The 138,088-nt window shown below is 38.4% G+C and overlaps 18 protein-coding genes and 3 long non-coding RNA genes across 23 annotated transcripts in view; 13 read left to right on the top strand and 8 right to left on the bottom strand.

Annotated features, from left to right (window-relative positions):
- Positions 1-1,029, top strand: part of LOC145213454 (protein obstructor-E-like) — a 3,290-nt gene extending 2,261 nt beyond the window's left edge. Inside the window, exons 6-8 of one of the 2 annotated variants that reach the window (XM_080081736.1) lie at positions 615-712; positions 770-847; positions 960-1,029. In XM_080081736.1, the coding sequence (XP_079937862.1) occupies positions 615-712; positions 770-847 (176 nt within the window). In that variant the 3' untranslated portion in view covers positions 960-1,029. Of the gene's footprint in view, positions 1-334; positions 424-614; positions 713-769; positions 848-959 lie in introns of those variants that run through there. The other variant, XM_080081737.1, reaches the window with a different exon arrangement.
- Positions 1,030-1,986: 957 nt separating this feature from the next.
- On the top strand, positions 1,987-21,330 carry LOC145212436 (AP-3 complex subunit beta-2-like). The gene is made up of 24 exons (XM_080080550.1): positions 1,987-2,155; positions 2,579-2,654; positions 3,119-3,289; positions 3,351-3,511; positions 3,771-3,837; positions 4,440-4,622; positions 4,898-5,056; positions 5,714-5,866; positions 14,316-14,450; positions 14,718-14,850; positions 14,917-15,026; positions 16,296-16,472; positions 16,970-17,162; positions 17,479-17,597; positions 17,937-18,060; positions 18,404-18,553; positions 18,836-18,973; positions 19,503-19,695; positions 19,849-19,954; positions 20,319-20,361; positions 20,561-20,645; positions 20,707-20,804; positions 20,873-21,002; positions 21,061-21,330. Exons 1-24 carry the CDS (start codon positions 2,058-2,060, stop codon positions 21,212-21,214), a joined length of 3,156 nt encoding a protein of 1,051 aa, XP_079936676.1. The 5' UTR covers positions 1,987-2,057; the 3' UTR covers positions 21,215-21,330.
- Positions 7,117-10,233, bottom strand: LOC145212439 (uncharacterized). The gene is made up of 4 exons (XM_080080553.1): positions 10,060-10,233; positions 9,277-9,475; positions 8,286-8,559; positions 7,117-7,469 (listed from the first exon to the last, which is right to left on the bottom strand). The coding sequence occupies exons 1-4, from the start codon at positions 10,065-10,067 to the stop codon at positions 7,285-7,287; spliced, it is 666 nt and encodes a 221-aa protein (XP_079936679.1). The 5' UTR covers positions 10,068-10,233; the 3' UTR covers positions 7,117-7,284.
- On the bottom strand, positions 10,435-11,852 carry LOC145212440 (uncharacterized). Its single transcript, XM_080080554.1, has 4 exons — positions 11,766-11,852; positions 11,577-11,687; positions 11,021-11,276; positions 10,435-10,753 (listed from the first exon to the last, which is right to left on the bottom strand). Exons 1-4 carry the CDS (start codon positions 11,769-11,771, stop codon positions 10,572-10,574), a joined length of 555 nt encoding a protein of 184 aa, XP_079936680.1. The 5' UTR covers positions 11,772-11,852; the 3' UTR covers positions 10,435-10,571.
- Positions 11,835-13,900, bottom strand: LOC145212438 (uncharacterized). Its single transcript, XM_080080552.1, has 4 exons — positions 13,431-13,900; positions 13,227-13,373; positions 12,881-13,148; positions 11,835-12,273 (listed from the first exon to the last, which is right to left on the bottom strand). The coding sequence occupies exons 1-4, from the start codon at positions 13,800-13,802 to the stop codon at positions 12,104-12,106; spliced, it is 957 nt and encodes a 318-aa protein (XP_079936678.1). The 5' UTR covers positions 13,803-13,900; the 3' UTR covers positions 11,835-12,103.
- Positions 21,331-21,396: 66 nt separating the features above from the next.
- LOC145212437 (uncharacterized) lies at positions 21,397-26,059 on the top strand. The gene is made up of 12 exons (XM_080080551.1): positions 21,397-21,866; positions 21,923-22,089; positions 22,439-22,589; positions 22,750-22,937; positions 23,307-23,490; positions 23,646-23,682; positions 23,822-23,987; positions 24,536-24,696; positions 24,886-25,057; positions 25,123-25,193; positions 25,373-25,565; positions 25,629-26,059. The coding sequence occupies exons 1-12, from the start codon at positions 21,818-21,820 to the stop codon at positions 25,821-25,823; spliced, it is 1,734 nt and encodes a 577-aa protein (XP_079936677.1). The 5' UTR covers positions 21,397-21,817; the 3' UTR covers positions 25,824-26,059.
- LOC145215516 (fibulin-7-like) lies at positions 26,053-28,596 on the bottom strand. The gene is made up of 8 exons (XM_080084213.1): positions 28,551-28,596; positions 28,035-28,226; positions 27,596-27,712; positions 27,258-27,317; positions 27,040-27,189; positions 26,883-26,985; positions 26,697-26,828; positions 26,053-26,367 (listed from the first exon to the last, which is right to left on the bottom strand). Exons 1-8 carry the CDS (start codon positions 28,594-28,596, stop codon positions 26,127-26,129), a joined length of 1,041 nt encoding a protein of 346 aa, XP_079940339.1. The 3' UTR covers positions 26,053-26,126.
- Positions 28,597-34,440: 5,844 nt separating this feature from the next.
- On the bottom strand, positions 34,441-36,446 carry LOC145214822 (myo-inositol 2-dehydrogenase-like). The gene is made up of 9 exons (XM_080083425.1): positions 36,359-36,446; positions 35,933-36,056; positions 35,810-35,880; positions 35,625-35,736; positions 35,425-35,546; positions 35,276-35,362; positions 35,084-35,220; positions 34,665-34,830; positions 34,441-34,598 (listed from the first exon to the last, which is right to left on the bottom strand). Exons 1-9 carry the CDS (start codon positions 36,444-36,446, stop codon positions 34,447-34,449), a joined length of 1,059 nt encoding a protein of 352 aa, XP_079939551.1. The 3' UTR covers positions 34,441-34,446.
- A 1,773-nt stretch (positions 36,447-38,219) lies between these two features.
- LOC145214358 (cystathionine beta-synthase-like) lies at positions 38,220-45,266 on the top strand. The gene is made up of 17 exons (XM_080082871.1): positions 38,220-38,304; positions 38,615-38,715; positions 38,982-39,091; positions 39,155-39,289; positions 39,733-39,812; positions 40,134-40,268; positions 40,768-40,837; positions 41,294-41,385; positions 41,537-41,658; positions 41,844-41,932; positions 42,243-42,348; positions 42,408-42,479; positions 42,891-43,025; positions 43,645-43,753; positions 44,129-44,213; positions 44,325-44,378; positions 44,725-45,266. Exons 1-17 carry the CDS (start codon positions 38,284-38,286, stop codon positions 44,802-44,804), a joined length of 1,596 nt encoding a protein of 531 aa, XP_079938997.1. The 5' UTR covers positions 38,220-38,283; the 3' UTR covers positions 44,805-45,266.
- A 7,511-nt stretch (positions 45,267-52,777) lies between these two features.
- On the top strand, positions 52,778-64,797 carry LOC145212164 (CD166 antigen homolog). The gene is made up of 20 exons (XM_080080205.1): positions 52,778-52,884; positions 55,748-55,843; positions 56,200-56,351; positions 56,659-56,767; positions 57,180-57,308; positions 58,152-58,184; positions 58,630-58,721; positions 58,788-58,856; positions 59,200-59,263; positions 59,531-59,639; positions 60,017-60,147; positions 60,388-60,525; positions 60,794-60,904; positions 61,202-61,321; positions 61,668-61,829; positions 62,160-62,186; positions 62,540-62,650; positions 63,038-63,124; positions 63,566-63,615; positions 64,030-64,797. The coding sequence occupies exons 1-20, from the start codon at positions 52,842-52,844 to the stop codon at positions 64,030-64,032; spliced, it is 1,836 nt and encodes a 611-aa protein (XP_079936331.1). The 5' UTR covers positions 52,778-52,841; the 3' UTR covers positions 64,033-64,797.
- Positions 64,798-66,159: 1,362 nt separating this feature from the next.
- On the top strand, positions 66,160-76,670 carry LOC145212165 (protein ECT2-like). Its single transcript, XM_080080206.1, has 12 exons — positions 66,160-66,295; positions 66,744-66,906; positions 67,695-67,829; positions 69,041-69,248; positions 71,475-71,577; positions 71,983-72,189; positions 72,980-73,169; positions 73,458-73,603; positions 73,978-74,163; positions 74,509-74,632; positions 74,950-75,107; positions 75,790-76,670. Exons 1-12 carry the CDS (start codon positions 66,236-66,238, stop codon positions 75,850-75,852), a joined length of 1,743 nt encoding a protein of 580 aa, XP_079936332.1. The 5' UTR covers positions 66,160-66,235; the 3' UTR covers positions 75,853-76,670.
- Positions 76,671-77,896: 1,226 nt separating this feature from the next.
- LOC145213715 (uncharacterized) lies at positions 77,897-86,045 on the top strand. The gene is made up of 16 exons (XM_080082088.1): positions 77,897-78,156; positions 78,226-78,351; positions 79,440-79,607; positions 79,666-79,782; positions 80,003-80,126; positions 81,175-81,316; positions 81,712-82,027; positions 82,101-82,245; positions 82,310-82,474; positions 83,586-83,708; positions 83,772-83,945; positions 84,215-84,323; positions 84,377-84,432; positions 84,526-84,636; positions 84,691-84,789; positions 85,580-86,045. The coding sequence occupies exons 1-16, from the start codon at positions 78,007-78,009 to the stop codon at positions 85,924-85,926; spliced, it is 2,472 nt and encodes an 823-aa protein (XP_079938214.1). The 5' UTR covers positions 77,897-78,006; the 3' UTR covers positions 85,927-86,045.
- Positions 86,046-86,227: 182 nt separating this feature from the next.
- LOC145213717 (zinc finger matrin-type protein 5-like) lies at positions 86,228-88,544 on the bottom strand. Of its 2 annotated transcripts, none has more exons than XM_080082091.1 (3): positions 88,232-88,544; positions 88,055-88,177; positions 86,228-86,844 (listed from the first exon to the last, which is right to left on the bottom strand). In XM_080082091.1, the coding sequence occupies exons 1-3, from the start codon at positions 88,356-88,358 to the stop codon at positions 86,594-86,596; spliced, it is 501 nt and encodes a 166-aa protein (XP_079938217.1). In that variant the 5' UTR covers positions 88,359-88,544; the 3' UTR covers positions 86,228-86,593. The 2 variants fall into 2 exon arrangements, with proteins under 2 accessions (XP_079938217.1, XP_079938218.1); XM_080082092.1 differs by having other exon boundaries at positions 88,055-88,174; positions 88,232-88,506.
- On the bottom strand, positions 86,902-88,061 carry LOC145213716 (tRNA-queuosine alpha-mannosyltransferase-like). Its single transcript, XM_080082089.1, has one exon. The coding sequence runs from the start codon at positions 88,019-88,021 to the stop codon at positions 86,903-86,905; it is 1,119 nt and encodes a 372-aa protein (XP_079938215.1). The 5' UTR covers positions 88,022-88,061; the 3' UTR covers position 86,902.
- A 1,587-nt stretch (positions 88,545-90,131) lies between the features above and the next one.
- LOC145212592 (uncharacterized) lies at positions 90,132-91,613 on the top strand. Its single transcript, XR_013856743.1, has 4 exons — positions 90,132-90,598; positions 90,659-90,725; positions 90,880-91,015; positions 91,095-91,613. It is a non-coding gene; the product is annotated as an uncharacterized LOC145212592 (long non-coding RNA).
- Positions 91,614-95,190: 3,577 nt separating this feature from the next.
- Positions 95,191-101,870, top strand: LOC145212590 (uncharacterized). Its single transcript, XM_080080762.1, has 8 exons — positions 95,191-95,475; positions 95,595-95,668; positions 96,373-96,511; positions 96,901-97,242; positions 99,865-100,050; positions 100,333-100,719; positions 100,788-100,964; positions 101,723-101,870. Exons 1-8 carry the CDS (start codon positions 95,453-95,455, stop codon positions 101,844-101,846), a joined length of 1,452 nt encoding a protein of 483 aa, XP_079936888.1. The 5' UTR covers positions 95,191-95,452; the 3' UTR covers positions 101,847-101,870.
- A 628-nt stretch (positions 101,871-102,498) lies between these two features.
- LOC145212591 (G-protein coupled receptor GRL101-like) lies at positions 102,499-105,340 on the top strand. The gene is made up of 8 exons (XM_080080763.1): positions 102,499-103,066; positions 103,162-103,293; positions 103,357-103,521; positions 103,612-103,908; positions 103,969-104,149; positions 104,210-104,387; positions 104,449-104,660; positions 104,717-105,340. The coding sequence occupies exons 3-8, from the start codon at positions 103,492-103,494 to the stop codon at positions 105,007-105,009; spliced, it is 1,191 nt and encodes a 396-aa protein (XP_079936889.1). The 5' UTR covers positions 102,499-103,066; positions 103,162-103,293; positions 103,357-103,491; the 3' UTR covers positions 105,010-105,340.
- A 1,081-nt stretch (positions 105,341-106,421) lies between these two features.
- LOC145212593 (uncharacterized) lies at positions 106,422-107,343 on the top strand. The gene is made up of 3 exons (XR_013856744.1): positions 106,422-106,530; positions 106,774-106,937; positions 107,273-107,343. It is a non-coding gene; the product is annotated as an uncharacterized LOC145212593 (long non-coding RNA).
- Positions 107,344-108,640: 1,297 nt separating this feature from the next.
- LOC145215515 (ankyrin and armadillo repeat-containing protein-like) lies at positions 108,641-116,551 on the top strand. Its single transcript, XM_080084212.1, has 14 exons — positions 108,641-108,704; positions 109,019-109,021; positions 109,437-109,519; positions 109,918-110,032; positions 110,267-110,460; positions 111,637-111,732; positions 112,715-112,832; positions 113,219-113,272; positions 113,454-113,655; positions 113,919-114,123; positions 114,181-114,363; positions 115,194-115,481; positions 115,755-116,009; positions 116,280-116,551. Exons 1-10 carry the CDS (start codon positions 108,641-108,643, stop codon positions 114,001-114,003), a joined length of 1,014 nt encoding a protein of 337 aa, XP_079940338.1. The 3' UTR covers positions 114,004-114,123; positions 114,181-114,363; positions 115,194-115,481; positions 115,755-116,009; positions 116,280-116,551.
- Positions 116,552-118,155: 1,604 nt separating this feature from the next.
- LOC145212589 (uncharacterized) lies at positions 118,156-120,002 on the top strand. Its single transcript, XR_013856742.1, has 3 exons — positions 118,156-118,377; positions 118,633-118,792; positions 119,344-120,002. It is a non-coding gene; the product is annotated as an uncharacterized LOC145212589 (long non-coding RNA).
- Positions 120,003-128,606: 8,604 nt separating this feature from the next.
- LOC145213368 (uncharacterized) lies at positions 128,607-129,694 on the bottom strand. Its single transcript, XM_080081616.1, has 6 exons — positions 129,504-129,694; positions 129,280-129,340; positions 129,104-129,151; positions 128,993-129,040; positions 128,876-128,932; positions 128,607-128,805 (listed from the first exon to the last, which is right to left on the bottom strand). The coding sequence occupies exons 1-6, from the start codon at positions 129,537-129,539 to the stop codon at positions 128,621-128,623; spliced, it is 435 nt and encodes a 144-aa protein (XP_079937742.1). The 5' UTR covers positions 129,540-129,694; the 3' UTR covers positions 128,607-128,620.
- Positions 129,695-138,088: the final 8,394 nt, after the last annotated feature.

Raw genomic sequence — 138,088 nt, 5'->3', positions numbered from 1 at the left:
TGTCGCCCCCCGTAACACAGCTCGGGCCCTGGTTGAGAACCACTGCGCTAATCTCTGTTGCGCAATCGCCCCCAAGACTTTGACACGACACATTATTCATTATTTTGTCGTGCAAAAATGTTTTGCCAGAAGTATAACTTCCATAACCATTCAACGAAACCAAAACTGAAACACGCACAGCTTGCTTAATGACTGAAAGCCACATGAAGTAATAAACGTTTTAGCTTAGCAGCAAAAACATCTCTTAAATCGGTGAAGAACTGCTGAATAAATACAGGTTGACCCTATTAAAGAGATCCATCCACTTGACAACATTTATCGTTGAACATTGCAGACAGTGGTGGGATTCATCCGGTTCGCGCCGGTTCGCACCGGCTCTACAGAACCGTCGCACGTACGCCATTTCATGAGATCAGCGAACCGGTTAGCATTACTGGTAGTAACCAGTAACTGACAGTAGTCAATGGACTTTTTATAACAGAACCGGCTGAAAAATATGACTTTTGCGATAGAACCGGCTGAAAAAAAAATTAACTGCGTTAAAACCGGATTATTTAAGTCACACCACTGATCGTGGAGGCAGTTTGTTTTCACCTATTTGTGTTATATTCCAGGTTACGATTGCAACGGTGTTATCACCAAAGTGGTAGATCCCAATGATTGCACCGTGTGGTACAATTGTGACGCAAACATCCAACACCCTTGTCCATTGGTACGTGATTATTATGTCACACAGTGTGTTTGTGTCTGATTGTTACTTATTTTCCAGACTTGTCCTCCAGGTCTTGGGTTCAACGAAGCCATCCAAGTTTGTGACTGGCAAGTTAACGTGCCAGCTTGTGCTTAGGTAAGCTACGATCAGCATTTCAACCTTGGAATCAAAACTTTCAGAAACTGAATTTAGATATTTTTGCTGTTTGCCTTTTGCTGGAAGTTTTTTTTTCATTGTTTTGTTTCAGGCTCCTTATAAGCTGAGCCGACTTCACCATGAAGCAAAGTGAATAAAAAAACTGAAAAAAACAAACAAACTGTTGATTTGGTGCCAGTCGTCAGTTTATGTTAACCTAGTTTAACTGTCCTAAGCATTGTTTTTAAAAGAGCACCGGAAATTTTAGCTACAAACAATCTTGAATAAGAGAAAAGTTTTCAGTTCAAACTGTTAGACGCAAACATTTTTTGCTGTTTTAAGGTGCATGACAGCGTTCCAAAACTCATACTTTTGTTATTGGTAATGAAAAACAACTTTACTTACAAAACAAAAATACAAACCGACTTTCTTTGAACAAATTGTTATGCTGGCCCATTTTAAGTAATTGCTAAACGTTTACAGCATTTAATTACGAATCTCATGACGATTATGCCGATCAAAAGTCGAAAACGAAACCCGCTTCTAGTGGTTGGCTACAACCGGTTGGCTACATACTGTATCTATACCATGAAACGAGAGTCTAAATGGGGCAAAATAGTGCCAACAATACACGTTAAACAGAGAAATAAAAATCAGCATTGCAAAAAAAGGTTACGTGCAGTGGCGTTTATTTTAAAAGGACTTTGCGGCGCCCAGTGGTTTTTATACCATGTGAAATGGGCCTGAAAGTGTGCTGTGAAAACAGAATTTAGTTCCATAATGCGCTGCATGCTTGAATAGTTTAAAAACCACTGACTTAGAGGGAGTGAGAGATGTTGTCTTTTGTGCAAAGCCGATTTTCAGGCAACTGCTCATGATATGTGTTCCGAATTTCGGTTTCAGCCAGTTTGAAGTTTGTTAGGAAACAAATGGATAGTGATATATTCTAGTACTGACTTTCTTAGAAAATATTACGATGTTATGAATAAAGAAACAAACCAATAACAATAATGGTTAGGCAAAAGGCTTGAGGATTTAAAATAAATTTTATGTTCAAATTTGCACTGTTGTTTCTGCGACACGCGACTGTACCGCACCGGCGCGACACGCGACTTAATCACGAGTCAACTTTTCAACAGAGTTCTGAAAAAATCAATTGTTGGAAATATTTGAGTTAGTGTTTAGTTGTGAGTGAAATTCTTGTAGCATTATGACATCATACAACGATGAGCGTTCTGGTGGGGGAGGAGGCGACGATAGGGGCCAAGACCCGTCAAGTGGAACTCTTTTCAATGTCAACTACAGAAAGTAAGATTTTTGTTCATATTTTGTTGTTGCTTGCAAGTCGCCCTATATTACTGTTTGTTTAAATGTAAGTGCGGAAATAGTTTTCGTGTTGTTGTTAAATACATTTTTACAGCATCAAAATAATCATGCAAAAAAGTACACAAGCACCTTACAAAAATGTCTAAAAGACAATGACATTTTTGTTCCTTCACTTTTTTCAACAATCTACTAAATTTTCAACTTATTAACTGTAACATTAAAGCAAACTGCTAAATTGTCTGCTGAATTAGGGTAGAAATGCTGACAGAGATTAGTTTTTTTTAGGTTAAAGTGTTTCCATTAAAAAATACCAAGAAACCATTTGATTAAGTTGATGCATTGGTCCTTTTTTTTATTGTCACAAATTTTTGTATAATTCATAATGTTTGTAAAAATTTTATTCAGACATGACGATCTGAAACAAATGCTCGATCAGAACAAAGATGCTTTAAAGCTAGAAGCCATGAAAAGAATAATCGGGGTAAGAACTAATACTTGAAGGTTGCATTGTTTTGTTCATGGTTTCCAGGGCAACTATTTGGAGCCTTGTGAAAATCAGAGCAGCTTTGTTTTTTTGATTATTAACAAACATAAAAAATTATCAATTTTAGCCTGGCGGGCCATGAACTGACAAATATCGAAGTCCTTGAATGACCTGCAAAGTACGAAAATGATTCAGTTTGCAATTGAGAGTCATGTCCCAAATTTCAGCTGTTATTAACTGAACATTTTCTTGTGACTGAATGTCATACATTTATTGTTCGGTATAACCCCCTCAACAGGCCTTGCATATTACAATTTATAAATGAGTGTATTGGGATCGCTGGTCTGCATGAATGCTTCAGTGCTAATCCCAGTTATGAATTTATGTTCATCTTTACATTTATAGCTTGGAACAGAAATATAAAACAAGAAGTAAAATTCAAACTTGTTTGTTTTCTGCAGATGATTGCAAAAGGACGAAATGCATCTGGTTTATTCCCGGCAGTTGTGAAAAATGTTGCAAGCAAAAACATTGAGGTGAAAAAGTTAGTTTACGTTTACTTGGAGCGTTACGCAGAAGAACAACAGGACTTGGCACTTCTCTCTATTTCAACGTTCCAACGAGGATTGAAGGTAAAACTGTGGTTCTATGAAGAAAAAAAATATTCAACTAATAACATTTCTATGTTACCAGGATCCAAACCAGTTGATCAGAGCGAGTGCCCTACGAGTTTTGTCGAGCATTCGAGTTCCGATTATTGTTCCCATTATGATGTTATCAATCAAGGATTGTTCAAATGACATGTCTCCCTTTGTGAGAAAAACAGCTGCTCATGCAATACCGAAACTCTACAGGTGACAATATGTAGATGTTATGGTTGCGCTGCATGACTTATCTGTACTATAATAAACCCCTCCACTCAGTAAACAGGCAATAAGCATGCTTTGTGGTGTACCACTATGGAGTGTTGTTATTATTGTGGTAAATAGAGTAAATTAGTATGGTGTTAAAATGGAGTAAAAGTAAAATAAAATGGAGTAAATTTGTTGGTACCTTTTTTGGGCTGATAACGTTTGCTATTTTAGCTTTTGAAACATTTTGTTAACTTTCCAGCTTGGACCCCGATCAAAAAGAGAACTTGATTGAAATAATTGAGAAACTGCTGAATGACAGAACCACTGTAAGAAGTTTTGTTTCTTGTTTTATAGAATTACTTTTAACTAGAATAAGTAAATAATGACTTAAGAGTATATATTCCCCTCATTGACATCGTTGTTGTTTTTACTCCATTCTTCTGTTTCCTTGGGAAATCTGTTTCCATATTTTGAGTCCAATTGAAAAAAAACAAAAAACAGTGGTCATCGATAAGTACGCTGCCTGTTAGAGGGTCAGATAATGTTTAATCATTTTCAAGATTTACTGTCACTTTTACAATGAACAGGCAAATTGAAAATATAATATAAAGACTAAAGAGTGGTAAAACTCATGCTTATGCTTTTAAGCTTGTCTGTTCATAAATAAATAAATTCATACAACTGAGATTTTTGGATTGAAGTTGTAATTTTTTGTATTCGTTTAGTGGAGCGCCATGGCAATCAAATTACTTTTGTCTAAATTACTTAGATTTTGTCACATAATTTGCTTTAACAATGTAGAGGCAAATTGAAAATTACACTAATATTTTTAACACTAAGAAATGACACTAAAACTTTTGTATTTGTTCTCATTAACTTGCCTGTTAATAAATCAATTGCAGCCTCTTGAACTTTTGTATTTGTGCAGTTGGTTGCAGGGAGTGTTGTGATGGCATTCCAGGAGGTTTGTCCGGAACGGATCGACCTCGTACATCGACATTATCGCAAGTTATGTTCACTTCTGGTTGACGTTGATGAATGGGGACAAATTGCTATTCTATCCATGCTGACACGATACGCTCGAACCCAGTTTCTCGATCCAAATAAAAATGTAAGTTTTATGTTGAAGCAAAATCTTCGTCGGTAAAAACATGGGAAAAAATACAAGTGTTATGCTGCAGAATGTAGGTTGGGCTACCATAGGTTGAACTTTAATTTATTGTTATAGGTTTAAAAGCTTTTGTTGTGCCCCCAAGCAAACAAACTTACTTTTAATTCTGTTTGTGAAGTGTTTTTTTGTTTCCAGTTTTAGTGCTAGACAAATACTCTTAATTTCTAATTTGATTCAATGGAAAAATATGTTTCTAACTTCACTTGTTTCATCAGGATGACGGAATTGACGAAAAAGATCGGCCATTTTATGAGGAAGATGAACAAAGTAGTGAAGAAGAGGAAAAACCGAAGAAGCCTACTTACATTATGGATCACGATCATCGATTGCTTCTTAAAAGTTCGAAACCACTTCTACAAAGCAGGAATGCAGCTGTAAGTTGTTGTTGTGGATGTTTGGTTCCAATTGTAACCCAAATTCCACAAATGTATGATTCTGTTCTGTAACATTGCGATAACGATATTACTTTTTTATGTTTCGAATGACATACATATTTGCAAAAAGGCTTTTTAAAGAAAAGAGGTCAAGAGGTTTAACTTGGGTTTCAACCAAACTCTGCATGCAAATATACTGGCTGCGGCTTCAGAACAGAGGCATTTTAGCCTGAGGGTGCTTGTCTGGAAACTGTGTCTGTATATTTTGGTGCATTTCAAGGAAATAGATAAATAGTGCAGCCTATCTTTTTGCAAAGTCATCACTGGAATAGAATTATAGTTTATCAGCCAAACTAGCTTGTTTTTTATATCAGTGGTGGAATTCAGCCGGTTTGCACCAGTTCTAAAGAACCGTCTCACGAAGGTTACTGTCAATGGACTTTTGTGACAGAACCGGCTGAAAAATATGACTTTTGTGATAGAACCGGCTGAAAAATATGACTTTTGTGACAGAACTGGCTGAAAAATATGACTTTTGTGACAGAACCGGCTGAGAAATATGACTTTTGTGACAGAACCGACTGACAAAAAAATTGAATTCCACCACTGTTCTACACATTCTACCCCTTGTTACATTATTTTTATATTTTTCTTTAGGTTGTGATGGCAGTGTCACAGTTGTATTATCACGTTGCGCCCAGAAACGAGGTTTCCATCGTTGCCAAAGCATTGGTGCGTTTGCTTCGTGGGAGACGAGAAGTACAAGCTATTGTGCTGCAGAACATAGCATCTATGACTCTTAAAGGAAAGGTAGGTATTTTAAATATGTTGTAGTTGATGTCTCTTCTCATAAACTTTTTTTTGTAACTAGCGTGCTTGGGTTTTGACGAGGTTTTTGACTGAAATGAGATTAACTCCTGTAAAACATCTATCCCAGGGTGTCCAGTCGATAAACACTTTCTATGTACAACCATAGAATATATTGCGGTAGCTGCAGCCCTGAATAATACACTCATCACCAGGGTTGCCAGGCACTGTCGGCTGGATTCGGACACTATTTGTCTGAAAGCGGACATTTTAGGACAAAAAAACGAGAGCGTATAATTGCTAACAAGGTGTCAATATCGAGGTGCCAACTGCCATTTTTGTGCGTTTACGTTCCCTCAACTCATAAGCGCCGAGTTTTACACAAATGCAAAGTGGCGGACGTAAAATATGACGTCACTTATGCGTGCAACCACAACAACGGAAATCCAAACTTAAAGCCCAACAAACTTCCCATGTTCGAAAAAAACGATTGTTTGATAATATCTAGTTGGCAATTGCAACACGTTGCTGTAGCGTTTATCATTGGTTTCGCAACGTTTAAAAAATGTTTCGTCAACTTGTTGCTTCATATCACCTTAGATAACCATTTATTACAATACAATTGCATTGTACACAACAATGGCCAAACATTCACTGGCAGACAATTATGTGTTTAATGTCATAAACAAGGTACTAACTAATACAAGTTGCACTTTTAAACCACGTATTGTCGTAAAAAAGGGTTTTGCAACTTTCAAAAAATAGGAAGGAGACAAAAAGTTATCCAATCAGCAAAATTCGGATATATTAGGACAAAAAACTAAATGTCCTAATGATTTTTAGGCGTCGGACACTGCATGTGAAATTAGGCCAATTTATTGTTTTTTTGTCCGATTTTTAGGCCACCTGGCAACCCTGCTCATCACCAAATAGCATGTCAATATGCATTCAACTGCCATAGTTGACAATAATAGCGTTTGTGTTGTTTGTGACGACATAAACGCGTTTTTTTCAAACATGGGCACTTACAGGAACTTTCATTTATAACTGAGTGCTGGCAGATCTGCTTCAATATTTAGGTTTCAAAACATGGTGTACGAACAGCGAATTCAGTGATGTATTTAACAAACACTACTGTGGCACTTTATTGTCTTAGTCTCGGACCACCATGATCCGGCCAATGTTGTTAGATGTGTGTGAGTTTCGATTGAGATTAGGTGGCCGCTTTTGTTTCCTCAGAAATTTGCAAAACAAGTTATTTTGTGTGGAACCCGCGACTTTTTCTGTTTCTGAACACAATTTTCATGCGCATTTTATTTAAGCATAAAAACAAAAACACATCAACAAGTATATTTACAAACTATCAACTGATCAAATAAGTTATTAAAAATGTCGGGTTTCCAATTTTGATTGGTTAAAGTTTATGCCGTGGATGAAAGTGCACAGTAGGCTTCCGTCCAAATGTACACCACATCGATATCATATGGGATTGTTTCCGACCAGACAGCAGCCTTCATCTTAATCTTATGCTGGCTACATTCCATATTTTGGACGATCGGGAATTCACTACATTGCTCCACGAAAATTTTCTGGTACAGATGGTTGACTGAAAAACATTTATCAAACTTAAATGTGATTGAAATTGGAAAATAAAACAAGTTTAAAAGCATCGAGCCTATAAATGATAAGCTGCAGACAGTGCACACTGTTTCAATCTATAAGGTCTCATCAGTTCAGCTGGTGACGAGACAGGCCATATTGGCTCCTTTAGCCATCTAACAACACTCCAGTTTGATGGGAGTAACGCTGATAAGACCTTGCATGCTGAAACATTGTGCATTGTCTGCAGCTCAATTAAAACAAACAGATAATAACAAAAATAAATCTTTGGTCGAGTTCGAATGTAAACCTGATATCATAGTACGTCAGACCCATTGAAGGCGATATACCGAGTCAGCCGGTCACCAAGCATTCCCATTTGGCAAGGCAAAGGTTAGAAAAATCTAGCCTGGGGTGGGATTCAAACCCACGACAGAAGTTTTTCCGGGACTTGCGCTTTACCAACTGAGCTACGCATATTTTCTTCAGGCCATATGGGAATGCTTAGGAGACCTGCTCGATTCGAGCACATTCAAGAAAAATCTAGCCTGGGGTGGGATTCGAACCCACGACAGAAGTTTTTCCGGAACTCGCGCTTTGCCAACTTTCCTTTTCCAAGTGTGGCAAGTTATACAAGACCGAAACGGTCCCCCAAATTTCTCCAGCGGTTTCCCAAATAAGCAAATATGGCTATTTTTGGTATTTAAATGAAACACTTGCGGTCTCTTAAAACTACTTAGCGGTCACCCAAACCAAACCTTAAAAAAAACCTGGGCATATGACACCTTAACAGTATGGCATGTGACAACTTGACCCAACATACTTGGATTGTTGACGACTTCCCTTTCTACCCCAGTCCCATCCTCTTCCGCCCACATAATCGACATCTCAGCCGATCCCGCGTTGCAATCATTCACGCTTCTCTTCCACACATAGTGAGGGGATTGCTTCGGCTTCCATAGGTCACGTGACTTGCACAGATACCGGTTCGCGGAGCTCCACAAACCGAACGACTTTATCGGGTTGAGAAGCATCTTGCAAGCGCGCAACTGCGAAAACTTCCGTTTCCTGCACATTTTCACCGTCAGCGGTTCCGGCTGAAATCACACGGTGTGACGTCACAAACGAGTCATGGGGATTCCCCATGTTCGTGGGCAAACATAAAATTAAGTAATAAATGAACACTATAGTGCACGGTTACAGTAAACCATGGTTAAACTGGATTCGGTTAATCCGGATCTTCGTCTAATTCGGACAAAACTTGAAGTACAAACTTTTATAATGTTGTAAGACTTGAACTAATCGACATCGGTTAATCCGGTTCTTCGCCTAATCTGGACATTTTTTTAGTCCAAACGGGTCCGGATTAACCGAGGTTAACTGCATTCACATCAACACATTCAGTACATACTCTGAAATAATAAATAAAGTAAAATGATGGGCGGGGAGATTTAAGCCAGCCATGCACGGCGGCTAACAATTTTGCGGCATGTCTTTCACCTTCATCGCTGCACGTACATACATGTGACATTTACTTCACATCAGCTTTGACCTTTCCTTGATATTTCAACGATAGAACACAGTATGCCAGGCTAATTGAAGGCGCCATACCGAATCATCTGGTCACCAAGCATTCACCACCATATGGCAAGGCTTAGGGTAAAAAAATCTGTGCCATGATCGCTGGTCTGCATCAACGCTTCAGGGCTGATCCCAGTATGAATTTATGTTCATCTTAATTTCAACGCTAACCCACATTCGGCTACTTACACGCAGTTCCCACACAATACACACACATGAGAGTAGCAACTTACAATCTGACTCGGTACTTTGTTCAGCTTCCAGCCTCTACGGTTAAAGGTACCTCCCCATCTACCCCATAATAACCCAGACCTCCCGTCCACAACAGGTATCTTGCTGGTTGGTGTCGCTGTTGTGTTTGGCGCATCCTGTGTTTGTGATTCACATTGTTTTGTGAAAACCAGAAGTGTGAGTAGCATCGCAAATCCAATTCTGCAAAACACACGACATTAAAACTTCTGCTGCTTCTGGATGTTGCACATAAAATACGTCACATTCCTGGGTTTAAACTCAGTGATTTTCAACCGCGGCCTGAGGGGCTCATGCAGCTCCCAACTACTTATTTTGCGGCACTCACTAGACCTCAGAAAACCAATGAAGAATACCAATCTATTACCGAGAGTAATAGATCCCTGCACACTTGAAAAACTTACTTTTGGCCCCGACAATAAAAAAGTTTGAGAACCACTGGTTTAAAGTCTAACTTCGAATATATATATGAGTACTGTCATCATCCTGTTACAATTCAGCGCCGATATTTTACCTCACAAACATTATTTTGTACAAAATTTAATCCCAACTCAAATGAAAAGTTTTAATCCTCCCAACCTTAGCTGGCAACATTACAATGTATAAACAAGTATCGCTCTTCCAACAGTTTTTTACATAAATAACCGACGTTTCGACGTCCCATACAAGACGTCTTCATCAGGATAATGGCATATCTTGCAAGACACATTTCTTAAAGCGCCAAACACAAAAATACAAACAACAACATTACAATGCACATTTCCTACCTTGCCATTGTCGGTATCCCGCTTATACGAAGTTACATGTGAGAGACATGAGCGCGTGCGTATATATGACTTTGCACTACGCCGCGGGCGACCAAAATGTGTTGAAGCTCACCAAGCTAAAGTTTATCTTCCCCGCAAACTTTCAGACGTGAAATGCCTGCAATTTCACGCCACAAATAAATATACTGCAAATTTTTTCTCTCGCCATATTTGGATTTTTCTTGTTCGAAATTTAGTTTTAGTGCCTTATATACCGTGTTATACAGCTTGATTGACAACCTGCACTGATGATGACAACAGATTCTATATATACAAGTTCTTTGTTTATGATTAAAGTGCTTTTCAAATCCGTGTACAGTGTTCCTAGTTTCATGCTTTTGTGACTTTTTGTTTTTATTTTTCAACACATAAATGCAAAAACAACAACTCGACAAACACAAATTGAAATCAACAAAACATAAAAATTTTCGTTTGTATTCCACGTGTTTTAAAATTCAACACAGGAAGACTTGTCAAGACGAAGTAGGTACCAGGCCACACACGAGATTTTCAATCGTAATTTGCCGCGTCTCAAGCGTGGTTGGTGAAGTAATAACTAGAGCAAAGAAGTCTCTGTTTTGCATTCTACAGTCGTAGCCGTTAACTGAACCTGTGGCGCAGAAGTATTGCATGTAGTGCTGGAAAAACACCGGATCTGTAAAAAACAAAGGAAAACTTTCATTTATTCGGTTACGCTGATTGTGGGCAGTGGTGGGTTTCAATTTTTTTGTCAGCTGGTTCTACCACAAAAGTCATATTTTTCAGCCGGTTCTGTTACAAAAAGTCCATTGACAGCAGCCAGTAATGCTAAAAATTTTCGTGAGACGGTTGTATAGAACCGGTGCGAACCGGCTGAATCCCACCACTGGTTATGGTCCATAGGATCTCCAATTTTTGTCACATATTTCAGGTATTACCGCACCTTGGTACAGATAGATGATAAGTTGCGTTGCTGTGTCGATGGCTTGCAGTACGACTTGCTCACTGGGGACGAGCTGAGCGCAGGGATTGTAATATGAAGACCTCCTACTTCTTTCCCTGCCCATCAGCCGTCCCAGGAAACTCGTGGCATTCTGTTTCGCTGCAACTTCCCTGGCAAGTTCCGGGTTGTTTCTAGCGAACACACACGTGGTAAGGTCAGGGTTCTTCTCACACATGTGTCTTGCCTCCGAAGCGCTCTGCAAGTTAATATCAGATTTTGTGATTGTGTGACGTGTAAAGCAAATTGGACAGGTCTTTAATTGATCTTACACTGCCTTATAAGTGCTATTCCATTTTGACAGCTTTTTTGGTTTCTTTGCCAAAAAAATACGGCTTTTGGCTGGCGGTTATCACAGAAAATAAAGATAGTTAAAAATCAATACAGTATCATCCAGTTTGCAATGATTTTCACATGTAGTTTAAACGTCTTGCATGATCGTTACAGATGACTGCAGGATGCTGGTTAACGAACCCGCTTCGCTAACACATATTCTCACCATTATAACTTCGCCCCTCTCCATAGACATCATATGTTCCTCTCGTGTCAACGTCATAAGGCTTTTCGCATGGCTGATCATGCAAATCAATGACCCAATCAAGAAAAAAACCTGCAAGCACAAAAATAAATTTGATGGAAATGTGGTTTATAGCGCCTCCAGTGTTGAGATTACTTAAATCGATCTTACCCTCATATTTCTTTTCTCATTTCTTCCTCGCAGAACAGTTGCAAGTTTTTATGCCTATTCCTAAACAACCTGGAACCGAAAAATATCGTTGTTAGATCACTATTTACACAAAATAACGAAAAAACCAACAACATACAAACAAAATAACAACAAAATAATCAACAAACACACAAAATAACGACAAAACAAACAAGATACAAACAAAATAACAACAAAACATTTTAAAACTTTGAACGATAATCAAAAACATAACAACTTTATCAAAGCAATATTGAAAACAAGAAAACGACAAATTCGATCAACAAGATTTTTCTGCCCAGCATTTTTGCGGCGCTTGTTTACACGTTTGCGATGTCGCAGTAAGTAGCGATCCGAACTTTGATTTTCTCCATCAAACTTCCATTGTAAACGACCGCGTAAACTTCCGACTCGTGCAGGCGACAAGTGAATCCCGCAAACTGGGTGAGGATGCAGCTGTTTGTCAGGAAGAGCTGATATTCCTCCTCTCCTGTGAAACACGTGATTAGGATGAACAAGTTGAAAGCCGTGGAATTCGAGTCAGATTGTGCGTTTTTTTTATCTTTAGAAGTTATTGAAATTATTTCCTGTTGTCATAAGCAAATAGCGGCGCACATTTTGGAAACAAAACGTCGAAACTTGACCAACAGTGGCAATATTTCATTCATCTGTTTGCCAAGTTATTAAAGTTCTCACGTAAAGGTTTTTTTCTACCAACCGTTAGGGTTTGAGCCTCTAACCCTTTAACTTTTACTGGATGGATTATTTGTGGTGTTGAGATTTTGTGAGTCTGTACCACAACTTGTGAGTCTGTATTACAACTTGTGAGTCTGTATTACAACTTGTGAGTCTGTACCACAACTTGTGAGTCTGTATCACAACTTGTGAGTCTGTATCACAACTTGTGAGTCTGTATTACAACTTGTGAGTCTGTATCACAACTTGTGAGTCTGTACCACAACTTGTGAGTCTGTACCACAACTTGTGAGTCTGTACCACAGCTAAATCATCGTGAAAGTGTTGATCGCCCGGTAAGGGGGAAGTGACCACTTTACTCCGTCACACCAACAACTAATTGCAACATTAACCTGACTCACCTGGGATCGGCGCTTGTACGAGTTCCCGCACATTGTCCTGAAGATCCAACGCATAGTTGATGATCACACTCACAGGGTTAGGATTCGCACACGGACTCCCGGATGTTGATCGGCGACGACGCGATTTGTGGATGGCCGGTTTGAATTTGCTGAAGTGGCCACTAAACGGGGCGAGATTTATCTTGAAGTTGTCTCGGTCGTACCAGGCTCGCCAGCAAGACTTCGAGTAGAATCGATACAAGCAGTAGTAAGCCAACTTCTTCTCATCCTACACAATATCCACAGCGTCACCTAGTGGCTCACTCGCGTGACGGTCACGTGATACTGGTGGTCACGTGATACTTACTGTTCGATCTAAACCGGATCTGACAAGACTTTGGTATTTCACGCTGTCGCTGTTAAAGTAGGTGGTTTTTGACAGATCGGGTGAGTAGGATGATAAATATCCCGCTACGAATCTTGATGATGAGAGGAGCAGCAGGATAACAGATACCTGACACAACACCTCTCGGTCAGTTGCTGGAAATGTTCAACTTGGCAAATCACTCACCTGCATTTTGCCCTTGAGGAAGTGGCGACTGCCCCAACAACTAAACTTCTGAGAAATGATGGGATAGTTGTATTGACTGAAACTACACGAACATCTGCAAACAAAGTCAGTTTTAGTCAATCGTGAAATAACATTCTGCTGTCTGACTAATACGTCAACAAGCGAACTTCTTGCATAGCTTTCAACCGTTGAAAACTTTGTCCAACTGACACTCATCGTTCCCATCTTAAACTGTTGCCGAGTTACTAATGTGTGCTGCTCTAAATACGCGCCACAATCTATTTCTCTACACTTTAAACTGCGACGTATGTTGTACCCGTCTGTCCGTTCTAACTTACTCGCTGAAATAAGTGGAAAACCTCCAGTTAACATTTCCCCCGCAATTACTTCGCGAGTTCTTCCCGCATAATTACGAGAAACCGCAGAAGTATCTCACAGTGATTCAACCTTACAGGGCTTGATTGCTTAATTGCGGTTTGCTGATTCGCTTCCAAATCTATAATAATTGCCCCTCCCGACTAAACCTGACGCCAGTGATTCGACGGTGGTTAGGGTTTCAACGTCACAGTTATGACTTGCGGGGAAAACAGGGATTAACATGGGATAATTATCATAAGTTTCCCGCATATAAATCGACCATTAATTATTCATTAAACGATTCTTACAGCTTCGGAAGTTTATATAAGCTGAAATTTGTTAATGAAATTCAGATATTCTTAATAATCCTTGCTGGAAATTAGCCGCATTTCTACAGTGTCTAATTAATTAACAAATTGACACTCCGCCCTTATAGTAATGTACCTGGCGCTCCTTTACCTCACCCGCACTGCTACAGGTTAAATAAATCGATAACACCAAGCTGACGTGTCGATTGTTTATTGGCAGGGCGTGTTTGACCCATTCCTCAAGAGCTTCTACGTCCGTTCAACCGATCCAACCCATGTGAGGATTCTTAAACTTGAAGTTCTCACTAATCTCGCTTCTGAAACCAACATCGCAATTATACTACGGGAGTTTCAGGTAAGGTGCAATCCGTGGTGGTAAAACTTGTTTGCATGTTTCAAGTTTGTAGAGCTCTTCTGGCAAATGTTTTTTTGTAGCGACGTTTCGACGTCCATTGAATGCGCGTAGTACAGTGCACGACAAACAAAGGAAAAAAGAATTAAACGCAAGCACGTCACAACGCAATAGCTTGTATATTGTTGCATTTTTGGGTAATATACGCGGGGACCAAACCCCGAACAAATTGTCATTGTACTCTGGGTCCTGACCGGTTATGTTTTGCAGACTTACGTCCGAAGCGCTGACAAACAATTCGTGGCTCACACGATACAAGCTATAGCTCGTTGTGCGACCAACATAACCGAGGTTACAGACACGTGCTTGGCCGGACTGGTGAGCTTGTTGTCCAACAGAGACGGTGAGAGCAGTTTGTACACGAGAAACAGATTGTCGGCGTCACCCAGCAACTTTGTATGTTATGTAGAGGCCGTGGTAGCCGAGAGCGTGGTTGTGATCAAGAAACTCCTGCAGATGAATCCTTCCCAACATAGTGACATCATAAAGCACATGGCGAAACTGGTTGATAACATACAGGTGGGGAAAAGTGTGATGCTGGTTGCCATGGTGATGTGTAGTGGCGGTGGTTGCCATGGTGATGTGTAGTGACAGTCAAAGTCTTTCTATAACACAAGTTGTTCAACCCATTAATTACGCGATAGAGCCTCATGGACGCCATTTTGTGTCCAAATTAATACAGCAGGTATAGGGAACACCACAAAAATTGTCTGATTTTTACAAACTGAAGAGTTTACCGCGAATTTGACCGAAGTTTCAATTTGGACAACTTGTAGTCTTTTGTAGATGTGCATACAAGTTATGATTCCACTTAAACTTACGCAACATTTCCACCGCGACTTTTTGCACTCATTCCCACAAAATTAAATTAGGGAAGTTAATTTCGGCAATTAACAGCAAATAGCGGTTGATCGTCGGGTAAAGTGCGGCTCTACTTGCCCTGTAGTTTTCTCTACTTGCCCTGTAATTACCCGTTCAATGGTGTGATTACAAATTGCGCCCACGCGACTTTGACATTGAAACTATTTAATCAACCGACGACCGGGTTTGGGCGCGTGATGATTTGTGGGAAATTGAAAAGTAATTGACATCAAAAATTTTCGTCAACCAAATATTATATAAAACAAAAATATTCGCATAACGCCCCCACATACACTAATGTTTGTAGTTTCATTTTACTTGCCATGTTTTTTTGTGTCAATGAATGTTTGTTGTATAATAGTGTATGCCAGTGGTTCTCAACCGTATACGGATCGCGTACCACCTGACAACTTTTTCTATCGCTGCGTACCACTGACCTAAACCCTGTTTGAATTAGTAGACAAGGATGTAGACTAGACTGTCATATTTTTTGAAACGAGAAAGGTTAGATATTTCAAATGAATGCTCAAGACTCGAGTTTTGGTAAAACACTAGCTGATCAGTTGTGTCAGTTGCATTTCGTGACTTGAATTAGCTACAGCGAAAAGCGACTCGCGTACCACCTTAAACGCTCAGCAGGCGTACCACAGGTTGAGAACCACTGCATGGTGTTAAACTTGGCCGAATGGTCCGGCGCGCCTGACCCACATACAGACATCAAAACCTTGATCGGGATTCGTCCCCGGGAGCGTCGTGGGTTCGAACCCCGTGAAAAAATAAAAAGTTGTAGCAGGAATTGTTAATTCGAGATAAAGCTGTTTCCATATGGTGGCGAATGCTTGGTGATCGGCTGATTCAGGACGGCGCCTTCAATACGGCTGCCGTACCATGTTTTTTCCCAGCCTCACTCATCATGTTTTTATTCAGGTACCGATGGCGCGTGCCAGCATATTGTGGCTCATCGGCGAATATAGCGAGTTCGTTCCCAAGATTGCACCAGACGTTCTCAGGAAAGTCGCAAAAACCTTCGTTTCTCAGGAAAACATCGTGAAACTACAAATCCTCAGTCTTGCCGCAAAGCTTTACGTCACAAACCATAAACAGGTGAGATTTGCTACAAGTTGTCAAAACACTTCAATGTACGAGTAATATGGTTTCGTCAAAACCGGAAAACCGAAGCCTCTAGGTGTGGAATCCTTGAGCGGTTTTGGAAACTTCCACGTTACAAGTGTGAGAAATTGTTGCAAATTAAGTTGCAAACTTAGAGTGGAAATTCCTACTGTTACAGCAACCCTGTTACACAGGCTGATCCTTGTAGTCTGTTATGACGTTGCACTTTTCCTCGAATTATTCCGGGATTGATTCCGTACAACGCCCTCAATAGGCCTGACGTACTATGATAGAATGTAAAATAGGGTCAATTACATGGAGTTTACATGGAATATATATATTTCGCCTGACTCGCATCTTTAGTTTCCAAAAAAAACATGATAAATGTTAAAAAACAAGTTTTCCAATCTTGCCCGGTTTCACAAACGTTGCATAAAGCGAACCAACCGTAAAAAGTTAAAAGTTTCGGTATTTACAATGTTTTTTTCCAGACCAAGCTTCTCACCCAATACATTCTCCAACTCGCGAAGTACGATCAGAATTATGACATCAGAGATCGTGCGCGATTTATTCGACATCTCATTATGCCGTCACAAGCTGTCGCTACAGGGTCGATTCATAAACACGCCAAGAAAATCCTTCTGGCCCCCAAACCCGCCCCGGTATTGGAATCCCCATTTAAAGGTGGGTTGTGGGCTAATCTCGGGGATTACCCTTAAAGGAGGGTGGAATGTAAATTGGAAACTAACAAATTTTATACATAAACAGTGGTGGGATTCAGCCGGTTCGCACCGGTTCTATAGAACCGTCTCACGAAATTTTATGAGATCAGCGAACCGGTTAGCATTACTTGTTACTGTCAATAGACTCTTTGCAACAGAACCGGCTGAAAAATATGACTTTGTGATAGAACCGGCTGACAAAAAATTTGAATCCCACTTATTCTTGTGTAAATCGTGTTGTTATTGTGACGCAACAAAGTGTGATGATGACGTTGCAGGACGCGACACTTTCCAGCTTGGATCGCTCTCTCACGCCATTAGTGGTGAAGCTGCCGGATATCAACGACTTCCGGATTTTCCTGAGGAACAACCCGATCCCACGTGTAGGAATGTGGAGGTAAAACCGCTTGTGATTGGTCAGCTGTGTTAACCCACAATGCACCGCTCGCTACATTTGAACGACAACCGCGCTTTCACTTTCTGCTGCTTCGTTACGTTTCGTTTCGAAAAAATAATAATGAAGAAAAACAACTGCAAACTAAAATCAGGAGAACAAATTAATAAATAAATAGAGAAGCGAAATAGTGGAACAAGATGATTGTTTGACAGACATTCCGTTATGACGTCACAGTGGCCAGTGTCATAATCAATCGATTCTGTCACGTAAAAGTGAACAGAAGTTGCGCAAGTTTTAGGTTTGTTTGAATATTCCTGGATTTTATGAAATGTTTACCAGGTTCCGAAGGCAACGTCGGGTGAAAACAAGAAATCGCTTCGGAAACCGAGTAAGAAAAAATCTTTTTACTCCGACGAGGAAAGTTCGAGTGAAGAAGAAAGTTCATCGGGAAGCGAAGATTCAGGTTTAAGCCGGATTTAAATTATGCGATATACTGCCTCTTGTGGTGTAAGACTTTTTTCAATATCCGGCTCATGTGATTATAAACGAACTGTTGCTGCTGGGTATAACGTTTTAACAATATCCGACTCTTTCCAGCAGTTTTTAATATAACAAGCCGAATACGAGGAGCATTCATCAGAGTAATGACATAAATTAAAGCACAAAGTTGTTATAAAGTAACAAGGGCGATGAAAGTATTTAGAAGTTGACAAACTTAACAAGTTCAATGGAACTCGGCTCAGTTTTCTTGACCTGAAACAATAATTATCTGCAAAACCTCTTTAATCGATCGATGCGTTGAACAGAATCGGATTCGGATGATTCGGATTCGGATGATGAGAGCGATGAAGGAAGAACATCGGATACGGAAGGGCCCGATTCACGGATCAGTGAGTCGGATTCGGTTCCTCCACCGAAGCGGAAAACTGAAAGGTTGAAACGGGTTGAGGAATCTGGTAAGTTGTCATGGTAACCGAATCGCGCCGATGTTTGAATCCCGAGTCAAGTAGAGTTGAGAGGTCGTTGTTCGCATCACGTGTTTCACGATCACATGCATCACGATCACGTGTTTCACGATCATATGCATTACTATTAATGTATGTGAGTACATGCATCACGATCACATACATGTGATCACGTTTTTTACGATCGCATGAACCGTGATCGCACTCGTCGTGATAACTTCATCACGTATATCACGATCACGTACATCACGATGACACATATGTTATCTGCAGAATCTTCATCCGAGGATGAATCATCATCTTCTGAAGAGGAGGAAAGTTCATCCGAATCTGAAGAAGAAATCCCGAAAAAGTCGAAATTGAGAAGGAAAGTTGGGAAACAAGAAGTGAATTTGCTCGATCTCGATGATTGTAAGTTTCCACCTGAAGTCTGTGCATGGGAATGTTTGGATCAGTTTCGCACAAATATTGTTGCACAGAATCTCATATCACAGCAAACTTCATCCATTCCCGGCTTGTTGTGACAAAAAACACGTGCATTGTTGCGAAGTAGAGAAATACTTACTTAGGAAACTTGCTGTTTTGTCAGTTTCCCCACAAACTTAAATGTGACTAATATTAAAAACACAAGTTTGATAAAACAAAACCAGATTATTTTGTGATAATTTGTTCAAGAAAACTACAAACATTATTGGAATGAGCCATTGCTACCAGGCATAATATCAAGTTTATAGAGCAAAAGTTACATTTGCCAGAAGAGCTTTATCAACTTGATTATTGGAATAAATTTAGGTTTTTTTGTTTTTCGCCGTGGCCCTCTTTCTGCGAAACACCTGCTTAGGTTGAACCTCAGTTTGCAGTGGGATTCGAACCCATGTCGCCTCTTATGTGAAGCCAGATTATTATTGTTGGGGGTGTGTAACATGACCTTTGACCGCAGTTGCCCCGCCCACATTGACGACATCAACCAATCAGAGCACCGGAATCATGATGCCGGTTTTGGCTGCCGACTTGCAAGGAATCTCATTGGCCGATTCTGCTAGTGACGTCACAAGCGTAGGCGCTACACCGACAATGGAAACGTTCGAATTGTTGCACCGAGTAACAGGGGGAGGATTATCGGCTGTTTACAGGTGACAGAGTTTGTTTCGCACATATATATATAAATATTGGTTACATTACACAAACGTCTCTAAAATCAATGCTAATTTGCAAAAACAGTCAAATTTTAAGAAATTTCTTGTTAAACCTTGTGGAGTTTATTTATTCGTGTAACTCCATTTCAGGTATCCGCGATCGCCGTGCATTTATGACGACAGAATGGTGACAATCGCTTTGGAATTCACCAACAATGGCGACGCGATTGTTGAAGATATCAGAATGGGAGAGAAGGTGAGTGTCACGTGATGTTTCGTGGTCATGGCAACGCAGGTAATTTCCACAATTAAACGATTCTATTTCTATTGTCCGCCTTCTATGAAGTATTATGACGTAAGTATAGCTGCATGCGTCACTGCCCGAGGCTAAGCTTTGTGACGTCACAATACCGCGACATAATTCCAAACAGAATAGATATTTCTCGAATAGATTTTGTTTCTATTTTTGCAATTGATATTTTTATCAAGTAACTAAACTTTGCAATTAAGGATTAAAACAAATGCAATCGTAATGTTGTGGCATGTTTGCAAGTTTTCTGTGTCCGATGTATGGCATGACCTGAATGGCTTTTGGTGTTTCACTGATTTTTATTCAACAGAATCTTCAATCTGGACTTCGAGTACACGATTTCACACCGATTGGTGAGTGATACTTGTGGGTGTGACGAAATATTGTATGTTGTTTATAGCTTAGGAAACTGAAGCTTTCAGTGCACCTAAATCAATCTGTGTTTTTCGTGTTGCAATGTATTGTATATAATATCGATTTCGCCGATATAATGGCATCCTCAGTTCTAAGCAAGAAATAGGAAATAAAATTATATGTGTTGTTTATGTTCAGACAAGATCGAGCCTGGCGCTTCACACAACGTCACATTTGGTGTGGATTTCTGCGACACAACTCAGCCTCTTCACTTCAAACTCTGGTGGGTTTTATTTATTTTGTTGGAATTACAAAAGTCACGAAACTTCTTAATTCTTCCACAGCACCGCGAAACGAAATTTCAACGTGTCCGTAAAAATCCCAGTCGGAGAACTTGTTCTGCCTATTGTGATGTCACAAGACAACTTTGTCAAACAACAAGGTTATTATTGTTCAACGAGAATGCGTTATTGTTGTTGTTATTTGCAATTTATCACGTTATCGCAACAGGAAAATTGGCGGGAATGAATGAAAACCGCGGGAAAGTTGTGGTTCAAGGAGAAGCCAAGGCCATCTGCTCCAAGGTCACAGAGATCGTAAACGTCGCGCGAGTTCCGTCAACCCAGGATCACGTGATCAGGTAAGTTGCGAGCTGTCACGTGATGTGTTCGATTTTTTGAATTTCCCGCGTTTTTCAGGTTTGCAGGCAAAACGTCGCATGGAGGTTCGTTCCTCCTCATAACCATCGAAACTTCTACGGAGCAGAGACAAGCACAGTTGTGTGTTAACTGCGACAAAATGGTTATTTGCTCAATCATATTCAAACAAATCAAGGAGAAGCTTGCCTCTTGAGCGCCCTTCCTGGTCATTTAATATTTCTATGTGGTCGTGGTGCAATCGTATGTGCGTGATGTTGATTGTTCGGTAGTGCAGTGGTTATGTATCATTAAACTGTAGTAAATGCGTAATTTGTTTGCTGTGAAAAACTTCTATTGTTAAGGTTGCGAAACCAACCGCGTTCAGAGGCGAAATTGGTTTGGGCCAAGAAAGACTTGTCACATAGATTGCTGCGGTCGAGAAACCGAAATATTTTACAAATCACATTCTTGTTTCCATGGCAACTTGACAAATCACTTTTTTTTCACAAAACTGAACAGAATATTGGCAACGTTACAATTCTGCTTGCATTGACTTTGGTTACAAACTTAATTTGATAAAAATCACGCCGAATAGATCCCAACTCCGAAACACATACAATTGTCCTCATTTCGATGCTACATTGTTTCGACCCCTTCGTAACTTCCGCTCGTTATTGTGGCCCAATTAGCGTCATTACGTCACTTCCGATCTGGTTAGTTAGCCGAGGCAGTTTCCGGTTTGTTAGGATCTCGAAGGGTTCGATGATCGTGAGCAGATTACATTGTATCAGGCGAATGAACAGGTGTGTTGGAAAGAATGAAGGTGTTTCTCTCTGCATTTGTTCTGTTTGTTAATTTGCGACGTGGTAAGTTACTTCGCGACTTTAGGCTTAAATTTCTCCTGACGTGTTCTGTTTCGCAGGTTGGTGTGTTTGCGTCAACCCAGAGCCGCTTTTGAACCAGGGGTTGATAACAATTAATAGGACTTGTGGAAACGCTAGCGGTACAATTTACACCAACAACACAGATGGGAACCTGCCTTACATGTACATCAAGTCAGGCCACTTGGGCCCGGACAATATGTGCACTGTAAGTTTGTTCATTTGTTTCGTGAATTGCTGTTCCTTGCTTTCTCAATCAGAGTCGCGCAGCGTTGACGGCTCAACTTGATTTCTATTTCGAGGGTCGGCAACCTTATTTTTTAATGCCGACCGTTTTAAACTGAAATTTTATCGCGAACCGGCTTACAAAAAAACTACAAATATTCAGCAATATAAACGCCTAAATTAGTTTGTCATCCCTGGGATATTCGGGCAAAATGTTTTAAAGCTTTTAACCTGAAAAATTATACGGTCCGGTAACGAACTCCTCGCGGACCGGCGGTTGCCGACCGCTGATTTATTTTACTGAACGAATCAATTAAGTCTTGCTGTCCCAGGTTTACGACAGAACAGAATCGGGGCAAATTATTGGGAGGTTCACTGGCAACGGAATTTCTGAAGGAGCTGTGAAAGGGATTTCAGATCAGATGTATTACTTCTGCAACTTGTCACAACCACACGGCGATGTCGAAATTTCATTTCAAATCGGTAAACTTGTTAAAATTGCCGTCGAATTTTGGCTCAATATATATCTTTGTGAATGTGACTCAATGTTGCCAAAGTACTGAATTATTTCTCGCCCGATTTTTCCCTCATTAAACTTATGTACAGTTCCGTATGTGGTGTTTCAATCTGACCGTTTTTCCAGCTTTGTTTGAGGACTGCGGTGGAAGTTTTGAGGGAGCAGTGGAGGAAATCATTACCAGCCCGACTTTGCCTGGAAGTTCGGACTACCCACACTGCGCCCTCTGTCGGTGGGAGTTTACCCACAATACGTCATGCAACTACTCTCTCCGTCTGCTCGATACAACTCTCGCCCAGGGAGATTTTATTTATGTGCGTTTTTAGTTTTATCGGCTGTCCAAGCCATCCTGTGCGATAAAATGACCACTGCCCTACAACGTTGCTCCGCTACGTAAACACAAAACGCATTACAATACGGTGTAGCTGCAGCGCGTTTAGCCTCACCCACCAATTTGCCTTCACTGTTTTGCGCCCCATAACGTCTTAATGTTACGCTGCTATTTCCGGCTTGGTGATCGTTGTAGTGCTATTGTGTCGCTATGTTTACCACGCGAAATAAACTCAACTCTATGAAATAGCCGAAAAGTAGCGACGAAAATACTTTGTTTTCTAAATGTTCCAACGTATATTCCGTGACTTGGCAAACCAGCAGACGTGAATTTTACCACATGTTGTTTTCAGTTCAACTTCGGTGGAGAGGAATCGAACGAAACCATCGGAAGTCCCGACAGATTCGGTTCGCTATCCGGTTCCATCACCGATAACTTTCACAGCTGGAGATTCGGCACCCGGAAGTTACGCATTGAGTTCGTATCGGATAGTGTCGGAACCGACAGTCTTGGTTTCGGTCTAAGTGTAAAATCCGGTGGGTTTAGTGAAGCATAACGTTTTTTTATCCGGCAAAACACAGTGAATAATAACTGTGTCTTAAACTGGAAAAGTCGCATTCGAATTCCGTTACTGCGTTCCCCGCGATAAGGGCTGTACAGATCGGCATTTAGAAAATGTTTGTTGTTACAGATTGCGGCAATGTTTGCGGGGAAGTCGTGATTTTGAAGTAAGTTAAAACCACAAACCACAATCTTTCAAAAAATGTTCGGTTTTTCTGCTTTCGTTTCGTGCGTTGAAATGGTTAAAATCGTCTGAAACTTTTATATTCACAATTTTTCTCATGTTTTTTGCTTTGAACATGTCAGGTTGACGAACACGGATCTGAAGGATTTAAACGCTACTTCCGGAGATACTTTGCTGGTCTCATCCGACGGAAACGCCCTACCTGATGACGTGGCGGATGAGTGCAAAGTAGATTTCAGTGTTGGAAATTTCACTTTTAACTTGACGTCATGTGATCCGATCATTACGGTGAGCTCATTGGATTGTCAAACTTAAACTTGTAAAAACCTTAAAATTACGTTTCGTAGTTTTACAGTTTTCCGTGCAGAGCAGTGGTTCTCAAACTTTTGTATTATTTTTTTAAAGCGGTTCCTTTGTCATTACGTCGAGGGCTTGTGGTCCTTAAGCCTGAATGTGTATTTTAGAAAAACGAGTTGATTGCAGGATTTTAGCTAGTTACGCAAAATTGTGTGTAACAATGATCCAAAGACAGTTTGTGACATCACAGACAAGACAAAAAAACTAAACTTATACTTATTCAGTGGCACAAACTGACGCCAAATAAGATTGTAGAATTACCTTAACCTTTTCGCGGTCTCACCAGAATTGCCTCACGGACCCCAAAAGGACCGCGGACCTCAGTTTGAGAACCACTGCTGAAGTGCGACATCGCAAAGACGAAATGTTTGCTTACGATGTTTTGAAACAATTCACATTAAACAGCCTTCTTTTTTTAAAAATTTTTTGTGTCTACCTGTATAGGATGAGTGGTTTGTAACGTACATTTTTGCACGCAGCAAACATCGGATGAGCTTACGGTAACACACATTGTCAGGAAAGCGAACATTTTGAACGAAAGCAATCCGATTCAGCGTTACTTCAAGTTCCACAAAAACTTTACATGCGTTCTTCCACGAGACGTGAACCTCACAGCGACCGTTGTTAAACCTGAGATTAAGTGAGTTTGCTGTAGTGGTCCGGATTTATGCTGTAGTGGTCCGGATCATTACTGTATTGGTCCGGATCATTACTGTATTGGTCCGGATTATTACTGCAGTGGTCCTGGTTTATGCTGTAGTGGTCCGGATTATTACTGTACTGGTCCGGATTAATTGCTGTTGTAGCCCGGATTTTACAATTATGACAGGAAAGTCGGAGTTGCATCGGATCCCGTCTCCGGAGATTTTAACATCGCCTTTCATCTCCATGACAACGAACATTTCAACTCCACGCCACTGGAGGTCGCTGTGCCGAATTACGTCTACGCCGAAATCCGATTGTCCGACGTTCCACAATCCAACACAAACTTCATAATGCAGGTAGTTAATTAGTTATTACGTCACACTGCTGTCTATGTGACGTGACTTATGACGATGTTTTGTAGATGACCGGTTGCTGGGCAACACTGGGGGAAACCCCTTCTTCTGAACCATCTTACCCGATAATTGATGCGAGGTGAGTTTGAATTTGGCGGGAAAACATATTGTAGTTTACACCGCGCTTTCAATGTTTTGTGTGAAAAAAATTAACCAAACGTGTTTATACCAACTTACTCGTACAGTGGGAACAGTTGTTCCGTTATTTAATTCGCTCATCATGATTTTCTGTTCTGCTAAATCTAAGTTATTTCTCAGCTGCGAATCAAACAACGCATTCGAGAATTCGGACAACATCGCGATTTTGCGAAACCACGAAGCGATTTATGGAAGGTTCAAGTTTAAATCATTCGTGTGGACGAACGTATCAGATGCTGACCAGAGAATCTACGTACATTGTGACGTAAATGTTTGTGACAGTGACGTCACAGGAAGCGATTGTTCTCAGCCGGTGAGTGAAAGTGACGTCACAAACCCAGTCGCCTTTTATGACGTCATAATTTGACTTTTGCAGAGTTGTGGAAGAAAACGTCGAGAAGTTGGGGGAGGGAGAACCCTCTCAGCTGGTCCTGTCGTCATCGCTTCTCTACGTCATCAACACCATTACGTCACTGATGACGTAAATGAGGTCGAGGATCCTCTGCCATTTATTTTAGTGGTTTTCCTGATCGCTGCGTTGTGTGCGATTGTTTATCTCATCAGAAACTAACTCCGCGTTGTTTCGTGCATTGCGGGTTCGCCAACCTGCTTCGCGCAGTCAACCATGAACAACATGGCGACCAACATGTTTATGGTTGACTGCACAAAGCAGGTTAGAAACCCGGTTTATATCGTATTCACGGTGAAACTGTTTGTTTTGGTGAAAATGTGCAAGTGCGGTTTATTAACAAAACAACGGAAGCAACAAATCGAAAAATCAAATACACGGAAACATATAAACTGAAACTGGTGTCGCAATTATTAAGCAGTGACGTCATACAGGGTCTTCAGCGCCCCCTACTGGACAAAACTGCTAAAAGTCGAACGGCGATACAAAGATCACAAGTCTTGTGACGTATTTAGCATTAATCCGGCGCGGCCTGGTCGATGTCGTTTCGCGAAGTTCGAAATCAACTGTCGCGTTGCGCACGCCATCTAGCGGGCGTCGAAGGACGAGAATCCCAGTTACAGGGTCGAGTTTTTTTACTCCGAATATACCGGGATGGCTGCTTCTAACTATTTGGAACCGGTTCCTGACGTTTTCTGGAATTGTTCTGAAAATAATTTTTAATGGGTTAACATGCGGTTCCATTGCCACAAATTTCAAGTTTATAGAGCTCTTCTGGCAAATGTAATTTATTCCGACGTCCTATGCAGGTCGTCTTCAACAGGGTAAATAACACTGAATGCGCGTAGTACGGTGCACGATAAACAGAAGAAAAGAATTAAATGTCATTTACCCTGATGAAGACGACCTGTATATGACGTCGAAACGTTGGAATAAAAATACATTTGCAAGAAGAGCTCTATAAATTTGATAATATGCCTGGCAGCAATAGCTTATAATAATAGCTATAAACATTGCAATTTGTCGGTTTTCTACCTCTTTTTCGCCCTCATGCGGTAGATATCGACAGGTGGCGGTAGAGATCGCGGCAGATCAATAAAGTTGAAGTTGATCCTGATCGGGTTTTTGCGGCAATTCGCATTTCTACAACTATCGCGTTCACAAACACTAGAAAACAAATAATTGGAATTTGCAACACTGAGGCGGAATCATATGACTCACAATGGAGACGTTCGACGGTAATTGTTCGGACAAGTCACGTGAACGCATTCAAAACTCCCTCCAGTGTTGAAACATTGCTTGTCACGTGAACAGTTGTGACTTCCTAAAAACGCGGGCTGTTTCGTAATTGATTTATGACGTCATAATGGAAGCTTACCGATGGAGCATTCGTTTACGTCACGACAATCTCCGCTCTTGTGCAAGTTGTAACCTTGAGGACAAACACAATGGAAAGAGCCTGGAGTGTTCACGCACTTGTGACGACATAATCCACCATTGTCATTGGCTGCGCGCTTCGCCATCGAACCTGTGATCAAATTGAAGATGACGTCATCAATTAAAAAAAAATCAGCAACTAGTGACGTCACACAGTACCTACGTCATCAGGTATGATTTCTGTGGTGGGTTGGTTTTGGTTTCGACATTCATCGATATCTTGAAACAAACAATGTTTTAATGAAGCATAATGATGTCACAATGAGGCGCGTTATCTCACCGAAACAAAGCACCTGATTGGCTCCTAGTTTGAATCCTGGATCGCACTGACATCGTGATTGTGTGCACACTGGGTGGCGCACTACCCCCTCCAGGCGACTTCTCTCTAAGGCAAAACAATACTCCGGTCTGAATTCGATAAACCGGTAATTTCCCGGGAAATTCAGGCGAGGATAAACCGGTGAACTCCAGGGAAACGCGGGCGACGAAACACTTACCGAGTTCACAACTATTCCCGTAATATCCTCTCCCACAAACACAAGATCCTCCCGCGCATTTTCCTCCGTTTAAACACTTCGTTACGTCACACTCTGACGTCAGAGACAATTTTGGATCTGTAAAAAACAAACTTTTGTTAAAAATTACTCGCGAAGACGATATTAATATTTGTTGCGGCAAAAAGTTCATATACATGTTTTCAAAACTGAAAGCCCCCTTTTTCCCTAAAAATAATTGTTTGAACCGTAGTGTGGATGCCAGTGGCGTTGTTGTTGACATGATTAGTGAAGCGAGGCGGTTTGTTCGCCGCACTGATGAGTTTAAGGGCAATTGTTGAACCAGATTGTGCAAGATTTGTACGGCTTCATAACAGAAGGTTGGAACACAATGTACTTTAATCTGAATGTCAGTAAAGTTTATGGCGAGGTATTTGCTCACCTAAACACGTGGATGAACTTCCGGTCCAAGTTCCGTTTGGCAGACACTTCCGTGTTTCGGAGCCAATCAGACGAAAGCCTTCTTCACACACGAAGTAAATCTCATCACTGAGAAGCTCCGCAGCGCCGTTGGTGTCGTAATGTATGCCAAGAATATGTCCATTAGGTGGAGCATCAGGAAGGGAGCAGTTCACTGGGAAAATGTAAAGGTGCGTAGTATATTGCATTGTGTTTACTTATTGTATTAGAAATGTTTCATAACAGTACAAAAGCACTACACGTGTGCCACAGAACCGTGAAACAACCATCTGTTTTCTGGTGGTATCAATTGTATGATGAAGAAATCTACACTACTACAAAACATTACAACCTTCGCAGCTGAAATAAATAAAGATTTTAATAAAAAGTAAACAATAACGAGTCCGTTTTTCAATCTCGGCTTTAAACTTTAAATGCCACATAATTTTATTCACAATCACACAAAGCGATTATTTGAAAAGAATTTCAACCAGCTCACGTGACTTGTGCTCTGCGCTCATCTGTTTTTCCACTTTACCAGTCATCTTATCTAGTGACGCAACTCTTTGTTTCAATTGTTGATATCCAGCCACTAGGCGGTGTTCCTGCCGGGTGAGCAAACTCTTCAGGTTCAAAACATTTCGCTTGATATTCGCGATCGTTTCAAACTGGAAATATTTAAACAAACATTTGTTGATTAACTGATGAAAGTAACGGTCCAAATACACATAAAAAGCGACATGCTTAATTTTTTCTTTATTTTCATCATAATGTAGGCGACAAGTCAATATGTTATCGGTCAGTCGTCACATGTCCAGTGGGGAGGGGACTTTACAACCAGAAAAAAATATCATTAAACTTATGAACAAATCCAGTATGTACTGTTTCATTTATTGATCATTCACGTGATAAACCGACTTCACAAATTGGTGCGAGTTGTTTTCATAACAGCCACAAAACGTTTTGTGTGAAATAGTTGAAATTGGTTTGTTTAAACGACCAATTACAGACAGACAGCAACTTATGGTGTTTGTTGGAATGTGATCTGTTGAACCCCAAGTTGACGTTAAAACCTTTTTCGGGTTTTAGGGGATTGAAATTTAAAAGCTGTTAACCCGGGGTTTCACCTTTTAACTGGAAATGGAGGCTCAGTTTAACGCTTGGCTGGGCATGAAAAGTTTCCCTGTCTGTAACAGAACACCCTAGCCCGCAAAAGTCGTGCGCAGAAAAATGTACGAGTTTAACCGAGTCAGTAGGGGTACAATGAACAATGAATCGGCATTGTTTAATCTCTGTTGTGCAGCAATGCAAAAATATCGTACAAAAGCATTTGTCTCGCAACAAAGTAGAAACATATGTTTCAGTTTGTTCTTCCTTCGTAGAGCGAATATTCCTGTCTGAGCTGACATTTAAACTTCACCACGGCTGAGAAACCGAGGATTATTGGATGGCTTTGGTAATTTGTGGTTATAACGTACTTGTGATTCTCCACAATGCACCCATTGTTTTGTAATAAACCCGATTAACGCAATAGTGAACGGTACCTGATGCTTAGGCCAAACTATTCGCAATTAAAACTCCCCTGGGTTGAAATGACCACCCAAACAGGCCGCCTCGAAATTGTTTATGTGCGAATTTTACGACGCGTTCAAGCGTGAAGTTGATCCGCATCATTGAGCGTCGCAAATAAACAGAGGCCAAGTCTATTTATTTCCCACTGGTTTATAAATCTCCACCTGACAAGTATTGATCCGAAACGATGCCTGTTTTGGGCCATACAGGATCAGAAAACGTAGTTGCATCAAATATAAAAAATACTCTCATTGAACAATTTCTGCCGACTTAGAGTAATTCGTCTTTCCTTACTTTTCCATGTTTTGCCTTCCCTCCTGGGTGTCCTGCAGCAATCGCATTTACCACAAAAACAAAAAACACAAAAATTACACCCTTCATTATTCTGTTTTCACAATCTGCAAATTGCAATCACATAATTTGGGACCCTGACCGAAACACAGTTATAACAATCACATTAAATATAACAATCACACAAAACATAACAATCACATAGATTGTAACAATCACACTGCGTAAAACAACCACACAACTTATAACAATCACACAAAATATAACAATCGCACAACTTACAACAACCACAACGTATAACAACAACACAATTGTAACAATCACACAACTTACAACAACCACAACGTATAACAATCAGACGACTTATAGCAACTGCATAACTGGCAACAATCTCAACTCTCAAACTCACACGCGCACTGATCCAGTGAAGCAGCAAACTGAAATCTCGACCTTTGTTCAACTTTTTCTCCCGCAAACTTTTTTACTCGCAACTTTTCAGACTCTTTAAACTTAGGATTTAAACTTTATTTGCTGTGATCCTACGCGTGATATCTTCGTGTCCTGGTGATTTTGCACGCTTCTTTCAAATCAGGCGCCTGTTTTACTTAAAACTGCAACATTTGCAAAACAGGAAAGCGGGATTATTTTCTCGAAACCAATTTCGGTTTTTGCAATTCAACCAGGCGCTGTCCTTAAAACTTCAACCGTAAAACGGCCCGGTTTGAAACTACTCAAAACTTGTTTAACTGTTGATTGGCTGAAACTTGTTTGTTTGACGTCACAAAAGTCGCAACTGTCGCTTGGTTGACTTCGCGACACGCTTGGATGAACTGTTGCGGATGACTGACCTTGTGACGAAAGGTCGCTTTAATCCAAAATGAAAATACGAGAAGTTAGTTTGAAATGACCAGCACAGGTACACTCAAAGCAAGCAGAACCAAATGCGCAGGTTTACTTTGGATGATTTGCATTCTCACATTAACCTTGTTTACATTGTGCGTGTATTTCCATAAATGCTTATCACAACTTCAAGTTGCGATGGTTTGCGCCCCCGGCGGGGCTGCGGTTTGTCTCATCGACAAGTCGGGAGAATATACTTAATATTCATTGCAACCTTGATCAAATCTTATTATCACGTGTTTCGATACACACAAGCTTCCTGAGTACACTGAGGACCACTGTGAGCAACATTAGATGTGCACGCTGTGGTCACACACCAGTTTATGCGCAGCATAGATTTCCATGTGTCTGGACATACACACAATCTCCCTGAGTACACTGAGGGCCACTATGAGCAACATTAGATGTTCACGCTGTGGCCACACACCAGTTTATGTGCAGCATAGATTTCCATGTGTCTGGGCATACACACAAGCTCCCTGAGTACACTGAGGACCACTGTGAGCAACATTAGATGTGCACGCTGTGGCCACACACCAGTTTATGTGCAGCATAGATTTCCATGTGTCTGGACATACACACAATCTCCCTGAGTACACTGAGGGCCACTATGAGCAACATTAGATGTGCACGCTGTGGCCACACACCAGTTTATGTGCAGCATAGATTTCCATGTGTCTGGACATACACACAATCTCCCTGAGTACACTGAGGGCCACTATGAGCAACATTAGATGTTCACGCTGTGGCCACACACCAGTTTATGTGCAGCATAGATTTCCATGTGTCTGGGCATACACACAATCTCCCTGAGTACACTGAGGGCCACTATGAGCAACATTAGATGTTCACGCTGTGGCCACACACCAGTTGATGCGCAGCATAGATTTCCATGTGTCTGGACATACACACAATCTCCCTGAGTACACTGAGGGCCACTATGAGCAACATTAGATGTTCACGCTGTGGCCACACACCAGTTTATGTGCAGCATAGATTTCCATGTGTCTGGACATACACACAATCTCCCTGAGTACACTGAGGGCCACTATGAGCAACATTAGATGTTCACGCTGTGGCCACACACCAGTTGATGCGCAGCATAGATTTCCATGTGTCTGGGCATACACACAAGCTCCCTGAGTACACTGAGGACCACTGTGAGCAACATTAGATGTGCACGCTGTGGCCACACACCAGTTTATGTGCAGCATAGATTTCCATGTGTCTGGACATACACACAAGCTCCCTGAGTACACTGAGGACCACTATGAGCAACATTAGATGTGCACGCTGTGGCCACACACCAGTTTATGTGTAGCATAGATTATCATGTGTCTGGACATACACACAAGCTCCCTGAGTACACTGAGGACCACTGTGAGCAACATTAGATGTGCACGCTGTGGTCACACTCACACACCAGTTTATGTGTAGCATAGATTTTCATGTGTTTCGATATACACACAAGCTTCCTGAGTACACTGAGGAACACTGTGAGCAACATTCGATGTGCACGTTGTGGCCACACACTAGTTGATGCGCAGCATAGATTATCATGTGTCTGGACATACACACAAGCTCCCTAAGTACACTGAGGACCACTGTGAGCAATATTAGATGTGCACGCTGTGGCCACACACTAGTTGATGCGCAGCATAGATTATCATGTGTCTGGACATACACACAAGCTCCCTAAGTACACTGAGGACCACTGTGAGCAACATTAGATGTGCACGCTGTGGTCACACTCACACACCAGTTTATGTGTAGCATAGATTATCATGTGTCTGGACATACACACAAGCTCCCTAAGTACACTGAGGACCACTGTGAGCAACATTAGATGTGCACGCTGTGGCCACACACTAGTTGATGCGCAGCATAGATTATCATGTGTCTGGACATACACACAAGCTCCCTAAGTACACTGAGGACCACTGTGAGCAACATTAGATGTGCACGCTGTGGCCACACACTAGTTGATGCGCAGCATAGATTATCATGTGTCTGGACATACACACAAGCTCCCTAAGTACACTGAGGACCACTGTGAGCAACATTAGATGTGCACGCTGTGGCCACACACTAGTTGATGCGCAGCATAGATTATCATGTGTCTGGACATACACACGAACTCCCTGAGTACACTGAGGAACACTGTGAGCAACATTAGATGTGCACGCTGTGGCCACACACCAGTTTATGTGTAGCATAGATTATCATGTGTCTGGACATACACACAAGCTCCCTAAGTACACTGAGGACCACTGTGAGCAACATTAGATGTGCACGCTGTGGCCACACACTAGTTGATGCGCAGCATAGATTATCATGTGTCTGGGCATACACACAATCTCCCTGAGTACACTGAGGACCACTGTGAGCAACATTAGATGTGCACGCTGTGGCCACACACTAGTTGATGCGCAGCATAGATTATCATGTGTCTGGACATACACACGAACTCCCTGAGTACACTGAGGAACACTGTGAGCAACATTAGATGTGCACGCTGTGGCCACACACCAGTTTATGTGTAGCATAGATTATCATGTGTCTGGACATACACACAAGCTCCCTAAGTACACTGAGGACCACTGTGAGCAACATTAGATGTGCACGCTGTGGCCACACACTAGTTGATGCGCAGCATAGATTATCATGTGTCTGGGCATACACACAATCTCCCTAAGTACACTGAGGACCACTGTGAGCAACATTAGATGTGCACGCTGTGGCCACACACTAGTTGATGCGCAGCATAGATTATCATGTGTCTGGGCATACACACAATCTCCCTGAGTACACTGAGGACCACTGTGAGCAACATTAGATGTGCACGCTGTGGCCACACACCAGTTGATGCGCAGCATAGATTATCATGTGTCTGGACATACACACGAACTCCCTGAGTACACTGAGGACCACTGTGAGCAACATTAGATGTGCACGCTGTGGCCACACACTAGTTGATGCGCAGCATAGATTATCATGTGTCTGGGCATACACACAATCTCCCTAAGTACACTGAGGACCACTGTGAGCAACATTAGATGTGCACGCTGTGGCCACACACTAGTTGATGCGCAGCATAGATTATCATGTGTCTGGGCATACACACAATCTCCCTAAGTACACTGATGGCCACTGTGAGCAACATTAGATGTGCACGCTGTGGCCACACACCAGTTTATGTGTAGCATAGATTATCATGTGTCTGGGCATACACACAATCTCCCTGAGTACACTGAGGACCACTGTGAGCAACATTAGATGTGCACGTTGTGGCCACACACCAGTTTATGTGCGGCATAGATTTCCATGTGTCTGGACATACACACGAACTCCCTGAGTACACTGAGGAACATAGATTTTCATGTGTATTTTTGTTAGAAGTGAAGCCAAGCCAATATAGGCAGCCCAATACGTTTACCCTGCACACAACAGTTGAAACCAAACAGGCATTGCAACTATTTGTAACCAACACCAGTTTTAGTTGTGGAGGAAGGAATTGGAAGCTTTAGCGGAAGGTGCATTCCAATTAAATTACTGCAAACTAAACATTGCAAACATCTCTAGTTAACCAAAACACTGAGAAGATTGTAAAAATTCGCATTGATGAAACGTAGTCATGGCAACATATCGAGGAGTTTCGGAAAAACTTTTGCCGCGAACTCATCCATGCGTATCGGTTGCTTGGTTACCAGGGACTGGCGGGAAGCTTCACAAATCAGAGTGGCCCACAATGTGTCACGTGACTTAACGGCGATTTTTTCTTTTCCTGTTGTGAAAAGATTTGAACGTTGGGAAGTACCCTTTGGGGAAGTACCCTACAAACCGACCTCACTTCTAATGACATTCACAAAATGAACCATCTCTTCCCAGTACGAATCCTCAAAACGTTTCATGTTGTCCTTTATCACTGCTGGTGCAATGTTTCCTGCTTCTGTGTATTGTTGCGTCGACAATTCTCTTTTGTTTTCGCAAACAATCATTCCTTTGTCCCCGAATATCTGTGGTGTTAGTTCTAACAAATTTACACGAACTCTTCGAGACGAGAAACTTAACCATGTGATTGATTGAAGTGCACTGCACTACGCACTTTCAGTGTTATTTACCCTGATGAAGGCGACCTGTATAGGACGTCAAAACGTCGGAATAAAAATACAATTGCCAGAAGAGCTCTATTAACTTGTTACGCCTGGCAACAACAGCTTATATATGTGTGATTGAGGTTTAAGTTTTCATATTTGCAAACGTTTTTACCTCGCATCTGTGGTCGTATCCATAAACCGCCTCTCTGTTGGCGTCCACGTGACCCATTGTCCCGTCACCAAACTGCATTGTGACGTAAAGCTGGTCAACATCACCGATCTTCCTAATGTCGTCGAAGAAAGCGTGACCTGATGCCATGACAGCGTGAGATTTCATCCAATTAGCTTCCACAACAGCACTCACCCAATGAATACACAGTGGTCGGGTTTTCCTGGGCAAACCATCGGATCAGATCAACGTCGTGAATGCATTGATCAATGCTCATCCCACCTGAATGTTCAAGGGAATTAGTTTTCTGTTAATTTTCAGCCCAAATCATTCATATTTTTCACCTGAAATCTTCAGATATTCAATGGAATTTCTCGGCATATCACGTGACGTGACTTTGATTGATTTCAAATTTCCCGCAATTTTCTCTTTGTCCATCCAAGCAGAACGGATCTGGGGATCAAATCTGCGAAAAAGTTGACATAGAAACGATTAAGTTGGGACCATCGCAAGTAAAACAACCATCGCAACCATCTTGGTTCACCTCCTATTAAAGGCGCAATACAAATGAAGGTCTTTTTCTCGGGCGATTTCGTAACATCTGCTGATTGATTCAAGACTGAATGCTAGAGGCTTCTCGCACATAACGTTTTTACCTGGAAAAAATAATTAAAACGTTGTCACGGATTTCTGTGGTTGAAAAAATTGGTTGTGCTTTAGGGTATTTACCTGCGTTAAGTGCGTTGATGACGTGTTGCTCGTGTGACGTGGTAGGGGTGCAAATGATCGCTGAGTTTACTCTGCAATAAATGTTAGTTTCATTTGTGGGTTGAAGATATATCCTAGACTTACTCAACGTCGTTATAAGCTCTGCTGATGTCATCGAAGTGTAAAGGTTGGGTTGCGCTTAATCCAAACTCCCGGATGTATTGCGTCACAGCGTCCATGTCAATGTCAACGATGTATCTCACCTTCACTAAAATAATTGCTTGCGTCCAGTGAGTTTTGTGCAACTATATCTCGAAGTTTTTTATTATTTGTATCGTCTTGAAGGTTGAAGGCTCTGCCCGACGCTTGGTTGGCCATGAGAAGTTTTCATGCCCGTAACCGAATACCCCAGTCCGCAAAACTCGTGAATAGGAAAAATATCGACGTTGTTTTATACAACTTGAACAACTTACAGGCAAGAAAGCTTTCACTAAAACATTTGCTAGTATTTTGCGCAACTGTGTCGAAATCAAGTATATTTTTAATTATGGAAGTTTTACAAACACAAACCTTTTTGCATTCGAGCCAAATTTCCCGCGTGAATTCTTCCGATTCGTCCGATCCCTATCACCATGACAACCACTTCTTGTCGAATCATGATTACTCGGCAAAAATATTACAATTACTGAAATATACTAAATGCTGAAGACACAAGAAGGAACCTCATCTTAGAAATTTGGAGGAAAAATGATAATTTGAATATAGATTTGTTTGACAGCGTATTAATATAAACTCTGGTGAGCCACAAACATCTGCTGCCAATAGATGAAGGAACAAAAACATTAAATAACAACAACCAGCTCGCAATATTAACAGCATCAACAGATGGCTCCTTGATACACGATTATAATTACTAACTTTATCAGGATAACCGAATTCAACGAGCTGTTACAACAAAGTGCGCGATTTGTTGCAAACGTTATGCCAAGCATACTCAAAATGCCAGTTGCATATTTCCAAACAGCGAGTGCATTCGCAACTTGACTAAACGCACCATCTACTTTGTAACGAATAACTTGTTTACCAACTGCGAAAACATTTTGCTTCCTGTCCAATATTGCTGTAGTTGTTTAAACAAATTGTCCCCGAACATACCGGTCTTAGTTGCTGCTGTTGTTTGCTCACGTCCTATGCTCACGCTACATAAGACACACCGACATTGGTTGCTGCTGTTGTTTGCTCACGTCCTATGCGCGCTACATAAGCTGTTTGTTCGGAAAAATTTGACAAATTTACACAAGCTTCGTTACCCCACCAAGCGACAGTTGGTTCCCTGAGTTATTTCGTTTCATGACCTCTCTTGACCTCTGTCGCCTCGAAGCACAGACGCCCTGCTTCACACAATCCTGAACAAAGAGATGGTATTTCACGTAACTTGAAACCTACAAATGTTATGAACCTTGTGACAAATGGGATGTAACAAGCTATATCAGGGGGAGCACCATTACACCTGGCTTGTGTAAGGAAACACGAATCAACCTTTATTTTCCTGAGTGATAATCTAATCCACCGTTTTTTTGGAAATAATGAACATAAAACTTTTATTTGTTCATCGATGTATTTTGCATAAGGGTCGGAAACGGAGGTAACAATGTCTGCAGAAGCTGAAAAGCAAAACGAATTTGCAAAAAGCTATTTCTAGGTTAAAAAAGTAAGTAATACTGGCTACTATTTCTGCACAATATTAATTCCTGCAAAACTAATCAGGTTTGAGCAAGATCTTTTTATTCATCTTCAACAAACAGATTTGCAGTAAAGGTTGTTGCCGGTTATTTGTCACATTGATAAAAAACAAAAAGCTTTGATGCGCTAGTTGCCGTAAAACCTGTTTTTCTTTCGTTATTGAATACAAAATGAGAAACGACGCTTAATTTGAAAAGCAACAGGAAACGTCACAAACGAAAAATGCAAAATTCCTCCAGCTCGAAAGATAAAAGCAGAAAAAACGGAAATGAACGATTCGATGTAAGGGCCCGGAGAGAAACTCTATTTGGGAGGTTATTTTCACCATTAAACTTATGAACAGATCTGTATAGTGTTCCGGAGAGAAACTGTTCTACAAACTTATGTTTTGGTTGAAAACGACTTAAATAACTTTGTCGCATTTTGGATGGTTTTAAGGTTTAGCAAAAACAATTCTCGATAGAAAAAATTCCATTAAGTGTAAACATTGCACAACTATTTCCGATTTGGTGATTTTTAGTGTGTTTTTAATGTCGCTAAGTTTACTTTGGCTAGCAATCCATATTTAACACAAGTCAACAAAGTAATTAAGTCGGCGCCCCACCCCCCAAAAACAGCCAATCCCGATTTCACGCTGGTCACGCATGGTCGCGTGTTTGCTGGTGCACTGATGCGTGACACCGACACATGTGCTTTTAGTTTACCAAAAGTTTAGTTGTTCCAGTTGCTGCAGAGAAGTAGACACGTGGAAAATGAGTTGCCCAGCCAATAAGGTAAGTTTGCTGACGTGCGAATATCGGATATATTGCTATTGCATCAAAATGTTTCGTAAACAAGTTTTTTTTGTAGTGTAAAGTTGTTTTCCAGTTTTTATTTCTATTTTGTATTCAATCTTTGCACTGTTTAACTGTTTGTTACAAAAGTTTTTTTGTTAAGCCGTTTGTTAGTTTTTGTTGTGTATTGTAACTTTGCACCGTTTTAATTTTTAAAGCAAACTTCAAATAAATAAAGCATTAATTTGATTTAAGAGGGTAAAATTTCAAGCTTTTTTCTTTGCACAAACCTGAAGGTTTTTTATCTCAGGGTTCTGGTGATGCTGAAAAATGGATCCGACCCGATCTCCCACCTAAATGTACATGGGATGCAAGTCTATCCACTAAATCCCCACATTACCACTATAGACCGTAAGTTGCTTTGCACAGAACAGGAAAATAAAGCAAATTAACACTGCTGGTATTGTGATAATCATGAGTTATATACTAGATAATGCAATTGTATATTTCCTATTAAACGGAATGTGAAAAAAATTAAGAGACTATTATTTAACTTGTAATTATTACAAGTCTAAAATCTTCTTGTGGTAATCAGCATTAAAGAGCACTTCTGGCAGTTTTTTTTTGTATTTGGTGTGTTAATGTAAAAAAATTTTTAACCATAAACATTTTTTAAGTGATGGAAACCGAATGAGAGTCATGTCATCGGTTCTTGAAGCAATTGGAAACACTCCCTTGGTTCGGCTGTCAAGAATAGAAAAAGAATACGGCTTGAAGTGTCAACTATGTAAGTAGGAAACTCTTTAATTTGTCACAACATCAAACTTATTTTGTCCATTTCAACAAATAGTGGGAAAGTGTGAGTTTTTCAACGCTGGTGGATCGGTTAAGGATCGGATCGGATTGAGAATGGTTGAAGAAGCGGAACGGGAAGGTCGGATCAAACCAGGTTACACAATCATCGAACCAACGTCAGGAAACACAGGTAAGGCGACTTCGTTAAAAGTTTGTTTCAACCAAATTTATTTTTCTCTGGTTGTTGGTTGTTTCTAAGGCAGACTTTTTTAGGGTAATCACTTTGAAACACAAAGATTTGTGAATTGAACTGGTTGAGCAAACATGCATTTTGCGTGTAATGTTCTGTAATGCGTTACAGATGATAAGTGGTTTCCTTTTGCTGCTGAAATACTATACTGCTGGTCATGCATGCAGCTGAATTTACTGTGTCATATTGCTGGAAATAGAAAATGTCGAACAGGAAGTGTTAGTAATTAGCACATGTTAAACTGCTTGCTATTCAGTAATAGTACAAGTGTTAATATGTACAACACTGGGGTATCACCATTTAAATGATGTTTCAACATATATTGTACTATGGATGATTCCCATAATTCTATTTCCTTGGTGAAATTATTTTACACGTTTCAGGAATTGGTCTTGCTCTTGCCTCAGCTGTGAAGGGCTACCGATGTATTATTGTCATGCCAGAGAAAATGAGTTTGGAAAAGGTTTGTTAATTATCCTGACTATTTAATACTGTCACCAGAAACGTTAACACTCTGTTGTTTTACTCATAGAAAATGTAATTGCAGAAACTTCAGGTGCGATATTACCAAGTAAACTTATCTTATTGCTTATTTAAATAGAAACATAAACAGATCATTAATAAACATAATATCATCAAAATTTTCATTAATAAATCAATCAAAATAAATAAATTTACTCAAGTATAAAATAAAATGATGCATACAATTAAAAGTATGGTAAATTAAAGGGTGCACACAATTTATTGTAACACCCTTTATGTGGTTGTTGCTTGTTTCTGTCAGGTTAATGTGTTGAAAGCGCTCGGTGCGGAGATTATTCGAACCCCGACCTCAGCACGTTTTGATGCACCCGAGTCCCACATCAGGGTGGCTCAAAGATTGGAAAAGGAAATTCCAAACGCTGTTATTCTGGATCAGGTAAAAAATTTGCTGTTCCCTTATAATGTCTGATACCGGGAACTGAATACTACCATGTTTACTTCTTGTTTTATTTAAGCTACAAACAAATAAATGTTCCATGCAAGCAGTTAATGCAGACAACTTGTTTTGCAATGCATTTCTAAATACCTATTGCTTGAAATTTAGAACCATTTTTACTATGACCCAGTTAATGCTGACCGATGCATTTTAGATACTTAGATATGCAATATTAATCTGAACAAACAATGTAGGCATGTATGAACAGTGTGCTGAGGCAATGTACCGAGGCTAGGTTGACCTGTTCAAACACTGACTTTAAAGTTGTACAGATAAGAAGTTTTTGTTGACATTTAACCACTGGGCCAATCAATTTTAATAAAAACAGTCAACTTGGCTTAATCATGTAAGCAATTGTATCATGTAATTATCTTTAGTTTAGCATCATTGAGTAATCTTGTTTCTTTCGATAGTTTTGACAACAAATGTTTTGTTCCAGTACCGTAACCCTGGCAACCCTGTGGCGCATTATGACACAACAGCTGAAGAGATTTTGGAACAATGTGGAGGTAATTTTTTGTGGGAAACTGTAGTTGCTCACTTGCTGCTAAGTTTCAAGTGATAAAACAAACATGAATTGTTCACTGTCAATAAACCACATGTGCTCTTATTATCCGAGAGCAGGATGTTTTTATTAACAATTGTAAACTCCAACTTAGCTGACTGTAACGTAAATGTGCATGAAATTCTTGTGCACCAAGATTTTTGATGTTCTGTGCTAAGGTTTATTTTATTCACCTATTAAAGATTTGTACAGTTGTGTGGTTGACTGTGGAATTGTACAAAGAATTCCTGGTACCAACACTATGTAATTTTAGTGGTTTTGTTCTGATAATTGTATTACTTGTTTGTTTTGCGAGTTACAGGACCGGCTATAATGCCAAACACCATTAACTTTTTCCCACAACTATGAAATGTGGATTTTTGAAATAAATCAATTAATGAAGATGTTTTCCATGTTTTAGGTCAAGTCGACATGTTGGTTTCTGGGGCTGGAACTGGTGGAACAGTTTGTGGGATCGGGAGAAAGTTTAAAGAAAAATGCCCATCTTGCAAAGTAGGAATTTTCAATGTTTATCCCAGTGAAAATATGTATTTGCGACCAATATTTGTTTTTTTGCCTCAAATATATGTGCGACAGTTTTTTCTTCATCCTGGTGTCTGATTGTTTCAGTAATTTGTTCTAAATCAAGCCAATTATTTTTTAGGTTATTGGAGTTGATCCAGCTGGTTCCGACCTTGCTCTTCCTGTCGAACTCAACAAAACAGACGTCACATATTATGAAGTGGAAGGAATCGGTTACGATTTTATTCCCAGCGTCTTAGACAGGTGTGTTGGCCCCACTAACTGCTGTTTCTGTCTGTCAATCATTAGGTTTTACCTGTCCACAACACAGTGGTCCACAGTTCCGGCCGTTTCATGCAAGATGCAATAAATATTGGCTATACCTAATAGCTGAACCTTCTGAAACATGTAAAACACAGTATTTGGTTGAAAGCTGTTTGTCATTTTAGGTCAGTTGTTGACAAATGGTACAAGTCTTACGACAAGGAGTCTTTGATCATGGCACGAAAACTTATAAAAAAAGAAGGTCTTCTTTGCGGTGAGATTTGTTTGCTGGTAATTTTTTAAGGCGGGCAAATATCTCTGATAAATATGAAGTGTTTTAACCTGTTTCTAAATTTTAAAACTTTTAAAATTTTCTTATGCCTTCTCACTGGGTAATTTGATTCCAATATACACAGCTAATACTGAGTAAAGAATATTTTCTGGAAAATATATCCTGTGTTTGGTTTTGCTTCTACTATGTAGTCTATTAGGAAGGAAATAAAATGTTTTAAATCGGTAAGGGAGGAATTTGTTGAAAAAGGTTGGGAACCACTCACTTAACTATTGTTGATGTCAACATGCAGGTGGAAGCAGTGGGACAGCTGTGTACATTGCAATAGAAGCAGCGAAAGAATTGAAGGAAGGACAGAAGTGTGTCGCGATTCTGCCAGACTCCATCAGAAACTACATGTCAGTTTAAGGTTTACAATGTGTGATTGTCACAACAAAACAAATTTGTTTGTATTCAGGACCAAACATTTGAAGGAGGATTGGATGGTTGAAAGAGAATTTCTTTTGGATAGTAATCCTCAAAAATTGTGGTAATTGACTGATTTTAAAATTATAACTGTTTGGTAATGGACATTAACGATATAAAATCAGAAAAAAAATCTTTGGGCTAAACTTCCAGATAAGCAATTAAATAAACTTTTATGTTAAATACTGTGAACTGGTGTTTTGAACGTAATTTATCTCTGTTTGTTTCATTTTTATCCTTGGTGGGCGGGCATCGCCTGAATGTGTTAAGCTCACAATGCGTCCGTCGTCGAGCTGCCTGTTGCATTGTCCGTTGAATCGTTTTTTTACTAAGGCAGTTGGTGATTTCAATTTAATTCAACCGATCGGAAACCACTGGTTTGGAACAATGCCGCTTAAATTTCATGCTCAGGGAATCACAATTGAGCGAGATGGAATTTCAACCCACAATGTGAAAAACATTTTATTTTTTGAAGGTGGTCTGACCTTGAAGTCTCAAAACTTAACCTTCAAACTCCGCTTTCTGTGTCTCCCAACACAACTTGTCAGGAAGCGATCACGATAATGAAAAGAGAGGGATTTGATCAACTGCCTGTTGTGGATGGAGATGGGTGAGTACAATTAATCTGCTGCAACAACTAACCTTATGCTACTTTTGCCAGTTCATCAAAATTGTTTATATTTGTTGCACAATCAAATTCTGCCCAAGAAAATGTGTCTTGCTAACTTTCGTTACTTTAACCCTAATCAAAACGATATTCAAAACATGCTAGCTTCAAATACTTTTTCCAATTTATCATAGTTGTTAATATTTCTTGCATGCTGTCCCAGAAATTTGTGTTGACATTTTTCATGAGTTTGAGTTGAACAATATTCAACACATACTACCTCTGTGGTTCTCAACTGCTGGTCCATGGACAACTTTCTGGGTCGTCCACAGGACATTATAGTTAGTGATAAACTGGAAATAGTTGCATGCAATTTATTAAATATTCAGTATCAAAAAGCTTATCTAAGCCAATATGCTTGTTGTTGTGCTTTCTTTATCCCTACTTAACAATCAACAGGTCAACCATATTAATTTAATTCAACTGGTGGTCCATGACCTGAAAGGAGTTGAGAACCCCTGTGCTAGCTGGAAACAATATGAGCTAATTAAAGTTGCGCAAACACAGACACCAAGAAAAAATGTTGTTATTATTTTGTGATAAACAGTTTAAACTTTTGCAGGAAGATTCTTGGAATGGTCACAATCGGAAGTTTGATGGCAAAGTTTACATCTGGACAAACCAAAGCGGACGAAGCTGTTTCTAGTTGCCTATATACCAAGTTTAAAACTGTAAGAAACATTATTAACATGTCTTGTAAACTTAATCTTTTGCTGTGTAAAAGACAATTTAAAATAACAAAAGAGTTATGAACATGTTGCAGTCAATATATTTAGACTGTTTAATAAAAAAAACACAAAAAACAAACAGCAAATATATATTTCTGTTGATTTCAAGAAAGGATATATGCTTTGTATCTGTTTTTTTATGAAACAGTCTAAATATTCAACTGGTTCGAAGCGAGAATCTTTCTTTTTTTACATTCTATTGTCTGTGCGAGGTTTCTTACATAGAGTGTTTGAGCTGTATTTAGCTTTATCAGATTTCAACAATAAGTTGAAAAATATCTGCCATAAGTTTACTAAACATCAATTATTTGTTTCCAGATTTCGACTTTGGACAAACTATCAACTTTATCCCGTCTTTTTGACACCGAGCATTTTGTGATTGTTGTAGGATCCAACCTCAGTTGTAAGTTTAATTCAATTGTGTGTTGTGAACATGTTCAAACAATTGTTTTGGGTGAAAATAATTGGAAAGTAATTTCTGGTGTAATTTGCAATTCTTGGTAAACTCTTGCAGATGATGTGGCAAGCATGAATCTTAGTGAAGTTAAGAAAACTCAAGTGAGATCAGGTAAATTGCATTTTGCTTCAAAATCAATGGGTTTAAAAATTTGGTAGAGCCACTAACACAGGAACCCACGGCAGGAATGCTAATTTCCAAAAGGTGGCGCAATGGAGTATGTGGAGCAGCAAATTGCTAAGTAATTGCCATAGTAAAAGCCTATGCTCCGTTGCGCCACCTTTTGGAAATCAGCAGGCCTGTCTGCGAGTTCCTGTGTTAGTAGATTTTCCTAAAAATTTTGGGTGGTGGTCTTTGCATTTAAAACTTTTGTTTACTTTGTTGCTCATTTGATCTTAAACCTTGAAATATATCACAGACTTGAAATAAAACATATCAATTGCAAAACAACTTTTAGGTGGATCTTCTGCGGACAGTATTACTGGGATTGTGACGTGTGTTGATTTCCTGCAGTTTATTGCGTCACAAAGTGTATAGTTACGTAGGTTAATAATGTGGTGAGATTTGAAAGAGTTTATGCAGTGGTGATATTAATTGTGGTGCGACAAGTAACGGCGTATTTTCCCTGGAACAAAACTTGTTTGGTATTCTTGTGTAGTCTGTGTACATTACATCTCAGTCTCACAGCTGATTTTGTTTGAACTTAAATTCGCAGTCCATTATATCTCAATTAGAGATTGACCGAGCCGAGCCAGAACCTGAGTACTCGGTACCGAGCATCGCTGTTTTTGATGCTCGGTGCTCGGCCGAGCAGTTGCACAAACTGACCCGAGCGTTAGATTTGCATATTCATGTCCTGCTAACATACGAAACTAGTGTTTGAAAGACATGATCCATAAAATCTCACTGGCGTTTCCTGCAACAATGTAGTGCATTTTGGTAAAATACTTTTGAAGTTTGTGTGTCTGAGCTTAGCTTGCCAATAAACTAACATCCTGATTCATGAGTGCCAACTATGAATTGTGTGAAAACTTTCAGTCAGTTTGCCAGATGTCTGTACATTACCTTGCTGTCTGATACTTTTTAGCATTTGTTTTACTTTATAACAGGGGTGCGCAATATGCGGCGGTGAACATCTGTATTAAAATATATGTGCTGGCGGCCATGACGTACACAAAACTCTTTTGCTAAATATTTTTTAAAAACTGCTATAAACAGATTTTGTGAGGCCGGAAAGATGTATTAATAGATTCACTGGCCAACACAATTTTTGGTGTCTTTAATGTTGAAACTGGTATTGGCTAATTTTGGGAGACTGATTTCAAAAATCATTACGGTTTTCTTCAATCAGGTCAACTTTTTAAGTTATTCACAAAATCAAAGTTAATGACATATTGATTCAATGACTTAAAAATCATGCTTTTATGTGTTTGTTAAAGTTTTGTTACATTATACACATCAATTTCCTACAGTGCAGTCAGTTTCATGGCATGAATATGCGTTCTATGCTTATGCTCCGTCTAAAAATGGTTGGTGCAGGCTAGCGGTAACTTTAAACTATACATGTTTTATGGAGTGATTTTCAGACTAGTAAAGCAAGGTGGTAAAACTAAAATTAATAGTGGCTAGGTTATCTAAAGGTGTTGCATGAATTACCAAGATGGTTTATGCTACATTACTGGTGAATACCCATACAACACAACTAAAAAGGAAAACAAATATCTGTATCAAATGTGCATATCTTGCACACTTCGATGTGGCTTTAGGGGTTTAGGACAAGCAATGGGCTCCACTTACCTAATGTTGATTGGAATAATGCAGTAATGGACAAAAACAGTAGAAAGGGACTGAAATTATTAGAAAGAGTACATGACTAAGTTATTAAGCGATCGGAAAAATTCGGTACGAAAATGAGTATAAAGCTACACTTCCCTTAAAACAGTGGTTCTCAAACTGTGGTACGCGTACCACTGGTGGTACGCCGAAGCTTTTCAGGTGGCACGCGAGTAGCTTTCTGTGATACCTCATTCAAGTCCGTTCTAAAATTGGAACTCAAATGACCCAACTAATCAGCCCTGGTTTGGGCGAAACTCGTGAAAATAGGCCTATTTCTAGGTCTATTCATTCAAACAGGGCTTGGGTCAATGGTTCCCAACCTGCATGGGGTCCGTGAGATTCATGAAGTCAAATATGTTGAGTATCATTAACCAACCGAAAATTATTTTAAACCTTTCAACGGTTTTTACGTGCAAACACTACATCAAACCTTAATTGGGTCAAGAACGATTACTTTTTGTAATTGTTTACCCTGTTGTGACATTATAACACACTTGCACAATCGACTAGAACAAGCGTTGAGTCAAGTTGTATATCCCAGAAAATTTATCGATTTGTTGTGTTGACCGCTACAGTACATCAAACTTCATTGATATTAAAGAACTATGAAAGTGAATTATAATGCTTCAATAACGTATAACGCAAGTAACATGAAAATACTTACGGTAAATTACGTTGGAGATCCGTGACTACAAAACTAAGATTTAGGTGGTACGTAGCAATAGAAAAAAATGTCAAGTGGTACGCAAACCGCACAAGTTTGAGAACCACTGCCTTAAAACATAGGGGTATAAATGATGAGAATTAAGTTGAAAGTGAAACGAAACGTGTCAGGGAAGAGGGAATAATGTGGTCCTGGCTAACTGCTGTTGGTCAATTAAACGGGACGATATTGCTGCCAGTCAGTTCCGAAAGTTACCATAAGTACATGTGTAGGCCTATACCTGATAACTTACAAATTTTAAAGATTTTTTTGTGTGTTGAATTTTGTTTGTTAGGAATGTCCACCTGTTCCATTTAAAATTAAATTCGAAATTTTGTTCTTGCAACAACGTTAATTCCAAATAAAATACTCAAAACCAGTTTCACTATAGTGTATACATATAGATTGTTTTTCAAATGTTGATGTACCATAACAGGAAAACTAGACGTGATACAGATAAACCGATTGCATTTTTGAAATCAGGGCACTAGAATTAGTCAAAATCAGTTAAAACATTACAGACACCAGTAAAAAAATATTTTTTTGTTGCCCAATAATTATTACGTCATAAACAGATAAGATTAATTGCTTAAAATTAGGAATTAATCTGGGCTTTTTGTGCGCCAGTATATGGTATGTGAACACACACACACACATATATATATATATGATATAAACCAATTTCTTTACATCATTATTTTTAAAACAAAAACAAGAAAACAATTGGCGGCCGTTGTGACAGAAGTATCTGCGATGCGGCCGTCGAAACAAAAAGGTTGTGCAGCCCTGCTTTAAAATGTAACCAAAGTTTATAGAAAAACTGTAAATAATGTTTTTTACGAATAATTTTTTTGTTGAATTGGACCCGCTAGTGGGCGTTTCAGCTAATTTAAATTCCCAATCCTTGCTGATTCAAACAATATTTTTGAGTGAATCAGTCGTGTGGAAGTCGACGGCTTGTTTCACTTGATTAATCGCGAAGCACTTTTGCCTTCAGGCGATTTATGCTCTGGTTTGTCTTGCTGGGCAATATTAACAAGTGTTTAACCAGCGGTTAAAGTTGAATAAGTTGCGTTGCTGTAAGAAACGGGTTTTGCCGATCCAGCCACGAAACTTGTATTATAATTGTGATAAAAGTGAAAACACAAAAAAACGTTTGCCTTACACGACACAGAATTAAAACAACTGGAGGATGAAAAATGAAAAATACAACAGAGATATTTCAAGCAAAGATGAATGCTGCATATGGTTTTTGCAACAGAATAATGTTTTGGTCAACACCTGCGACACCTCTGTGTTGTAACTTATAATGTTCCTTGCATACGTTCGATGTTAACAACAACGCAACATGTCTGCTATGCTGTCTTCGAACATGTATTTGTGGGGGTGCAAACAACCCCCCCCTGCCTCCCCGCGAACCGAAGTTGGCCTCACCTGTCGATTACGAACGATTCCCAAATTTTCCCTTGTTTGTAACAAACCCGAAAATGTCGAATCAATTTTTCTGGAACATTTAATTTTATTTGCGATTCTCGGCCGCCCGCTACCTTTCGACTGATGACGTAACCGCATTCCAGAACCGGCCAACGCAAGATGCCTGTATGACGTAACAAAGGAATGTCGAGTATGCGGAAAAGCGGCGAGAATTTGTTTCGCTTGGACGAGCATATCTTCACAAGCATTGATGTTGGGTGAATATTTGCGAAGTAAGAAGACTTGTACTGAAACGGTGTGAAGTTATGTGGTGGGATTTGCATTCAAACTTACTTCAAATCTTATTTGCTAATAATAATTTGTAATTCGAAGTAATATAATCAAAAACATAACTGACAGAGTACTTGCGTATGTAAAATACAACATGCAGACGTTTCAACAATCTCTGTTGTCATCATCAGTGCAAGTCATATTCTATACACATCAGTTCTTTGGCAGTTATGTTTATGATTAAATCACTCTTCAAGTCCATTTGTAGTATTCCTACGTAATTCAAAGTTTCACTGCAATTTCGTTGGTTTCAAGAAACATACAGATTTGTGGAATCAGATAATTATTAAAAGAAATAAAAGAAACCGATTTTAGAAGGTCGTCGGCAAAAGTAGCAAAGATCGAATTTGTTTTGTTCGCGAATAAACCCCCAATTATCGCTTATTACATCATAACGCGACGTCATTACAAGTAATTATGACGTCGCCCTCGGGATAACAGTTCTATCGTTTTTTGATTCACAAAAGTCACCGAAGTACACTTGGCGCACAGACTCACGTGATTCACATCCTCCAAGTAGGTCGGTTGTGAAAAGACCTTGAACATGTTTGTTACGGAACAATGTTAACAAACCCGTAACAATCAACGTAAAATATTTTTTCGCGACTCTACACGAATTTGTTCACCACAGGTCGTTGCAGCCTTTAACCAACGTCACAATGGTATCAGTTACGTCACAGTGAGATAACAAACTACTTCTATTATTTCACTCGACCCAATTTCAGTCAGACAAATTTTCGCATCGTCGCTACTTTTGTGACGTCACAATGGATATCCAAGGGGGAGGATAATTTTGCGCGTCAAGAATTTCGTCTCAAAGATTTATTGATTTGACGAGTTGAGTTTAAATATAAAAAGGGAAAATTGAGAAGTGGAATATTTTTTAAAAAACAGCTGATACTCTGATTGACAACGTCACAATGAACAAGTTTACGAGCGCCAGTGTGACGACATAATGACAGCAACAATTAAGGTTGTGGACTGAATGGGGTTGCGCCAAAAAGTAGGTGACATCATGTATTTGTCCGTTGCAGCCAAACTTAAGGTTTGCCGCGGGGCAGAGTCTCCTGTCAAAATCCGACATTTTCAGTTTTCCATTTAAACAGCTCTATGCGGTTTGTTATGACGTAACAATACGAGGGATTTTAGAGTGTCGGTTAAACAAACAAATCGAACGTTGCTGCTCTACAGAAGTCGGCGCATCTCGAGTCCCATTGTTACGCGTCAATAACTCGCCTGTTACAAAACAAGCCGTCTCTATCTGCTGGCATAATCACTTTGTTTCATCAGAAACCAAAGGTATTACCAACAAAATCCCAGTGATTATATCTCAATAGTTTTGATGTTTTTCAGTTACATTTTAATGATTTCATTTAGGAGTTTAACTTGTGAGTCGCGAGCTTGAATCAGGTTTGTGGAATTTCAGGAGAAAGCGACAAACAATCGGTGGTTTGTGATTTTGTAGAACTGCGATTGTTCGGTAACAGTCATTTACCTGTTGAGTCACCGATCGTTACGCTTGGCTGATCGCACCTTTAAAGGTTGTTGCGCTCATCATTGCGTAGCGAAGGCGCTTTCAGCCCGAGGTGACGCCGATTTTCTCCTCTCCATTTTTCTCTGAAAATTTCTTTTTTTTCTGGGCCTGGAAACTGAAAAGTAGCATAGTAGTTTTTGTTTGTTTGCCACATCAGAGATTGTTGAACCGTCTGCATGATGTATTCTATATACACAAGTAGTTGGGCAGTTATGTTTATGATTAAATTACTTTTTAAGTCTGAGTATAGAGTTCCTAAGTTTTTGTTGCAGTGCGATTTTATTCAAGGAATATGAATTACTTGTTAATATTATCAAAACGTTAACAGACTCACAGTTTACAATTATCCAAAAGTGACCAGATTCCGTGACAGGCGCATGTGTTCGACGTGATGTGCAATAGACCGAATCGACGGGACGCTTGACTGCGCACGGTAGAAGAAGGGGCGGATATAGAAAGTTAGAGTTGGTTTGAGCTGGGATTATGTCGGAGTAGAGTGTGGATGACCGCACCCATACTTGGACGGTAGAAGGCAGGTTAGATACTAACAACCAGACTGTGTAAACTGAGTTTTGGCAATATTGTGATAATGTTGTAGTTTTAGAAAGTTAAAAAGGTGAATTTAGTTAAAAAGACAGACAACATAGATTCCGTTGCATTGGTTTGTCCGGAATTTTGTTTTCATCACTTTCGTGGTTTCTAACTTCTCATGTTTCGATATTTGCCGACAAATGTTAAAATTTTTACCAAACTTGTTTTGAATCTATGAAGGGAATTTTGTTTTAAAACTTTTTATTTAAACAAGTTTTTAGCTCTGCAGCGATTGACGTGTTGTTTCAGATTTCGTTCAAATAATTTACAACTTAAATTAAAGTTTGTCATTCAATTTGTTTGAAAGCTTTTTGTGGTTGTAGAAAGTTTTCGTTGATAAGTGCGACCTACATTTCGCGGCCACATCGCAGATAGTAAACACCGATTAACTGAGATAAGTTTGTTGACAAAGATCGCCCAGCTAACATTCCTAACTAAATGTCAATATTTGGAATTCCACTTTTATTCGGGAAATAAAGTGAATTTTGCGCGGGATTTTCAACAATTCCAAAATTTCTAACCGATCGTAAATGTTGTTTGCTGGTGGTTGTACCCAGTGGTGGGATTCAACCGGTTCGCCTCGGTTCTATAGAACCGTCTCATGAAATTTTATGAGATCAGCGAACCGGTTAGCATTACTGGTTACTGTCAATGGACGTTTTGTAACAGAACCGGCTGAAAAACATGACTTTTGTGGTAGAACCGGCTGACAAAAAATTTGAATCCCACCACTGGTTGCACCGCGGCTTTGAAACAACGGATTGGACAGACAACATTATGACAACATAGATCATGAAGGACACTTCAAATTTAGTAATTATAATTCGTTCAGCTGTAAGGGTAAAATTTGTTTCAGAGCAAAATTGGCGATTGTTGACAGACAGATGCCTCGTGTTGTGTGGTTATTACGTCACAATCGATTCGGTTGTTTAATATTCCACAGGGATTGTTCCAGCAGCTGGTTACTTGTCACGCCTCGCTGATTGCGTTTGGTAATAACTTCAAACAATACCATTGATAGTGACGTCATAAATTAAACAATACCTTTAATAGTGACGTCATACATTAAACAATAGCATTAATAGTGATGTCATAAATTAAACAATACCTTTAATAGTGACCTCGCAATCCGGTATTTATCTGCGCATAAGTTAAAAATCGAAATTACAGATTCTCCTTTAAAATGTTCTCAAACCACGTTGCAAATCTTGTGACGAAATAATCAAGTTGGTGTGAAAGCGCGCGCGACGCGTTATCCTGCAATTCGAGAAGTAAACCCTTTATACTCTACTTGTTACGTTACAATGACGTATTGTGAAAGATTTTTCGCGCGCTTGTAAAGTTCCAAAACACACAGTAAGCAGAACATCGGACAAAGACAGTTAAATGGTGGGTTTGTGGCGTCGGTTGTGTGTGGGACGAAGTTTCATCCAGCCCACTCAGTCACAAGCCTTCCATGCCATGCTGAATCGGTTCAAGGTGTTGCAACGTTCCCCCACTCCCCCTGAAACTAGGCTAAGTCGTCCCGCTGTGTAACGACTTTCCAGTTCTTGTGACCAAAGTGCGAAGTGGGTCATTAAGTTACACAAAGGTCAACAGTTCACCGACCCGCTTCAATTATCACCTAACAATGAATTTAAACCTGATTGAATTTGTTCATTTGTTGTAAAACAAGATTTCAACACTAGGTTAAAATATTGTGTTTTAATTTTTTACCAATATCTATTTGTGACCTCATAGCTGTTTCGGGGAAGCCTTAAATTTATCGTGGAAAATGTCCATTTTCGATTTTCATTTCAACCAAGCAACGATTTTTTTAACAGGTTTTCGATGTTTGCATTGTCGAGTCATAGTTGTCTTATGTTTAACTGTTTCTACAATTTCATTTTCGCTATGACATCATAAAGATTGTTCAATGTTGTAACGCTGTTTTGATCAAACAAGTCATCAACCAGTGTTACATGAAATCGTATGTGAGAAAGGGATTAAGTGAATCGAGTTTCAATTGAATCATCAGTTTCTTGCCAGAAATGATTGTACACCAAACACTTGTTTTTAGGAACTATTAACACTTTTTAAATCACAATTTCTTATTTCAACAGGTGTTAAGTTTTTGCAAAATAGTTTGTTTGTTAAAATATTCATCATGATTGGAAGATTTTTGATCGTTGCTGCTATTTGCGTCATCGGTAAGTTGTTGTGTTTCTAATATTATATGATTTAGATGGGATTGTTGCAAACCGACTTGAAACAGTCCCTCACATCCTCCTCACACACTGTGTTCGCGAACCGTGCTGGGAGTGGTGGTTGTGTTTTCTTATCGCCCGCACCGAGCATTGGAATGTTCCACGCGTTGTGCGCTTGCCTGTGGAGCGCACTCAACTAGAACGATACGCTGCAGTGAATGCAACTATACGTTCCTGTAACAAACAACCGCCTCGTGCATACTACAAAGTGTGGTGGAAACATTTTCCTCACGTTTCGGCCAGAATTGAAAACGTCCCACAACGGTGTAAGCATGTTCCGCATTCTGCCTTCGGGCTATTACAGGATTCACTTAAACCTCTTGTTTGATGGATCGCGAAAGTGATGCGCGAACGTACCACGGTGCTGTTCCACTCCACAGCAGTCTGCGCCAGATTAAACTCTGTGAGTTAAACAACCAGTTGCTCCACCACAGCCTGAAACCAACCAGCCAGTTTTTAGGGTTTTTCAATGACTTTTAACTTTCCTGGCTGCAAGATATCATCCAATGTAGATTTGTCGCAAACGTACAAGCCCGTATTTGTTAGATATGACGAAACAGTCGCGTGTGTGACGACACAATTACAATTGTTTGGTCATCAAAGTGCGAATTGACTTAACCTACTGCGAAGAACTTTCACGTTAGTTTGCTAATTCAAAGACGCGGGAAGCCGGTGCCTTTGTGACAATAACAACGTAACAGATGCAATGTGACGTCACAAACAAATTGACGGATCGAATTGTTAGATATCGAATCGATTTTTATTTGGTCGTGAAGTTCCTTATCGTGTGACTCGTGTCGGTTTCCGTTGTAAACAATGGCCATTGACGGGATTGTTAACAAAGCGGTGACGTAACAATCGGTTTCCTGTCGCCTGTAGTTTGATTCTGACGTCATAATAGTAAAATTGAGATGCAAATATTTGTTCCCACAAAAAATCTTCAGGAAACATCCTGTCAGGTGAAATATCGGAAGTTTGTGAATGAAAGTCGTAGCAGCCTTTGAATGTGACGTAACAATGCTAGTTGGTAGTTTGGAATGCCTGAATTGTTAAACAAGCGGGATTACGTTGCGAGAGTCGATCAAGTTAACTACCATGCCGCTGTGGACGTTACTTGCCTCAGGCGCACCGGATTGCGCAAAACTGAATTCCTGAGTTGCCCTGTTTGTTGTTTGTTGCTTAAATCGCTTGTTTGGACGAGAATTGTGTCTACGACGGCCCAACCATGAGAGCCAACAATGCTTTCTACGGTAAATTCGTACCAGGACAAAAATGTATGAGGAAATTGCTTCTCTAATAAAACTTTACGGTCAAATAAAACATGCGCAATGAAGCGGAACCAGCTCTGTGAAGCAGATTGTTTACATAAAGCAGTGAAGTGGAACGGACCACGTTAAATAACTCCCAATGCTTTTTAGTGTGCCGAGAGTTTGATTGTTGCAAAAACTTATTATTCCATTGAAACGCGTGCAACGATTATGCTGAATTTAACATAGACTTCCGGTTCATTGTGACATCAAATTTCCAATTGTTACACAATTAAAACAACAATGAGAAAGATCTAAAGTTAAAAAATGGTATTTGTGTTCTTAATTGTTTCGTCATCGGCGCTTAAACAAATTTAAACAAAATATTTAAAATTTAATCTATACATCTTGAATTAAATCTAGATTTTAATATTATGGGGTGATATAGCAAAATATGTTGAACACCATGAATTGATGGCTATCCCAGCATTGTGATGAAACAGTATATCGATTGTTAGTTGGCACAACGCTTTTTACGTCCCAGACAACTGTTGATGGGACAATCTGGCTGATTTAACATCTGTTCTAGAATTAATCGCTCCACTGGGGGATTGAGTGAAACAATGGCCTCTTTCGTGACGAAATAATGCATGTAGCGATTAATTAATTCCATGTAAAATTGACCTGATCGCGTTAGCCATTGTGACGTATGGTTGAACAATCAATGTTACAATCTGACCTCTTTCGTTTTGTTGATGAAACAAATCGATGATGAAATTTATTCATCCGTTGTTTGTCGCAAGGGAAAATTGGGGCGCAATGCATTGTGTCATCATATTATGACATCACAGTCCCAGTGTATCTGAATTATTTATTTGAACTTGCAGTTGGACTGCGATATGATGCAACAAACAAATTATTCTTCGGACAATGCTAGATATTTGCCCCCTGTTTTGATAATTCAGTTTTAGCGCCACGTATATTTCCTGCATTCCTTCAAATGCGAATTAAAACAGGAGCGAAGATAATTCTACGTCACATGTGGTCTGGGCGCGAACGTTTTGCGCAGACTTAAATAATTGATAACCAACAATCGATATTTTTCCCCTCTGTAGCTTGTCTGATGCAACCTACCCAATCTATATTTGACAAATTGATTTTTTCATTTGCATTTAAACTATTCCCTGAGGTATTTGTTTTTTAAATTAAGTCGCTTTGTGCGTTCCTGTATCTGTATTGATGCCACGAACTAAACAACATTCTGGTCGAACACAATACAAAGGACTTCTCTGATAATATAAACACCACAATGAAATATACACAACCTGCTGTTGCGTTCTACTGAAAATAAACACAATGTGTAGATTAGCCTTAATGTTATTCCGTGCGAAGCAATCGCCACAAATAGCATTGAAATATAAATACATCAAATAGCAAATACAAACAAATTAGCAAAAAATAAAAAAAGCATTAAGTTACAGATTTAAATTCACAACAGTGTATCACTTAAAAAACTTTTGTTGGTTTTAAAATGACAATTCTTGTCTTTTTTGTTGCAGGATGCCAAGCTGCTGATATTACTCTGATGCTGAAAAACGTTTCAGTTTATGAAGGAGAGACTGCAACTGTGCCTTGTGACTATGTTACCTCGCTCGGTGAGTGTTTAAACGTTTTCTTGCTCAAACACTTTGCAACTTGCTGAAGTTTCGTGCACTGTACCAGTCGCATTCAGTGTTATTTACCCTGATGAAGACGACTTGTATAGGACGTTGAAACGTCGGAATAAAATTACATTGCTAGAAAAGCTCTGTTAACTTGGTTCGTAAATATATAAGCATTCAGTGTTATTTACCCTAATGAAGGCGACATGTATAGAACGTCGAAATGTCGGATTAAAATACAATTGCCAGACGAGCTCTATAAAAATGATATTATGCCTGGCAGCAAAAGCTTATATACGTAGAATGCGGTAATTTCCCTGTTTTTCAATTAATGATGTTTATTTTCCCAGACACATCCGTTCCTCCGATCATCAGGTGGCACCAGCTGGACGGAGTCGACAGGAAGAGACTTTACATTTTCAAGAAAGGCGACGAGAATTTGACTGGACGTGATGCTTCGGTGTCACGTGATCTACAGATCGGACCCAACGGGGAATTGATCGTGAGTGTTTTGTCACATGACCTTTTTATACTATTTTAGTTTTGCTGCATTTACATGCTTGTGCATTGGTTCCAGTGGTGGGATTCAAATTTTTAGTCAGCCGGTTCTATCATAAAAGTCATATTTTTTCTGCCGGTTCGGTGACAAAAAGTCCATTGACAGTAACCAGTAATGTTAACCGGTTCGCTGATCTCATAAAATTTCGTGAGACGGTTCTATAGAACCGGTGCGAACCGGCTGAAATCCACCACTCACCGGTTCTGCTCCTGCTGTAGTTTTTTTTTATAACCTTCTGTTTTTTTACCAGATTCCCAACACTACCTTAGCAGACAACGCACTCTTCAACCATCTGAGTTGCGAAGTTGAGTTCGGAGTTGCAGGGACCGCTGAAGATTCGCTCACTTTCATAGTTGCGAGTGAGTTTCTTAACTGACAGTTGCACGTGAAAGATTATGAGCCCAGCTAACGTATTGGTTAACCATTATACTTTCGAAAACTTAAAAAACCACCATAAACCGCGCAACCTATGTTTGTTACCTTGCCTACACGATACGGTGGAAAAATGGCAAAAACGATAAAATAGAACTTCGGTAATAAATAGCCCAGCTAACGAATCGTTCCGACCCTTAAAACCCCACGTGATCCTCGCAACCTAATGGTAAATGCCCACCGCGGAACTTTGTTAAGAACGATCAGTGCCCTAATATGTTTGTTGCGTTGCGTCCAGTTACGGTGGAAAAATGGCAAAAAAAGATAAAAATAGAACTTAATAATAAGTAGACATAGGTAGTTGTGATGAATGAAGTAACAAAATTGTATATTTTTTAGGAAAGGCCTCAGTTGATCCAGTCACGAATCCAGACAAGACGAATTTCGTGATGAACGGCGATTATCAGATTATTGGAAATTGTGTCAGCGATTTTGCCTATCCGGAACCAATACTGGAGTTCTATAAAGGTTTGCTGATAAGATTTATCTTCAATCGATGTGAAACTAGGAACCGGTTCCCGACACTTAAACATGTTATGAAGCACAAAACTTTGTGCATGTTTCAGATAAATTTTGTTGTTAATCTTCCTGAGCATTTTTTTGTCTCTGCAAACTTATTCTGTTCTTATGCTTTTTGCCCTTGTGCTGTAGTTTAGGTTAAAGTAGTTCTAACCCACTTTGTATTAATCACTTTGCATGCTATACTCTCCCTTTAACGTGATTTTTCATTGATAGTTTTGTAATACTGACAAACTTTGTGTAGAACCGCTTAGATTCGGTTAAAGCCATTGGTTCCCAACCTTTATCGACGAGTCTCTCACTTTACAATTCAAAACATTTCCATTCCTCCCCAATAGACTACATAGTAGATTCTAAAACATTAGAAGATCCTTTAAAATTGGGTCTTTTATTAACTTCACATGTTATATTGCCAGAGCTGAAGTGTCTATTAACAAACCAGATGTAAATACTAAAGTAAATTCCTCTCCTCAAGTTTTAAAAATCAACTTTTTAGAATTCCTCCCTAATACACTGCATAGTAGATCCAAAACATACAAAGATCATTTTAAATTAGGCCTTAGGTGTCTGTTTAAAAACCACATGCAAAAATTGGAGTAAATTTCCCCCGTTTAAGTTTTAAATTTCCTCCCTTGTGAGGAATTCCTCCCCGGGTTTGGGAACCACTGGTTCAAGTTCAGCTGCTTATATGTTTTCTCACTTTTGCACTCAACTAAACTGGTGACTGCTTGCAACTAACCCTATGTTTTGCTTTCTTTCTTTCCCTGCAACCCGCGCACTTCTAATGCTTAGGAACCAAACTTCTGCAAACAACCAGCGAAAACGGTGAGTCATGCTTCGGTGCACATAACCTACGTCATAATACTCTCGGTCGCCACCTACTGACCTTTAAAACTATTTTTATATCTTAATTGTGGAATTATTTTTCTTGTTTCGAAAGCTGTGTTTTTTGTGGGCAGATAACGCGCTACTGTTGTCTCCAACGAATTGTTGTAGTGAGTTGACTAGCACGCTTTGTGCAATCAACCGTACATTGATATTATAAGGTGTTTAGGTTTGTTTTTCAAGTTTGACGATTTGTAACATTCGGTTTTGACCCTGCATGATGTTTTAATGCTCGTTGTAGCTACGCAGGAATAAGCCGTGTGGAGTAAATATGTTTACAATGAAATTATTAGTTGTGTTGTGGTTCATGTTCCGGGTTGAATACAGTTGCTTTTACCGCTAAAACACTTTGTAACACGGGTCTAAAATCCGTGTTAACATTTAGGAAATATGAAAGTTGAACGCGCTCCGGTCCAAGGTTTTCTTTCCGGGTTTACTGAAGGAAAACAAAGCACCAAAACACCTGACGGGTTGACCGTAAGTCGAACATATTGTCATAAACTAGATAGTTCAGCGAAATAATGACTACTCTATATTTGCCAGATTAAAGTTCAGGATACACTGTTGGTTAATCTCACAGGGGCGGATGACAACGCACAGTATTCTTGCGTGGTGAGTAAACGTGGTCATAATTTTGTGTTTCAAACTGTTTTATTTGTTTGATCGCAATACTAAGAGATGTATCATTTTATAAAACAGACGTTTTGACAAATACAATTGTCGCCGTAAGTGAAAATATAATGTACAAGCGGGAACAAGCGCGTTATATACACAGTTGATATGTTTCTTGTTTTTTTCTGTGCATATAACGCGTCTTTAGGGCTGATGCCAGTAATAAACAGTAATGAAATGAAATTTTTTTTTTTTTACATTGCTGGCAATTTGATTTTATTAAAGCTACTGTTTAGTCCGTGTCTTGTGTACCTGAACACTGAGAGAGTTTCTTGATTTTCAGGTGAGGAGTGGAATCAATAACGAATTTGTCCAGAACGTTTCTTTCCCACGAATCCGAGTCACTTGTAAGGGTTTGTTGTATTTTCTCAACTTAAACCTGTTTTTGTTTATGTAAGCTATTGCTATCAGGCATAATATCGAGTTTATAGAGCTCTTCTGGCAAACGTACACTTCTTTACCCTAATGAAGACGACCTGTAGAGGATGTCGAAACGTCGGAATAAAAACTAAAATACATTTGTCAGAAGAGCTGTATAAACTTGATGTTTTTGTTTGTAATGCGAGTTAATTTGCACAAAAACATTTCAACGTTTAAATCATATTTTGTTGCAGATCCCACCACATCGGTGGTTGTCACGGGAGACAAGAATCCAGTCAAAGCCGGAGACACACTCACTCTGACGTGTGCACCAAACGGGAACCCCGATCCCATCATTTCCGAGTGAGCTGATCAGACATGGTTCAAACCAGCAGGGGGCGCCCAACTGTCCGCGCGCTGTAGAGCCCTGGTTTCAAATATTCATGTTTAACTTTGACCTTACGTAGAAAATGAGTTCAGCCATGAAAATTACTGGCTATGTCGATGTTTAGAGAATACAACGACCCAATCTAGTTTTGATAAATGTTTAAAGTTGCTTTCTTTTTAAACTTAGCAGATTATAAATAAGCTAATGCTGCCAGGCATAATATCAAGTTTATAGAGCTCTTCTGGCGATTGTAGTTTTATTCCGACTTTTAGCAGATTATGTTAAATGCACGCTTTACCTGCTTGCTTTGAATCATCCACAAACATATTATGAACCCTTAAATCCTTTCCAGCTTCGGTGGTCAGCAAACTTCAGAATATCAGGTAAAAGTGTCGAAGACAGATGATGGACAAGTTGTAACGTGCACAGCTGGAAACGGACTTGGCCAGTCGATTACTGGATCCTACACAGTTTCAGTAGCTTGTAAGTTTCACACGAAATTTAAGTTGAAATGTTTTTCCGGGGTATATTTTTTGTTAGAAAATTTCACTTAAAACTGTGTACTGTTATACTTTCATTCTGACAGTTGGTTTGGTACAAACTTAATCTTGTATTGGAGATCCTATGCAATAAAACATAGCAAATGTAACGTTTTGTTATGCAAACGTAACACAATTAGTTTAATCTACAACCCTTTATTACCTCACAATGCTTTGATTCTAGATCTGGATTCTCCAACTGTCACTGGAAGTGAAACTGTAAGGAAAGGATCCCCCATAAACCTTCAGTGCGATGCGATGTCCAACCAACAGGTCAACTACATGTGGAGCAAGGACGGTGCCGATTTAAATGTCAAACAAGGTAAAATAAACTAAAGTAAAAAACAAGGTACAAAGCAATATTTCTGTTGAGTTAAAGAATGGATTTATAATGCTTTTTGCCTGTTTCTTATGAAACAGTCTAAAACTCAACTGATCAGAAGCAAGAATCTTCATTTTTACATTCTATTGTCTGCGGAAGATTCCTTAAATAACAAAACTGTTTCAGACTAGAGACATAATACAGTGTTGTACAATAACTGCATAATCTCCCCCTTGCAACATATTCATGTAGTTTTATATTTTCACAGCCACCTATTCATTGAACGACGCTGACTTCATGGACAGTGGGATGTACAAATGCACAGCAACCACCGCAGCCGGACACGAAGAGCATTCGAGCAGACAAGTTACTGTAAATGGTGAGTTCCCAAGTCATTACCACAATTTGTTCACGAAATCATCAACAAAATGTTTTTTATCACCCGAGCAGTATTGTACACGACCTTGCTATCACTGCGTGTTTTATGTGTCATCGCCCTTGTTGCTTTATAACAACTTTGGGTTTTCAATTTATATCATTACCCTGATGAAGGCGTCTCATATGGCACATCGAAACGTCGGCATGTTATAATAAAAACTGCTGGTAGAGCTACAAAGTTGTAAATACATTATGCTTGGCAGCAACAGTTGATTTAACAAAACTTCTGTTTCCTCAGGAATCGAATTTTACGGCAGTGATGTAAAGAAGTCGGGTGACATGGCTGTGCTCAGTTGCACTTTCCTCTCAAATCCCGGACCGAAGATTGTTTGGATGCGGGTCGGATCAGATGTACAAAGTAGGTTGTGTTGTGAAGTTTCGTTTAACTCGAGTAAGATGTAAATCGGTGCTCTTCAACCGGTGTGCAAATCAGGCATTTTTTGAGAGCTCCGCTCAGTTTAATTGACATGATGAAATGCATAATGATTTTTCACATCGCTTTGTACCTCATTTAAGTAAACAGGGTACATGAGTTCGTCACAACAACTTTAAGGGTTCACCACACCAAAAAATGTTGAAGAGCACTGATCTAAACCATGTGTGGTGAAATTTTATACGAAAGAAAAACACAAGACAAGTTTGTGTCTTGTATTTTGGCAAAACTTGATATGCTTAACAATGTATCTACGTTTGTTAACTTTTAGTGCCGGGATCAAACTCTTCAAGTAACAAGGACAGTTTCACAAGCTATTTGTCTGTGGGACCTCTGGACAGCTCCTTCAAAGAAGCTGAGTACACGTGCAAAGCCAGTAATGAAGCTCTTCCTTCGCAAATCGCTCAGGAAACTCTTAACTTGAAAGGCATCGGTGAGCTACTTTCAGAAATATCACTTAATTAGCTTGTTGTTTGTATTTGATAATTTCAAACTTAGCAGGTGGTAATTAAATGAAAGTTGGTCACAATTGTTAAGACAAAAACAGTATCCACTTACACAACGGTCGATTCTATTTGGCCGAGGGTTTTATACATTGGGTTTTAGATTATATTGATGTAGAGAACATGAATCATCGGGAAACTGCTTTTGTACGGTTGATTTCATTTCAAACAAGTCTATGTTTTTTTTACTTACACAACATACACAAAGTTGTTAATTAACTCTCAAACTTCGAAACTAATGGTTTTATTCTAAATTAAAGCAATATTGCAAAGCCCAACGGAAGGAGGTGAATTTTTGTGGCATGATTTGCAGTTGTGTGTTTGTAATTTGTTTGTGATTATTATTATTAGCTGTCACGGCCCCAGTGTTGCGTGAAAGGGAAACTAAAAATCCAGGTGAAATTCGTGTCACATAAAACTCCATTGTGGCCCAATCATTGATTTTAAATGTTTGATATCATGGCTGGAACAAAACAACACGTGCATGGTGTGTAGTATCATGTTTTCACGTCGTTATGTCAACCTTCAAGTTTTTGTTGATAAGATTAACACTCTTACTCTTGTTGCCATAATCCATGAAAATCATATGTCGTTAAATTTGGAGCTATAGAAAACATATTTTTTTGCTTTGTGTTTTTAGAAGTCCCAGAAGAATCGTCGCCACCAATTGCGGGAATTATTATCGGGATTCTGGTGGCTTTGTTGGTCGTTGCAATAATTTTGGCTGTTCTTTACAACAAAGGAATTATTTGTAAGTTCTAGCAGCATAATTATTTGGTTTCCATATTTTGTTCTCAAACTTTTTTATTGTCGCGCCAAATGGCAGTTTTTTAAGTGTGTAGGGAGCCACAAAAAACAAAACCTTGAGAAAATCACTAAAGATTATTACCTTGAAAGCTAACATAGCATGCTTTGGTGGTTTTCTGAGGTTTGATACGAGCCGCAAAAGAGTGGTTGAGAACCTCATGCGGCCCTGAGTGTCGCGGTTGAGAATCACTTACTTTCGATATTTGGTTTGTGTTTAATCCAGTGGTTCTCAAACTTGTTTTGTTGCGACGCCTCTGGAAACGTTTTCTGGACTTGCGACGCACCAGCAAACAAAAGTTAAAGTTTGTGTTTAACCCGATCATCTTTACAGGCAAAAGCGATGAGAAAGGTGATGAGAACGCTGAAGATATCGCCGTCGACATCAATAAAGACGAATCGCCGGACGATGCTGAATCAGGTATGTATCTCGCCGCACGTGGGCGTGCTTGCACTAAGTTTATCTACGTAGAGCTACGAACGTAGGAACTCACTGCAGCCAGGTTTGGGAATTTCCGGTAGGTGACGCAACGGAGCATAGGCGTTTACGGTGACAATACTGGCTAAGTCACCAAATTCAGCAAATTGCTTACTCAGCAATTATTGTTGCCGTAAACGCCTATGCTCCGTTAGTAGCCCTAGTAGCTCGGAAATGCCCAAACCTGGCTACTGTTAGTTCTTATGTTAGTGGCTCTATCTAACCGTCGGTGTGTAGATGATTTAACCGGGACCGGTCGTTTTTCTCATGGAGACAAAATTTTGGTTTGGATCTGTTTCCAACCTATTTTGTCTCCTGCTATTTAGCAACCCCGTTTTTGGCATGAACTCTTTGAGATTTTAAACAAGTGCAAATATGTTTCAGGTCGCAAACCGGACAACGAGGAGGAGAAACTGATGAACGGAAATGACCAGGTGAGTTTTTTTTCGTTTGTCAACATGTCGTAACGCTCCAGCGTTTTTGGTCCGGAACCGAACAGTTAACCAAAATATAATTCTAAAAACTATATTTCCCTTTTTTGGGTGTTATGAAATTTTATTGTGGCTCAAATCTCGTTAAACATCCGCCAATTTTAGAAATACTTCCTTTTAAGCAATTATTTGTGACTTATTTAAACACAGATTAAACATAGCATAGGTTTACACTTTACCTAAAGTCATTTTTCTTCTAATTGACTTTGATTATCATGTGTAGCTTTTAAAGACATTAAACGACAGACTGAAACACAATAATAATTGAAAATATGTATAATCCCAAATGAATATTTCTAGTAAAATGTATTTTGATCAAAGAGTCCATTCAGCATTACAAATACTTTTTGTTTTTAGTGAATGGAATTGGAACAACTGAATGTAAAAAGGCGGGAACCGATTTAGCGAGCAAAACCCATTCTTCCCTCCACGTGTTCGCCAAGCTATTTTCCCGCCTAAAACCTATGCATTCAAATCATAGGAAAGTTTTTCACGGTCGCCGAAAAACTTGTTTAGATGCCCAAATATTTTCTGGGTGGTACAAATAACTAACCCATCATTTGGTGAATTCAGATGCCATTTATTTTGATGTAAATATTGTTTTATCGTCTTTTCTTATTTTTGTTACTTACACGCAAAGGAATCAAACGTTTTTTCGTCAAAATTTACCTATGGTAGCCGCTAGTGGGCGTCCTACAAAGTTTCAAAGTTATTTTCCAGAAAACTTTTGAATTTCTTGCGAATTTGTACATTTGTTTGATAAAAACGCGCACATGTCACTAATTGCATCATTGTGACATCATACACACTCTAGGCCTTCTCATGCCGTTATTACATCACAATGCATACGATTGTGAGCTAACACATGTTTCTGTATGTTTTACACAATGAAGTTGTTCGCATTATTGCACTGAAATATTCTGGAGTCTGTAATTAACTTTTTACTTGTTCAGCTACTATATTGACATTGCAACGTAACAATCATTCATTCTTGTGCCAATTATTTACCGGTTATGTATTAACAACACTTTCGTGATGTCACAATTATAACTGTGACGTAGAATGCTAACATGAATTTAATTGAGACGGCAATTGACGAGTTACAAATACAAGCACAGGAATCAATGCATGAATTTGGTAGATTGCAGGTTAAATACGTTGCTTAGACTCATCACTGCCTTGCCTTTGCGAAGTTGTTAATATGATAATTACGTGAACAAGTTTATTCTTGCAGTTGTGTAACTTTAAGCGTTTGTCTTACACTACATTTACATACGTTAAGTCTTTTTCAACATGGCGGTCGCGAGGATCGATTATGCGCTCTACAAAAACTCTTATTTATTACTTCTATAGCAGGGCTTGCTCGGCAGTTTGATTTAGAATGTTTCGTCGCAAACGTGTAATAATAAAAATTAATCAACAAAATCTTTTGACACAAATAAAGTAGTAGGCCAGAGTCGACGCGATGCGGTACTTGATGAAACCAAAGTCTTCATGTAAACTTTGGAGAAAACGATTAAGCAAATGTAGTTTCGCATGTGATTAAGCAGTAGAGGCAGGCGTCTTATTGTAGTGAAAATTCCCAAATGAGTCTACACTTCGCATAGCATAGATTAGAATGTTTAGAATTACCGATCTATATAGGATCTAGGCATGCGCAACATGTGGTGAAGATTCGAATACCCCATTTATTCGATTGTAAGCCGCGACTTATAATTACCCTAACGTTTGTGCTGCTAATAATCGTGGGTGGCTTACATTTTAATATCATACCGATACTATTTACACACTTATGCTTTTTGCGTAATTCGAGTTTAAAGTTAGTTCGCATGTACAGATTATACGTAGACATACGTTTTGCTGGGTACAGTTATAGTTATCGACGGGACAAATATGGGCAAACAGTTATAATACACAACAACAGAAAGATGTATTAATGAAACAATATTATCTAACATCTGAACATGCGTCTTCCAAACGAGGGCGGCTTTCAATCGTGTAAACGTGTGAACTGTAAATAGGTGGTCGTGATATTTTGCAAAAAATAAACTTGAATCGGTGTGAACTTCCGGAATCGAGTGCAAATAAAACAAGACAAGTTAGAAAATGTAAATTTTGTGAAATCTTGTTTTCTGGCCTGGAAACAAACAAACAGACAGTCAGTCAGTCACATTTCCCTAGTTTGTAAACAAATTGGGTTCCAGTTTTACCGTCTAAGACTCTAAATTCGCCAGGTTTAGATTTAGATAAACGTTGTACAGCATAGCACTAGTCCAGTCCAGGCTGTAGGGGTGCACTACAATACTGAATACTACACCCGTATAGACGAGTTTGTGCAGACGTGAACATAATGAAACATATGTGCTGGCGACCGTGACGTAAATAAAACTATTTTCGTAAACTTTTGATTTTGAAGCGCCACCAAACAGATTTTGTGAGGGTTGGAAAGAGTATGACCACTGACCAGCATACATAAACTTTTAGTAGGTCTATTATGTGAAAACAATGCGAAAAAACAGGTACCACAAACGTCACAATATAGACGATGACGTCATAAACAGTTATGATTGATGGTCATTCAGAATGTTCAGCTCGATCTGTGCATTACCGTATTTACTCAAAAGTAAGCTGCCCTCGATTGTAAGCCACACGCTGGAAATTTTGATACTATTGTTTCCTAATACACCTTTCTGTTGTTATACGGTATAAATATTTGCCCAAACCTGTTAGTTACGTTGATAACTGTACCCATCAGAACGTATATCGACGCATAATCTGTACATGTATACAAGTTTTGAACCCCAAATAAAAGTGTAGAAATAATTATGGTATAAAATTAAAATGTAAGCCACCCTCGATTATAAGCCACCCTCGATTGTAAGCCACCCTCGATTATAAGCCGCACAAACGGCAGCTAAAAAACAATATAAGCCGCGGCTTGCAATCTTTTATTGCCACAGTGGCTTATACAGGGTTGTTTTGGGATTGGCGCATTGCATTGTTAACGTGAAAGTAAAATTGTTCTTCTTCAACTAAAATTGTATATGCTGCATGTTAGTTTTCGTTTACAGGTTTTAAAAATGGGGGTAACGCAGACACAATTTGTGATTGCTCTTCTTTCTGGTGCTAGTCTGTTTCTTCATCTATGCTCAGCTGGTAACTTTATTCCCGACGCCCAAACATGGCTTATTGGCACAATATTTAAACATCTACATTCACTCTGCAACATTGCCGGTAAGGATGAAAAAGTTTTCTATTTTTTACCCATTGTGTGTCTGTTTTACATTTGTCAATTGAATAGTTGTCTCGTGAAAGTTTACAAAAAATAAATTTAAATTATGAGCAATATTGCAATACTTAGTGCGAAAGTGTTTGCACTATTGGCCACTGTGTTTCAAATCTTCTTCATTTTTACTAATTTGGTTTTATTATAATGATCAGCTATCACACAGCTGCATGTATTGTAAAGGAAACTATAATACCACTGTCACTGTTGTAGCGCATTATTAAGAGCCACCTCCATTCTATACTTTGTTTCATGTGCTGATAAATGGGGGGGGGGGGGGGGGGGCATATATATCAAGGTCTATCCGAAACACAAGTGGTTCAACCTATTGTTCCGTCATTGAGCCTCTATTTCCCTCATGGATGCCTTGTTGTGTCTTTTGTGTAACACAGCCGGTATAGAGAAAACTACATAAATTCTCGACTTTTATAAACTAAAGTTTTAACGTGAATTTTACTAGAAAGTTTAAAATAAATTGTTAGAACCAAATTTCCGCAAAAACTCTCCAAAAAACAGACAATTTATGTGTTTTTACCTGCTGCAGACACGGAATGGTGCTGTGAGACTTCATAAAGTGTAATCCTCCACAGTGTTTTAAACTAACTAATATACCAAACACTCTAAATCAGGGAAAATCATGTCTTAGAAACTGATCATACACAACAAACTGATCATACACAACAGCTTGTGATGCCACACTTAAGTTCAGTAGCTGATGTATGTTGTTGTAATTTAGCACGACTGGGTTTGATTTCAACATTGGTGCTGATTTTGATGGAACAATACATGCCTGACACTGTACAGAGGATGACTGACCGATACGATGGGCAAAGTCTGCCACCTTACATCACAAAGTTTTTGACGATATCACGTAAGTTTTTTTATCATTTTTATAATTTAAGTGAAAATTTCCTGAAGTGTAAAATTACCAAACAAACTGTCTTTGCTCGATGCTCTTATGACACTACACTCAATTTATCTGTTTTTTGTTCTACCTGTTTGGTCTAAAAAGAGCTTTCAACTTTTTTAAACTGACTCATTATGATGCACAGGCTCCCAAAATGTTAAAAGCAGCCTCATCTACTTACCACATGATCCGGAAGTTTCATAGTTTGTTGGCTGGTGCATTGTATAAATAGTGTTTCAAACCTTTATGTGGCCTTTGGTTAGATTTATCTATTTTTTATGCTTTCACCCAAAATTTATTTGTTTTGTGTGTACAGACTGTGTAAGTAAAAAGTACAACATGTAATGAATTTTAAACAGTTGTTCACAAGGTGTTACTTATTTGTTGTTTGAAATTTAATCCCAATCAGCCCTGTGATTATTAACTAGATTCAAATATGTGTTTAAACTCTGCTGTACCAGATACTCTATTCCCACGAGGGCAATGGAAGTGATTTATTGGTTTACAAACGGCCTCTGCTTAATGTCTTCCCACACCTTCTAACACACAATGCTCCGTCTGTTTCGGATAAAGGTGTAACACTTTTAGTTCACTGTAGCACACTATAGAGTGACAGTTAATACCAAATGAACCAAGGGTTAATCCAAAGGCCCCTGAAACACAGCCAAATGTGTGTGCATACATCAACATGATGGTCAAGCTGACTGATGGCCTCGCACCTGGGCTAGGCATTACAATAACTACATCGTACAGCTGCAAAATATGATTTATAAGTGTGTAATAATACATGTTCTCTTTAGTTTACTTGTCTTGATTAAATTTTATTTTTTTTAAACTTGTCAAAGAGTTTGTGTGAAATGGTAGTTGTAAAACACTGTGTATATATATACATATATATATATATATATACCTTTTACATTTTGAATGTATGAACTACATGGCAATTTGATAAGGTTTTGTTTTGTAGAGACCACAAATTTTAATTTTTTTAAATGGTTTAAACAAAAACCAACACATCATAAAATGCAGATCTTATGATACAGAAAGTTGGTGCCTCACTGCTAGATTGTGTATGTGTTGCACTTAATGACACCAATAAACCTCTGATGCTCACTTTAACTGGCCTTGAAGGGATTATTTAAAGTAGTTTAATCTTTAAAAATGTTTGTTTGCAGTTATTACCAGCACAATTCGGTTTATTCTGCCGGGGCCGATCAGCACCTTTTCAAGAATTTACAAACTTGGATTAATGATAAATTTTGCTGCAACTGTTGTTTCTGCCATTGACGCAAATTCCCATAGCACCGGTAGGAGTTTGATGCGACAAAAGGCTCAAAGAAGATCGGACAGAAATTCAGATGACAACAGGAGTTCCAGATCAAGGTGGGTTATTTTGCATTGGTGAGATTTTGTTTGCTCGATGAACCAAGCTGGCAGAGTATGTTTGCAGCTATAATAAACCCAGTATAACTCTACTTGCAAAAGTGTTTTACAAACTGCAGCTTACCATATACCTTACACACTATACTATATACCTCAAACATTAAGTCTCTTTTCATGTGTTTTTGTTGCTATAAACATGTTGTTTTGACTAAAACTTTTATTTCAATAACTATTAGTTTTATTGTGCCCACCTAAACAAGTTGTTTGGTTGAGTTTTACATACAAGAATTTCTGCCCAATATAAACTGAATGTGAAATAAACTTTATGTTCACCACCGTTGCCACATGCCCTATGTGTGACATTTGTTAAACATGTAAGGAACTTAAGTAACACTCAATACAACAAACATATAGATCTCTTTGAGTTTACTTAGATATGATTTGCATCTCTGTTTAAACCACCAATTTTCATAAGTTATCAAACAATTAGACATCTCCAGTTGCCATGTGACACCAGTGTGGGTGATTTTTGTGGCACATGACCACTTGTCTGGTGCAATCAATCACGTTCTTTCATTTTTTCACAAATACTTCCTGTTTTCATTTCTTGAGCGAAAATGGGGAACAAAACTACAGGACATCAGTTTTGCTTTATGTTGAATTCAGCCACTGACATTTATCGCTGATGCTAATCCTTCACATAACTGCAGTAAATATCAGACATTTAGATTAGTCTTGTATTGTAATTAGTCCCTAGTATGTAATCATGTGACTGAATGTGAAGAAAGGAAATATTAAAACTGCTGTGTGTTAAAGCACATGCAACGTGTAGCAGAGTATGAAAGCTGGTTGTTGGTTAAGTGTGCTGCAGGGCAGTTATGGAGTTTTTGTTGTTTGCAGTGAAATTATAGTGGTTAGTTTGTGTTATTTTGATCGGTTTTCTTTATAATCTGCAGCTTATGGCATATGGTATAAGATTTTCATAGGTGTTCCTCCCTATGCTGGACATCCTGCCAAATACTTTTATAGATCATTGTTTGCATTAGCTCTCAATCTGCCTTCCACTGTATTTCCCACTGCATGTCTCAACAGTTTTAATTATAGTGCAGCACCAGTTGTAATAATCCAGCATTTTTTTGTGCTCCAAGCTGTTTGTGTTTATTTGTTATGTCTGTTTAACGGAAATAGCATCAGCATAAGCAGGAAGTTATTAATTTGAAGGACCACAAACAGTTTGTGTCAGAGCAGTCAAAGTCATGAACAACAAGTTGCTATAGTTACACAAAGTAAAATGGTGTGATCGATTTAATGGGAAACTGCTGCTACAATTTGTGCCCATGTCTTAAAAGCAAAGATGAGGTGATTTGGTGGACTTGTAGTATGTAGAAAGGTTCTTCATGATTCACAGATAGTCTGTGTGTTTGTAGGAGGAAGAACCCCTACTTGGGTCATTTGAAGGTCAACCCAGTAACCCTTCAACCTGGGGAACTGATTCCTCCCGCGACATATTTAGTAATTTCGACACTTTAACGATTACCAGGTCAAGTAGTTGTTTGTTATTAGTCGTATTAATCAGTTGTGTGAACAGACAGGTCCACACAAACCCACTTACTTCATATCTATAGGTGCAGAGTTGTGCAGACAAAAATGCAAAGTGGCGGACGCAAAATATGACGTCACTTGATGTAGCAACATTAATGTGTGCAACCAATAGCTCAAACTCAAAGCCCAACGTTGTTATTTAAAATCTTAAATAACAAAATATAATAATATTATTTTGAAACGCATTGATGCACTTATCATTGGTTTGGGAATGTTTAAACTTTTTTTGCACAGCCCATGTCGGAAAATTATATTTATTGGATTGACAAAACTTCAATGGATGATATTTCCCAAGAACATGATTAAGTCGTGGTGTCATATAAAAATATGCCTCGAATATATTAACTGTTACTAATCTACCACAATTACTCTAGACCCAGTTACTTTGCTGGGTGAAAAACAGTGCTTGTGTTTAAATATTAAGGTAAACCCTGTCCTATAAATCAATTTGTCTGGTATAGATAATAATTTTATCAAAACATTTTTTTTAAATTGGGTTTGCTGTTTAATACATGTTTGTGTGTGAAAGTCAGATTTTGAAGCGCTGTATGAGAGCGTGCATGTGTCGACCCTCACATCTCTGTGTAATTCCAATGTATGTTGAAATGTTTTTCTGTTTCACAGCACAATATCAGACGATGACATTCCGTCAAAACGTCGTCGCACAGCCATGGAACTTCTGCAGACGGAAACCAGCTACCTCAGAAATCTGAACACAATAATTAAAGTAAGGTTTACCTTGTGTGAACAATTGACACAATATTCACTTGAAAACAATAAAATACAACTTGCAGATATTGAACATGTAAAGCTTGCTAAGCTTGCTAAGCTGGCAACTGTGAATGACAGAATAAATAATAACCTGTATATAAGCTATTGCTGCCAGGCCTAATATCAAGTTTATAGAGCTCTTCTGGTAAATGTATTTTTGATCATAGTTTCGACTTCCTATACAGGTCGCCTTCATCAGGGTAAGTAACACTGAATGCGCTTGGTACAGTGCACGATAAACAAGCGAAAAAATAATTAATCGCAAGCACGTCTCAACGCAATAAAAACACTGTGTGATAACCAATGATTGGGCCTCTAATCTTAATCACGTGATTAATCTTTCTTCAAAACATATTTATAGGTTTACAAAGAACCGTTGGAAAAAATGGTTTCAGAAGGGCGCCCCCTACTGGCACCTGAGGATATTCGGTCAGCATTTGGTGGAATCACGGACATAGCGGCGCTTCATTCGTCCATACACCATGATTTGAGCAGTTTGTTTGACAACTGGGACGAGGAGTGTTGCATTGCAAACATTATCATTAAATACGAGGATCAACTAATGAAGGTTTGGCTTTAAAACTTCATGAATAATTCAGGAGTTACAAACGTGTTGTGTGTTGCACAATTTGCATTCTATCTGTGGAAAGTCTGTTTGACATCTGATGCAACTGTTAGGTTGCCAACAAACTTCTTTCACTCTGCAACTTCTGTTTGATTTGTTTTTCAAGCTTTTAAATTTTGAAATGTTTCCTCAAAACAATCTGAGATGTTGTTACACTTTTGCTACAAGAATATTTTTATCAATTTATTGTTAAATTGCCTGAAAGAGGACATGTTGGTTGGATTTTATAAGCTTAGTATGTTTGTCACATCAAGGGCAATAATAGTTTCACTCTAAATTTTTCTAAAAATGATAGAGAGCTATATTGCTGTATATCATATTAGTAATACCTTTGCTTTAAACTTATGTTGGATAAACCAAGATTTTTTTTATTTAAAGCTGTTTATGTTGTTTAATCGAAAACATAACTGCCAAATAACTGGTGTATAAAGAATAAATCATGCAGATGTTTTAACAATTTCTATTGTCATCCAGTACAGGTCTCTGTTGCATACACAAGTTCTTTGGCAGTTATGTTTTGAAATAAATCACTCTCCAAGTCCGTGTATAGTGTTCCTAAGTGTCTCATGTTGGTTATTGCGAATTTACTAAAATGCACAAGAGATGTAAAGTGAGGTAAAATTAAATTTAATCTGTTGAGAACGTTTTCCTCATCCGGTAGTGATTGTACTTGTCAACATATGAAATGGAAATAACAGCCAGTATCAAGTTGTATTTCTCTGTTTTGTTTTAGGTCTACCCTCCGTATGTCAACTTTTTTGACATGGGTAAAGAAACTCTGCTTAAACGACAGAAGTCAAATCCAGATCTCGACAAATTTCTTAAAGATTGTTTCAATGAACCCCAAAGTTTGAAACAACCTCTTGACGCACTCCTGATCCGACCGGTCCAACGCCTTCCCAGTATTTCACTTCTTATTAATGGTACGATGTTATTCCACTTTATACTATGTTTTGTAGTAGAGTTTTACAGGCATTTAAATAAAGTAAGTGCTGAAGTTGTATCTTGTTGTGTTCGTAACTTGCGAAATTTTCAAAATATTTTGAGCTTTGAGTTTTCTATGTCCAAAAAATTGTTTCTGTTAAAACTTTATTTGTTACTAACTTTACTTTGTAACCTGGCCGACAGAAATAATTGTGAAGCAATAAATAAAAAGCTGTAATGGACAGAAAAGAAAGTAAATGAAATGCACGAAATACTTTTATCTTCAGATTTGCGACGTCGGACACCAGAATATATCGGGGACCACCAGAAGTTATCAGAGGCAGGCGAAGTGCTCAAGAAAGTTTTGTCGCATATTAATGAAGACAAACGAAAAACGGAGGGGAAAATGAAAATGGTTGACATCGTTTATGAGGTAGAAACAATTGGGATGAAAACATGCTGTTTCTGTATTTGTACTTTATTTCTAAAATCAAACCTGCTTGCTGCAAACTAGATGTTGCATTTTCTTAAAATAGTTAAAAAAAAATTATTAGTTGAATATTAACCCTTTTATCATCTGCGATATACCTTCAAAAAACTTACTGAAAAAAATGTATGTTTCATATATTTACATTTTATAAAATACCAAATACCAAAGCAATTGATCTGAACAGAACATAAGCATTTAACAGATGCAGTGGTACCCAATACTGGCTGGTTTAGCTTTAGCTGATCACTGTTTTGCCTTTTCTTAAGGTGTATTATGACAATATTGTGCTTATGTGAAAATATTTGACCTTGCCATAGGTTGATGGATGCCCGGTGGAGGTCGTATCTTCCAACAGGATGTTTATGACGAGAATCGACGTTACGACACTCACCGATGGTTTTTATCGGGTGGGAGAACGACTTGCTTTGTATTTGCTCACCGATGTTTTAGAGATTGCAAAGTGGAGAAATCGATCGCATGGAAAGTCAGCTCCGTTGTTAAAAGTAAATTTATTATTTGCCTCTACTGACTAAAGTACATGATGCAGGCGTTTCATGCTTTGTTAATTGGTGCATTGTACAGTGTGTTATATATTATTTTGTAGCTTTTAGTTGGATTCACCATTTTACTTTGAAATTATTGTTTTTACATTTGTCAGTCCTTTAGGTCAGAAATACAAGCCCTAATGGACTGAAATTTTAAACAGTAATCGGGACCTACTTGGTTTTGCTTGTAAAAACAATCATGTTAGGTAGACAATTAGTGTGCATAGAAAACCATTAAATAACACATGGAATGTATAAAATGACAATCTTTCTGTTTTACTACGTGGTTTTATTTGTTTTTAGCATGTAGAAATGCTTCCCCTGGAAAACATCATCAGAATATTTGATATTTGTGATTCTGAAGAGACGAGGAATATGTTTGCTGTGAAGTACATAACCACAGGAAGCTCAATCTACGAGAGTTCAGGTAACATAATGACTACATGCGCCGACTTTTGAGTTTTTTTGGGTATGCCTTATTATATGAGGTCATGAAATAGCGAATATGTTTCCTGCCAATATACATTGTGAGACCAAATTAAAGCTTGCAGTATTTTAGCTTCACACAGCACAATTCTATCACAAGGCCCTTCTGCTACTGTTACAAATCAATACATGTTTGTGTGCGGTAACATCTTGTTTTTTACAAAAAATTGGACCAAAAGGCATATCTGGCATATCTCCTGTTAGGCGCCTATACTTACATGTTATTGTGCAAACCAATACTTTGCAAATCAATTTCAGCAAATCCAACTGAAGAAAAATTCTGTGTTTTGCAAATTCTTGACGACAGAACATTCAAGTCAAAATGGATTCAATCTTTAGGCAGCCAGATTACACAAATCAAAAATCTTAACAATATTGAAGATGTTGTGAAAAAGATGGACACTTCAGAACTAGTGGTAAAATTGAGTCTTTTGGTTTAATTTAAGAAAATAGATATCCTCATTTAATCATTTCATTTCTTTTCACAATCAATATGTGGTATCTGCTGAAGTAATCATAAAACTGTTCACTTAACTTTTAGTTAGCTTTTCGAGTAAGCCACAGGACCCTAGAAGTTTGTTTACAGCAAAAAATGTCCTATGTTTCATTAATATTGCGTGAAAAGTTATTCCAGACAATGTGGGAAATGTGGGAAATATGGATCTATAGCAGTGATGGCCAAACTACGGCCGCATCCGGCCCCCAGTCCTGTTTCATCCGGCCCGCCAAACACCTTGCCTGGTTTTTTTTCAAGCACCATATTTACCACTGTGAACAAGCAGTGCAACAGCGCTGGCTGCTACTAGCAGTAGCTTGTGGCAAGCGTTGTTATTTTTAGAATAAATGCCCTTGCAGCGTTATTTTTAGAACAGTCTGCCAACCATGGCGTAAGTAGCTAACATAGCCTGTATAAATTTTACGTAAATCTCATTTAATCCGGCCCTCCAGTGGCAAGACAGTTGCAAATTTGGCCCTCTGGTAAAAAAGTTTGGCCACCCCTGATCTATAGTAACAACTGGTAAATGTAAACAAGGTTTCAATGCCTGTTGAGCATCAGCATAGAAAAGTTTTCCGCAATAAACAAATTTTGTTTTACAGAATTTTGTCAAGAAAGGAACAAAACTGTACAAAAAATTGAAAGGGAAACACAAGGCTGATTAATTACTTCAGTTTCTGGCAAATGATAATTCAAGTGAAAATTTCAGCTGTTTTCAGTTTGGTGCAATATTTACTTGTTGCTCATGATTGTTGGCACAACGCACATTTTGGTTTAATCAGATTACAACCAGTGGTGGGATTTAAATTTTTGTCAGCCGGATCACAAAAGTCATATTTTTTAGCTGGTTCTGTTACAAAAGTCCATTGACAGTAACCAGTAATGCTAACCGGTTCGCTGATCTCATAAAATGTGTCGTGAGACGGTTTTAATTTACATAACCAGTGCGAACCGGCTGAACCCCACCACTGGATTACATGAATATTGCAATCATTCTGTAAAAGTTTTTGTTGCATGAAGCAAAACGCCCTTAAGTTTACACAAATGTTGCAAGGATGGAAATAATTCCATGACGTTAACAATGTTCCCACAAATACCTCATCAAAAACTATTGCTGCCATGAAAAGTACCACAACAATCAGAACTATCGGTTTTATGGCATATGTTGTAATCCCTTCGTTTGTGCTCTGATATATCAACGTTGCATGTTCAGTATTAATCACGTACTTTTAATTCGCCGATGCAGTTTCTTCAAGTCTGAAGCCACTACTTTATCAGTTACAGACAACAACTGTTTGCTGTTCCTTTCTCGGCGTGTTGAACCCGTTGTTTGGCGCTTGCTGAACTAACACCAGTTTAGTGTCGATCAGACCGCTGACGATTTTAATTTTGTTTCTGTACATTTAATGCAGTGAGTATTTTTTCAGTAGTTGCACGCGCTTTATTATATTCCACGAAATAAACAACACGCAAAATCCAACAACAGATATCAGCACTTTCATCAAGTGACGGAGATAAACGTCAAAACAAAGTATCAGGCACCAAAAATGTTGAATGCAAGTGTTCTTTCTAAATTCCAATAAATCCACATCACTTTTGTTAGATGGGTAACTTATAGCAATTGGGTAACACCAATCATAAAGTTGAAAGTAGAAAAATTTTGGCGCACCACATTTTATGCAAGTTTTTTTTCGCAAACAAGAGTTAAAGCTGTAAATCTGTCTTGAGGGGATTTCGCAGCTCATCATACAATTTATTTAGTGGAAAAGTTTTGTTGACATATGACAACATTTATTTCGCCGGGCAAAATCGCAGCACCACAATTGCGGTGTTTACTTGCATTCAACCGTTTCGCTCCTACAAGAGTCTGAAAGTTTCCGATTGTTTGGCGACTTCTGGCGTCAAATCTGTGTCTGGAAATAATTTTTAAACACACTCCTGACGTCCAGAATTTAGTAGCAAGTAGCCTACAAGTTCTTAAGGTGGCCGAAATTGCCTTGCTGGGTGATTATAGCAATGTCGGAAATGCCTTACCATGATAATATCCGAAACCGACTGCTTGGTTTTTCCCTTATTTCAGCAAACAACGATGTTTTAAGCGGATAGGTTTTCAGTTTTCTGTGCGGTAATGGATCCATGGTTCTATGAAATGATATGTGAAGCCAGTTTGGTTTCGTGAAAGGTATTTGATGAAAATTGTCCGGAATTTGGTCAACCCAAATATGGTAACCCTAGCTTAGCGCAACCGCCTCGTGTTCACAACGTTGTGGGTTTGAATCCGGTTTCGACCGCTGGCATTTCCCCGAGCAAGTAACTTGAGCGACATGAAAGACTGTGCGCCATTTAGCGGATTCTGTGGAGTTATCGTTTTCTTGCCCAGCAAACTTGAGTCGATGAAGATGTCTTGTCTTGAATTCTATTAACCCTGCAAAGAAATGCCGTTTACTTGTAGACTAGAAAGTAAAATAATTAAACAGTAAACTGTCGGTGAATTCTGAAAAGAAGTTCAGAAACAAGTGTTACATCATGAGCATTTGCCGAAACATTTGAAATATAAAGCATGTCGCTTTTCACATCTATTATTTTTACCAATAAAGTTTAACATCGTTTTAAAAATTAAAATGAAGTCCGATGAGTGTTGTGTACACGTATCGGATGAGGTGAAGTAGTTTCTACGGACAGCAATACCATTTTTTTGCAGCAACACGATATAGTGGAGTGTTATTGTTGTGGTGGTTGCGTTTATGAGTAATTCTGCATACTTTTCTCATAGTTAGGTGACAAATTAATACTGGAATTTAACTGACAATTTCTGGGTCATGAATTCGGTTTTGTCCGAGTATGAAGCCTCGTTGGCGGAGTTGACTTTTAACAGTAAACCTCTGATTAATATGTTGACCGTTTTAGCGGAGGAAAACGTCAACTTTGCATGTAATATCGTTCAGATCATTGAGTCTCGTCTATTCAAGGTCAGTGAGTTTTGCTTAAATTCTGTTTTGATTTTACTGCTATTTATTCACTTGCTGTTTTTACTTCAGGTTCAGTTTAAGAAAAAGATGCCAATCATGTACTTGATCGATTCAATTGTGAAGAACTTCGGTGACGTATACATGAAACTATTCAGCAAAAATTTGGTCCTGAATTTTACCAGCATTTTTGAAAAGGTACGGTGACTAGTTTGTATTCAACCTAGGGTTCCTCTATTTCTCGACTTTTTCGTTTCTCGAGAAACGAGAAATTAAAAATCCATTTCTCGAGAATCTCGAGAGTCTCGAAATTTTTATTTAAGCCGATTTTGTAACAAAACAAACAAAAAAATTTACGATTGTACGTTTTTTCGCTTCTAGTAGCGATAGCAAGTAGTGATTCGCTAGCAAATCAGCCAAAAACGAAGCGACTGTTATAGATCTTACGCAACCAGGCGTGACTTCTGCCTGGAAAGGTGAAAGTTTAGCGGCAACGCACGTTAAAAATCGCTGTTACGGAAGCAAAAAAAGAAAGTTATGTGCCTAGTCAGCTCTAGAGGCGAGTTGAAACGAAAAATACACGTAATAAGAGGTGTCGCATTTACTTTTTGTTTAAGATACGTGACGTAATTTTTCTCGAGAAATTTTTATTTATTTCTCGAGAATCGAGACTCGATTTTTTTGAGATTTCTCGAGAATTTCTCGACGAGAATTTCTCGAGAGGGAACTCTAATTCAACCGCTCAGATATGCTGTTGCACTCATAGTGCTTTTTTTCTTTTTACGAGTGCTTGAGAAACTTTCACACATTATGCAAAGCTGTCTTAAGGTGTGCATTACAATTTTGACCCATTTTGTTCACTTATACGGGTCCCAAAAACATAACTGAGTGTGGGGTAACATCAAATACACTTGTGAAAACATTGGTTTTGTATAATTTAAACAAAATACGTTGTAAAAAGATTAACTGTGTGATACTGAAAACCTTGTCAAAATGTTTCTGGGTGCAGCTACCGCATGGCAAGAGGCCACTGCAAACGATATTAGAAACAATTGTTATACATTTGCCTTTACAAGGCTAATTTTTCTGTGTCTGTAATACCATTTGCATTTTTCTAGGACAAGTTTCAACTATTTTAAAACAGGTTTAGGACAGCAATAGCTAGGTTGAAGCTAGAGATTATATATTGAAAGATTGGGAGTATTTTTAAATTAATACAAAGGCCACTATTCTAGTTGACTGTTGTGATGATTACAAAGAATAGTTAAGTGTTACTTTTGTTGCAGGCAGACGCAAAGACCCGAGGTGATTTATACAAATTAAGATCAACATGGGACAGCACATTTGCACCAAAACTACTTCATAATTTGGATCTATCAATTCAAACTATCGACCATAATTGGCCGATGAGAAGAAAAAGAAAACATTCAAAATCTAAAAATCCACTTCAATTGGTAAACAAACAAACTACTAATTCTAGAAAAAATAGAAAAACAAACTAATTCTTCGCAGGGTGAACATGATTCATTGCATGGACTAAACTTTTCATCGGAAGATGAAGGAAAAACAAACAATGCAACAAAAAGCGATGACGTTGTGGAACTGGTTGAAGAAGAAGAAATTGAATTGGTAAAAAATCTTTTTGAGACAAAAATTAAGTGATAATTTAGAGTTTAATAAAAAAGTTAATTACGTTGGTTTGTGGGGTTGTTGGCTAAAGCAGAAATATTTTGTATTGTTGCGTATCGGAGCTGCACTGATGTTTTTTTGCCTTGTGTAATGCACAAACACAATTTATTGACTGTAAATATTCTACTTTGTAACCTGTTCATGTATTCTACTTTTTTAGGATGAGGAAGCTTTGACCATGCTTGAGGAAACCTTGAAGAAAAGACAAGCTGAGCTAAGCAGGTTGGAATACCTCGAATCAACACAACCTGAGGATCAGTATCAGCCACAAGGGAAAGTTGAAGGTAGACTTCCATTGTTAAACCCCGGCAAGCAGGTCGCATACGGCCCGCTGGTTGTGCGACTTGCAAAAACAGTTTCTGCATACAGTAATCAAAGGGATTGCAGTTGGTATAAATGAGTAGGACACTGATCATTATATCATGAGATGACACAGGCTTTTTGCGCTCTGCAACGATACAAGCATTGTTTGTTTCAAAATAATATTTGGGCCTTAAAACATGGAGTTGACTTACTTAGTTCCTCTATACCAGGGGTCGGCAACCTTTTAGACGATATGTGCCAATTTACTTGATGTTTCTATTTGTTACTGACCTCGCATGATAATGTTTTTCCAAATAATAGTGGTTCGTGCCTGCAGATATCAATAATAAAGAAAAAACAGAGTGTTTTGTGCATAAAGGATAAAAACTATAAACAAGTAGTGTAACAGGTTAAATTGTTACTTTATTATAAACATGCAAATCGGTTGGCGTGCCATGAAAAGCCCTCTCGCGTGCCAGGGGTTGCTGACCCCTGCTCTATACTCTCTAGAGCAGTGATTCTCAAACTGTATGCCGTGGCACACTACTGTGCTGTGAGAGATTTCCATGTGTGCCGTGAAATATTTCCTATCTTGAAGTGCAAACATTTCCTGGTGTTTTAGGACTTCATGACGAAATACTGGTGTGCATGATAACACTATGAAGCTCATATTTTAGTTATTAGTAATGAAAAGCATCCTTACCCACCACAATAAAGTTGGAAATTGACATTCTTTTAACAACTGTTGTTATGCTGTTTACCTGCGAAGTGTGTTGTCTGCATGCTTAAAAAGTTTGAGAACCTCTGTTCTAGAGTTTCGGCATTAACTGTTTGCCAGGTACTTAGCAAACGCTAGGGCCACCCTCAGTCAGATGATGAACTAAAAAAAGCGTTAGGTCTTTACTAAAACATGCTATGTCACTTAATTTAAGTGAAATGCAGCCAGTTTGGAACCAATAAACTGGATAAGGTCACTAAACGAGTTCAGAATAGTTTCCACTGGAGTCATTGAGTTATTTGTTGATGCAGAAGCTGACACGATTGAAAAAGTTGGAAGCGAGATTGACGAAGATGAGAAGGATTCGTTGAAGATTGATTTGGATGAATACCCTGTAATTCCGATGGAAGCAATAAAACACAACATTTCCCTGGAAGAACAGCAAATAGAGCGGTATTTTTATTGTTATCTTACAAGAACTGATGCACATGTGGTCTTTCTAACATCCCATTTTAAATCTGGTGATGCGACTGTTAAACTGTACAGTTAGTCTCAACTTGCGAACAATGCTTGTATATTACATCACAAGTAACAAAATAAGGCAATTGTTTGCGCATGAAACTAGGTAATATCAATTCTACATATCGCGACAAGAAAACTTTTGTAAGGAGTAGATTAATTTTTAAATGCTACAAAGTTATCAATACGATTTGGCAAACCAAAAAAATGTGGCCTCGTGGGCCGGAGCCAGAGTTTGATGAGCCCTGACCTAAATTATCACTTAACCCAACATTAACAAAACTCAGGACTTTTATTTCAAGCTGGTTTCACTTCATAATGTTTTGAAGGTTGCCAGAGCTTTCTGATGTTGGTCAGTGGGCGTCGCACGGCAGCAGTTTTGAACCTCAAGCTAAACGAAGAAATCAAGAAATATTTGAACAATTGAATAAAAACCGAGTCATCAGTCATTTTGAAAACCCAGGGACAGAAGGAGAAACTAATGTGGATTTTTCACCCAACAGTGATTTTAGTGACAAACCTGTGCAGAACAAATGTAAGGAAACTATAAATCCTCTCCCAAGCTCTTTGTTGAAAGATTCTTTTTCACAAACTTCATCCAAAGCCACCCAGGATTTTATGGTACAAAACTCAACTGATACGAAGGTGAAAATACTGTTTCACTTCAGAAAAATTTCCTAATTGTCTTTTTTTGTATTTACTCTTTTTTGTTATGTAGGATGAAAGCACACAATATCGATTCAGGAAAAAGACGAAAAACTTTATGTCACAATACCGAGTCCCTACGAAAACGATAGGTACATACTTTAAACTGAAAATGAAAGATTGTGAGACACAGTACGAAGCTCCTCTCACTTCACAAGGTAAAGTATTGCACAGAAAACATTTTGGTGACATCAAGTTCTGACACATTGTGGTTATGTTCAGATGCAGCGGCCGACAGCACATGTTTGCCGCTGGAAGATAGCATAACTTCAAAGATATCTTCCACAACGAAGGAAACACAAAACCATCATTCCTTGCAAATTTTGCAATCTCTACAAAAGCAGCGAGACGTTGGAATGTTTTGTGACATCACACTGGCTGCTCAGGGTAGGAAATTATGCGATAAAGCCTAAAACTAGATAAGAAACTTGTTGTCATTGAGCCCAAAGGTGCTTGCGTGAAAATGCTGATGGTTATGGTAAGGTTTTATCATAAATCTTAGCAAAAACTCAAGTTAGTTCACAAACCAAAGCCAGTTCAACATTAAGTAATAACTAAAATTTGCCTAAACCTAAATCTTGTCACCCCTTTCAAATCACCAACCAATTTTCGCACCCCTTAGGGTTTTTGTATTTATATAGAATAGACCTTACTAACCTTAATGATTCAACATGCGCGCACCCCCTAGGAACAGTTCTCGTACCCCCCAGTATGAATTTTGTGAAGGTTTAGTGAATACATGAACTTTTTATAATAGGTGTATGCAGGGTTTTTTTAAGGTTTGGTTTGGGTGACCGCTAAGTAGTTTTAAGACAGTGGTTCTCAAAGTATGGGTCGCGACCCAAACATGGGTCGCATAGGGTCAAAAAATGGGTCGCGCTATAGTGATTCAATTCTGAATGAACTATTACTGCATTAAGTAAACACAAACAAATTTACTTAATGCAGTAGCAAAGTCAACTCACTCGACCACGTCGAATCACAGACCTTTCACTGAATATAAATATCAAGTGGTCTCTTGAACGAAAAATAGAGCCGTGCATTGAAGATTTATGAAGGAAAAATTTCAATTTAATGAAACACGCTACGATAAATCAATCATTTGTTTATAATTAATCATTGTTTCATAGTACTGTGTACTACAACTGGCTGTCTGCGTCTTTTTTCATGCATATTAGAAGAAAATATATTTTTTGATGTTGGGAGCTTGGGTCGTGAGGTGTTCATATAACTCAGATTTGGGCCGCGGTCAAAAAAGTTTAAGAACCACTGTTTTAAGGGACCGCAAGTGTTTCATTTAAATACCAAAAAATAGCTATTTCCAAATTTTGGGAAACCGCTGGAGAAATTTGGGGGAATGTTTCGGTCCCCCAAAACACCTTAAAAAAACCACTGGGTGTATGTGTAATAGCAGTATGTGTGTAAGTCACCCTTCTGATTTTTAACACCTTTGCTTTTAATAACATCCTTGAGAAAATCATGTCACGTTTTGTTGTAGGTGAGGTATTTAAGGCACACAAGAGCCTTCTTGCAGCTTGTAGTGACTTTTTCCACACATTGTTTGCTTCGGAGGAAATCAAACAGACACCGCTGAGTTTTATTGAGTTGCAAGGCATTACAGGTGAGGTTTTGCAGCAGGTGATTTATAAAGAAGTGGTTGCATTTAATCCTGTTCTGTTTCCAGCTTCTGCGCTGAGCCTTGTGCTCGATTACATCTACACTTCCCAAGTTGTAGTGGGAAGCAACATCAAAAGTGTACACGAAATAATCACAGCAGCAAAACGACTAAAAATTCACAGTTTATTTCCGGTGTGTGACGTTCTGGAGGAAGCCTTAGCAGAAGATCAGGATGTTACAGGTAGATATAATCCATTCAGTAATTTCCCAGTTTGGGAAAAAAATCTGCTAACACAAGATCCAGACCAGTTTGCTGAATACCACCAGCTGATCTAAAGCAGGGGTCGGCAACCTCTTCTGCATTGTGGACCGGTTTAAAAACCACATGTTTAGCACTAAAACTAACTACGGTTACCTCGCTCTTTGCGCCATCTATCCGCACTTGTGTTAGTAGCTCTACCTTGTGTTAGTAGCTCTACCAGACAATAACGCTACAAAAATTTTTCACAGGTTGGGTGATTTCGAACACGGAACTTATCGCTCCTGGTTTAGTTCATCCCGAAATTTTACCAGATGATACAATCTCACATAAAAGCTATGATGAAAAGCAGCATGAAAAGTATGTGTTATGTAAAGTAATAGAAATAAGTTTTTAATTCTTTTTTGTTTTAGTTTACAGCCCAGTAAACAAAAATCATGCAAAACAGCCTCCACTGATAGCAAGCCAGGTTGGTGCGAAATTTGTTTCCTCAAATATATAATCACTGAAGTGAAGTTTATAACTTTTATTTTGTCATTTCTTAAATTCCTTTTGTTTTCAGGGAAAATATTTGAGCGAAGTTCTTCGGACATAACAACAACCCACAAGTCAGTGAAGAGGAAAGCCAGAAGCAATTCGGAAACCGCAGCAAAGAAATTAAAAGACCTTGAAGGTTAGATTTGTTGGCTGCTTGTTTTTTGTGGTTTGTTAATCAATTTTTGTGCAGGAGGGGAGAAAAACCATCATTGCCCGTTTTGTACCAAAAGGTTTTGGAAAGAAAAAAATCTTAAGTTTCACATCAAAAAGTCGCATGAAGAACAAAAATGTAAGTTTTTGTAAAAAGGCATGAATTCTGGAAAAACCTACCATTTGAGACCATCGCCAAGTTATTAACTGCAGCATATGTTAGGGATGGGCCGAGCCGAGCCAGAACCTACCATTTGAGACCATCGCCAAGTTATTAACTGCAGCATATGTTAGGGATGGGCCGAGCCGAGCCAGAACCTGTTCTTGGTACAGAGCATCGCTGTTTTTAATTCTCGGCGCTCGGCTGAGTAGTTGCACAAACTGACCCGAGCATTAAATGTGTGTTGCAGGAAACTAGTGTTCGAAAGGGTATCCAAGAAAAAAAATGTCTTTTTAATGGATAAAATGCTGGAATAACAAGTAGTTCTGGGGGCTGTAAAGCTTAACACACTGCTGGTGATGTAAGGGTCTTTGAAAATCTATAAAAACTAGCACAGAATTGGGAATGTTTGTGCATGAGAAACATGAGATGCTCGGTGTTTAACCAAACAGAACATTTGCAGTTTTGGCCCACCCTAGCCCATTGTATTTATGGGTCTCATTCCGGTGTCTTTTTGTAAGATTGACACATGCAACAGGTAATCTGCAAATATCAGGCTTCTGTGTAGTAACGGTGTAGCTGCAGCACGTATACAATCTATCCACCAATTGTGCCTTCAAGATTGGCTCGCTTTTTAATGTCTTAAAGTTGCGCAGCTATTTCCGGCTAGGTAAATATTTTAGCGCAATTTTGCTGCTACGATTTAGCCTGCCCTAACAAACTCAACTTAACAACTCAATTTTTTGACAAAATCAATTATATTTTTCAGATGTTGATGGAAAGTTATTAAAACCAGATTGCAATGATGCAAATAACAACAAAGAAACAACAAACACTTGTGAAATATGCCTGCGTCAATTTAAGTCAATTTCTCAACTAAACAACCATATTAAGCGAATTCACCAAGAAAAAAATCAGGTTGATATATCAACAGAAAAACCTTGTGTGGAAATAAAACCTGTTGGAGACATTGTTGACAGCAAAGCAGCTGTTAAAGACGACCCGTCACAAATCAGACTCAAACTCTATCAGTGCGATCTATGCGAGGAAGTTTTCTCTGTGCAATGTTTCTACAAAGCACACATGGCAAGTCACCGACAAAACGCTGAAGTATGAAGGGCATTGTTTGTGGCAATCCAACTTTCTGCTCCATTATTTCTACTATACATGTTGCTTTTCTAAAAATTGTGTTCATTTTTTCTGACATCTAAAACAACATCGTTTTCTTCAAGGTTTTTGTATGTTCTGTAATTTGAAGGACAGACCAATATAGGCAGTATACCACATACCAATGAGTTACACTACGATACCATAATTTTTACATCATTGGAAATTCTCTTTGCTCATTTCAAACTGTTGGTTTCCCAGGCAAGGCAATTTAATTTTGAGCCCAAAGCAATCATTTATTAGACCACTATTCTTACACAGGTAAAAAGTTTTATTGTACAAACATCAAGAAACAAAAACTGCATATTGTTCACAAACTTTCATGCAACATGTCCAAACTGCGATTTTACTTGTTGTTGATGTTGGTCTTTAATGTTTACTTACTCAATAACACTTGTGTAGATGACAACCAGTGGTGGGATTCAGCTGGCTCGCACCGGTTTTATAGAACCGTCTCACGGAATTTTATGAGATCAGCAAACCGGTTAGCATTACTGGTTACTTTTAATGAACGATTTGTAACATAACTGGCTAAAAAATAAGACTTTTGTAATAGAACTGGTTGACAAAAAATTTGAATCCCACTCCTGGTTACACAATTTGTACAGGATTCCTGTCAGGATGATACATTGTTTGAACTCAATAGATTAACATTATTACAGTCGACCGGCCAACCTTCTGGAGGTGGTGGTTGCATAGACGGAGGTAATGTATCATTATTTTCAGGTCCAGGCAGCGTCTCAACTGTACCACTCCGACAAATTGTTTCACACTCCGAACTGCTAGACAGCTTTCTTTCTTTTATTCCATTAATCCAGGATTTCAAAATATTTTCTGAGGGCAATTTTCTTTCTTGCGAGACTGCCACTAAAACACAAACAGAGAGGTAATTACCAGCTGTTGTTTACATCCATGGGTAAAAACTTCACGTCAGTAAATTGTCATGAAATGATGTTTGTAAATTTGTCCATAAAAATTTCTCAAATTTCCACTGGGTATTTTGATAATGTTTTAAACAAAGTAATTTATTTTGACAGTAATTTTTCAACTTCTTAAACAACTGTCTTTCTGTGTTGTAAAGACAAAATGTTGGAAATATTTCCGGATATGAAAGTGTGTTTGGGCAAAGTGGAATACAACCAGCCATTGCAGCCTCTAACATAGAGACACCAAAAAATTCATGTTTGGCTGTGGAAACAGCCACATCACATGATGAAAGTAATTGAAAATATTCACTCTTATTTTCTACATACCCCCAATGCTTTATATATTGGTCACCCAAACTGATTTTAGCTTCATCAAAAATAGCTGGAATTTTAGAAAACTGTTGGCCCAACACACAAACTTGGAATTTGTGACCTTTGTCTTTGAGTTCGAGCAAAGCTTTAAAGAATGTTTCCGGGTCTTTATCGTGTTCCCATCTGTGGGCCCAAACTATGGTAAGAACTTCTGATTTCAAAGAATGTTTTTTTACAATTGGTGGTTTTACAAGTGGAAAATAAAGTACTTTGCATTTTTGCTGCAAATCTGTTTGGCTCACAATTGGACGATGGTCTGGAATGAGTTTTAGAAAGGTGCTCATATTTGTTAAAAATGATTCCATATTAAACTTAGAATTAAAGAGTACAACATCTGCAGCCAATGCAGTTAAAATCTGGTTGTATCCATATTGAAAATCGCCATCACTTCGATTTCTTATTGGATAAACTAGTTGATTTTCATGAAAATAAACTATTTTCTTACAACTCTGTAAGAATGGGCACAATCCCACCAGTTCACAGAGGTTTAACACAGAACTGCAGAAAATAGCTCGGTATTTTTTTGTTGCTTGAATTTGTTGAGCAAAGTATAATGCAGATGTTCGAGCTTTCCAATGCCACTTTTTTGCTGGCAAGGTCAAAACTTCAACATTTTTAGTTTTGTCCAGTGAGTCAATAAGCAGGTCCAGTAACTGCTTGTGTGAACCACCGTAGAAAGGCTCGATAAACAAAACATCACAAACTGACGCAGCTTTGCTTTCGCCATCAACAATTTGCCTTGACATAACCCACTTATCTTACAACAACTTGCTGATTACCTCCAGAGTAAAACGCTTCTTGTTCAGCCTGGTGTCGGTATTTGCAATTGTTTCCGAACGGACAACTTCCAGTCGACAGAAACTTATAACAAGGCTTTTTGCCGAGGAACTCTTTTGCATCTGCTGCAAAGACTTCAGTTAAAACAACACTAAACGTTTCTTAAATGTAATATTTACCTCCAAAGCTTTGAAACCAAGATTGCTTATTTCTAAGATGGGAAGCGCTATTTAAATGCTTCTTACGGGCGGTGATGTTGTCTTGAAATGCTCGCTGACAATATTCACAATAATAACGTTTTCCCATCACAAATAAAACTACCGTACCAGTTTTCCACGGCAAGTTAAAAACCTATCAGTTGAAAACCACTGTAACATGTGAAATGCTGGGTCAGACTGTTTGTTTTTCCCAGACATTGGCTGTGTGTTGGAAAACTGCAAATGTTTCAACCACTAGGTGTAGTTGCCCGCAAAAAGGTGAGGTGAAAAATCTTTCGCCATTAAATTTTTGGACAACTAGTGATATAGCATCACTAGTTGCTTAAAATATATACCGTATTTGCTCGATTGTAAGCCGCGGCTTATATTGTTTTTTAGCTGCCGTTTGTGCGGCTTATAATTGAGGGCGGCTTACAATCGAGGGCGGCTTATATTTTAATTTTATACCGAAATCATTTCTGCACTCTAACATTTTAAATTATTTGGGGTTCAAAAAATGTATGCGTGTACAGATTATACGTCGATATACGTTCTGTCGGGTACAGTTATCAACGTAACTAACAGATATGGGCAAATAGTCATACCATATAACTACAGAAAGATGTATTAGGAAACAATCGTATCTAAAATTCCAGCGTGCGGCTTACATTTGAGGGCGGCTTACATTACTTTTTTAACACCTCAACATGCGGCTTACAATCGAGGGCGGCTTACAATCGAGCAAATACGGTATCTCAAGTGTAACTTTTTACAGAGATATTTGTGTGCTTATCTGCGTGTGTAGGCATTCTTTCTGCAATGTAAACGAATTCATTTGTTTGTGGTATTGTAGCGAGGATTTATACTGCCCTTTTATTTGGACAAAATTTGGATTTTTACGAACATTCGGTTATGGCAGAATAATAACAAAATATTGGGCTAATTTTGTGTTTCGCTTCATCAAGTGTTTCCTTCACCTCTGCGATCGAGTTCGGAAGCGTTTACCTGGTAGAGCTACTGACGGAGTGCCTCCTAGGAGATCCAAAAGTGCATAATTTTCGATAGGTGGCGTAAAGAGCTGAATTATTTATTTAGCGGCTATAAATGGGTTGGGTTGGGAAATATTTACATAAAATTTTTACATTAATAACTAATTTTTTGGGTTAGTTTTATTGATTTTTAAGTGCTAATACCTTACCCCGACCCTAATAGCCCTAACCGTTAGCATTTTTTTAGATATACCGTTTTAAAAATTAAGCACTTTTGGATCTCCTAGGAGGCACTCCGTCAGTAGCTCTACCCGTTTACCTGACCTTTGACGACGTCAACATTCAATAGCCACATGAAAACCGACGAGTTACTGTGACAGAAATGACAGTTGTGGCTGAAGTCGCCTTTAAATAAAAATTGAACTACAATCAACACACATGATTGACAAGCCAAGCGGCTAAACCGTACAAACCACATCTTGCGCGTCATGCAGCCTACATATTTCTGTGATGCAAATACATCACCTGACACAAGTCAGTGTTTGATTATGTTGTCACTTCTTTCCACTGTTTGTAAACCAAGAGTTGTTTCGTCCCTGAGGAGGTGAATGTTCGGTAAAAACGCGCGGTAAAGTGATTAACTAATCGTTGCCCGAAAACTCCACAGGCAGAAAGATTGGGACTACATGTGTTTGTAGGATATTTTTCCGAGGCGATGATTGGTCAGTCAATCAAGGCCCGAAAACTCCACAGGCAATTTGCGCTTAGATTTGGGGATTTCAAAGCTGACTTGCAGGGGCGCCGAAGTTGACATAAAAAGCAAACGGCCGATTTGCGGCGTTAAAAGCACGTGTTGCTGGAAGCGGATGGAGGAAGCCAAGCTACAGGTTCGTCGTTGTTGCTGGATTTTTGTTGTTTTATAAAACACGGTTTAAAGTGTAGGGACCAACCCAGAACCTTGTTTTACTATTTTATTTTCTTTATTTCACTTCTCCTTTATTCTTTTTACTCCCAACTTGTTTTTTTCGCCACACTATACAATATGGAGGGCTTGTGTACGCTCTCTATATTGTTTTTGCCGATTTTATCAAACAAGGTTCTGGGTTTTTGCGCATAAAGTTGTGTAACTGTTATTTCGTCATTGGCTGCAACTATCTCACTGACGTGAACACTAATCTACATTTTGTTTTGCACGCATGTGACGCAACCACTGATGATGTCATCTAATGGGAATGGCAACATGATCCAATGGAACCGAAGCACCAGCGAGAACCAGAACGCGGTCACTGTCCGATGACATCACACGACGGAGCGCCAGTAATGACGTCATCCTCGGCGAAGCAGTGCGACTTCGAAACCCGTATGATACTCGTCATATTTGTTGCACGATGTGTTTTAAGCATTGTTGATTTGCTTGCAGCTGGGTGGAGACGACGGGATACGGAAGGGACGATGATCGGATCCATGGAGCGGTTGGATTCATGAAAGTAAGATGACTCGGCAAACCAGCTACACATCAAAATTATTACTGGAACGAGTTAACTGTTTAAATGATAATGATTTGTTTGAATGACGTTTCAGCAATTACGGAAGGTTAGTAGCACTTTATTTCAATACTAAGTATTGTTGATTTGTCTGCAGCTGAGAGGGGACGACGGGTTAAGGAAACGCTGATCATCGGATCCATAGAGAGGTTGGATTCCTGGTTTGTCCGCATTACAATAGCGATGACTAAGGGTGACTACCAGCGGCACAACAATATCATGAATGGAACGAGGTAACTTTGTTGAAATTGATGCGAGTTGTTTTTAATATAGACTGTGCGGTCTCCTCAAAACAACAATATTTCTTAACAGGAATCCAACCTCCTTCTCTGCGATCCCACCAAACTCCACCTCTCCATCGAACAAGCAACTTTCCTCCTGATAAGTTTTGTTAGAAGTCTGTCGTGTGATTCACCCAGGTCGTCCAATCAAACCATAGCTAATTGTTTCTCACGTTACAAACTCAGTCCATAGATTTGTAATCAATTCATAATTTATTTTCTTGTATTTCCCGTAATCGGATTCTGCTTTTTTGGACGACAAAAATGCATGACAGACTCGCTATATGAATTTTATAAGCTAGCTTAGTTTGAATAGATAGATATAAATGTGTTTAGGCTAGCTGTGTTAGATATTTTTTTAACGGGAATTTTTAGGAGGGACCACGATGGCGGTCTTACTTAGTAAGTTTGCGAAAACTCGAGATTAACACCAACAATATTATTTCAACGTAATTATGAAATATTTAAACGTCGAATTTCATGTTATGATGCATTTAATGTGTTAAAAATATATATTTGTAACGACCAATTTCAATGCTAGTACAAACGAACCCGGTTAATCGCATAATCCGTTTAATCGTATCACAATTAAAAATCCCAAACCGTCACCCATCGTTTGTTAAGATAATCGTCCGGTTAATCGATACCGGTTTATCGCATAAACCGGATATTCGCATCAATTTTCAACGAAATATGCGATTAACCGGATTGTTGATCTATAGGGTAAATTTAAACAGACCGAGTTTTCGAAAAAAATACGACGATATGGTGGTAAAATCCACCGATCTGTGCGCAGCCTTAACTGAGCGATCCCTTTTAATATCGTGCACGTCTAATTGCTTGCCCCGAAGCAACCGTTTAAAATTCAAATGGAATTTTGTTTGATTATTATCAAATAATCTAAAAGAAAGGCCAATCTTAGCTACGCATTAGGTTTTTAGATAACTATTCCACTAACCGTTAACCCAGAATAGCTGCGCAACGTCCAAACGACTAAGTGTAGTTGCTTTTGAATAAATTACATGCAAATAATTTCCGGAACTCCTCTGAAGGTAATGTACACGAAAAGACGTAGATGCATGTTTTCATTCTAAACCAAATATCAACGTTGAAAATGACACGTCTCGACCATAAATAATTTTTAAAAAGTTATTAGGAGATTAAATCGGCGTTCAGTTTACCGCTGTGCGATGACAAGGCGTCATTATCTCAAAGCAGTGTACATCGATCCATTTTTTGTTGGCTTATCTAATCGCCAATAGTGATATAACAAGCGTTTAAATAAAAAGTTCAACGTGAAGACGCTGATTGTAATTTCTTACTATGTGCGAACTGCACCAAACTCGAAGTGTTAAACTGTATTGAAATTTAAACAAGGTTAAATGTAAAACAAATGGGTAAAAATGTTTTCTGTTATATTGTTCATGACCCGCCAAACACGTAAAAAATGTTAGATCTCAAGTAGTCACACTTTTGATTCACGTAATTGGTAACGTGCCAATGATTGACATATTTTATGTCTTCTATTCGTGACTTCGCGCAACGTATCAGGTAAAACACCGATTAAGAAAGGCATTTATTCCTTTAGTATTTGTTGCTGGTTTAAATTTTTGAAGCAACGATCACACGTTGATCACGTGACAGTCACGCTAATCTTGCAGCTGCAGTTTTGCTGAGTAAGCTAGAAAGTAGCGCCACAATCTGAGTCTTTAAAGGTTTTGCTACAATCAATTATTCTTTTTGTCAAGTGGATAACGGGTTATAAAAGAAACTGATGCAGCTCGCCTTAGTGCCCTTGCGCTGTAGAATGTGCCAAAGTTGTAAGTTTGACTAGGTTTCGTTCGTGTACTTTCGGGTTTGTGCTTGCTCACAAATATGCACCTAGCACTTTGCCGCTTAAGGCGTTGGTTTGAACTAGAAAACGAAATAGTTTAGAAACAACAGGCCATTTACGTGTATATGAAGCGAGAGGCCTGGCACATTTATAAGGGAAACTACCCAAAACAAGACTAAAACTTCAGAAACCGTCGTCATAGGAAAGTTTCCACATTTAAAACAATCGGCGTGTACTGTTTACATGGCAACCGGATTATCGCTTAATCCGTAATCGCGTTGTGAAATATATCACATCTTAATGATTTTATAATTTATAATGCGCTTTATCCACCAGTTTTAAATCCCAAGACATTGCTAAAGGTAAAATTATCGCGTATTTAAATAAACCACAGTTAGATAATCTCATTTTTAAACCGAAGTAATTTTTCTGAACATAATTATAAAATTATCTTTCCACTTATCCTCGTTTTAACTGCAGTAAATCATACGCAATAATTTTCAACCCCAGTTTGTACAATGTTTGCACAAATTTATAGAACACAAGTAATAATCACACCGTTAATGTTACAGGAAAACTCGGAACCTTGTTTTGTACTTTTCAAAGTATATATAAAACACAAGTAGTCCAACCCATTGTTACGCGATAGAGCCGCATGGACGCCATTTTGTGTCCAAATTAATACAGCAGGTATAGGGAAAAACACATAAATTGTCTGATTTTTACAAACTGGTGGGCTTTAACGCGAATTTGATAGGTAAAATCGAATAAAACTTTTGAGTTGTAACATTTGAGGGTGATAATGTTCGCTGAACGCAAATATTTAAAGTTCACATGAAAATTAAGCGGCCAAATTTACATGAAAAACAGCAATTTAGCTTTTAATATTGCGTTGAAATGTTAGAACCCGAAATTTTCATTCAATTTGGCTAATCAAATTCGCGTCTAAGCTCTCCATGTTGTAAAAATCAGACAATTTATGTGTTATTTTTCTATACCCGCTGTATCATTTTGGACACAAAATGGCTCCATAGGCTTTATTGCGTAACAATAGGTTGGACAACTTGTGTTTTATATAGACTTTGGTTCTTTTTGATTTTCTTTATTTCACTTCTCTTTTATTGTTTTTATTTCTTTTGTATTTTTTCGCCGCACTATATAATACGGAGGGATGAGCACGCTCTCTATATTATTTTTGCAGATTTTTGGAAACAAGGTTTCGGGTACAATAAGTAAAACAGAAATAATATACAAATGAATTTACACGATTTGATTGTTACGTCCTAATAGGGAAATCGCATAAACGCCCGCCTCTAGCACGTTACGTCATAGCAGGGGAAATCCCTATTAGCGCGACCACCGCCACTGATGCGTTACGTCATAGCAGGGAAAGTCCCATAAACGCGAATTTTTTAATTCATGAAAACACAAGTGATAGATTCTGCCCGATTTGAGGTTTTGCAATCTATCCGTTCGACCGCCATTGTTTACCTTTCAGATGATTGCTTACAAACTTGTGGATATAATTATGTATGTATATGGGATGTTGTAAATCAGTAATGGGGACTTTAAAAATAATTTTTACAACGTAATGTGTTTGTGTGTTTAAAAAGTTTAAAACAGTTTTGTAGTTGTACTGTAATTTTGTAACAATATTGTAAGTTTGTACTGTTTGTTACCATAGTATATTATCAGTTTGTTCGCATAAAAGACCATGTTTTCATCTTGCGTGACGCGGTGCAACGCTGTGCAATGGCTTTTAAACCTAGATTAACCAAGTAAATTGTAAAACATGCGGTTGTGCTGTATATTTGTCTTCGAGCAATAAATTGTGTTAAACTAAGCCTTGTGTTAAACCATGTTACCTCCTACAAGCGCGTGTTTGTTAATTGACCAATTGTAACAGAATATTTCCGCAGCCATTTCATATCAAATTTCTATTATTAACAAATGCGTTTAAATTAAACCACCCAATGAATTGGGAGAGTTTGGTTTTCAACAACTGCTGAAGAAACGTCAATCAATATTACCACTAGCGGGATTTCTGGGAATTTATTGTTATCAATGTCAGTTCGAGCTCCTCACATTTTTGCTGCAATCTACAATAGGTTTGCAAGCTGTGCTTTTAGGTCTAGGCATCAACCACAAAAATACTTTGTTTCGCATCAAAAACGTCTGGCCATCACTTCTGTGACATTTTACGTAAATATTTCGTGCAAAAAAACTAATTTGTGTAATTTTGCACGAGAATGTAAACAGCGGAACAAATATTGAGAACAGTTTATTATTCGTAACAGGAAGTCTTGCTGACGTGCGGGGCTTGGGAAGTGACAATCATCTGCCTGGTTTGCTAAAAAAAAAACATCTGCCTGGTTTGCTAAAAGCGGAAAAGACGTTTGGAAACAATTGTCACCGCAGAGGTAGAAATTTAGTATTTCGGGTATAGTGAACAGCTTGGTTAGTCATTTTTACTTGTTTCAGATAATTCACAGTTTAGAAAGGTTAGAAATTTTAGTCGTTTATTGAGAAAACTTCGCCTAAAAGATTCAGGAAGAATGATGCACCACTTTGTGAAAAGGTAAGCTACCAAATTATCTTACATATAAAGTATATTATGATAACGCGTTCAGGGAAGACGCAGGTTCAAGTTTGCCACTCATGTAATTCTTTACAACGCCGCTGTTGTGTTTTTTTCAGAGATCTCATCGTAATGATTTTCGCTGCAACTTTGATTTGGTTCATCGTACCGGCACCGGCATGCCACACAGGGAGTAAGTTTAAATAGAGCTTTTCTGGCAAATGTAATTTTATTCGGACGTTTCGACGTCGTATACAGGTCGCCTTTATCAGGGTAAATAACACTAAATGCGCGTAGTACAGTGCATGATAAACAAAGGAAAAGCATTAAACGAAAGCACGGCACAACGCAAAGAAAACACCGCGCAATAACGAATAATGGGGCCTCCATTTTGTGGAAGATGGTGCCTGTAGCACGCTGAAAGCATCACGTCTGTTTTGATGTTCATTGTGTTGCCCCAATGGTGAATATTCCATGACTCAAGAAATAGTCTTCGCGTCGCTGTTGGCAACATCCCGTTCATGTTCTTTTCGGCGGGTGTTGAGTGACCTTCCAGTCTCCCCGCATATTAACGGTCACTCGGCGCAGGGAATAGAATATACAACACCTCGTTGTTCAAAAGTATTAATAGGATCTTCCGGGTGCCTCAGTAGCTTGCGGAAGAGCTCTATAGACTTGATATTATGCCTGGCAGCAATAGCTTACATAAACAAACTAACGCTTCTTGCAAAGCTACGTTTATTTAGTTACAATAAAAAAGTAATACGATTTAAAGGTTTTAATTTTTTCAATTCTGCTGTGATTTTAAATAGTTTAGTTGTAGCGCATTGATCAACTGCTACTGTGTACAAATATATACATAAAAAACAATTATATGTTTGTGATTGTTGGTTGCAGAACCATTTACTTGCGATGATGGGGAAGTGGTCGACTCAAGTTTCTTTTGCGATAATTTTTCTAAATGCGGAGACGGAAGCGACGAGAAACAGGTCACATTTCCCACCTACCCTGCTAACCCATCATCGAGCTATATCAGGTAAACTTTGTGGGTTATTTGATGAACTTTATGTTTGTATTTGCTTTATTTGCTCCTTAAATGTTTGATAGTGGAGAGAGTTAAATACGAAAACGTCGTTGTTGTTGTGAAACAGCATCTGGCCTCAAAATTCCACAGCATGCGTAAAACCGTGAAATATACCAACAGTCTTATCTATTTAACGCGTTGTGTTGATTTATCGTTTATTACTTTAGTGATGAAACATCTCCTTTATAAACCCGACAGTACAGATAATTTACTTCTGGCCGTTTACCTTGGGAAATACCCTGATGAGGTTGTGTAAATGCCACCAAACGCCAGATTGCTGGTTGTTGATCACACTTTAATCTGTGTTTATAAATGTCAAAATATTGATGTCACTTTCACAGCTGCGACAACACACTTGACAGTCCGTCATCATACAAAGTGTGTGCGCTACAGAGACGAGAATATTGCAAGGGTGACATCTCTTGTCGGGATAAAACTCCTTGTGACATTTGCCCCTCCCACTTTCGATGTCCGGATTCGACATGTTTAAAACGTTCAACTGTGTGTGATGGCGATCCCTGTAATGACTGTCCTGCCTTTCAACATTGGAGTAACGGATACGGCTTCAAATGTGTCAAGAACAACCGGACCTGCTTACTCCCGCAAATGTTCTTGTGGGACGGCGTACAAGATTGCGATAATGGCTCTGACTTATGCTACACGCCCGAAAATGGTGATGTGAGGTATGTATATGTTTTTGAATCGGTTGTGCTTCATACATCAGCTGAGTTTTGAATACCAATGTGGCGCCCATTTTAATAATTGCCAAAAGCCTTCGAAAAATGCACTAACGGCTAGCCACGAAAAATGCTAATTAAGATTATTACGTTTTGTTTAAAAACATTGACTAAAACTGTATTGGCAAGGTCACTGCGCAGCATAAAATTCAAGACAAGTTAACAGTACTACAGCCGGGGAAGAACTCACAACAGCATGTTGCCCCCCATAAAAAATTAAACAACCTGTGTTGGAGTTCACTACTAATTTCGGCTTTAAACAGGTCGAATAGAGTAAACAAGAATCCGTAATCGTGATAAACCTCAATATAGACAAATATACAAAATATACTCAAAGAGAGCGGCAGACGATCAGCGTCAGTGTAAAGTTTTATTTGAAACAGAAATATTAATTATGGGTCCCCTTCCCTGAAGGGGACACATCTTGATTTCACTCTGTTTTTTTCTGTTTTTTTTCTTTTTTTTCTTTTTTTTTCTTTTTTCCGCCGAAGTTTGTCCATGCACTTTTGGCATGAAATCTTCGGTGGATTTAGATGAAACTTTCACAGATGGTAGATATAGTTATGTAGATGTGCCATCTGCTTCGTTTGACTTAAAAACCCCAGTATTTACCCCGCTAGACCCCAAAATGTGAAACGTTTTTGTATGTTGCTGCGCATTTATTGGCATTTTGGACATGCCGGTCAGAGGGGGTATTAGCAGCCTTATGACGTCAGAAACGTTAAGGAATGTTGCTAATAACACCCCTAGTGGTCAGAATTTTAAACATTGTCCGATTTGGATAAAATTTTACATGACTGTCGATTAGTTCATTGTGGTTTAATATTTTATACTTTTGGGTGGTAAAACCCATCAGTTACCCCTCTAACCCCCTAAAATGGGTGAGTTTTTTAAACGGTGTCAGAATTAAGTGAAATTTGGACAGCTTGTGGAATTTGTCATTTTTAGGTGTCAATTGTTGTGTTTACCCAGTTAGCCCCCTAAAATGGGTGAAATTTGTGAAACGATGCAGGAATTGGATGAAATTTGGACAGTTTGTTCTTTTTGCCATAATTAGCTGTTGATTATTTTGTTTCACCCTGTAGCCCCAATATGTACCATCCTAGCCCCCTAAAATGGGTGAACTTTTAAACAATGTCAGAACTATATGGAAGTTGGACAGTTTTGAGTACATTATTCATTGATGTGTTTTACCCTGTAAGACCCACCTTTACCCCATTAACCCCTAAAATGGGTGTAATTTGTAAACATTGGCTGAGTTTGTTAAAATTTTGACAGTTTGTGCAAAAGTCATCTTTAGGTGTCAATTGTCACTTTTGCCATGCAGTCCAATCGGTTACCCCATTAGCCCCCTGAAAGGGTTAACTATTTAAACAATGTCTGAATTTCATAAAATTTGGGCAGTTCGTAGAATATGCCATTTTGAGGTGTTGATTGTTGTTTTACCATGGAGCCCCACTAATCCTTAAAATAGGTAAATTTTGCAAACAATTGATGAATTAAATGTGACTTGTGTAGTTTCTATCTCACACAGCATGATTATTTCTGCAGACTTTTTTTCGTCCTGTTTAAACTCATAGCACCAAAATTTGTTATAGTTATTTTAAAAAATGCACTATTTACAACTTTGCATGTGTGGGGGACCCATGAGTTTCTGCTTGCAGAAACAACTAAAGGTATAAAATGCAGTGGCTGATATGGGACCCATTACGAAATAGGTTATAGTATATGGGCAATGGCAATATGTGCTAAGCCACCTTTCTAGTTTCGCTTAATAAGGCAACATCAGTTTCTGTCTAAAGAAAAGAAACGATAAAAACCACACCACCCTGTTACAGAGGCTGATTCCTGTAGTCTGTTATGACATTACACTTACCTCAATATAGGCAATTAGTTATTTAAATTAAGGAATAAAGTTATTTGCAACATACACTTAATTATGCGCATTAAAAAAGAAAATGACTTTAGTTGGTGTTTCTGGTGAATCTACACCTGTACCCGAAGCGTTGACGTGGGCGCCTGACAAAGATAAGACGTGACCCGCAGTTGGGTCAGCTTGTCAAACCAATCTGACACCGGCAGTGTCAGCGTTGTCTCCAGTGTTTTCGTCTCACTTTGTTTTGTTGTGTTTTTACTTTTATTCCTTTTTATTGATGTTTTATCTTGTGTTTTTTATAGGAACTAAAGATGCCATTAGGCGAAATATGTATATATTCCAACATTTTTATCGGCAGATTTCGTTACTTTGAGAAAACTTTTCATTCTTAGTTATAAAATTAAGGTAAACGCGTTTAGGGCAAATTAGCACACACACAGAATACAACGTATATTAAACTAACCTAGTAAATTAAAGACAATATAAGAACTGCAAGACAAAAAAGTGATAACGTAGCGACACAAAAGTTATGGTAACACTAATGCAAGCGAACATACATTGATTATGCTTAAAAAGGAAGTAACACTTGCAACGTTTTCACAAGGCAACAAGTAAAAAAATCATTTTACTTGTTTTTTTGTTAATTTGTGTTGATGTGATAAGTTTAGTAATGACCTTTATTTCGTTTTTAGGGACACCCGTCGTTCCTCCAAAGCCTCGTTCAACAATCAATTGTGCTTCCAGTGCAAAAACGACTCCATGATCGTTTCAAGGTCAAGTGTGTGTGATGACGTTCTCGATTGTCCTGATATGAGCGACGAATGTAATTGTACTGGGAAAGTCCCCGAAATATGTGACAAATCAAAACGTTATAGTCGGTAGGTTTACGTCGGTAGGTGATTTTGTTTTGTGAATAAACGATCGTGCCAACAAAACAAGGGTTTCTAAAACCTTTTGTTGTACTGCTTTAACAGCTTGACGGTTTAAACACGTGATCCTTAATATGGACAAATCTCAATAATAGTTAAGAGTGGATAAACTGACACCAGTTTAACATCGGGATTCATGTTAAATTATAAAAAACATTTACTCAGTACTCTCATGTCCCACTCTAGGACCCAATGTTTCCGTTGCAACTAGCGTAACTATTTTAAACCCAGCTCAGCGGGACAATGCGATTGTTTCGACATTCATGGAGTTTGTCGCAATATAATCGATCCAACCAACGCTTCCTGTCCAAAAACAAAAGATGAGATCTGCAAATCTTATGCGCCTTGTGATGGAAATTCCCCGTGCGAACATCTCTGCCCCTCCCACTTCTGGTGTTCGGAATCGCGTTGCTGGAAGCGTTCATCGGTGTGTGATGGTGATCCATGCAACAACTGCCCTGAGCTGCCGAGACCGAACGGACACGGCTTCAAGTGCATCAGAAACGGTAAAACTTGCACGTTGCCCCAGCAGTTGCTGTGGGACGCCATACAAGACTGCGACGATTCCGCTGATCTCTGCTTCACATCGGTTGATGAAATGATAAAGTCGAATCCCAGGTATGCTAGAGCGCTCACAATGCCCGATGTTTTATCCGTTGTTTTCAAATTAAATATTTCCCCTCCAGGGACATCCGCCGCTTGCCGTCTGTCTCCTTTAATCACTCTTTGTGCTTCCAATGCATCAATGACCCGATGATAATTTCAAGGTCAAGTGTGTGCAATGACGTCATCGATTGTCCTGATATGAGTGATGAGTGTCTTTGTGAGACGAAACAACCAACAGGTTGCGGAACGTTTTCAGTGTAGGTTGAAACGCGTATTGTTTCGGAACTATAGTCTAATACAGCGTGGTCCAACTGCAGGCCCACGGGCCAATTGTGGCCCGCGAGATAATTTTGTTGGCCCGCGAAAGTCCCAACATTTTAATGACAACTATAGGTTTTGTCTTCAGTAATTCAATGTTTTTGATATATCAGGATTAACGCACACTAAATGCTATAAAATCTCCTATTGTGACGCATGACGAGGCATTGTTATGTAAGAAAGGGTTCTGCATCTCCAAACCGTTCAGGGGCATTTCTGCGCTAGAGTGGAAACTGAATATTTTTGACAGCTTCTACTAAGTAAATAACTATAAAGTATAAAAATAAACTTATCTATAGGTAAAAAAGGTGTATAGTTACCCTAGAGTTGGCCCAGAAAAAGGTTTTTCCTGCAAAAATGTAAACCTTGGCCCGCGTAGTAAGTTAACGATTTTAAATGACCCGCAACAAAATAAAGTTGGACCACACTGGTCTAATAAAACATCTAACAGTACGTTATCTTTCCTTATCTTGTTACCAAAATTGAATTTAATTAAAAATAAAGAGTTTTTGCTCACACGAAACCTGAACATTACGAGTGCACAGAGCGACCTGCGTAAACCCGAGCAGCCGGAAACGCAGGAAACGCTCGATAGCTAAACGCGCATTTAAAGCTCAGATTATTCTCGCGTTAACCAAGTCATCCTTCGACTCGTACCATGCCTATACAAAGTAAGTGATGGTGTGATTGTTTACAGTGGGAATGTGAGTGCCGAGATCGACTGTTCCACAACCAACAAGATTACGGAGGACGGGTGGGAATGTGAAGCGGTGAGTAAAATGTTAGTGAATGTGAAAGTACGTATGAACAATCAACAATAGATAGTAAGTTATTACTAACCATAGAACAAAACAGACTTGACATGTGTGATATTTTGTTAACGCGATATCTTGTTTTGCAACTAACGCGATATCTTGTTTTGCATGTGTCCACAAACTGTACATGTGAATAACCAACAATAGGTGGTAAGTTATTACTATCCATAGAACGAAACAGACCTAACATCTATGATATTTTGTTTAACTAACGCGATATCTTGTTTTGCATGTGTCCGCAAACTGCACGTGTGAACAACCAACAATAGTATGTAAGTTATTACTATCCATAGAACGAAACAGACCTGACATGGGTGATATTTTGTTTAACTAACGCGATATCTTGTTTTGCATGTGTCCACAAACTGTACGTGTGAACAATCAACAATAGTGGGTAAGTTATTACTATCCATAGAACGAAACAGACTTGACATGTTTGATATTTTGTTTAACTAACGCGATATCTTGTTTTGCATGTGTCGACAAACTGTACGTGTAAACAACCAACAATAGCTGGTAAGTTATTACTATCCATAGAACGAAACAGCCATGACATGGGTGATATTTTGTTTAACTAACGCAATATCTTGTTTTGCATGTGTCCACAAACTGTACATGTGAACAACCAACAATAGGACGTAAGTTATTAATATCCATAGAACGAAACAGACCTGACATGTGTGATATTTTGTTTAACTAACGCGATATCTTGTTTTGCATGTGTCCACAAACTGTACGTGTGAACAACCAACAATAGGACGTAAGTTATTAATATCCATAGAACGAAACAGACCTGACATGTGTGATATTTTGTTTAACTAACGCGATAACTTGTTTTGCATGTGTCGACAAACTGAACATTTTTATTTGTCGTTTAGTGGAAACCTTTCAGCAACGAGCTGTTGTGTGACGGGAAAAGGGATTGCCCGAATGGAATTCGCAATGTTGATCAACGAAACTTCAAACACGATGAGGACCCTCGTCTCTGCGCGCATCGTAAACATTGCCCAACAACAAACGATCGTCTCAACATTCCTCAATCCAAAGTTTGCGATGGCGTTGTCGATTGCAAAGACGGAAGTGACGAAACCGTGGTAGAAATACCGGGAAACTTTCGTGCAAAAATATGCAATGGTTTTATTGAGTGCAAAGATGGAAGTGACGAATATTCGGAAACTTGCACAAAACAAGGAAGGGTCAATTGTTCAGCGTTAAATGGGGCTAAGGTATGTTAGCATCTGTGGATTATAATAACAACCCCTACTCTGTTTATCGTAGTAAGATAGGCGTATGTGTTCATCTTATAGATCAATATGTTTAGGTTTCCATTGGTAAAACTGAGATCTGTGATTTTACGATAAACTGTGATGACGAAAGCGACGAAACTAACTGCACGAGTGACGGGAGGTTCTATTGCGAAAACAATCAACCTTTGTTTGTGAAGAAGGAAAAGGTTTTTAATTATTCTAAATAATTAACTTTCATGGCAGTTTTTAACAAAATTTGCCACTAACAGAAATTCAATGGATTCGGCGACTGTTCTGACTGGAGCGACGAATGCCCAACGAAGTCAAGCAGAGCAAATGAAAACGTTTTCTCCTCGCGATACGAGCTGATCGCTAACCCGGTGTTACGAATTGTTGTGTGGATAATGGCGTTCCTCGCAATCTTCGGAAACCTGGTATATTTGTAATGCTTAGCTGAAACAAAACACGTGGTTCTAAGTTTTTAACAAACTAAGTGGTTTTGCAATTAACTTTTCCTTTTGCAGGTGGTCATGGTTACTGAGATGAAACTGTTAGTGACGACAGAATCACAATCGGCCTCATTTCAAACCAACCATCTTCTTGTCTTGAATCTGTCGATTTCTGACCTGCTCATGGGAGTTTATCTGCTCATGCTCGGCGGTGCTGGTGTTCAATATTCTGGAAACTACTGTGCCAACGACCTTGTTTGGAGGTCAAGCCAGAGGTGCAATTCAATGGGCATTTTGGTTTTGCTTTCCAGCGAAACATCAGTAATTACAATGGTCCTGCTGACAGCATTTCGACTTTACGCTGTGAAAAACGTGAGTATTTTTTATGTATATGTGCTCTGGTGTTTGCAGCAAGCAACTTATGTTTTGCAGCCGTTTAATGCGCCATATTTTCCCAAACTGAAGATTATTATCCTTGCCATCATCTTATCTTGGACAATTTCATTCACACTGGCGTTTATTCCTCTTACGTCTCAATTTCAACATTTGTTTGAAACCAAAGCGTGGATGAAAGAAAATCCGTTCTTCAAGAGTCATGTCGGTGACTTTTCAAGTAAGCGACTATAACACATGTGTCTATTAACCGTTTCTTCTGTCGTGTGTTTTCGTGCAGACATGGACACTTTCATGAGACGGTTTGTAAAGTTTCGACACAATTTTACCATCAACGATTCCCAGACACTCGATGGCGCACTTCTAAGGGTACAAAATGTTTATTCTTGGGCGGATTTTGTGGATATTCTTGAAGATTATAACTACACTGAACTGTTTGACATTACAGGATATTTAGGGTATGTAGTTACAAGCAAATTGGATTATAATAGTTGTTGCTGTATGGAATGTTTTTCCCAGGTACTACAGCACCAACAGTGTTTGCATCAGTAAACTTTACGTGACACCGACCGACAAGGCTTGGTCATTTTCACTTGCCATCATCACTCTAAACTTCGTGGCTTTTATGTTTGTTGCTGCGACGTACGTTTGGATTTACAAGAGATCGGCTGCCAGTGGCAGGCAAGTGAATGAGAGGGCCCAAAATGCGAGAGCTGAAAAGCAGAACCAAGGTAAATCTGATAAGCGCAACTTAAATATTGCTCCTAACATCTGGTGTTTGTTGCAGAAATGCAAAAGAAAATCATCCGGCTGGTCTTTACTGATTTCTTCTGCTGGGTGCCGATCTCAATCATGGCTTTCCTAAACTTCGGTGAAACAACTGTACCTCAAGTGATTTACGCAGTGTCAGCAATAATCCTGCTTCCCATCAACAGTTCTCTCAACCCTCTCATCTATTCCAACGCCCCGAAAATGCTCTACGATCGAGTTCGGAAGCGTTTACATGACATCCGACGACGTCAACAGCCACATGACAACCGACGAGTTAACGTGGCAGTTGTGGCTGAAGCCGCCTTGTGACAATTGAATTGAACGACAAACACACATGATTGACAAGCCAAGCGGCTAAACCGCACAAACCATTTATTGTGCGGCCTGTACATATTTATTGTAATTTTTCGTTGTTTGCGAATGTTTCGCAATTAGGTGGTTCTTTGATCCTTTTTGCTATTTTGTGTAAAACTTGGGGTCAAATACATGGTTTTGTTTTTTTGCAAAATTTTGTTACTATGTGACTGCTGGGAACTGGCATTTATCGTTGTGGCATTTACCGTTACTGTTCATTTACCAAATCTCGGATTGGAGGCAGGTGTTTAAACGCGTTGTTTAATTATCAGAATGACCTTTTGAATCAATCATATATATACAATACAGTAAAGCACACCGCGGCAGAGTCAAAAAGGCTTGTTTAGCGTTGTACGGCGAGCCGTATTATTCAGGATTGGGTTTTTGAAAACACACCAGAAGTATAAACTCTACCAAGTGCCACGTTTGATTCGTAATGTCACTTTCTATTCACAATTGATTAGTTGCACACAACCTGCAGAAAAACCGACAACAAAATGATAAGCTTCCAAAGTATTAAGCAAAGTGGAATGTACAAACAATTGTGACACTATAACGCTGATGTTTATCAGAATCTCAGGAAAGTTGTGACCATTAATCAAATGAATTCAAGCGATTGACCGAAATTGAGTTTTTTTAACTTTTAGATTTAAATTCCGCGCAAACGTAACAAGCAAAGCGTTTTACGAAAAAATACCCTTCAAAGTTGTCTGACTGTTTGTATGAAGTGTTGTAAATCACGTGGGATAGATTGGCACGTGACCATGGCGGACCGCGGTCCCCAAAAGGCAACGTGATCGAAGCCAACTGATTAATTAGTTTCGCCCTAACACCATTTCTTTGTTTCTTATGAACACCAGAAATTGTAGCTGTAATGCTTGCGGAAGGCAACGATAGGAGAAGGAATGAAAACAGAGTTTGATGCGCGAACGTGAACACAAAGTGCCAGGGAAAAATACTTCAAAGTGCATAAAGGTATAACAATGGCGAATAGAAGATAAACAAATGAAAACAAAAACGTGGAAAGAAACAGAGAAATTGTACCAAAAACATGTTTTTATAAGTTACTGAAAACAAGCTTGTAACGGTTGGGAAGCACTGTTGTGGTAAATACATTTTACTGAGCTATAAACAACGTCACAACGACATATGCAAAAACAGTTTTTGAAGTGCGTCACACTGGCTGCTCAGGGTTTACTGTTTTTCATCGTTCTCTACATAATTGAATTCAACTAATTGAATTTGTTTGTAAACCAAGATTTGTTTCGTCCCTGAGGGGGTGAAAGTTCGGTCAAAACGCGCGGTAAAGTGATTAAGCAATCAAGGCCCGAACACTCCACAGGCAATTTGTGCGCAGAATTGGGGACTCCAAAGCTGACTTGCAGGGGCGCTGAGGTTGATATAAAAGTCAAACAGCTGATTTGCGGTGTTAAAAGCACGTTTTGCTGGAAGCGGATGGAGGAAGCCAAGCTACAGGTTCGTCGTTGTTACTGGATTTTGTTGTTATAAAAACACGCTTCAAGTTTAGGGACCCACCCAGAACCTTGTTTTGCTATTTTTGTTTTTCTTTGTTGCATTTCTCTTTTACGTATTTTACTTCCAACTTTTTTCACACGACGTAGCGCCAATGATGACGTCATTTTCTGAAAAGCAACCCAACTTCGAAACTCGTATGCATTGTTGAACGATGCGTTTTAAGCATTGTTGATTTGTCTGCAGCTGAGTGGAGACGACGGGATAAGGAAGCGTCGATGATCGGATCCATTGAACGGTTGGATTCCTGGCTTGTCCGCAATACAATCGTGATGACGTAAGATGGCTCGGCAAACCAGCGACACCATAATATGGATTTGTCCTGAGTGGAACCGACATTTCAACTTAAGGTAATTGCACTATATATTTATAACGACCATTTTCAATAGTAATAGTTAAAATATACGACATGTTTATCCACCAGTTTAAAATCCTTCAAAGACATTAGAAAGCTGTTTCAAACTCGTTTATTTGCGAATTTCTTTTTCTGACCTCAATTATAAAACTAGCTTTTCAACTAACTGCATAAAATCGTACTTAATTATTTTCACTTTTTTTTTGTTAAACGTAGTGTTTGGTGGTGTACAGTTTCTTTACGATATCACACATTTTTAAAGCCGTAATTTTTTAAATAGAATGTTTGTATAAAATACATTAGTTATTGACATTATCGCTTTGTTTTCAGTTTGTGTTTTTAGTGCGTCAGTCTATTTTCTTCGTTTCAAGACTGTGGTCAAAATGTCATCGCAAAAAAGTGAGTGTTTTTAAAATAATATTTTGCAGCAATTTTATATCAATTTTCTATTATTAACACAACCGTCTAAATTAAACCACCAATAATGGATTGGAAATTTTCGTTGCGCAATAACTGCCGAGGAAACGTCAATCAATATTAACACTAGCGGGATTTCCTGGATATTTATTGTTGTGATCAATGTCAGTTCGAGCTGCAAACATGCGATCTGCAATTGGTTTGCCGAGAAAGAAAATCGGTTCTTCAACACCTATTCGGTATTTTGCCTCGATTTAATCACGTGACGTTCGGCTGGTCAAACCTATAAGCATAAAAACATGTTGGTATGTTTGTAAGCAGTTGGTTCCTGAAATTTGATAAACGTGGTAAAAAAATTAGCTTACTAATGTGCTGTAGTTTGTTAAAATACTTCTAACCCTAACCCTAACCACATCCACCCGATGTCGCTGCAACGATGGCGTCGACGATTACGTCATCACGTGAGTGACGTAAAACCGATGTAATGACGTGTATGTAAGGGTTTTAACCGGAGTTTCTATACATGGGAGGATTGTTAATAAAGTCACGAAAATATTGGTGACTATTTTACGACACCACACATCGCACGTCGCACATAAGTAATTGTGACGCAACAGAGTCGATCTTAGTAAAAAAAAATCATTGCAAAATTTGGAGCTGAAATAATCAAACGCACAAATTTACCGAGCAAAATAACATTATGCAGGAAACCATTTTTTCAGCAGCTGTATACTGCAATTAAATTCCCGTGTTAATTGTTCTTATTTGCGTCGTAACAATCGTGTGACAAAACATCCATTATATTTTCGTCACTGCTTTTTAAACATTTTAAGCCAAAACCGAGTTTCCTAAACTAAAAGCGAAAAATCTCAGTTACCGTTTAACTTTCCTGTTAACCATTGAAAAGTTTAAACATTGTCGCATTCTAAAAGTTCCTTATATGTTTGCAATAAGATCCTCAGTACACAATATTTACGAACTGTGGTTTTAATGTTGTGGTTTTAACCCAGTGACGCAGAGGAATCTGAAACTTCTTTAATTCATCACCTCTCTGCCTGTCCTCTTGGTGGCGCTAAGGCGTCGGTTGATGAAAATCCCTGATTTGGAAGGATTGCTCACTCCGCTATCAGGTGAAAAATAATTGAACGGGAAGAGTTGAGTTTATTTCGCGTGGTGAACATAGCGACACAATTGCACTATAACCATCACCAAGCCGGAAATAACTGCGCAACGTTAAAACGTTATTGAGCGCAATACAGTGAAGGGAACAATTGGTGGGTCATGACTAATCCAGCTGCAGGTACACTGTATCGTGGAGCGTTATGTGACAGGGACTCACAAGAAAGTGAGTTTGGTGCATTGTGGTAAACACGACCGGGGGAAGACTTCCTTATTTCACCAAATGTTAATGTAAACATTTGTGGCCTCGTCAGTTCATGCAGAGAAATATAAACCGGTTATAAAGCGGTTAACGACTGGATTGTGCGGTTATAATAAAGCGTTACTTACAATCAACTTTGTTGTTTGCTGTTTCATTTTCATGCTCTGGGCGGGCAAAGCCTGAATGCGTCATGCTCGCAATAAGTCCGCCGTCAAGCTGCCTGTTTTTATTGTAAGTCGGTTAAATCATTTTTTATTTAATTTTTTTGACTTATACAGTTGGTAAGTTCAATTTAGTTCAACCCATCGGAAACCACTAGGTTGGAGCAATGCCGCTTAATTTCTTGCTCAGAAAACACAAGCGACCGAGATGGGATTAGAACCAGCAACCTTGTGAACATAAGGCGGTTGCTCGTTTCTGTGATTTTGTTTTGACACAAAATACTTTATTTCAACCAATTTATGCGGAAGCTTTAAAAATAATCTGCGTTAATGAGGAGTTGCAAGAAATCAGAGTGAATTGGCAATAGCTGCCGATAACAACGTTGCCAAAACGCTCGGATATGTTTGCAACAGGGGTCGGCAACATTTGGCACGCGTTCCAAGGTTACCTGGTCGGTAATTTTCATGGCACGCCAACTGATTTGTGTGTTTATATTGAAATAACAATTTAACCTGTTACACTGCTTGTTTTTAGTTTTTATCATGCTCAGCCTTAACTTGGCACTCGTCGCTTATAACGATTGCCGACCCCTGGTTTACAACGAGTCTAACACTATCGTATGACGTCATGCAGGTGACGTATTACGAACTGAATCCGAAATTCCGCCCTTCGCGATTGGTCCAAAGGGTACTCAACCATGCGAAACCTTCACGCTTGACCAAACAGGAGAACGATGTCATCTTACATGAGCTCACGGGGAAATTCAGTTTGACCTTGACACAGATGACATTGAAGTAAGCGTTGTGACGTCAGAATCGTGTAACGTTATAAGTTGAGTGTGTTCTAAACACTGAAGCCAGGTTATCTGCTAATAAGTATTATGTGCTGGTTATTTACTCAATTGTAAGCCGCATTTTGTGATGTTCTATACTAGTTTTGGTTTGGCCAACTTCGTGGTAAGGTCTTGGCTGAAATTTTCGATTGATTCGGTTCAACACTACTTATTTGTTTACAGACGTTGTCCGATGACGATTGGTGTAATCATGTTGCGGTTAAGGCAGGGCGACATCTAGCGGATCTCCTGGCAAACCGACCGCGACAGGAGTATTCCGTCCCGACAACATCGCTCGGTACAAGCGGTGACTTGGAGTTGCGAACTCAACACAGAAAATAAACATAAGTGCAAAAAATATTAATATCAGCGTATGCCAGGTTATTAAATCAATGCAGAACATTTCCTTAATTGTGGCGCAGGACATCAAACCGCAGTAGGCTATTTTGTTTGAAATTAGTCAACGCATTAACTTTCCGTCGCACATCTTTTCTGCTGTGTCATGTTACATAGGAAGTACTTGTTGTTGCAGATGGGAGTTTGTACCACGTGATGCGTATCCCTCTCACCACTTATTACCCAGCAACTCCGCCCATCCCAGCGTGGCTTCATGCAAGATACCAGCTACTGAGCTCCTACAGACCGAGAAAGCTGCCAATGAACGATCAACAACTCGACGAAATGATGAAAAGAGTCTTTGGGTTTCGCCAAGCTTTGAACAACAAGGTTAGCACAGATGCGCGCGAGTTATAGCTACGTTATTAATCGGGCAAGTAAAGTCTTTTTGTAAATAAGTTAACTGCGTTGTGGTTTTAAGAGTTCTGGTCACAGGAAGTAAGTTTCAATATCAGCTCATAAAAACTGATACTTCTTGTTCATCAATCTCAATCTGAACTGACTCTTCAAGTGAAGGTGGCTTTCACACGTTTACCGATTGTGCAGTACTATTGTATTGAAACAAAATGTGACAAAGTTATGAGCAACTGCAATTGATTAGTAGCATCAGATACATCACTTTACTTTAGAAGTAAACAAGCTATGTGAAGTATTTAAAATAAGGCAGCGCAGGTGAAGTATTTGAAGGAGGCAGCGCAGAAGCATCTTGGTTGACTTTTTAGACTAGTATTGCTCTATTATTCAATGACAGTGAATAGAGAGTCAACAAATAATTTATGCTGCGGTATTGTGTTGATTATGCGAGCTTTTTGACAGTTGGTATTCTATTTTATTGTTGTAGGTTATAGAGTAAAAAGGCGTGACCTGTATGTATTTTTATAAAAAGTGGCGTGACCTGTATGTATTTATTAAGATTTTGTTTTAGCTTGTGAGATAAATAAGGTTTTTTGGTGCATAGTAATTTATGACGCTACAAGTTCTTCCAGTGCATCCAAAATTATATTTACACTCAAGACTTTCCTGCCGAATTTATACAAAGTCCCAGCAATAAATTATATACAACATCTGCAGCTGTACAGTTTATTTCGATTTCTTGTTGACAGTCACAGAAAAAAACGAGGAAACAAATGAGTTAGACAGCAAGTGAGCCACAAATCCCAGGCACTTTGCAAACGTTTCTGAGGAAAGTCAACAGCGATTTTTTAAATAAGGTAACCAAGGCATTTTTTTCTGCTGAAATTCTCTGTACAAACAAACATATTTTTCTGGTTAAGAAAGCATTTTGTCTGGCATGTGTAGTTGAAACGGTAGAGCGCGAGTCGCGGAAAGACTCAAATCCCATCGATGTTTATGTTTACTATGTCTGACACACAATATTTAAACATTTTAGTTGGAAGTTATTTGTGCGATTGTCAACCTACTAAGTGCGCCAAATAGTGCTCTCAGGTCGGGCAGTTGATGATTGTCACCCACAATAATTTTATAGGTCGTATTTCACATTTGCAGAGTATGGAAGGAAGTCTCAAACTCTCATGCCGTCGTGAACTTGTCACCCCCTTTATCGCCGAAAACTGCAAGCTCGAGTTTATTTTCCCCAGATGTGTAGGGGATGACGTTGTTGTTTGTGTGTAGGGGATGACTCTGTTGTTTGTGTGTAGGGGATGACGCTGTTGTTTGTGTGTAGGGGATGACGTTGTTGTTTGTGTGTAAGGGATGACGCTGTTGTTTGTGTGTAGGGGATGACGCTGTTGTTTGTGTGTAGGGGATGACGTTGTTGTTTGTGTGTAAGGGATGACGCTGTTGTTTGTGTGTAGGGGATGACGTTGTTGTTTGTGTGTAGGGGATGGGGTTGTTGTTTTTTGTGTTGGGGATGACATTGTTGTTGGTGTGTAGGGATGACGTTGTTGATTGTGTGTAGGGGATGACGCTGTTGTTTGTGTGTAGGGGATGACGTTGTTGTTTGTGTGTAAGGGATGACGCTGTTGTTTGTGTGTAGGGGATGACATTGTTGTTGATGTGTAGGGATGACGTTGTTGATTGTGTGCAGGGGATGACATTGTTGTTTGTGTGTAGGGATGAGGTTGTTGTTTGTGTGTAGGGGATGGGGTTGTTGTTTTTTGTGTTGGGGATGACATTGTTGTTGGTGTGTAGGGATGACGTTGTTGATTGTGTGCAGGGGATGACGTTGTTGTTTGTGTAGGGGATGACTCTGTTGTTTGTGTGTAGGGGATGACGCTGTTGTTTGTGTGTAGGGGATGACGTTGTTGTTTGTTTGTAAGGGATGACGTTGTTGATTGTGTGTAGGGATGACGTTGTTGATTGTGTGCAGGGGATGACATTGTTGTTTGTGTGTAGGGGATGGGGTTGTTGTTTGTGTGTAGGGGATGGGGTTGTTGTTTGTGTGTAGGGGATGGGGTTGTTGTTTGTGTGTAGGGGATGGGGTTGTTGTTGGTGTGTAGGGATGACGTTGTTGATTGTGTGCAGGGGATGACGTTGTTGTTTGTGTAGGGGATGACGCTGTTGTTTGTGTAGGGGATGACGCTGTTGTTTGTGTGTAGGGGATGACGTTGTTGCTTGTGTGTAGGGGATGACTCTACTTCACCACGCTTGCATTCGCAACCGGCAGATGATCCTGAGTATTTTGTTGGGGCAGAAACCGAACTTAAACGTGAGACGAACCGAGATTAACCCGCGTTCTACACGTGAGTAAACACTTTGTATTATTTGTTTTAATCAGCTGCTTTTCGTCTATAAACATAACCTGACAAAAATTTTAATGCCATTACATCATATATGTTTTCTGGTTATTGCCCGTATGGTCAATACAAGGTCAAATTTAAGACAGGTAAAAGTTTGAATAAACTGTTGCTGCCAGGCATAACGTATCAACAAAATTTTTAGCTCTTCCAGCAGCTTTTTATTGTAATATGTCGACGTATCGACGTCTCATACGAGACACCTTCATCAGGTTAATGACATAAATTGAAAACACAAAGTTGTAAAGTATCTTGTTTCTTAAGCTAGAAATATTTTACAAATTTAAAATATGGTCGCCATTTTTTCTGAAACGACTTTATGTTGAACTTAGAATTGACAGGTTTCAACGATATACCTGATGACGATTTGTTTATTGAAAGGACCGGTGAGATTTTTATGAATGGAACTAACCCGCTTGTGTGACGTAATAACTTGCTTGTCGTCATTCAACGTCATCTTTGTTGTTGTTCATGTAGATTTGTGTTTTTCGCCGACTTGTAATGTTTTGTTGACTGCGTTTTAAACAGAAAGTGATTTTGTTTAAAAACCTTCAATTTTCATGACAGGCGCGACCCCCCTGCATTTTGCTGCCAGATGTGGCGCCCTCGAGTGTGTTACAGCGCTCCTAGCGAGCAAAGTGAACCCGGTGGTGAGCGATTCCCGCAATCATTCAGCGATCCACCACGCATGCGCAACAGGTCACCCGGCCATTGTGAGGTCAATACTGCGACGTCACCCGAATTTACTGGAAATTCCAGCAACTGGGGGGTGAGTTGTGTTGATTGATTGTTATTTGCGCGAATGTTACCTGGATATTGTTTTTGTGTTTTCAGTGAAAATTCGTCGAGTTTTAACTGAAGGTATTTTTACTTCACTCGTATTCATGCTTCAATCGTCACTAACAAAGCAATCACGTCATAGCGCATATTTAACTTATCAATATTACACAAACGACACTAATCTCAACCATATGCGGTGGTTTTTTTCCCGCCACAATTTATCTTTATGCTACACCTTTACATGCTATGTAGAGACAATGTGACCCCCTGCTCGCTGCTGCCTCCAACGGCGCTCTTCAAACACTTAAGTTCCTCCTCAAATGCGGTGCAACAATAACTGCTTGTGACGTCAACAATGACGGGCCGATACAGCGCGCTGAGTTAAAGTACCACACTGACTTCATCGAGTAGCTGATCGGGCGCACAAAAAGCCACGATGTGTGGAGAGGTGTTGTTGGTACGTATCAGTCTGTGCATGCGCGCGGCTCGGCCAATAAAAAGCCTTTGTTGACAGAAATGATGGCTGGTCGTCACATGACAAAGCAGGACGCGTCACTTCGGTGTTTGGAAGTTTTGCTCGATCGTTCACCCAAATTCTGGAAACCTCTTCTCCACTCCGGGGATGTCCCTCATCTCGTTAAGCTGCTCCAAAGTTCGAAAAGAAGACCGAAGTCGGCGACACTGTCGGTTGATTCAGGTCGGTTTTATGTTTCCTTAAAGTTTTGCTACACACGACAAGTACAACTGTCGTTTAATCGTCTCAATTTATTTTTTAAATCCAAAACTTGCACTTTAGCTGTTGTGCTATAGTGTATTAAGCGTTATTACTTGTTTTGCTTTACATTAAGCTCGGTTGAGTGGATAACTCTCTCAGTTAATGCTTCGTTGTGTCGCATGACTCGGCAGGGATTTGGACTATGAGAATTGTTCCCCGATGCTGTTTACTTTGCATGCCGTTGACAAAAACACCATACCAGGAGTATACTGACCATCTCACCAAGACGCACGCCGTGTCGGGCGTCCAGAGGCAAGAGGTTCGCAAATATTAGACAACGACGGCGCAGCCCGGAGTGCAAAGGCATGGTCAATAGCACCCGTTAATGGCGTGTAGCCAAGTTTTGTCGAATTGACCAGCCGCATAATTTGAATAAAGTTGCAGCAATTTTTCAGTGAAAGAAGGTCATTGTTTACTTCTTCTTAGACACACCAACAGTGCGACCACGTCGTCCGGTGGTTTTGGTGTGTTGACCGCGAACACGGACACCCCAGTAGTGACGAAGACCCCTGTGAGCACGAATCTTCTTCATGCGTTCCAAATCCTCTCTGAGCTTGTTATCCAGCTGTTAAGCATTCTTAATTATATATATATATATCAGTCACAGTGAAAGTGTCCAGTTTTCAGCTTCATTTTTTTGTATCACTTTTGTGTTTTTTGTGTTTTAGTCTCATTATGTTGTTTAACAGTGAGCATATTTGTTTAATCTTGATGCTGACAATTCTTGGTCTAAATCAGATTTGTAATTGCAGTTTCGACTAATGAGCTGTGGAACAGACAAGTCTCTCTACTACTACAACTGACATCAGTTGAGAACAACATTACGTTGAGAAACACTCGATGGCTGACATGGACATTGTTGAGTAAGCAAATCCACAAAATTTTAAACCCAGCCATTCTAACTGTGGATTTTATTCATCGATGATTCAGTGCTAATTGGGTGCAGCTGCAATTTAACCGAATATGACATCTTTGGTGCAAAACGCTTGTTGCAACCTCGTGTGTTGATAAAAACATCTATGTCCTCCCGTACACCACAGGTCAGTGTTGGTTTGCATTTGATGAGAAAATTGAAAAGCAATTTGCAGTTATGCAGTATTAATAAGTATTTCCACTTAATTCAATCAAATATGTTTTATATATGTCAAATGACTAAATGTATGTCTAGCAAATTTACTCATGGTAGGAATTTCACAATACTGGCCTTTTACAAGTTTGCATTTTTTCTGCATCTGTTTTTAAATTGCTTTAATGTATTTGCAACTGTTTTTCCAATTAACATTTTTAACAAGAATCTTTTGTTTGTTTCGCAGGAGATTGTGTTTGCATGATCAGCCGGCATTCAGAGGTAGCGGTTGCTCTCACTTTCGACCACAACTCTCACTTAATCTCCGCATCTGCCGACAGTTGCATATTTGGGCGGACATTTAGCCATCGGGTGAGAGAAGAGCTCAAACACTAGTTTACAGTAGAAATAATCGATGATTCGATGCATCCTAGTAATGTTGACATCCCGTTCAGTGATGAGTTTGACGACCCTTCAACTTTGACATTTTACAACAATCCAGGTAATGTCCCTTGCTGCGATTTCCAAATGATTTGTCCCTTAGTTGAGGTGTTTGCAGAGGTTTGATATGTTACTATTATCATATTTATTGACATTCAGAATACACTTTTTTATTTTATTATGATTCCTTTATTGTTTTTCTTATTACACTCATCAGTACAAACTTCATTATGCAAATTTAATTTGTAAAGAAGTGTCAACATTTTTATGCATTTTGCTGGTTTGTATTTATTTTGTTTGGCTTTTTAAGAACTTACAATTGCTTTTTCAGATGCTGAGCAACAAAATACTGATGAGTCATTGTTGTCAAAGTGAGTGACTAAGCAGTTGTCCAACAATGAGTCAGGTTATTAAGCAACAAACCATTACCTGAACTAGGGAAATGGGAGATAAATTACACAAAGAAAAGGTGGGATGTTGGGATTTAACTTTACAAATATGTGACAGACTAAAAACTTTGACAAGTCTGAAGTCGTCCACTGTTTTATTTAGACATATATATTTCACCTAAGTAATAGGCAGTGTCAGTTTCTAAAAACAACTAAGTCACATTGCTAAGCTGTTTATGTTTGGCCTGGAAACCAATTTTCTGAGGCAAGTGTAGGCTGACCCTTGGGGCTAAATATTTTTGACCAGTATATGCCTGGCAAAGCCACATATACATTTTGAACTTTGATTTCATTTCTAAATGTCTTTTTGTATTCTTATTTCAGGCTTGCACAGTAGCAGAAGGACACATACATACCATCATTTGAGTCATAGCTTGGATTTACTGATGGATTATTTTCTTTGTCCCAATCCCCCCCCCCCCACACACACACACTTTTATACGGTATTTTCAAGATTATCCACCAGAGCATTGATGGTTTGATGTGTCGGGTATGCCTTTTTTTGCAGCAAGTGTTTTGTGTTATGGCAAAGTACTGGAACCCCAGGTTTTTGCACCTTTTTCTTCACTGTAGGTTTTTAAAGCTGTTTAATTGAAGCCGTTTATAGAATATACTTTACAAATTTACACTCTTTAAGCCATGTGTGCGTATAGTGCTGGAATTGTGTCTTTCCATTTTTCATTTTGGGTGTAATGTGTTGGTCTCAGAAGGTAACATTTGATAAGACATGTTACATTTAAATTCAAGCTGTTATTTTTATGTTTTGATTCAAACACGCTAACTTATGTGGATACAAACCCCTATCCTTTCAGCACCAATTGTTGTTTCTACTTTGTATTTGTAGTCTAATTGCTGTATATGTTCATTAGTGTGTCCCTTGATTTCACAAACCTTCCTGCTTGAAAACATTTGACATTGCATCGCCTCAGACAGTAAGGTTGCTGAAATAGTTTTAATAGAAGATGTGTTTTGTAGAAGGCATGGTTCCAGTAAATGAAATGTCCTATTTTAGTGGATCCTATTATGTATGCTTTCGCTTGTGTTCAAAATCTGGTGCATGTTTTTGGCGTAAATAAAGTTTTCTTTTAGATCCGTCCGTGTTGTTTTGCATTGTGTAAAATATCTCTTTATTATTTGTGCTGTTACTTGATAAGGCAGACAGAGATTTATTTAAACATAGAATAAAAGGAATCCATAAAATCACATGTAAACGTTGAGATTTGTCAAAAAATGTTTGTTGACAAGCTTTTTGTGGAAATTTGGTCACGCACTAACGACCATGTCATGAAAAGTGATACCATAAAAAAATACTTTGTTATCAATTGCGGCATGAATTTGGGGAAAAAATTGCACTTTTGGAGTTAAAATAAAATTTGGTGTTTTAATTTACCGCAGTTGTTTAAAAAATTTATTAGTAATGTTTTTTGAATCTAATTAACGTGACGCAATAATTCATGAGTTTGCCAAATATGATTTCAGTGGTTAGTTATGACGTAACATTTTTTCAGAAGTTTCCAGTGCCGAAATTCAGCTATTGCTGGCTATGTCCGGTTTTGTTTTGTGCCAATGAATGGGTAATAAATTATTATTTCTAATAATTTGACCGCGTGATAACCTTTTGCCGAATGCAAACTCAAATAAAGAAGTAACGTTTCATTGGTCCAAGAACGATAGTAGATTGCGTTTTTTTGCGGCACAAGTGATTTACAAGTTAAACATTTACGCCTTGATGAAATTGAAAGTTCAGAAGTTCGTTAATGTGCATTTATTTCCGAAAATTATTGATCGCGAAACATATTTATTGAACAGCTGTGAAAATAAACATTGCGTCATCAGCGATCAGCTGTTTGTAAACAGACGTGGCGAAAAATTTTCATCTTTAAAGTTGAGACTGTTTTTGGTCGTTTTGTCGCAAAATTATGAAGAATAAAGACAAAATCGTGCTTTTGCTTTTGCTGCCTGATAAGAAGTCGTATTTTGGTAAAAGTTAGTTTCAAAATTTTTACATATTTAATGAGAAAAATAACGGCCCAAGTAGACATAAAAAGCAACTTGCTTCAATATCACTGATGTGGGCATGAGCATTTGCAGAAGCAGTTAAAAAATAATAAACCATGTTGCATTTACATCTATTTGAGCTTTTATTTTTATGACTAAATTTATGAACAGATCCATGCATATTGTTTAATATATTTTTACATTAATTATTTTTAACTTACAATTGGATTTTTGCAGAGGTTATGAAGTGCTTGCGACGTCAGTAGATGTCTACAACATGTGGCTGCATCTTGTATTTTCTGATCACTCACTTGTTATAACTGATGTGATGGATTTTGAAAAACCAAATGTCACTTCAGTTTCCAGGTTTCACAGCTCGTGTGTCTAGGAAATCAAGGTTTGTCTTTGTAACATACATATATTGAAGTTACATCACTAAAAAAATTGTATTTCATCACAAAAGACAATTGTAAACAATAAATGTTATTAATCGGGACACACTGCTCTTCGATATCCAAAATACTGAAAAACAGTGACTGATCATTTTTTAGTGATTTATTTTTTTTAAATGTTAAATGTGCTCAAAAAAAGCATCGTCAGTTTCTGTACCCCTCACATCCATGGAGATCATTACATAATTCATAACAAAAAGTATATAGGCTTATGTCAATAGACATACTATAACTATTCAAATATCATCAGTAGTGGCTGAAAATGAATGAAATGTTGTAACATCAGCTGCTGTAATCATGTCTCATGAGTGTAAATTGTCTGCTCCACACTAATTATAACAGTGGAATTATAAATGTAAACCAAATTCAGAAAAGTCTTTCTGATTTAATTTATATAGTCAAATTCTTGTTTTGTTTTTGCCACTGATTTAAATCACTGGGGCACAAAACCCTGTTTACATGTAATAATAGTTTCTTCCTTATGGTGTTTTTGCAGACTCTTCCTGATTGTGCTGAGTCAGCTGTTTTGTTTCGGTTTCAAATGACGGCAGAGTCAGGATTTGGAAAATCGATGACCAAACATGTGTACGAACCTTATATATTGTGGCTGTTTGTAGGATATATGTATTGGACGATCAATAAGAACATTATATATTGTGGCTGTTTGTAGGATATATGTATTGAACGAGCAATAAGTTAGTTATTGAATATTTGTAGGTTCTGAAACACACAATTCTATTGGAAAGTATGGAGAAACACTCCACGGACACTAAAACATCGGTTGAATCACGTTGCATTTCTGTTCATAATGATGGCAAACACATGCGGTTGGCGACAGGAGTGGGAGTATCCAGCAGTATTTATTCAACATACTTCCTAATTCAATTTGTAGTCATCTTTATGTCTGGGCACATTGGGGAATTCTGCACACAATTTAACACTCTTTATCATAAATATGCATCAGTAATTTCATCGCTGGTTTCTAGACTGCACCTATTTTAGCTTGTTTTTCCAAGCCACAGTAAATTTGGAATTTGGTTTTAAGTTGTTATTTTTGATTTGTTTTTTTGTAATCCTTAAGACTAAATAGTTTTGCGTTTTTTATGACAACCAATCATTTGTTTTTAGTGTGTACGACCTTATGACGTTTAAGAGGATATCGTTTATTTCGTCACACGACGGGGATATATTAAGCATGGATTATTCTCACCGTGGTTCGATGCTTGCAAGCGCGAGTAGAGATCGATGTGTTCACATGTTTACTGATGATTATATTCCGTCCAACACGATACCTGATCATTCTGCTGCCGTCACTGCTGTGAAGTTTGCGAACCGAGATTATGAGGTAAACTGTCATGTAGGGAAGTTGAAACTAGTATAACTAGGTATTTTAGAATAGTTGTTTCGATTCTAGAATATCTAATCCAAGTCTTATATAATTTTTTATTGTGATCTGGACAACAATGTTTCCCGAGGTAAACTGCCACTGGTGTGGCTAATTCGACCCAGTTGACACAAAATGTAAATTCAATGCACTAAGTATCATTTACACGAACTACAATAAACTGCATTAAAACGCTGAAATTTAAATGATACAAGTTAACAAGGGTAAATTTGGCAAATGCAACGCGCATGTTTAAGTGATTTGCCTTTGTTTGAATCAAATGTGTAACATTTAAAAATCTGACTTTTTTCCGAACCTTTCTTTGTACATTGCTTTTTGCTTTGCCTAAGCTTTCTTAATTATATATATATATATCAGTCACAGTGAAAGTGTCCAGTTTTCAGCTGCATTTGTTTTTGTACCACTTTTGTGATTTTTGTGTTTTAGTCTCATTATGTTGTTTAACAGAGAGCATAGTTGTTTAATCTTGATGCTGACAATTCTTGGTCTAAATCAGATTTATAATTACAGTTTCGACTAATGAGCTGTGGAACAGACAAGTCTCTCTACTACTACAACTGACATCAGTTGAGAACAACATTACATTGAGAAACACTCGATGGCTGACATGGACATTGTTGAGTAAGCAAATCCACAAAATTTTAAACCCAGCCATTCTAACTGTGGATTTTATTCATCGATGATTCAGTGCTTGTTTCGTGCAGCTGCAATTTAATCGAATATGACATCTTTGGTGCAAAACGCTTGTTGCAACCTCGTGTGTTGATAAAAACATATATGTCCTCCCGTACACCACAGGTCAGTGTTGGTTTGCATTTGATGAGAAAATTGAAAAGCAATTTGCAGTTATGCAGTATTAATAAGTATTTCCACTTAATTCAATCAAACATGTTTTATTCATGTCAAATGACTAAATGTATGTCTAGCAAATTTACTCATGGTAGGAATTTCACAATACTGGCCTTTTACAAGTTTGCATTTTTTCTGCATCAGTTTTTAAATTGCTTTAATGTATTTGCAACTGTTTTTCCAATTAACATTTTTAACAAGAATCTTTTGTTTGTCTCGCAGGAGATTGTGTTTGCATGATCAGCCGGCATTCAGAGGTAGCGGTTGCTCTCACTTTCGACCACAACTCTCACTTAATCTCCGCATCGGCCGACAGTTGCATATTTGGGCGGACATTTAGCCATCGGGTGACAGAAGAGCTCAAACAAACCCAGAAAGGTGCCACCTCCATGCCTGGAAGTCCAGATTTGAATAAAACCTCGTATTTTGCTACAAACGACTAGTTTACAGTAGAAATAATCGATGATTCGACGCATCCTAGTAATGTTGACATCCCGTTCAGTGATGAGTTTGACGACCCTTCAACTTTGACATTTCACAACAATCCAGGTAATGTCCCTTGCTGCGATTTCCAAATGATTTGTCCGTTAGTTGAGGTGTTTGCAGAGGTGTGATACTCAGCAGGTAACTCAGCAGGGCTGCCACTCCTTGGGATTTTTCCCAAGATCTTGGGATTTCAGTGCTGAGCTTGGGAATTTGGGAAAAACGTTTTAAATCTTGGGATTTTTTTTATATTATCCGTTGAATACGTTTAAGGTTAACTTATTACCATTTTTCATCAAAAATCATCGTTTTGCAAAATCCATTTTTTGAATTAACAGTTTGCATAACAGTGCTTTGTCAATTTAGTGATCGAAGCCGTGTAAGTTGATTGAAAAACACTGTCAAAACTAGTGAGTCAGGCCAGCATTATTGCTTTTTTGATGTATCATGTACCAGTAAAAAGATGTATACAAAAACTACTTTTTCTTTCGTATTTTACTGGTATTTCTTAGCATCTGTTTGAAGGTACGTGGTGGCTGGGTTCTGGTGTAACTATAATAATTATGTTGCCCGCACTAGATTACATATATACTGTGTGTTTGCCATTTTTTAGGTGATCTTGTGATTTTTCGACAAACCTTGGAAGTTTTGGTAAGTGAACCTTGGGATATTTTAAAATTCTCAGTGGCAGCTCTGTGACCCTGTTGTACAGTTTACTAAGAAACTTTTCTGCCTTGTACGAACTTTAACTTGTACCTTATGTTTTGTCAGGTTTCTAGAGTATTAATATTCGATTCATTCCAAAGATCTGAATTGCAACAGAGAGAATGGTATCCAAACTTTGTCTTCTACTCCAGCTTAAATTATAATAAGATTGGGTGCTATTTTTCCATTTCCACCTACCTTATATCACTGTCCTGTCAAGATGCAGCTGGTGGGCTTGAACGGCTGGGGCAGTTTTTTCGTTCTAGGCAAAGACTTTAGAACAACATTCAACATCTGAAAGGTGGGCATGTGTGTTGTAGTTTTCTACTGTTTGGCTGTTAGCCTTGGAACAGTACTATACAGTCGAAATATGTCCAATTGGTACCTAGTCCGAAATGGCCTGTGCGATAATTTGGATTTTCTCTTGTATCCTATATGCTGTAAAATTTAGGGATACAAATATGATATAGAATCAAATGCATTTAGTGCTATGATTTGATCTTAAATTTATATTGTTGATTTTGTTTTAGGTTTGAGATATTGGCTAACCCGCTGAGGCATACACTTATGATACCAATTAGAAAACTGATGGATATTATTTTTTTGAAGACAGCACAGCATCTATTAATGAGGTATTTTAATGTGAGGTGATATGTTAACTTTTATTTGTTTGATTTTAATGTATATGCTACATGGTTTGGAGTAGCATGCTCTTATCCACTATAAAGCTCTTTGAATGAGACATGATACTGCTGGTTGACTTTTTGATGACAGAGAGCCCGGTATCAGTAAAAGCCTCAGTAGCAAGCAAAAATGTGTATGTATATTATAGTTTTTGATGCAGTTAGGCGATGGGGCTGTAGGTAGATACCGAGCATTTTAAGACTCATTGATTTATTCATAGTATAAATCATTAGTTGAGTGTTTCTTGGCACATGTAGGTTCTTCAACCAGTGTCCTCAAATATTTAAGAGGCTTCTAGGTGGATCTTTGGCGAATAGTACCATAACACATTTTCTCGTCAAACATTTTTTGTTGCCTTATCTACTGCTCTTTTTATATTTATGTTGCAGGTGGCCACATAAGTTCAATTCGCTTTCCATGTGAGCTGTTGTCTTAGCGGGATGCAGTGGTGATGCAGGAGGTAGAAGAAATCATTGCAATAAACTCCTTTGGGCTACAAAATACAGTGCTTTTGCTGCATGATCCCAAGTATCCACCAGCGTATGTACACAAAAATGCTGTCTTTGCAATTTTGAACAGCTATCCTAGGTAACTACTGTAAAATGACCTTTATACAATTAGTCTTTTTCCTGTTTTTTTTGTAGTGTAATGTTTATGTGTTGTCCCTAAACAAATCCCACAGCCTGGCAATGAGTTGTGGCAAACATATTGTCATCTTCTGCTTTAGTGTGTAGAAAACAAATATAGGATCGATGCATTTACTGCTTTGATTAGATCAGTGGTTCTTAACCTTTTTTCTGTTGTTACCCACAAAATGTTTTGATGAATATCAATTACCCCTTTTTAGAAAAATATCACCTAACATTTTTGGGGTCTAAATTATCCTTACTACTACAAAGGAAACAAATGCTACCTCATGCCTGTGATGCCTATCACTAACTGGACTATACCGTCAATTGTATATGAAACAGATGTTTACGAGAGACTCTAGTTCTAGTTTGATGACATCACAAATAGCATGGTTATGAGTGAAACATATTGAGACTGTTAGAGTAGAAGTGCATAACAACATTTGCCATCGAAGTTACTTCTTTTTTATTTTGAAAACGTTGCAGGACGCAGAGAAATTTATTTAGTTTGACTTTTTATTGAATTATTTTGAATAAATTTTACCCTCATTACAAAATTTTTGCTGGTTACAATAATGATAATTAAGAATCTAAAAATAACTATAACAGAAAATCTATGTTACCCCTTTTAAAATGCCAAATTACCACTTTGGGGGTAACTACCCACAGGTTAAGAACCACTGGATTAGATCTTAAATTTATATATTGTTGATTTTGTTATAGTTTGAGATATTGGCTAACTTCTTTGTTTTGGAAGACAGCACAGCATCTTTTAATTAGGAATTTTAATGTGAGGTGATATGTAAACTTTTATTTGTTTGATTTTAATGTATATACTACATGGTTTGGAATAAAATACTCTTGGAGTAGCATGTTTATCGAAAGCATTCGTGACCCCCACTAAAATGGTAAACAACCCTATCTTAGGTCGCAACACATAAGTTAAACACCACTGGTGTAGATTCTGCTCAAACCATTGGTAGCTGTTGTTTTTTTGTTGTTTGATGCACAGGTATATTTTCCTATTAGATGTTAAACTTTTCTGTTTTTAACAGGTTTGTTTGGTCACATGATCCAACATGTGTTCATCCAGATTACAAGTGACATCCATCATGAGTCTTTTATGCAAGCCTGATATAGAAAAGATTGGATTATTATGGGTCCCTTTCCCTGAAGGGGACACATATTGATTTTACTCAAAATGTTTTTGTTTTTTTCTTCTTTTCTCCTACCCAAAGTTTGTCCGACTCTTTTTTTTCATTTAATGTTTGATGGATGTGGCTGAAATTTACACAGATGGTAGATATAGTTATGTTAATGTGCATCCCACTTTGTTTTTGTTGATAACCCCAGTATTTACCCCACTAGCCCCCTAAAATAGGTATTTTCCCCCGAAGTTTGTCTGACTCGTTTTTCTATCAAATGGTTGATGGATGTGGCTGAAACTTATACAGATGGTAGATATAGTTATGTTAGAGGGGATCCAACTTTGTTTGTCCGGATAATCGTAGTATTTACCCCACCAGCCCCCTAAAATGGGTGAGTTTGTGAACAATGTCAGAATTGGCTAAAATTTGGATAGCTTATAAAGTATGCCAATTATCGTTATTGCACCATTGCAGTTTGGGGGTTGTTAACAGCCCTTTGACTTTCAACTTTGCATATGTGGGGACCCATGAGTTTTTGCCTGCAGAAACAACCAAGGTTATAAAAGACGATGGCTAATATGGGACCCAATACAAAAAAAGGATAGGAAATTAATGTATGTTTTAAAAATAGATCATAGTGTATGTGCAAGAGCAATGTGTTCTAAGCCACCCTTCTAGTTTTCTGTTGTTTAATGCCCCAATGTATTCCTTTGAGATGTTAAACTTTTCTGTTTTTAACTGGTTTGCTTGGTCACATGATCCAACATGTGCTCATCTAAACATTTTTTGTTTGCCTTACCTACTTCTCTTTGCATGTATTGTAGGTGACCACATAAGTTTCATTCGCTTTCCATGTGAGCTGTTGTCTTAGCAGGATGCAGTGGTGATGCAGGATGTGGAAGGAATCATTGCAATAAAAAGTGCTTTTGCTGCATGATCAGAAGTATACACACAAAAATGTTGTCCTTGCAATTTGACACAGGTAACTTAGGTAGCTCCTGTGAATGATACCCATTTTTGTATTTATTTTCAGTGTTTATGTGTTGCCCACAAACAAATCCCACAGCCTGTTCTTGGAAACTCTTTGGCACACTGCCCGGCATACAAATGCAAATTTCATACTCGGGTCAGTTTGTGCAACTGCTCAGCCGAGCAGCGAGCATCAAAACAACAGTGCTCGGTACCGAGCACTCGGGTTCTAGCTCGGCTTGGCCCATCCCTTGCCAATAAGGTACATAAGAACGACCTGATTTAATCGCGTAAATAAGCGTGCCCCCGAAAAACAGTATGAAGTTCGCTTGTCATTTCCGTTTTGCTTACATGAACGAATTAAAACTTTGCAAGCTATGTCTGACTGCAATTCCGAATTGGCTCGTGAAAACCGTTTAATTTTATGTCATTTCGTTTACGTTTTATGGCCAGCAAGGTACATTAAGAACGACCTGATTTAATCGCGTTAATAGTCTTGCACTCGAAAAAAATGAAGTTCGCTTGTCATTTCCGTTTTGCTTACATGAACGAATTGAAACTTTTCAAGCTATTTCTGACTGCAATTCCGAATTGGCTCGTGAAAACCGTTTAATTTTATCTCATTTCGTTTACGTTTTATGGCCAATAAGGTATATTAAGAACGACCTGATTCAATCGCGTTAATAGTCTTGCACTCGAAAAAAAAATGAAGTTCGCTTGTCATTTCCGTTTTGCTTACATGAACGAACTGTAACTTTTCAAGCTATTTCTGACTGCAATTCCGAATTGGCTCGTGAAAACCGTTTAATTTTATCTCATTTCGTTTACGTTTTATGGCCAGCAAGGTACATTAAGAACGACCTGATTTAATCGCGTTAATACAGGGGTGCAAAAATGCGGTCGCACGGTCGCGCCGCGCGACCAATAAACTTGCGTGCGCGACCGCAGTTTGTAGTCACAGTTATAAGGTGGTCTATATTTTTAAAATAATTTTCAGAAATATATTTTGGGTAATAATAAAGTACAGATGAAGTGGCACAATAAGCCTATTTACATGATCGGGTTAGCGATGCGCGTTAACCCGCATAGAAATCTATCGCGGGTATTCCCCGTTCTAACCCGCTAAGCACTTCGATTTACATGGCGCGTTTTCGCAACCCGCTTGTTTGGTACATGTTTCGTGTTTTTTTTTATTTGTACATTGCAAACGTTTTTAAAACTTGGATGTTACAAAGCATTGTTTTGATGTACTGTGATGTTAAGATTGATGAATTTAGAGCTTTCAATTGATAAGCAATGGACACAACTAAGGCTCAATTTTACCTCTTGTGTTGCAAATACTTGCTGCAAGTGTACTCAGTTTTTTCTTATTTTCAAAAACGTCAAAGATCAAGAAGGGTTTTGTTTGCAGTTTTATCAAAAACAAAATCTAATCAGGCACAGAAAAAGTTTAAAAGAATTTGGATGTTACCAAGGTACTATGCATTTCACTGCTGACTATTTCTTAGGTTATAGGTCTAAAATGTTTTATAGGAATTTTGATGATTCCCAGTGGATAAAACATTTTAGAATGCGCAAAGATGACTTTGAACGATTAGTTGGATTGGTCTGGAATGAAATGAAACCTGGTTAGTTAACAATTTTTTTTTTTTTTTCTGTACTGTTGTATTTTTCAGACGAGTTTGCTGTTAGACAACCAATTGATACAAAAAAGCGTGTTGCCATCGGATTATACAGGCTTGCATCCTCTGCTGAGTACAGAACCATAGGTGAACTGTTTGGAGTTAGCGAAGCTTCTGTACATAACTGTCTATTGTGGTAAGTTGTGAGAATTATATTCTTGTCTAAAACAACTAAAAACTTGCTTTTATATCAGGTTGTGTAATGCCCTCGTAAAACATATAACAAATCACATATTTATGCCTGACAATGAAGAGGCCCAAGAAATAGCCACAAGGTTCGAGGAAAAGTCACACTTTCCTCAGGTATGAGAAAATATGTTTTAAATTTGCAGGGTGTATATAATTGCTCTTTGTTCCTAGGTAATGGGCTGTATTGATGGTAGCCACATAGCAGTAACTGCTCCAGTTAAAGGAAAAAAGGATTACACCAACAGAAAAGGTTGGGATTCTTTGATTCTGCAGGGTGTTGTGGATGACATGTACTGGTAAGTAAAGTTATGTTTTATTTGTGTACATGAGGTCACTCGATTTTTTTCAGTTTCAGAAACATTTCTGTAAAAATGCCAGGAAGTTGCCACGATGCTACAGTCTTCAAGAACTCTGGATTGTTTAAAAATTCCAATATGCTTCCACAGGTTGGTATTTGATACCCATGGTGTTTTAGTAATAAACTGAGGTTTTGATTGTTTTGTTTTTTTGTTCAAAGGTCCCTATTGTAATTGAGGGATTCCGTGTGCCATTATTAATCCTTGGTGATCCAACATACCCACTGCTTTCCTGGTTAATTAAGCCATTTATTGGTACAAATCTTTCAGCAGAAAAGGAATCTTTTAACTGCTATCACAGCAGTGCACGAATAGCAGTTGAAAATGCATTTGGAAAACTAAAGGCACGATGGCGTATTTTAAGAAAAATTAAGTGTGATATAACTTTTGCTCCAAAAATCATTGGGGCTTGCTGCATATTACATAACATGTGTGAAGATTTAAATGTGCCCATTGCTGATACTGTGGGTCGACTGCAAGTCACTACTGTTGTGCCTCAGCAGCCAGTTAGTCGTCCATGTGATGCTGCAGACCAAGATGGTATCCTATGCAGAAATGCTTTGCTGTCACATGTTGTAAAATCTTTGCCATTGCGTGAATCTAGCCGCTTCCTTAAAATGACCTGCTTTGTTATGTTAACAAAAGTGCTGTACACATACATTGTTTTGTGAATTTTATTCTTCAGGTATAGTTGAGTCACTGAGTACCTCAACAACCATAGACTTAGTAAGTTCAGCCACACCACTTGCGAAGTCACTTCTTATTTCGGCCATTATTTCTCTCATCAGCTGGAGATCCTTTTCACAATTATCATTGTAAACCTTTACAAATGTAGAGAAGGATACATCTTCAGATGATTCTGGAACACACAAATACAAATACTGACATGGTGTAGGTTTTGCTAAACTAGTTAATGACAATGCACTCACGATTTGCACGGCGTTTTTTTCGTGGTGGCTGTTTGGTTCTAGGGTTTGGTTCTGCATCTAAAAGTTGAAACAATTAAAGGTAAAAGTTAATTTTTAAGATTTAAGTTCGTTTGCTACCTGCACTCTGTGAAGTCTGTGGTTCTGCAACAGGGTTATCAATACTTGCTGCAAAATAAACATACCAAACATTTTAATTGCTAAAAATCAAGATGTACTGTTAAGCAATACCTTCAGGTTCAGGTGTGTCAATTCCTGTTTCATCTCCTACTGTATCATCTGCATTTATTAAGAAAGTATGAGACTAAACTGAGTTACCAAGTGTCCCTAACTCATGCAGTAGAATTTACATGTAATGTTTAGAAGGTAATATACATCAATAAATGTGTATCAGCTTGAAGTCTTACCATCTGCATCTTTTGCTTTACTTGGTCCGGCAAGTGAATCCACCCCACTGCTACACATTGCCTGAATAGTTAAAAAAACACTCTCTTATTTGGACTTGGCCTGCCTATACACGAGTATTACTCTAATAAAGTATCCACCACAGTAAAATGTACCATAAAGGTACTGTAATGTAATTAAACTTTAGCTTGCAGCAACAAAAATGTAATGTATAAAAAATATGAACCTTTGCTGTTGGTCTGTGTTGAAATAGTGAATTCATTTTTGCGTAAAACTCCCACTGGGAAGCACCAGAAGTGTTTAAAGTTATTTTGATTTTATTGTATGCTTTTTTGAGATTTTTCCACTTCTCACGAATTTGCTCCCTTGAGTAAAAAGGAAAGACTTTAAAAGGAATATAAAGAGGAAACTTAACATTATGCATAGAACAAATCACTTTGTCTACATGCTTTACTAGCTACCTTACATGTTTCTTAACTATCATGTAGTTCAATTTAATGAATTTAGGAGATTAACAAGAAAAATCAAATCTTAAACATAACTGCAATGATATATTTAATGCATTCTAAATCAATCACCAAACATAAAACCTAACAGACTAGCTCAATAAATGACACTTCATTAAGCTAAACGCTCAGTCTAACTTTTAAGTTTTTTTGTCTCCTGGGACTTTGTATTCAATTGTTTTATTTTTGTTATACTAACCACGTGTAAAACATATTAAACTGCTCCATTTGTTTGGCTAAATTTTGAAAAATAACTTTGTTTCTTTGTGTTCTTCCATCAATTTTTTGAAGAACCCTGCTTTCCTGTACTAAATCTATCAGGCAATTGATGTCACTTGAGCTCCAGGTCGCTCTTTTTTGGCTTTCAGGTTCCATTATTAATTCCACTATTAGCTACAACCTGTATCTGCTTCCCCCAAAAAGACACAGTTAGATTCACCACTCACCACCCAATCACTAACCCGGTATCTATGCGCGTAACCTACCGTCGACGGGCGGGTTATCGTTGCCGCCTGCTAGCCCGCTAAAAATCGGTCAACCGTAGCGACGCAAACCGTGCGTCAAAATATGCGGGTTAACTTTGCGAGTTAACTCGCTTAATTCGTCCATGTAAAGAGGCTTAATCAGCACAAAAATAGAGAGTAGGCAAAGATCTACCAATATTGTTTTCGCGAAAAACACGCTTGAGTCAAGCCGTGACCGAATTACGTGAGTCGCTTATTTTATGAGGCACTATCGCGATGCTACGGTAACTGTGTAAACGGTGCAATCACCAACTGACATGACATTACTGTCATCAGTTAAAGTAGTGATTTCCGCACACGTTTTTACAACCTAAAAAGAACATTTACTTTTCACTCTAATAATAAGCATTCTTACACATTGGGCGCGAATGTGATGCTAATCGTCGTGGGTATAGTGCAATCGCACACGTGTCTCAAAAAGAATTTGCAACGCACATGCACTCAACAACACGTCACTCGCGTCGCACAAACATTTTCAACGGATTGTAGCTGTTAGATTTGAAGCGACGCAATATTTTGGCAAAAAAGTTTGCCACAAAAATAAGCTAAGGTCATAATTTCAAATCTTCGTATGATGCGTATAACACAAATCACTACATGTTGTTGTATTTAGGGTTAGCCCGATAATACAGTATTAACTAATGCTATTTGTGGCATCGGAACAAATACCGATACATTTATAAACGACTAAAACGTGCTTTAGTCTGCCAATTCTGCATATAATTTTGCAAAGTCACTTCACACGAACTTTTCACTCAGCTGACATTGTAACGCAATTTCTGCGTCCGGTTTGAAAATTTGCTGTTTATATCTGAGAACATGTAAGACGAGCCGAATGACCGCTTTGCCGCATCAGCAATTTTAAAGACGATTCGTCAGGCGTCGGGTTAAAAACTGGATATCGGGCAAACCCAAAATCCAAAACCTATGCCAATAGGCTATGCCGATTAGGCTATAAAACTGGTAGGCTATATATAGATTTTTCGGGGCTACTAGGGAGATCTTGGTAGCAATACACGACAGACTTTTTGTACGCTATTGTGTGCCAACAATGCCAAATGTCACGCAACAAACAACTTAACAATTTAGATATTGGCGTCACTAACAATTGAAACAAATCATTAAGCTGTTCAGTTCAATCTGTGGATTAGGCATAAACTTACAGGTCTAAGAAAATGGAATATTGTGAAATAAATCAAAATTCTTAAATCACTAGATAATAAACAATTTAGGACATTTGGTTGGCGTTGGTAAAATATGAACCTGCGATACGGCTATAGTGGCGAAATGGTTGTGCATTAGGAGGAAAAAGTCACATACACAAAAACGTGCGCTACTAAAAATTTTTGCGCGCTACCAGATTCCTAAAAAAATTTTGCACCCCTGCGTTAATAGTCTTGCACTCGAAAAAAAATGAAGTTCGCTTGTCATTTCTGTTTTGCTTACATGAACGAACTGTAACTTTTCAAGCTATTTCTGACTGCAATTCCGAATTGGCTCGTGAAAACCGTTTAATTTTATGTCATTTCGTTTACGTTTTATGGCCAGCAAGGTACATTAAGAACGACCTGATTTAATCGCGTTAATAGTCTTGCACTCGAAAAAAAATGAAGTTCGCTTGTCATTTCCGTTTTGCTTACATGAACGAACTGTAACTTTTCAAGCTATTTCTGACTGCAATTCCGAATTGGCTCGTGAAAACCGTTTAATTTTATGTCATTTCGTTTACGTTTTATGGCCAGCAAGGTACATTAAGAACGACCTGATTTAATCGCGTTAATAGTCTTGCACTCGAAAAAAAATGAAGTTCGCTTGTCATTTCCGTTTTGCTTACATGAACGAATTGAAACTTTTTAAGCTATTTCTGACTGCAATTCCGAATTGGCTCGTGAAAACCGTTTAATTTTATCTCATTTCGTTTACGTTTTATAGCCAATAAGGTATTTTAAGAACGACCTGATTTAATCGCGTTAATAGTCTTGCCCCGGAAAAACAGTATGAAGTTCGCTTGTCATTTCCGTTTTGCTTACATGAACGAATTGAAACTTTGCAAGCTATGTCTGACTGCAATTCCGAATTGGCTCGTGAAAACCGTTTAATTTTATCTAATTTCGTTTACGTTTTATGGCCAATAAGGTATATTAAGAACGACCTGATTTAATCGCGTTAATAGTCTTGCACTCGAAAAAAATGAAGTTCGCTTGTCATTTCTGTTTTGCTTACATGAACGAACTGTAACTTTTCAAGCTATGTCTAAATGCAATTCCGAATTGGCTCGTGAAAACCGTTTAATTTTATCTAATTTCGTTTACGTTTTATGGCCAATAAGGTATATTAAGAACGACCTGATTTAATCGCGTTAATAGTCTTGCACTCGAAAAAAAATGAAGTTCGCTTGTCATTTCCGTTTTGCTTACATGAACGAACTGTAACTTTTCAAGCTATTTCTGACTGCAATTCCGAATTGGCTCGTGAAAACCGTTTAATTTTATGTCATTTCGTTTACGTTTTATGGCCAATAAGGTATATTAAGAACGACCTGATTTAATCGCGTTAATAGTCTTGCACTCGAAAAAAAATGAAGTTCGCTTGTCATTTCCGTTTTGCTTACATGAACGAACTGTAACTTTTCAAGCTATTTCTGACTGCAATTCCGAATTGGCTCGTGAAAACCGTTTAATTTTATGTCATTTCGTTTACGTTTTATGGCCAGCAAGGTACATTAAGAACGACCTGATTTAATCGCGTTAATAGTCTTGCACTCGAAAAAAAATGAAGTTCGCTTGTCATTTCCGTTTTGCTTACATGAACGAATTGAAACTTTTTAAGCTATTTCTGACTGCAATTCCGAATTGGCTCGTGAAAACCGTTTAATTTTATCTCATTTCGTTTACGTTTTATAGCCAATAAGGTATTTTAAGAACGACCTGATTTAATCGCGTTAATAGTCTTGCCCCGGAAAAACAGTATGAAGTTCGCTTGTCATTTCCGTTTTGCTTACATGAACGAATTAAAACTTTGCAAGCTATGTCTGACTGCAATTCCGAATTGGCTCGTGAAAACCGTTTAATTTTATCTCATTTCGTTTACGTTTTATGGCCAATAAGGTATATTAAGAACGACCTGATTTAATCGCGTTAATAGTCTTGCACTCGAAAAAAAAATGAAGTTCGCTTGTCATTTCCGTTTTGCTTACATGAACGAACTGTAACTTTTCAAGCTATGTCTAAATGCAATTCCGAATTGGCTCGTGAAAACCGTTTAATTTTATCTAATTTCGTTTACGTTTTATGGCCAATAAGGTATATTAAGAACGACCTGATTTAATCGCGTTAATAGTCTTGCACTCGAAAAAAAATGAAGTTCGCTTGTCATTTCCGTTTTGCTTACATGAACGAACTGTAACTTTTCAAGCTATTTCTGACTGCAATTCCGAATTGGCTCGTGAAAACCGTTTAATTTTATGTCATTTCGTTTACGTTTTATGGCCAGCAAGGTACATTAAGAACGACCTGATTTAATCGCGTTAATAGTCTTGCACTCGAAAAAAATGAAGTTCGCTTGTCATTTCTGTTTTGCTTACATGAACGAACTGTAACTTTTCAAGCTATGTCTAAATGCAATTCCGAATTGGCTCGTGAAAACCGTTTAATTTTATCTCATTTCGTTTACGTTTTATAGCCAATAAGGTATTTTAAGAACGACCTGATTTAATCGCGTTAATAGTCTTGCCCCGGAAAAACAGTATGAAGTTCGCTTGTCATTTCCGTTTTGCTTACATGAACGAATTAAAACTTTGCAAGCTATGTCTGACTGCAATTCCGAATTGGCTCGTGAAAACCGTTTAATTTTATGTCATTTCGTTTACGTTTTATGGCCAGCAAGGTATATTAAGAACGACCTGATTTAATCGCGTTAATAGTCTTGCACTCGAAAAAAAAATGAAGTTTGCTTGTCATTTCCGTTTTGCTTACATGAACGAATTGAAACTTTTCAAGCTATTTTTGACTGCAATTCCGAATTGGCTCGTGAAAACCGTTTAATTTTATCTCATTTCGTTTACGTTTTATAGCCAGTAACGTATATTAAGAACGACCTGATTGAATCGCGTTAATATAGTCGTGCCCCCGAAAAACAGTATGAAGTTCGCTTGTCATTTCCGTTTTGCTTACATGAACGAATTGAAACTTTTCAAGCTATGTCTGACTGGAATTCCGAATTGGCTCGTGAAAACCGTTTAATTTTATCTCATTTCGTTTACGTTTTATGGCCAGTAAGGTATATTAAGAACGACCTGATTTAATCGCGTTAATAGTCTTGTCCTCGAAAAAAAAAGAAGTTCGCTTGTCATTTCCGTTTTGCTTACATGAACGAATCAAAACTTTTCAAGCTATGTCTAAATGCAATTCCGAATTGGCTCGTGAAAACCGTTTGATTTTATCTCATTTCGTTTACGTTTTATGGCCAGTAAGGTATATTAAGAACGACCTGATTTAATTGCGTTAATAGTCTTGCCCTCGAAAAAAAAATGAAGTTCGCTTGTCATTTATGTTTTACTTACATGAACGAATCAAAACTTTTCAAGCTATGTCTAAATGCAATTCCGAATTGGCTCGTGAAAACCGTTTGATTTTATCTCATTTAGTTTACGTTTTATGGCCAGTAAGGTATATTAAGAACGACCTGATTTAATTGCGTTAATAGTCTTGCCCTCGAAAAAAAATGAAGTTCGCTTGTCATTTCCGTTTTACTTACATGAACGAATTGAAACTTTTCAAACTATGTCTCACTGCAATTCCGAATTGGTTCGTGAAAACCGTTTAATTTTATCTCATTTCGTTTACGTTTTATAGCCAGTAACGTATAGAACGACCTGATTTAATCGCGTTAATATAGTCGTGCCCCCGAAAAACAGTATGAAGTTCGCTTGTCATTTCCGTTTTGCTTACATGAACGAATTGAAACTTTTCAAGCTATTTTTGACTGCAATTCCGAATTGGCTCGTGAAAACCGTTTAATTTTATGTCATTTCGTTTACGTTTTATGGCCAGCAAGGTACATTAAGAACGACCTGATTTAATCGCGTTAATAGTCTTGCACTCGAAAAAAAATGAAGTTCGCTTGTCATTTCCGTTTTGCTTACATGAACGAATTGAAACTTTTTAAGCTATTTCTGACTGCAATTCCGAATTGGCTCGTGAAAACCGTTTAATTTTATCTCATTTCGTTTACGTTTTATAGCCAATAAGGTATTTTAAGAACGACCTGATTTAATCGCGTTAATAGTCTTGCCCCGGAAAAACAGTATGAAGTTCGCTTGTCATTTCCGTTTTGCTTACATGAACGAATTAAAACTTTGCAAGCTATGTCTGACTGCAATTCCGAATTGGCTCGTGAAAACCGTTTAATTTTATCTCATTTCGTTTACGTTTTATGGCCAATAAGGTATATTAAGAACGACCTGATTTAATCGCGTTAATAGTCTTGCACTCGAAAAAAAAATGAAGTTCGCTTGTCATTTCCGTTTTGCTTACATGAACGAACTGTAACTTTTCAAGCTATGTCTAAATGCAATTCCGAATTGGCTCGTGAAAACCGTTTAATTTTATCTAATTTCGTTTACGTTTTATGGCCAATAAGGTATATTAAGAACGACCTGATTTAATCGCGTTAATAGTCTTGCACTCGAAAAAAAATGAAGTTCGCTTGTCATTTCCGTTTTGCTTACATGAACGAACTGTAACTTTTCAAGCTATTTCTGACTGCAATTCCGAATTGGCTCGTGAAAACCGTTTAATTTTATGTCATTTCGTTTACGTTTTATGGCCAGCAAGGTACATTAAGAACGACCTGATTTAATCGCGTTAATAGTCTTGCACTCGAAAAAAATGAAGTTCGCTTGTCATTTCTGTTTTGCTTACATGAACGAACTGTAACTTTTCAAGCTATGTCTAAATGCAATTCCGAATTGGCTCGTGAAAACCGTTTAATTTTATCTCATTTCGTTTACGTTTTATAGCCAATAAGGTATTTTAAGAACGACCTGATTTAATCGCGTTAATAGTCTTGCCCCGGAAAAACAGTATGAAGTTCGCTTGTCATTTCCGTTTTGCTTACATGAACGAATTAAAACTTTGCAAGCTATGTCTGACTGCAATTCCGAATTGGCTCGTGAAAACCGTTTAATTTTATGTCATTTCGTTTACGTTTTATGGCCAGCAAGGTATATTAAGAACGACCTGATTTAATCGCGTTAATAGTCTTGCACTCGAAAAAAAAATGAAGTTTGCTTGTCATTTCCGTTTTGCTTACATGAACGAATTGAAACTTTTCAAGCTATTTTTGACTGCAATTCCGAATTGGCTCGTGAAAACCGTTTAATTTTATCTCATTTCGTTTACGTTTTATAGCCAGTAACGTATATTAAGAACGACCTGATTGAATCGCGTTAATATAGTCGTGCCCCCGAAAAACAGTATGAAGTTCGCTTGTCATTTCCGTTTTGCTTACATGAACGAATTGAAACTTTTCAAGCTATGTCTGACTGGAATTCCGAATTGGCTCGTGAAAACCGTTTAATTTTATCTCATTTCGTTTACGTTTTATGGCCAGTAAGGTATATTAAGAACGACCTGATTTAATCGCGTTAATAGTCTTGTCCTCGAAAAAAAAAGAAGTTCGCTTGTCATTTCCGTTTTGCTTACATGAACGAATCAAAACTTTTCAAGCTATGTCTAAATGCAATTCCGAATTGGCTCGTGAAAACCGTTTGATTTTATCTCATTTCGTTTACGTTTTATGGCCAGTAAGGTATATTAAGAACGACCTGATTTAATTGCGTTAATAGTCTTGCCCTCGAAAAAAAAATGAAGTTCGCTTGTCATTTATGTTTTACTTACATGAACGAATCAAAACTTTTCAAGCTATGTCTAAATGCAATTCCGAATTGGCTCGTGAAAACCGTTTGATTTTATCTCATTTAGTTTACGTTTTATGGCCAGTAAGGTATATTAAGAACGACCTGATTTAATTGCGTTAATAGTCTTGCCCTCGAAAAAAAATGAAGTTCGCTTGTCATTTCCGTTTTACTTACATGAACGAATTGAAACTTTTCAAACTATGTCTCACTGCAATTCCGAATTGGTTCGTGAAAACCGTTTAATTTTATCTCATTTCGTTTACGTTTTATAGCCAGTAACGTATAGAACGACCTGATTTAATCGCGTTAATATAGTCGTGCCCCCGAAAAACAGTATGAAGTTCGCTTGTCATTTCCGTTTTGCTTACATGAACGAATTGAAACTTTTCAAGCTATTTTTGACTGCAATTCCGAATAGGCTCGTGAAAACCGTTTAATTTTATGTCATTTCGTTTACGTTTTATGGCCAGCAAGGTACATTAAGAACGACCTGATTTAATCGCGTTAATAGTCTTGCACTCGAAAAAAAATGAAGTTCGCTTGTCATTTCCGTTTTGCTTACATGAACGAATTGAAACTTTTTAAGCTATTTCTGACTGCAATTCCGAATTGGCTCGTGAAAACCGTTTAATTTTATCTCATTTCGTTTACGTTTTATAGCCAATAAGGTATTTTAAGAACGACCTGATTTAATCGCGTTAATAGTCTTGCCCCGGAAAAACAGTATGAAGTTCGCTTGTCATTTCCGTTTTGCTTACATGAACGAATTAAAACTTTGCAAGCTATGTCTGACTGCAATTCCGAATTGGCTTGTGAAAACCGTTTAATTTTATCTAATTTCGTTTACGTTTTATGGCCAATA

Source organism: Phallusia mammillata, chromosome 2 (assembly GCF_965637545.1).
Source record: "Phallusia mammillata chromosome 2, kaPhaMamm4.hap1.1, whole genome shotgun sequence".
Classification (NCBI taxonomy): domain Eukaryota; kingdom Metazoa; phylum Chordata; class Ascidiacea; order Phlebobranchia; family Ascidiidae; genus Phallusia; species Phallusia mammillata.
This window is presented reverse-complemented; position numbering and strand designations above follow the sequence as displayed.

Coding starts and splice junctions, on each gene's coding strand:
- LOC145213368 (XM_080081616.1), bottom strand. CDS start 129,539: ATGAATTCACTATTTCAACACAGACCAACAGCAAAG. Junction 129,152..129,279: donor TAAAGCAAAAGATGCAGATG/GTAAGACTTCAA, acceptor TAATAAATGCAG/ATGATACAGTAGGAGATGAA. Junction 128,806..128,875: donor AAAAAAACGCCGTGCAAATC/GTGAGTGCATTG, acceptor TGTGTGTTCCAG/AATCATCTGAAGATGTATCC.
- LOC145212590 (XM_080080762.1), top strand. CDS start 95,453: ATGATGCACCACTTTGTGAAAAG. Junction 95,476..95,594: donor ATGCACCACTTTGTGAAAAG/GTAAGCTACCAA, acceptor TGTTTTTTTCAG/AGATCTCATCGTAATGATTT. Junction 95,669..96,372: donor ACCGGCATGCCACACAGGGA/GTAAGTTTAAAT, acceptor TGTTGGTTGCAG/AACCATTTACTTGCGATGAT.
- LOC145215515 (XM_080084212.1), top strand. CDS start 108,641: ATGACTAATCCAGCTGCAGGTACACTGTATCGTGGAGCGTTATGTGAC. Junction 109,520..109,917: donor ACAACGAGTCTAACACTATC/GTATGACGTCAT, acceptor ATTTGTTTACAG/ACGTTGTCCGATGACGATTG. Junction 113,273..113,453: donor TTTGTTTATTGAAAGGACCG/GTGAGATTTTTA, acceptor TTTTCATGACAG/GCGCGACCCCCCTGCATTTT.
- LOC145212165 (XM_080080206.1), top strand. CDS start 66,236: ATGATTGATGGTCATTCAGAATGTTCAGCTCGATCTGTGCATTACCGT. Junction 71,578..71,982: donor ATCTGAACACAATAATTAAA/GTAAGGTTTACC, acceptor ACATATTTATAG/GTTTACAAAGAACCGTTGGA. Junction 74,164..74,508: donor AGTCAGCTCCGTTGTTAAAA/GTAAATTTATTA, acceptor ATTTGTTTTTAG/CATGTAGAAATGCTTCCCCT.
- LOC145212438 (XM_080080552.1), bottom strand. CDS start 13,802: ATGTTAACTGGAGGTTTTCCACTTATTTCAGCGAGTAAGTTAGAACGG. Junction 13,374..13,430: donor TCCTCAAGGGCAAAATGCAG/GTGAGTGATTTG, acceptor GTGTTGTGTCAG/GTATCTGTTATCCTGCTGCT. Junction 13,149..13,226: donor GATCCGGTTTAGATCGAACA/GTAAGTATCACG, acceptor GATATTGTGTAG/GATGAGAAGAAGTTGGCTTA.
- LOC145214358 (XM_080082871.1), top strand. CDS start 38,284: ATGAGTTGCCCAGCCAATAAG. Junction 38,305..38,614: donor TGAGTTGCCCAGCCAATAAG/GTAAGTTTGCTG, acceptor TTTTTATCTCAG/GGTTCTGGTGATGCTGAAAA. Junction 42,349..42,407: donor GACTCCATCAGAAACTACAT/GTCAGTTTAAGG, acceptor GTTTGTATTCAG/GACCAAACATTTGAAGGAGG.
- LOC145212436 (XM_080080550.1), top strand. CDS start 2,058: ATGACATCATACAACGATGAGCGTTCTGGTGGGGGAGGAGGCGACGAT. Junction 2,655..3,118: donor CCATGAAAAGAATAATCGGG/GTAAGAACTAAT, acceptor TGTTTTCTGCAG/ATGATTGCAAAAGGACGAAA. Junction 18,554..18,835: donor GAAACGGGTTGAGGAATCTG/GTAAGTTGTCAT, acceptor TGTTATCTGCAG/AATCTTCATCCGAGGATGAA.
- LOC145212164 (XM_080080205.1), top strand. CDS start 52,842: ATGATTGGAAGATTTTTGATCGTTGCTGCTATTTGCGTCATCG. Junction 52,885..55,747: donor TGCTGCTATTTGCGTCATCG/GTAAGTTGTTGT, acceptor TTTTTGTTGCAG/GATGCCAAGCTGCTGATATT. Junction 61,830..62,159: donor TCTTAACTTGAAAGGCATCG/GTGAGCTACTTT, acceptor TCTAAATTAAAG/CAATATTGCAAAGCCCAACG.
- LOC145215516 (XM_080084213.1), bottom strand. CDS start 28,596: ATGACTGGTAAAGTGGAAAAACAGATGAGCGCAGAGCACAAGTCAC. Junction 28,227..28,550: donor GAGCGCAGAGCACAAGTCAC/GTGAGCTGGTTG, acceptor ACATTTTCCCAG/TGAACTGCTCCCTTCCTGAT. Junction 27,318..27,595: donor CGGGAATAGTTGTGAACTCG/GTAAGTGTTTCG, acceptor GTTTGTTTCAAG/ATATCGATGAATGTCGAAAC.
- LOC145212591 (XM_080080763.1), top strand. CDS start 103,492: ATGGCGTTCCTCGCAATCTTCGGAAACCTG. Junction 103,522..103,611: donor TCGCAATCTTCGGAAACCTG/GTATATTTGTAA, acceptor TTCCTTTTGCAG/GTGGTCATGGTTACTGAGAT. Junction 104,150..104,209: donor TCATGTCGGTGACTTTTCAA/GTAAGCGACTAT, acceptor GTTTTCGTGCAG/ACATGGACACTTTCATGAGA.
- LOC145212437 (XM_080080551.1), top strand. CDS start 21,818: ATGAAGGTGTTTCTCTCTGCATTTGTTCTGTTTGTTAATTTGCGACGT. Junction 22,590..22,749: donor CGAAATTTCATTTCAAATCG/GTAAACTTGTTA, acceptor CCGTTTTTCCAG/CTTTGTTTGAGGACTGCGGT. Junction 23,988..24,535: donor CATGTGATCCGATCATTACG/GTGAGCTCATTG, acceptor TTTTGCACGCAG/CAAACATCGGATGAGCTTAC.
- LOC145213716 (XM_080082089.1), bottom strand. CDS start 88,021: ATGTCAAGGCAAATTGTTGATGGCGAAAGCAAAGCTGCGTCAGTTTGT.
- LOC145212439 (XM_080080553.1), bottom strand. Junction 8,560..9,276: donor ACAAAGTACCGAGTCAGATT/GTAAGTTGCTAC, acceptor GTGTGATTTCAG/CCGGAACCGCTGACGGTGAA. Junction 7,470..8,285: donor GGAAGTCGTCAACAATCCAA/GTATGTTGGGTC, acceptor AATGTTTTTCAG/TCAACCATCTGTACCAGAAA.
- LOC145212440 (XM_080080554.1), bottom strand. Junction 11,277..11,576: donor AGAGGGGCGAAGTTATAATG/GTGAGAATATGT, acceptor ATTAACTTGCAG/AGCGCTTCGGAGGCAAGACA. Junction 10,754..11,020: donor TATCATCTATCTGTACCAAG/GTGCGGTAATAC, acceptor TGTTTTTTACAG/ATCCGGTGTTTTTCCAGCAC.
- LOC145213715 (XM_080082088.1), top strand. CDS start 78,007: ATGAATTCGGTTTTGTCCGAGTATGAAGCCTCGTTGGCGGAGTTGACT. Junction 79,608..79,665: donor CTAAAAATCCACTTCAATTG/GTAAACAAACAA, acceptor AATTCTTCGCAG/GGTGAACATGATTCATTGCA. Junction 83,709..83,771: donor TGAGTTGCAAGGCATTACAG/GTGAGGTTTTGC, acceptor TTCTGTTTCCAG/CTTCTGCGCTGAGCCTTGTG.
- LOC145214822 (XM_080083425.1), bottom strand. CDS start 36,446: ATGATTCGACAAGAAGTGGTTGTCATGGTGATAGGGATCGGACGAATC. Junction 35,881..35,932: donor AGAGCTTATAACGACGTTGA/GTAAGTCTAGGA, acceptor CATTTATTGCAG/AGTAAACTCAGCGATCATTT. Junction 35,737..35,809: donor CATCAACGCACTTAACGCAG/GTAAATACCCTA, acceptor TATTTTTTCCAG/GTAAAAACGTTATGTGCGAG.
- LOC145213717 (XM_080082091.1), bottom strand. CDS start 88,358: ATGGGAAAACGTTATTATTGTGAATATTGTCAGCGAGCATTTCAAGAC. Junction 88,178..88,231: donor TTGGTTTCAAAGCTTTGGAG/GTAAATATTACA, acceptor AAGTCTTTGCAG/CAGATGCAAAAGAGTTCCTC. Junction 86,845..88,054: donor AGAAGCGTTTTACTCTGGAG/GTAATCAGCAAG, acceptor TTTGTGTTTTAG/TGGCAGTCTCGCAAGAAAGA.